The sequence below is a fragment of the Neopsephotus bourkii genome, unplaced genomic scaffold (assembly GCF_033783945.1).
Source record: "Neopsephotus bourkii isolate Nb327-2 ecotype Australia unplaced genomic scaffold, CSIRO-AGI_Nbou_v1 NB_1051, whole genome shotgun sequence".
In the NCBI taxonomy this organism is placed as follows: Eukaryota; Metazoa; Chordata; class Aves; order Psittaciformes; family Psittacidae; genus Neopsephotus; species Neopsephotus bourkii.
In genome coordinates this window covers 272162-416340 of record NW_026901540.1, presented here as the reverse complement: position 1 = coordinate 416340, position 144179 = coordinate 272162, and the positions used below count along the sequence as shown (strand labels likewise).

At 40.8% G+C, this 144179-nt stretch overlaps 3 protein-coding genes across 7 annotated transcripts in view; 2 read left to right on the top strand and 1 right to left on the bottom strand.

Moving 5' to 3' along the window:
• The window catches only part of MOB3B (MOB kinase activator 3B), a 92381-nt gene extending 42154 nt beyond the window's left edge, over positions 1 to 50227 (top strand). For 2 of the 5 annotated variants that reach the window (XR_009726634.1, XR_009726633.1), the window contains exons 3-5: positions 25552 to 25754; positions 32408 to 32537; positions 49674 to 50227. Coding sequence is in view for 3 of the 5 variants with exons in the window: in XM_061361047.1 (XP_061217031.1) it covers positions 25552 to 25754; positions 49674 to 49703 (233 nt within the window). In the remaining 2 variants the exon portion in view is untranslated. Of the gene's footprint in view, positions 1 to 25551; positions 25755 to 32407; positions 32538 to 49673 lie in introns of those variants that run through there. The other 3 variants (XM_061361048.1, XM_061361047.1, XM_061361049.1) reach the window with 2 other exon arrangements.
• A 23551-nt stretch (positions 50228 to 73778) lies between these two features.
• LOC133216406 (uncharacterized) lies at positions 73779 to 91292 on the top strand. The gene is made up of 12 exons (XM_061361050.1): positions 73779 to 73998; positions 77361 to 78328; positions 82561 to 82651; positions 82911 to 82973; positions 83470 to 83604; positions 84019 to 84132; positions 84676 to 84749; positions 85015 to 85125; positions 85420 to 85535; positions 86406 to 86544; positions 87994 to 88114; positions 90974 to 91292. The coding sequence occupies exons 1-12, from the start codon at positions 73779 to 73781 to the stop codon at positions 91060 to 91062; spliced, it is 2241 nt and encodes a 746-aa protein (XP_061217034.1). The 3' UTR covers positions 91063 to 91292.
• Positions 91293 to 96518: 5226 nt separating this feature from the next.
• Positions 96519 to 137332, bottom strand: TEK (TEK receptor tyrosine kinase). The gene is made up of 23 exons (XM_061361044.1): positions 136963 to 137332; positions 125512 to 125823; positions 120708 to 120818; positions 117028 to 117180; positions 114951 to 115082; positions 113077 to 113217; positions 112230 to 112358; positions 111071 to 111225; positions 110656 to 110797; positions 110125 to 110286; positions 109217 to 109351; positions 108078 to 108371; positions 106469 to 106768; positions 105816 to 105973; positions 103479 to 103689; positions 102381 to 102491; positions 101851 to 102041; positions 101343 to 101456; positions 100121 to 100191; positions 99494 to 99534; positions 98337 to 98433; positions 97756 to 97855; positions 96519 to 97651 (listed from the first exon to the last, which is right to left on the bottom strand). Exons 1-23 carry the CDS (start codon positions 137012 to 137014, stop codon positions 97577 to 97579), a joined length of 3387 nt encoding a protein of 1128 aa, XP_061217028.1. The 5' UTR covers positions 137015 to 137332; the 3' UTR covers positions 96519 to 97576.
• Positions 137333 to 144179: the final 6847 nt, after the last annotated feature.

Below are 144179 nucleotides of genomic sequence, written 5' to 3'. Positions count from 1 at the left end.
AACAATGCTACAGCATCTCAACAAGGCACGTCTTTAGTACCACTCTGGTTTCATTAGAGCCACTTACAGGTCTCTGTACTTCCTGTGGTCTGATGCTGTTTCCTCTCTGCTTTTCCTAGTCATTCTGGTCTATACACTCTTTTTCTAGCCACTCTCCTACTAAAACTGTGCTGGCTGGCAGGAGAACGGGGAGCTGGTGTGGGAACAGGAGAGTTGTCAAGAAACTGTGTGTAGGTTTCAAAAGCAGGTGGTGAATATTAGGACCACTTCTTTGTGTAGCAGAGCTTTATGGACTGTCTTTGTAAATGGCCTCAAAACCTGATAGGGTTTTAAACATGATAATTTCTTTGCTCTTACTTCTGTTATTCTCAATTTCCTTTATCCCTTTTTACATGGATTTAATACATCTAAGAGGCCAGCAGCTCTGGAAACAAGTTCTGTTTGTAGCCACAGATATATCTTGACCTGTCTCAGCCCTCAGTGAGTTTGGAATTCAGAAGCAGAGTGGAGAATTCACTCTGTATCCCTGCTCAGGCCACATTGGTGAAACTATCCATATTAGTCCCCAGCATGAATTTTTGTAGTGTGCTGGAGTTTTATTTAGGTTTAGGGTAAACTCTTTCATCAGTAAATACTAGCTTTTCCAAGCACCTAGTAGTCTCACTATTTAAACACATTTCAAGGGATCTTTTTCCCAGGCTCATATGGGTAACTTCAATACTTCATAGCCTCAAAAGTACCTTTTCTCCTCCCTTCCCCACCCTTGTTTTTTTATCTCTGTTCTTTTTGGTAAACAGGTTGAAGAAATACTGTGGGAAGCAGTAGATCCATTGGGCAGTTGCAGTTTTTGGTGGACTGCAGTTGTCAGCTTCCACCGTATGTGTTTGGGCTGCATCAGAAAAGCTTCCAAAGAGAGCAGTGCTCTACTGCTGTGCTCCCTGAAGACCCTGATTCCCAAACAAGACAAACTCAGTTGCCTTAAGTGTTCTCTCCTCCTTATTGCAGCCTTAAACTGGGAGTAGTTCTGTCTTGCTTGGATTTTCGTTGAATGGAATGTGGGCTTTTTTCTGTTGTAACAGTCGCTGGGAAAGATATCCAGGTATCTAAGACCATAGGGAATTATTTCATTTATTCTAATCTGACCTCCAGCATAACACAGGTGAGAAAACATCACCATGTGTTTTTTACATCAGGTCCAGAGTTTGAACTTCCAACTCCTTGCTCACTGCACCTGAACCCTTCCCATTCTTCAGGTTCACCCTAAGGTTTCTGCAGCAGAGTCTCAGTTGTTCGATTCCAGTAAGGAATCATTTCATAATTCAGGGGTACAGCCAAAGGGACGGCTCCATGCTGGTGCCACTGGGGAGGGACCTGAGCTTCTCATGGTGCTGGTCTCCTTATCTTCTGGTTTATGCTTCTTATGTAGTTTGTTTCTTTCATTTTGTGACAAGGCTTTGCCAGGGAGTGGAGGGAAGAGTCAGACTGCTGGCTGTTAACTGGTCATTCAGTCCCCAGTGGTAGGTGCATATAGCTGTAGGCTACCAGTTGAAGACTGCTGTAAATTCCAAACAATTTCAGTTTCTTTTCTGCTTGATCTTTACACCTGTCACACCAGTGCTAGATTTGGGCTAAAGAAGAATTTAGCTTTGAAATGCTTGCATTCTTTTCATTGCTGCTGCTCTTCCTTGTTTCCTCCTTGGACATGGGTGTGCTTGCTGAGTACTTCAATTTTTTGTGCCGATGAGGTAAAATTCTGCAAGACATAAGACTCTTGTATGGCTGTAGCTTTCATTTAGTCTTTAAACTTTGTGAATTCTGTGCAAATTTTGTTCCAGAAAAGTTATAGCAGCAGCATATCTATCCTCTTAGAAGGCTTGGTGTCTTGAAATATATGCCTTTGGAAAATACAGATAGATATTTTACAACTGGATTATATGTCAGAGCTTTCTCCTGCTCTCCCCTTTTTCCTGTTCTTGTGGTTCATGATCCAACAGATTCTTCTATGTAAACTAAGCTGGCAGATGAATCAACCCATAAACCTAGCACATTTCAAAAGTACCATTAAAGAAGATGGATAAAAACTGTGCTGGTTTCATCTGTGAGTGGCACAGTTTACTAGTTAGCTATCCATCTGGCCTTAGCATTGCATTACCTTCTTGCTGACTGATAATACATTGCAGCAGTTTAATTCCCTATTTTTGTCTAGTATCTAAGACACCTTGATTAGGCAGTCTTCTCATACGACAGTAGGGACTGAAGCTTAGGAGTAGTTTAGGCAATCCTCACTCGTTGTTGACTGACATGTGACTGCTCCCAAAGCTATTCTCCCTAGCTGTCTTAGCCAGTGTATCCTCTTGTTCTGATGCAAGGTGTGCCAATTGAGGCACATGTAGGTCTGCTTCCAGCTCAGATGTATAAATTAACCCATTCTTGAGTCTATTCCTGATAATACATGTGATGGTAAGTGCATACTCTTTAGCACATTCTCTGTTTTTCCGTGAGAAGGATTTGGCACTGCTGGTGTGAAGGAATGCTGCCTCACCTGGAGAATGTATGTCACAAGTCTGATGCCTCAGTTTTCTGTATTATGGTAATTACTGAGGGCTAAAAAGCACGTTTCCTAACATGTAGAAAAGAAGATCTCAGCAGCTCCCTTCTTCCTCCATGTTGCAGATTTTTTTTTATTTTTTTTTTTTAGGGGTAATTAAACTTCAGTGGTAGCATGAATGGTGGAGGAAAGCTCATGGGGAAAGGGATGTGTCAGCTGGTTCTGCAAAGGCCGAGAGATTTCAGGTTCTCTGCTCACTCTGATACTGTTCTGGGGGGAAGAAAGAAGTATGAAACACCTGCAAGAAGTGATGTCCCACGTGGGAACTGAAGTGGTCCTGTAGCTGCCAGGTCCCTTGTTCTTGAGTAGTGTAGCTCTTCAGCACATTGTGATTGCATACACTGTGGGACATCACTTACATTAGTCTCTCAAAGAATCTGCCACTCCACAGCCACAGCTGCTACTCTAACTGAACTTGGGATCTTTTCTCCTTAGCTACCTTCACAGCAAGGCTGATGTCTGCAGTGTGTTGGAAGTCTATGGCATACCAGGGTTGAGCTTGTGCCCAACTCAGAAGTGTGGGAAGTTAGATGCCTTGAATATGTTTTGCCTTGGAGAGTGGGTTTTTGTGAACTGAGTAGTCTGCATTCCACAATGTTGTATGTATTTCTTTCCCTGATGAACTAGGAGAACAGCTCCTTATTTGAAACCTTACAAAACAGACTTTGATATGCTGCAAAGAAGAATTTATGTAGTAGTAGTATTTACAGATCATGACTTTGGTAGTTCATTTTTTGGAACCAAAATGAAGCAGGATTCGTAAGTATCGGCTTTCTTAGTGGCTACTTCTTGCCTGTGTTTATTTTGCCAAATTTAAGTTATTATTTAGGCTTGTAAATATTGTAGAAAATTCATGGCAGTCTCTATCCCTACAGAGTATTTTCATTCTTAAGGTCAAGCTTTTGAGAACAGTGCTGATACTTCTGGAACATGTTTTATGCAGGAAAAATGTTTCTAGCCAAGGGAAGAGACATACATTATTGAGGTGTTCAGCTGCCCCAAATGTGAGGTAACAATGATCAGACTAAAGTGTGGTCATAGAGGTATGAAAATAAAGTAATTTAGTCCAGTTTAAAATGCAGTCTCAGTTTAACTTCAGTGTGGACCAGCTGGAGTGCTACAGTAGCGTTCTAAGGGAACTTCTGGGAAGCCTAAAGAAAGGACACGGTCTTTACTTTAGCAGAAGTATATGCACCAATACTGCCTTTACATTTGGCCACCTTCTTCCAAATAGAATTTTGGTCTTCTAGATTCACATAGAGTATATAATGCAGTAAAATTAGAAACCTTAAGAGGAGGATGTGGTCTACCTTGACTTCAGCAAAGCGTTTGACACGGTCTCCCACAGCATCCTTGCGGCTAAATTGAGGACGTGTGGTCTGGATGATCGGGTAGTGAGGTGAACTGTGAACTGGCTGAAGGAGAGAAGCCAGAGAGTTATAGTCTATGGGGCGGAGTCTAGTTGGAGGCCTGTATCTAGTGGAGTGCCTCAAGGGTCGGTTCTGGGACCAGTATTATTTAATATATTCATCAACGATTTAGATGAGGGTATTTAGTGTACTATCAGCAAGTTTGCTGATGACACTAAGCTGGAAGGAGTGGCCGACACGCCAGAAGGCTGTGCTGCCATCCAGAGAGACCTGGACAGGCTGGAGAGCTGGGCGGGGAATAACTTGATGAAATATAACAAGGGAAAGTGTAGAGTCCTGCATCTGGGCAGGAACAACCCCAGGTTCCAGTATAGATTGGGGAACGACCTGTTAGAGAACAGTGTAGGGGAGAGGGACCTGGGGGTCCTAGTGGACGACAGGGTGACCATGAGCCGACATTGTGCCCTTGTGGCCAAGAAGGCCAATGGCATCCTGGGGTGTATTAGAAGGGGGGTGGTTAGTAGGTCGAGAGAGGTCCTCCTTCCCCTCTACTCAGCCCTGGTGAGACCTCATCTGGAATATTGTGTCCAGTTCTGGGCCCCTCAGTTTAAGAAGGACAGGGACCTGCTGGAGAGAGTCCAGCGCAGGGCAACTAAGATGATTAAGGGAGTGGAGCATCTCCCTTATGAGGAGAGACTGAGGGAGCTGGGTCTCTATAGTTTGGAGAAGAGGAGATTGAGGGGTGACCTTATTAGTGTATATAAATATATAAAGGGGGAGCATCGCGAGGCTGGAGCCAGGCTCTTCTCAGTGGCAAACAATGATTGGACAAGGGGCAATGGGTACAAATTGGAACACAAGAGGTTCCACTTAAACCTGAGAAGAAACTTCTTCTCAGTGAGGGTGACAGAACACTGGAACAGGCTGCCCAGGGAGGTTGTGGAATCTCCTTCTTTGGAGACATTCAAGACCCGCCTGGACACGTTCCTGTGTAACCTTATCTAGGTGATCCTGCTCCGGCAGGGGGATTGGACTAGATGATCTTTTGAGGTCCCTTCCAATCTCTAACATACTGTGATGCTGTGAGAAATCTCACTAGCTGCTTTTAAATGAGGTCATCATGTCTTTTATGGGTATTTTTTTGAGGAAAGTCAAATATGTACTTAAAAAATACATGGTTAAAACCCCCTTGTATTGATAAAATGCATGTGTGAGCCTTTGTATCAAAACGCTGTGGCCAGCAGCACTAGGGAAATGATCATCCCCCTGTACCTAGCACTTGGTGAGACTACACCTCAAATCCTGCGTTCAGTTCTGGGCCCCTTGCTGGAAGAGAGATGTTGAGTTGCTGGAGCAGGTCCAGGAGAAGCTCAGTGAAGCTGGTGAAGGGTCTGGAGAACAAGTCTGATGAGGAATGGCTGAGGGAACTAGAGCATTGAGTCTGGAAAAAAAGGAGGTTCAGGGGGAACCTTATTGCTCTCTGCAACTACCTGGAAGGAGGTTGTAGTGAGGTGGGAGTCAGTCTCTTCTCACAAGTAACAAGTGATAGGATGAGAGGAAGTGAACTCAGGTTGAGCAAGGAGAGTTTTAGATTTGTTATTAGGAAAAATTTATTTAGTGAAAGGGTTGTCAAGCACTGGAACAGGCTTCCCAGGAAAGTGGTTGAGGCACCATCCCTGGAGGTATGTCAGGGACCTTTAGCTGTGGTTGCTTAGGGACATCGTTTGGTGGCGGACTTGGCAGTGCTAGGTTGACAGTTGAATTTGGTGATCTTAAGGGTCTTTTCCAACCTGAATTGTTTTATGATTCTTTAATTGTTACACACAAAGGCAAGAATGACATATTCAGAAAATCTGAAACGCTTGAAAGCATAGTGTTAATCCTGGTACTGCTTCAGAGAAAACCATGACACTTTCTAGTCAGTATTACTTGTAAATGTGATTATGTCACTTTCATGCTTACCATTAAAGACAAATGTAGTAGTACATTTTTGTGCTTGTTATGTGCTACTTGTGCTTGTTTTGCTACTTGTTATGTGGAAGTTCCCTGCTTTGAGGAGCTTACATGCTTGGAGAAACAACAGTCAGCGAGAGATTATGGGAAAAACTATTATTCCCAGGGAAAAGCTGTTTAGCACGGCTCCAGCTAGAGTTTATTTTTCTGTAGCAGATTAGTTTGGCCAATGTCTTTAGCTGAATGCTCACGCGTAATGCCGCGCATGACATGATTAGCCCTTGTCTCTGTGGCTGCATCTAATGGTTTGTCTTTTCTTCATGAGTGTGTTTGCACTGGAAAAGGCCATACAGAAAAAAGTGAAAGCTGTGGATGATGATGGTGGTTCTGAGGGGAGTTTATTTCAAGGTCTCAGAGTAGCTTCCATTTAACTTTGTATTCATTGGGTTAACCATTTCTGTGGTATGTGGACCACTGTAGTCCCTCATGTCAGTACTTGGTGCCCTAAATATTCAGTACCTTGAAGAAAGTAACTTGAAATCTTGACTCTGTTGTGATCTTGAAGGAGGTAGCTGTATTCCTTCTACTGTATTGATTCTGAAGGATGATGAGAGGCCTTAACAATAACAGGCATAAAGTAGAAAGGACAGCAGTTTGGGGTTTCTGGTTTTTGGAGGGTGTTTGGTTTTTTTTCCCTTAAATTTAAGTTGGTGTAATTCTGAACACAAACGTATAAGGCTGCTTAGGAGGCAGAGAAGAAGAACAAATCTTTGCACCATTAAGGCCAATGTTCATTTTGGTAAAACAGCTTTTCTATAGTACACTCAAATCTCCAGCTTACTCCCTGCCCCTTTGTCCTCAGCAGAGGGGACCAAGGCTTGTAGTTTGTGTTCCACAAGACTGCATTAGAGTCATTCATTATTCATTAAACTAGAACTTTGAGCTTGATTATCTTCTACATTCAGGAAGAGCTTAATTGCTCTTGAAAGCAGGTTCAAGTCGTCATTGACTCAGTAATGGAGAGGAGTTTGCTATAGCTTTTTACATAGCTTCCAAGCTACCATCACCACACAGGACTGGCATTTGGCAGTCTCTATTCCGCTAATGCAAGCCTAGCACTGGGCTAGCAGAAAGAAATTGAGATTAGTAAGGTGGGGATTGGGTCTAAAGTTGACTCTTAAATCATATGATCTTAACTGTTTGGTTTTTTTAATTTTGAACTCTGGAGAGTATCTGCAAAAACTTTGAGTTTGTGTATAACTCACTAATTATTATTATTCTATATCAAGAATGGGCCCCATCTGCCCTCAAGATACCTCTACACAGTGCTGTTACCCAAAAAAAAACCTACTTACTATTTGACTTAAGAGTTGCACAGATACGTAACAAGCTGGAGTGTCACTGTTATTCTCGTCCATTCTTCTCTTAACATAGGTAGCTGCTGGCATAATTGGGGTTTTTTCCCCATAAGCTGTACAGTTTTGACTGGAAACCTGTCAGCCAACACAGTTCAAAAACTGCCTGCAGTGACAAAGGAAATATAAAGGAAGCATAAATTGGTGATATTTAACATCTTTGTCAGGGTCATGAACAGTGGGATTAATGCACCCTCTGCAAGTTTGCCGATGATACCAAGCTGTGTGGTTTGGTTGATACGCTGGAGGAAAGGGATGCTGTCCAGAGGGACCTTGACATGCTTGAGAGCTGGCCAGTGCCAACCTCATGAAGTTCAACAAGGCCAAGTGCAGGGTTCTGCACATGGCTCAGGACAATCCCAGGCACAGCTACAGTTTGGGCAGAGAAGAGATTTGGAGCAGTCCTGAGTAGAAGGACTTGGGAATGTTGGTCAATGAGAAACTGAACATGAACAGGCTGCAGTGTGTGCTTGCAGACCAGAAACCAACCATATGCTGGGCTGCATCAACAGGAGCGTGACCAGCATGTCAAAGGGGTTGATTCTGCCCCTCTACTCTGCTCTCATGAGACCCCACCTGCAGTACTGCTTTCAGCTCTGGGGCCTCCAACACAAGAGGGGTGTGGTCCTGCTTGAGTGAGTCCAGAGGAGTCCATAAAGATGATCAGAGGTCTGGAGCACTTCTGTGAAGAGAGGCTAAGAGAGTTAGGCTTGTTCAGTCTGGAGAGGAGAAGGCTCAGAGGAGACCTTAGAGCATCCTTACCTAAAGGAGGCCTGCAGGAGATCTGGAGAGGGACTTTTCACAAGGGCATGCAGTGACAGGACAAGGGGGAATGGCTATAAGCTGACAGGAGAGATTTAGATTAGATGTTAGGAATGAATTCTTCACTACGAGGGTGGTGAGACACTGGCACAGGTTGCCAAGAGATGTTGTGGCTGCCCCATCTCTAGCAGCGTTCAAGGCTAGTTTGGACATGGCTTGGAGCAACCTGGTCTACTGGAGGGTGTTCCTCCCCTGGTAGGGGGTTGGAACTGGATGGCTTTAAGATCCCTTCCAACCCAAAACATTCTGTTATTCTATGATAATATGCATTCTTCGTAAGCCTTTCAGTGTTTGAAACCAAAAGATCAAGTCCAGTCTTACTAGTGTAGCTGTGAAGGGACATGCACTCATTCTGCAAAGAGATCTGATGAGTAGCAGAAGTAACGTGGAATAGTTATCTTTACTCTTACCTTTTGCCAGCCACATGGGGAAAACTGCGCCAGCGTTGTAATTAAAGCAACAAACTTCCCTTTTCCCCTGTTGATAGGTAATGTAGCTTCTGTGTGCCTAAGCAGTGCACTGTGAGATGCCTCGCAGCGTTGGTGGTTCTGTAACTCGCATTAACGACAGCATGCTCAGAGAAAGGCTCTTGCAGTCTGACAGACATTCACAGTCTCAGCTGTAAGCTCTGTGTCACAAGGATAACCATTTCTTGTAGTAAAAACTCTTCAGTTATAGTAAGCTGCACGAAACAAAACTCAAGACACTATCCACCAGATAATGCACTACACTGTTATTTCCTCCACATGCAAATGGATAAAGGAATTTCCTTAAAAAGATCTCACGTTCAGTGTTTCATGAGTCTCCCTTTTTGAAAGTTTTGCTTTATTTGGAAAATCTTCTGAGTCATGCTTAGAATCCTTGAATAGGGGTAAGTCCAGGCCGTGGAACCAGATGAGTGACTGTTTTGTATGACTGAGCAGAAAACCCCACTTAGAGCAAAGTAAAAGATGAGACCTGACAAATGATCAGTGCACCTCAGCAGCACAGTAAATGTGCTGCTGAGACAGGCTTTACTGACATTGCTGACACAGAGGATTTTTTTTCTCCTTTCCATCTCAGAGTGAGTCACGTATCTGAGGAATGCACTGGGGCTGTCTGTGCCCTTTCATATGCTTGAAAATATGCAGTGGAAACTTGTATTTCCATCTCTTAGTATGAATCAGTGACACTTTGACTTCTAAGAAACAAAACAGGTTGCCAAGACATCTGGAATCGGAGATGATCAAGAAGGGAGTAATCAAAGCCTGTTACTAGTTGGAAGGGGAATGGGAGGACAATGAACAACTTGTCTTTGAAACTCTGATCTGGATATGGAAAGAAGTATCTTTCCTTTTAAGAAGTGGATGTTCATCTGAACTGAGAAACAGTATAGATTACTGATAAATGTATACTGTCAATATTAGCATGGTGAAATAATGGTAATTGTTGTTCGTGCAACATCAGATCTAAACAGCCTTAATAGAAAGAATTCAGTATCTAATGGAGAGATCCCTGAAGCTATAGTACTCAGCAACTGAGACACTTCTAAACCACATGCTGGATGACATCAGACCTTTTAGAAAAGTGCCAGTGAATATTTGGGCATTAAAACAATACGTCTGTTTAGAATTATGTGCCTTAAAATTAGTTGCGTACTATGGCTGCCTTTCTTTTGGAGTTTTAGGACTTTGTTTTGGGTGGGGTTTTTTTAAAAGATCTAATTGTTGAAGAGCCCTCTAAAGCCAGGTGAATGTTTCTATTTAATTTGTCAAATAAGAGACCAAAGCTGAGGCAATCAAGGTAGTCTACATAATGTATGAGTATCTATTCAGAGACGAAATTCTGAGTAGAAGTGATTTTTCTTGGATTACACAGGAATTTGTTGGTGGATCCAGAAATGAGTAGTGTCAGTGATGCCAAAAATACTCTAGATCTGCTCCTAAACCCCTAGCTTAGTGATGTATCTGGAGTAAAGGAAACGAAAACTGAAAGAGTTTAAAAAGACTCCAGTCCCATGCATTTTTGCCTCTCTGTGAGAATGCTTAACAGATTTTCCGGAGGAATTAAAATTGCATATCAAACAGAAAAAGGTTTTGCTGTGGTGAGTATTTAGAAGGACATGCAGGATTCAAGTCTTTTGAATATTTGGTTCCAGATCCATGGCTTTTGAGCACATGATTTGCAGAAGAAAGGCTGTGAAGATCAAAGCAAGAGTTCATCGAGCTGAATGGAGGATGTCCACGGGAGAAGAGTGTAAGAAAAGGGGAACAGAACATCCTTTGATCCAGGGAATTCTGGCAAGAATGAGGATCTCACAAATGACAGTCCCACTATTCTGTCTTCAGGGTGAACCTCTCTTCTCCTCATTTTGGTTTTCTACTGATTTGGGCTGTATTGAGAATTCCTGTCCATAAATTTTCCTGATGGAAAAAAAGAGCAGTTGGAGGTTTGGGCTAAAGATGCATTGTTCTGTTCTCCTTTGAAGTGAAAATAAGGGATCTAAATCTTTATTCCCATTTTGTCATTCATTTACACTTGCAGTTCCTTTGAGTACTTTCTAAATTGTCTTTAGACAGGCATATTTAAAAACTCTTTATGTCACAGGAGCCATCATGTCCAGACCAAAAATTTTACAATAAAAATCGGTGCTCATTTTAGTATTCAGGTTGTGTTATAACTTAAACTCACAACTGAACCTTGCTGATGCAAAGAAATTGGGGCTATTAAGTGACGTGGACTTTTGCCACCAGGATTGTGTTAAAGTTTTAGTTTTATATAGGCCATATCTCCTGCAGACAATTGAGTTGTAGGATACTGAGAACTCAATTTTGAGGTTGCAGCTGCTTGCTTTAGTGTAAAGCTAAGATGCTTTATACTAAAGCAAGTGATGATGTAAATATTCAAGATGAAAAAATTGTCACAGTGAATGTAGCCTTCAGCTAAAATGAAGGATTTCCTTATTATCTTGTCTGCTGTCTGCCCAAGATTATCCTAGCATGTCTCCTATTATGAGGACTCAGCTGTTAACACTCACAATGCTTCTTTTCATTCCATTTAAAATGTCTTAACAGTGCCTCTTTAAATATTGAAATCTAGAAATCTTTCCATTTTTGTAGTAAATGCTGGTGAAAATGAAACCTTCCTTGATTTTCTGAGCAGGCTTTTCTCTATGTGAACTTTTATATGGCTAACTTACAAAAGTTGGCTTTGTTGTATCAGGATCTTATCTTGTTGGTAGTGTAATTTTCCCTGAGTTTTTTATCATCAGATTGGGTTTTGCAGATAAGGGGGGAACAGAGATTCGTTCTGACAAATGTCATTGATTTCCGGTGATATTTCTGAATCTTCTGATTTTTTTTCACAAAACCTTCCTGAGATAGACTGATTCTGTATGGCATAACAGGGGCATTAAGTTAATAATTTCTGTCATTGTGAGTAGTTCAGAGCATGTAGGCCAAAATATATAAATAGAGACAAAAGCCCAGTCCTTTCCACCAGCTGCAGTGTGTATTCACTGCTTAGCTAGAGCTGTCCTAAAGGTCTGGGAAAACTTATCCCACAGGAGGGATCCTCAGACATACCCCAGTAGCACTGTAGTGCACCAGCCCAGTTTAGCAGGGATGTAGCATGAGACACACCACGGGGTTTCTACTTTGGCAGAGTTCAGTGTCAGGTAGTTGCAGAGATCCTGCAAAAAAAAATGAGAGCCACCTTTGAAAGTTGTTTCATCTCTTGCTTTATCCTGCAGTCAAACCCCCAAAAGCTCATCTGAAATAGCAACAGATAATGAACAGTACCTGCCTTCCAGCCTCGTGAAGATGTATAGCTATGGAGGCCACACATGGATTTAGAGGTCTCATTAAAGCATTATTCCGTCAGAGAATTCAGTCCCGATTTTTCCAATAGTTTGGCTTCTAGAGTCTTACATTTTCAAATTGAGAAACTTCTTTTCACTCACATTACATATAAACTGTTACTTGCTGTATTTCTGGCCTCAGAATATTGAATAGGCAATTACAAATTTTTCCAGTGATAACTTTCACTCTTCTTCCAGTAATAAAAAACCAAACTATCCAGTGTCAGAGCCATATGCTGCCTTCACTGAAGTACACAAAAATGTTGCTGAGCATGTACCTGAGTTATCTGGACCCCTGAATCTGTTCCCAGACTCCTTGCTGTGCTGTTAGTCTGTAGTGGAATTGAATTCCTCTCCTGCTGCTGGGGAAGGAATTGCTCTCTGAACCTGTCAAGTCAGTACTGTTTGGTGTAGGTCTGGTACCACAAGTTACTCTGTCAAAGTACACCTACAGCTGTTGGAATACAGGTCCAGATTGGAGTTGTACAGTACAGCTTCAGTACAGCTCCAGGTTGGAACAGGCCTCTTCACGTCCAAATGAGGTCATGTTTAAATAGTTCCCTAGCAGCTGCATCGTAGAAGTGTTCATTAAAGACCATGAGTGCAGCATGGTAAGACATTGAGTAGCACTGTGGCCCTTGGAGCTGTACTGGGCAGAATTACAGAATCACAGAGTAATTTAGGCTTCTGACAGACAGTGCCTTCCCTTGTGGCCTGCTTGTGAACCAGTACCTTAACTACTGTGTTTCTCAGCACACTACAGTAACAGCTCTGATTTAACTTTTAGAAGTAGAGCAGGCGTACATATCATAATGATAGGGAAGTATGTGAAGGGAGTAGGGTGACAGGTTGAAACAGTAGCAGCCAGCTGATTTGCTGTGCCCCTCTGCGCTGTAAGTTTCAGAGAAGACACACACATCTGTGGATGGCAAGCTGAAAATCTCCATTGTGTTTGGCAGTGTAATAGATCTTTTGAGCTATTGTAGTGCTGCATTAAGCACTGAGTACAGTAGGCTTTTTCTCTTCCACTTAGTAGCTTTGTTGCTAATACTCATTTTAAATTTTCAAGAAGGGGGATAGAAAGGTAAGAAAACTTGTAAGACGGCAGTGAGAAATGTATGTTTGTTATACTAGGGCATCCCTTATAACTTGTGCTTGTTACCTTATGTTGGGTACTGAATTATTTTAAGAAGCCTTACCACTTTACAAAGGTGGGTGTTTAGCAGCTGTCAAGTAGTACAGCTGCTCCTCTAGTTTTACAGAAACAAAACAACCAACTTGTTTAAGAATTTTCTGTGCTTCTTGAAGTACCCCTTCCTCATTTGAAGTATTCAATCAGGCAGTATATTTTGTCACTATAAAGGCCCCGCAATAATAACCTTGGATGTGGTTTTGGGGATTTTTTTTGCTGCTTGGGCAAGACCTAGGAGTCATAGGGAGTGCTGGCCATCATTTCCCTGGGCTTCCATGCATACTAGTTTAGTTGACACAGGAGAAAGAATTGTCCTTGGGCATTTTATGTAGCATCCAAAGGGAGTCTTTGTAAATAGTCTTTGTAAAGCTTTATGCAGAAAGTCCTAATGCAGTATTATTGTTCCATTTCTTCCTGGGGCTTGTATTACTGTGGGAAACTGCAGTTGTCCTTTTCGCAAATACTGTGATGGAGCAACCTCATTGTTTTCCTTTCTAGTTTTGAGCAGTTTGCATTTATCTACATGGATCAGCCAGGAATTAGAAACAGTTAATTTTCAGTATACTGTAGTAGAAGTTACAACTTCATGGCAATTTCAGTAGCCACTGCTAATTTCTATCTCATTGTGGGGCTTAGAAGGGTAAGGATAACCTCATGAAATCAGTTTTGCCATTCTTCACATTCAGACTATGTAAGCCAGAGTCAAGAGTGCCTAAGGAAAAATACTGTTAGTTAGTTTTTCTGCTTTTTGTCAGAATAAGATTTTGGGAGTTTTCTGATCACATAAGAGAATAATACAAATTGTGATAAAACAGAAAAAGCTAAATGAATTTACTGGCATAAGGAAATTCACAAAAATAGTCAAGCTAATCAGGAAACTTGATAAGGCATCAAAACCAGATCAGACTGTTCGAAGAAAAACTTGACTCTATAAAAGTTTTCTTTTATACAAAACACCAAGAGGAGGAGAAGGGCCAGCCTTAGAGGCTGGCAGAGCTAGATTTGAAATCCACCACTTGTATGGAGCAGTATTTTGGTGCTAACATGAGAAAAATACAAAGGAAGCAGAGCAAAAGGCAGAATGAAAAAGGAAAGAAAGCACAAAGCAGGTGGGATGTAACCCTGTGATTCCACAATGCCCTGCATTATATGTTTAATATTTAGCCTGTATTTAAACTACGCCTCCTCAGTTGCACACTTGTGCCTCTGCAAATACATAAAATGGACAATGGTAGTATTAGGGAATCTTCCTTCATTGTATCCCTACATTATGTATTTTTTATTTTTACTGACACACTTCCTCCCTGCCCCCTGCTCCCCCCTCCCCCCAGCTTTCTGACAACAGGAATGTGATGCTTTAGCACAATTGCACAAAGAATAGTTTAGAGAAGTTACCTTCAGAGACCGTGTTCTCTCCACTTTCTCCCCAAACTGTGGGGTTTCTGCAGCGATTATCAATCAGAATGGCAGAAATTGTCCTTCTTTGTCACACAGAGCTTTTGTCAAAAAAAGTGAAGAGTAAGTTTTAGTTGTATGTTCTGAGTTGGAACCATTTAAATCTAACTGAAAACAGTAATTTAAAGATAAGTGGATCTGGGAGGTTGATCAGTATGCTGACTAATGAGGCTACATATTGTCCACTTGGGTTTCTCTTTTTAATATTTCAGAGCTGCTGCATGTTCTCCTTTTTGCACCAGAAGGCTGACTGGAGATACTGCAGCTGCTTAGCGCTCCGTAGTGCATCCTGGAAACATCTGTGCTGTAAACAGATTTTTTTTTATTTGGCAGGGAGACACAAACGGCTCTGATTCAGGGGTTGATGCAGCCTTTATTGTAACCTGAAGTTTACTGCGAGGAAGCAAGTGAAAGTATTATGGACTGTATATACTACTTCATGATATATACCCAGGGAGAGCTTTTCTTTTTATTTATATAAATCTCCATATATCTATATAGAGACAGATATCTATATCTGCTGTTTACCTGGTTGTTAGGTGATTTGCTCCAGAGCAGTGGCAAGACTTCTTTCGGGACTAACTGTGACTCAGTGATGGTCTGGAGGAGCTCTAAAACTGTAACAGAGTCTTTTGTAAAGAACCATCCATAGCAAATTTTGAATGAATGAACACACAGTGGGATTAGCCTGATGCCTCTATGTGCTCTTCAGTCATCTTACATGCAAACTTAAAACACAACCTTTTAAGGCACCTTTGACTGACCTTTCAGACTGTCTTAATAACTGGAAAAGAGCAGATTTTTAAATGAATTTATTTAGTTTAGTCTTCTGGATTCTGTTTTTAGTGTTCATGTTTCAAATCTTTTTTTGAATTCGTAGCCATGGTATAGCCAGAAGGTATGACTTGGTGCAGAAATTAGTATGTGAAGTACTGTGCCACGCATATTGAAGAACACTGTACTGTAGTATCAGTCTGTTATGGCTAAATAGAGTGTAACAGCCATCTCTGTCTTCTTACCACTCTATTTTGTCTAGGTTTTTACCCTCAATATAGCATGTTTGTTGCAGCAGTTTGTTGAACACATTCTGTAATAATTTTGTCTTTGAATATTATAATGTTTTCAAGCACAAATCTGCGCTGAATCTGAGTGGTGGGCTGAAAAGCCTCTTCAGTACTTTCTTTTGCCCTCAGCCATGTTAATTCTTAAAGCCAATAGATGAACCTGGAGCTCAGGGCATGTACAAATAACTGCTTGCCTAAAGAACACATTGTCTAAGTTCACAAGTGTTTAGTTAGTGTTTGTAGAAATGTACTTTTGAAGTTCAATGAGCCTGTCTGTATTTACAGATGGTGGCACTCTACTGGAACAGTAAAAGTGTCTTGGTTTTGGCTGGGATAGATAAGTTTTTTCCTAATACTTGGCACAGTGCTGTGTTTTGGCTTTAGCCTGAGAATAGTGCTTATCGCACACCGATGTTTTAGTTGTTGTAGTTTATACTGAAGCCAAAACACAGCACTGCACCAGCTAATAAGAGGGAAAAAGATAACTGTTATTGCTGAAAACAGGACAAACACTTGTTTTGATAAGGTGGTGTTGCCCATGACTAGTGGGGCCTGAGGTGTTTCTTCAAAGCTGTCAAATATCATTGATGTTCCAAGCTGTGATGAGAGGGAATTGAAGGATGGATGCTGAATTATGTAAGGATTCAAAATGTATTAACCCTGTAAAAGATCTGAGAAAAAGAGACAGAGAAGATTTTACCCTGGTTAAAGCAGGGTGCCTCTGTTCTTAACTGATTTTGATAATAGAGCAAACCAAACTTTTCCAACTAGGTATGTTTTAAAATATTAATTTCATTTGGTTGCTTTGAAAACTTTTGATCCTGTAGTGCCTTTGATTTTTACTGACTTTTATTCAGAATTTTTATTAGCAGATAAATCTTGCAAAAGAAGTTGGTTCAGGTCAAAGTATTGCAACTTTTGAAATATTTTCTGTAATCATCTTTTGCTGGTTACATTAAGATAATATTGTGCTGCTTAGTTAGCTTCATGATGCTTTTGTAAGAATCAGGATATGCTTCCTTGCTCATTCATTTTCCAGACTCATTTTCAGTGAAATCATTGGCAAAACTTCCCTTGATTTCCAGGTACCAAATGGAGCCCTAGGCATTTGAAGAGACAGATCTTATCCATTTATGACATACTGGAAGAATATTTTTAAATGATAGTAACTCCTTTGCATGGACAGTAATAGGTTTTGAGTGCCTCATACATCCAAGTGTCATTGGCCTATACTTTAATAGGAAAGATGGTCTTACAGAGGCATGTGAAGTCAAAACACACAAATCCTTTTCATGTTTATTTCAGCTTCTGTTTTGGAATTGCACTGCTGACCTGTCAGTCCATGACAGCTTTTTCACAGGCTTCACAGTATGAGTGTGTGTGAATGAGTTTATCTGTGTGGATTTGTGCATGCCTGCTGACATAAGCTGAAATCCCATGGAAGGTGCTGCCATTTGTGAGTGTAGAGTGCCATGTACTCTGGTTCCTATTCCAGAAAGATCTGAGTATGCTACTGCAAAATGCAGGAGCACCTTCAGGGCAGGACTTTACCCACTGGGCTACAGAGTCTTCCCTTCTTTTCAGCACAGTGGCTTCAAGGTAGCACAAAGAGTGCAGCTGCCCAGATTCATCAGTTTTCTGTTAAATATACTTCCCTGCAGAACAATAGAGAGAAGTTTGAGTGTCTTTAACGCTGGAAATACTGTCAGAAAAACTGAATGATATATAAAAGACAGACAACACTACTACCTTCTCTGTCTCTGCTCCGAAATGACAACTGCCTTTGGTATTGAACCTGATGCAACCAGTGCGTACCAGGCATGTGCTGAGCTTTCCTCAGAGAAAAGCTGCATATCCTTTTGGAGCATCAGTTAGCATTTACATGGGAGAGAGGGACTGACCTCTTCCAGTAAGGCAGTTCTGAGAAAACAAGAGAGGTAAAACTTCGAGTGCCTGAGAGGTCACTGGTGGAGCAAGGGCATGAATTGACAGCAGCTGAAGACAGAGTAGCTCAAGTTGCAGTTACAGACTTCAGAAGAGTGAATCTGGCTTAGCTCTGGGATTGTCTTGAGTGTGCTGAGGGCTGGTTGCTTGGCTCTTTTTTTCTTCACCTGAAGAGGCCATTCCATTTTACAACCCTTTAATAGTTGTAAAAACAGAGTAGTGAAAAACATCTGTTGTGTTACCCTCAGATCCAATGTTCTTAAAGCAAAAATAGTTAAACAAGTACAATCAGATTGAAAAGCCCCAGCTAGCATTATCAGCCTGCAGAATTCTCTCCCAGGATGCTGAACTTTATTCCAGGCTGAGCTATTGTAAACCAAGCTTAACTCAAGCAAAGTCAGGGATCAAAACTATGTTCTTGGGTTTTTTGTTCTTAGTTTTCTGGATCAGAACTTCCAATCTTCTATTCAACCTGCCTTCCACAGTGCTATGTAATTGTCTTTCCCTATTTCATGGAAGAGCTACATTTTACCGGAGAGAAAAAATAATGTATTTAAAACTTCTAAATCACCTTTCCAATGAACTATCAGTGTGCACTGAGGGTATTCTCATACACATACAAGATCCCAAAGTCAGCACGGATATTAAAGGGCCAGAAAATGACTTGCAGTAGGAGACAGAAGATCTGTGATCTGAAGTGGCAGAACTGCCTGAATGTTTCTTCTAATGGCCAACCGAAAAGAAATTTAGCACTGTAATAATCTGAAGAACACATGTTTCTTTTGTGATACTAATCTTTCAAGCACAGTTACTTGTTAATGTCATGCCATGAGTTTTGGCAGATGTAAGGGCTCTGTTTTTCAGTTAACTGCTGGAATATCTGTGTCTTGAGGACAGGCAGCTGTTTTATCTGATTCTGAGCACATCTCCATGACCATGTTGCTTGTTGCTCCTGATGTTTCATATTGCTGCATCTTACTGCGTCAGTAAGCCCGAGAGAGGCCCTTAGAACAGCACATTTCTTCCAATGTCCCTGTAAAATTAATGGGGAGCTAGAATGTTTATTTCCTGAAGGCTTCAGAAATTAATAACAAAAATAAAAGCCATGCTGGGTAATGGTGTGCTCAGCTTGGAAAGGCGAAACCATGCCAGTACTCTGAGATTGTCAGGCCGTGGTAAGTATTGTAGGAAAAAAGCTATTAACAAACCTCTGCCAGGTGGGGAGGAAAGTTCTTCCATTGGTATCTTAGCTGGGTTTTGTAAATACTTCTGTGTGTAAATACTTTGTGTTTGTAAATACTTTTTCCTTGCATTCATTCACTGGACTAATTTTTGCCGTCCTAAGTTGTTACACTGCCAAATGGTTATTTTCTGTCTGAAAAGAGGCTGCATTTTGTTCATCTGTACTATAGTTTCTGATAAAGCAGGGAGAGCTCTAATAAATTATTCTACTGCATCTCGAAGGCTTTTTTAGACTATGTATACATTATTGCCACATAAAGTTGTTTAAATGCAGTGCTCCAACAAATCTTGTTTTGTTACTATGGTGAAGATCATTCTTCCAGGGCATACAACCATGACTGTGCAGCTTTTTATTACGTTCACTCTTCTCATTGCCTTGCAGACCTGCAGATCTGTTCTAATGGGTTTATCAGATTGTTGTCTGGAGTAAGACTAGCTATGCTTGGTGCAGGCAACAGGAGCATTCTGCTCTCTGGCATTGGTTTTCACTTCTGTTCCTCCACAGCAGCAGAAGTAGAAGTAATAAGTAACATCAACAAGGTCTGATTGTAGTCAGGAACAGCCATTGCAAATTTGCTTAAAATTCAAGAGATCTGGCTTATGCAGTGCAAAGATTTTGGTCACTTTGTCCTCTAATTTCAGTGACAGTAAATTCAGGTGCTTTGTGTACTCTAGGTGCTTTGCAGTATTTGCATTTTAAGACATCTTTTCTGGTGAAATTGGTAATTATATAACAAAATTCAGTACCATCACCCATTTTTTTTGATATACAGCAGCAGGGAGGGCCATTGTGGATGTTCAGGTATTACAAAGCCTCAGACAATTTTCTGATCTGTACACTGTTCCATTTAGAATTACCTCCAGGACAGCAGAGGAGTACCCTTGTTGAAGATCTGGCAGTGGGCCTGCCTGCTGATTTATTCACTGTTAGGAGACAGTCCGGCTTAATACTAAAAAGGACACCATTTTTGCTTAGAAAGCCATATCTCAAGTGTTGAGATATGCTTTCTTCATCTCTGATCTGAGAACAGAAAGGAGGGCAGTATCAGAAGGAGGTAGTCTAGTTTATCCTGAGTATTTTGCAGCTGTCTGGTTATTTATGTGAGGAACAAAGTCCAGCAAAACTGACATTGTTTTCATTGGCCCTTGAGACAGACATTTCCTTGACTAACATATCAAGATAACATTTAACGTCTGCTTCTATCAGGATAGGAGTTTTTGTAGCAGATCTTCTAGCAGTACCTAAGTGTGTCTTTGGTAGTCTTTGTACTTTGATCAAGGATAGGAGAAGAAAAGCAGGGTAGGAGGAGGGGAAGGAGGGGTTTGGTTCATGTGCCTTGTCCAGATTGTTAGTGTCTGGTAACACTGTTTTCCTGCTCTGTTTTGCAACACTAGAAAAAATTACTTTAGCAGGTTGATATGTTTCTGAGCTATGTTTGCAATAGTGAAGTGTGAATCCTTTTGCCAGGGGAGAAGGAAGTCTCGTTTTTCCCATATGTGTATTTAAAAAAAATGAATGAATTATGGCTGTGGTCTGTAAAAGGATTTTCAAATGTGCAGTGAAATTTCTGAACATAATTGCTAAAGGGCTTACCAGCTTCCCTTGAGTAAAGCAAGACTTCAAACCACATAAGTACAAAAGCTCAAAAATACTCATCCGGCATCGCGTAGGATTTAACTGGGCAGTCCCTTTCATTGCATGTTACAGGAGGAATGTGAGCCAGTTGAGAAATGCATGTAACATTGCAGGGCAAAAAGTCTGGGTTGTTCCCTCTGGTTCCTCAGTATTGACTTTCTGGGAGCATAATATACTTTCTGACTCTTGCCTTGGGATAATCAGACAACAAAAACAAATTGTATCATCACTTTTCTTCTGTTTCCTCTCTAACATCAGAGGAGGTTGTGATACACATTGAGGTAAGAAGATTCAAGATTTTCATGTATCAGATGAGACAGACATTCTGCCTGTTGCCTTAATCTCAGACCTTTAGTTACTCTCCTTTATTCTCACCTAATTTAGTTTCTTTAACATTTAGTCTCTATATTATCCCACTGGAGTTTTTGCATCATGTGAAAAACAGGTGTTGTATCAGTGGGGTTTAAACAACGACCTTCATCATGGCATGGGTGTTTTAAACTAACATACCACTGACTTACTGGTAATCAGAGCACAAGATGGTCAACATGTTCTTCCTTGTTACTGTGACCAGCCTTTTGAGCAGATAGCGGTTGTAATACAGCTTCTGGGGAGTGAGCACCATAAAAGGGCCATGACACTGTCTGCAGTTGTCATATATGTCTGTCTGGTAATCGATAGATCAGATTTGGATGCTCACTCAGTACAGGAACAAATCACCTGGTAGCAAACTTAAGAATGTGTAAGAAGCAAAGTTGATAGCTTACACCAGGCTGATTTCAAAAACAAGGGGGAAATCCCTCCCTTTTCTAATGCAAAAGAAGGTGGGAAATGGATCAGGCAGGTTGACTTTTGGAAGTTGTAGATTCCTGCTCATCTTAGGAGCAGCCTTTTCCAGCAAGTCAACAGAAGCAAAAAGGTCAGGACAGTACAGGGAGGTTGAAACAGAGAGGAAGTGTTCTGATTGTTCCCCTGCACTGCTGTGGTGCATCTGTCACCAGGGTATATTGGTGCAGCTTTTTTGCAGGGGAAGTCTGTCAGTACAGAACTGGCAAATGCAGCACACACTCCAGAGGCAACAGGGGTGATTTAGGTTAGATAATAAGGAAGAAATTCTTTACTGTGAGAGCACTGCCCAGTATTGCCAACAGGCTGCCCAAGGAAGTTGTGGCTGCCCCATCACTGGCAGTGTTCAAGGTCACATTGGATTAGGCCTTGAGCAGCCTGGTCTAGTGAGAGGTGTTCCTGTCCATTTCATGGGGGTTCGTCCTTTCCAGCCCAAACTATTCTATGATTCTACACATGGGTACAGTCATGTTGGTGGTGTTTGTTACTGGTTATACCATGCCTAACAACCTCTCACTGAATTGTTTCCCAATTACCATTTATAACTCTGAGTCAAAGGAGTTTCTACTCTGTGACTGGGATGTTTCAAAGCTGCTTGAACATCCTTGGGACATAATAGGGAGCTCTGGGGTTTTGAATACCAAGTTATTTTCTTATACAGCAGCACTGGGACTCAGCCTATGAATGAACCAGGGCTGCAAGTTCACTCATCCAGAAATTCTTTCAGCAAGTAGCAGATAGCTCAAAAATTTTAGTGTCATCTTTGTATTTCTTCAAATAGTCAGAAAATCGTTTTTATTCTTGGATATTTTGAATGTTAAATGAGGGCTTAGAGGGGAAGAAGGCAAAGGCTACTGTGGTTGAGCTGAAGAACAGAGAGAACAGACTCCTTAGCAAGTTCAGGATCTAAATGTAAGCTGCTCCATTCCCAAGAGCCATTCATAATGATTATATTCTGTAGCTGATTTATTTATAACTGTAGCAGTTGCAGTGGGAACAAAACATTAGGCCAAATTTTGACCTCAGAGTATAAATTGAGAATCATTTAACTTTTTTTTTTTCTTTTTTTTAATGGCATTACTTTGAATTCATCCTGCTGTAACTGAGATCAGGATCTGTTCTGTTGTATTAGGGTTTTTTTTTCTCTGACACCAGATTTCTATCTTTTCTGTTTGTTTGTTTGTTTTGTTTAATTTTGAACACAAAGAGCAGCAGAGTGTATGTTTAAACTAGCGCTGCAGCAGCCTTCATATGCTAATCCATACCTTGAGGATGACCAGGCTTTGAGCCCCCTCTGCACTCCAGGGGCAGGCTGGCTGGCAGGCTCTCCAAGGCTCTAGAGCCTGTCACACTGCACCACTACCAATTGCTTTCAGTGGCACAACGAGGCACTTTTTAACTATTTATGACAGACACTGTGTCAGTTTGCAAACCAGTTTTGCAGGAAAGGTAGAGAAGTCAGAGAGTCATTACGGATTCTGCTGTACCTAGTTAATAATACTGTGATAGCAGCAGTGTTCCACTGTTTATTTAAGAGTAAATGAAACAGTGATAGCTTTGAAAACTTGGGGAAGGTCCACGGTGGCAAGTGAAACTACACAGCCTGTCTGAAAACATAATGCATGTGAGGGGCAGTGGGGACACTGCAAGTTAATTATGTACCCTAAGCTGCTCTGCACCAGCTTTTTTTTTTTTCCTGTGTGTTATTTACATCTCCTCAGATGGACTGCGTAACACATCTAAAAAGCTGTCAGATGAAAGCCCTCACATGCAGCAGAAACAAAGCTCTATGGCCTTTGCACTTACTGCCTGTAACTGTTAAGTAGGAACATGGGCTGCAGAGAAGCTAAAAGGATTCTTCAGCTTGGCTTATTCAGCATGTTTTAGTCAGTTAATACAGAAGCATGAGTTTCTTCATTACAGTAACATTCTTTAGTCATAATCAGGTCAGCTGTGGAAGATGAAAGTAATTTTTCTTCATTTTGGGACATAGACAAACCTGTTCTGGATCAGAACACACAGCGCCTTAAAGAATTTTTATGTCTGTTCAATGAACCAGTTTGCAGTGACAAATGCTAGCTATTCCCCTTTATTAAGGCCTAATATTTTAAAATTCTGGTTTGGGTAGCTTTTACAAAAATGTAAAGCAGGCTGCTGCTGTAATCATTCCTGAATTTAGCCATGCTCTTGTAGCAGAAATGTGACCCCCCTAGTTAATAAACAACTAACTAGGGGTTCTGTTATGTTTTCTGATAGATCGTATTTATTTTACCCTTGGAAATAACAACAGTCATTTATTATAACCCAGGTGTTCAGCTAATTGAGCAGCTTTTTGATTCAAGTATTGACAAGACAGCTGTACATATTGTCATTTCCGTAGTTTAGCGATGTCTGAGTTCATGCTTGAGTATTCAGGCCTCCTCCTCTGGGACCTTTGATATTAGCTCTAGGATTAAGATGAATGGATGTGACAACAGAAAGCAAACATTTCTTAAGGAAATAAAGGGCTTGTGTTTTGATAGATGCGACCATTTCTCTGGTTCCTGGTTAATACATAAAGAATAAGAAGAGCTGCGCTGCATCTCTAAAACTGCTTGAAATTACTTCAAAAGGATTTGCCTCTGATGGACCCAGTACAGGCCAAAAAAACCCGAAGGCACTTTACCACATTATCTGCACCTCAGCAGTGGCAAATCTAGAGGCAGTTAGGGATACACTGAGCAGGATACTTCTGCATGCTAATGTGCCATGTTACTTCCATGGTAAACAACACAGCAGTGCTCACATCTGCAGTGCATATACCCTGGTACCTCCTTGGCTAAGGAGTCAAAAATAAGGTGCATGTTTCTGTTGATGCGACCCAGACTGACACAGCCACAGCTGATAATATATGTGATCTATAATCAAAAATCTGCTTTCAGTATGGAAATTGTCACTGTATGTCTTCATGTCCCCCTCAGTGCAACTGGGCAATTTGTCCATTATCTCACATTCTTATGAGTCCTGAGCAGTATTTAATTTAACGATACTAAAATTTGAAAACCAGAAAGCTTGCAACGGTATTAAATCTACTATCTCCAGCTTCTTTCAGCAAATAATAGATGTAATTTTGTATGGAAAAATATAAGGTGGGAAATACTGTCATTTGAAAATAGAGGTTTATTTGTCTTCTGCTTCTTCATGTATTACATATTTTTGTTGTTGAGCATGAGTTGGGCTTTTAGAGAGTATGGGACTGGCTAGCTGTGATGTTTGTTTTTTGTTTTAAAAGAAACAATAACTTAGAGTTAGGTAGTTCAGATCTGACTAAAACATGAACTGTAAGAAGTCAGGAGGATGTGCAGCAAAGAAAAATAACAGTACGGTTTTGATAATGGCACTAAAGTCATCATGTCTGAGGAACAACCATAAAAGAAGATGAACTCTTACAGCTTTTTGGAACAGCTCAATACACAATGCCATGTAATTCATCAGTCTTTAATGAAGAGCGGTTTTGAAGGCATTATTAATGCCACACTGTGGAAGCCTGACTGTTTACTTGAAAATACTGCTTTTGATACTGCTTTGGAGTCTCTGGCTGTGAAGTGGTTTAACTTCTAGGGTATTTTGGATGAGCTATCCCTGTGTCATCTCAAGAGTTTTTCTATTAAAAGAGCAGCCAGATTGGTACACACAGCTGGGAGGAAGGTGAAAACAAAGGGGTGTGTCCTTCAAACAAGTTATTTCAAATTCATCGTTAAATTTGATGCTATGAAATGCCACTGTTGAATGAGATGAGCAGGAGAGTGTCACTTCTAGGATGAGCTCTGTGTCTATCAGTATGCAAAACAGCCATATCGGGTTGTAAAACCATTGAAGTTAACGGGCCAGTGTGCACTGCAGTGAAAATCACATTTCTGAATGTTACAATACTGAATGTTTCTCCATTAAGTTATTCATGGAAAAAGGACCAGTACCGCGCAGTCTTGATCCACTAAAGTTGTTTAAGTATTTGGTTATCTTTTATGCTAGTGGTCAGATGTGTGCATTAAGTGACCTTCTAAATTGGAAAGGAGGCCTAGGATGTCATAGCCTAGTTTGTATTTCCAACTCGCACTTTGCTCCAAAGCTGTTGTCTTGGGAGGATGACAGGATTGTTATGACAATCCAATCTTCTCTATTCACAGGTGTTCCCTTTCCGAAGAACTTCCTTCAGATCTGCAAGAAGATACTCTGCCGACTTTTTAGGGTGTTTGTTCACGTCTACATCCATCACTTTGACCGTATCATCATTATGGGGGCTGAGGCTCACGTCAATACTTGCTACAAGCATTTTTATTATTTTGTGACAGAGTTCAATCTCATTGACCGCAAAGAACTAGAGCCTTTGGTAAGTGTGGGGTTGGGGGGAAAGCTCCAGGAAGTTTTTCTTCTCCTTTCACTGAGCCTTTCCCAACACTTGTTGCAGTGGGTTTCCTCTGGGGGTAACATCCACGGTTGAACACAGGCAGTTTAAAGGGATAAACGCTTGCATCTGTCCATAGACCCATTCTGTCTGCCGCAGTATTTGTGTGATGCTTGGTAGGCTCAGTAGGAAGAGAACAGTGCACTGTATTTTGTATGAAAAAATATAAGGTGGAAAATACTGCTATTTGAAAATAGAAGTTTATTTGTCTTCTGTTTCTTCCTGTATTACATATTTTATATATAATTTTATTCTGTCTTTTTTCACTGGTCAGTAACAGCATGATACTTACACCCTCGAATCACTCAAACGCATGTGAAGGGAAGAGTGGTCTGTGTAAAGGTGAATTTGTTCATGGTTTTTTTTAATCTTTAAGTAGGTGTTTGTGAAGGTATTGAGTGTGTTACATCCAGAGCACACTCTGGATCTAAGTGAGACAGGGAAGTGAGACAGAGGTTCAGACAATTAGCAGCATAACAAAACCAGACATTTCCTTTTGGGGAGAAACAGATCAAAGTTAAATTCATTGTTTCCAAAAATAAGACTCCAGAAATGGAAATGCTTTCACTGTTGCTTTCAAATGCAAATAAAATAAAAGTGTAAGCAGGGAAGGAAAAGTAAGGTGCAATTCAGGATGCAATTTACCTGCAAATCCTCACTGGCAGCATTTAGCCAACTTTAAAAATGATCAGGGCAATGTTTCTCCAAGTGTCAGAGTTTGGAAATACGGTATAATATAGCTATTGATGAAGTGCTTGAAACAGTGGGATTTATTTTTTTTCTCCACAGAATCATAGAATGGCTGAGGTTGGGTGACAGCTGTGGATATCATGTAGTCCAAATCTTTGCTCAGTGCAGTGTCACTTAGAAAGGGCTGAGCAGGACCATGTCAAAATTTCAGTTGTTCCACATAAAGCCACATTGCAAGGAGGTGTGTTTCATAGTTGGTATGAAACGCTTCTGAAAGTGTGGCAAAGTGATTTTTGCCTGGGTTTCCACAGGAATTGGAGCTGTTGCAAGTGTGGTATGTGTATATGCTTACATGGATTGAAGACTGAAAAGTCAGACAAAATGGGTGGTCTTGTTTTCATCAGTTCACAAGGCCTGCTGAAAGACACTGCATATGGCATGTATCAATAACTTGCAATGTACCTATGGTTTCTTTCTACATAGAAGAGCTTAATGTTCCATCTGAATGTGTCCTAAGGGACAGAAGGATGGCCTGCAAAAGAGAACTTCCCTGCCAGACTAGTGATTTGGGATTAGCTGTAGCTGTTAAGTGCTGAGATGTGTCAGAAGCAAGATCCAAGTTAGGATATTTCAGAGGTAGTAAGAGAGGCAATTTTCAGGTATTACAAGTTCCTTGCTTACATTGGAATAGAGAGAGCACGCAAATGATTTAATGCTGCACTTATGGCTTCTAATATTCCTGCACTAAGTGGACAGGCAAAGGATTTGGGCCAGTGGTGCAGGAGGTGGCCCAAGCCCAGCAGCAGATCAAGCTCCTAATGTGTTGCAACTGGTGTGTGCATTCCAGCATTCCCTTCCTTCACATTATCTTTAGGACCATCATATGATGCAGTTATTAACTTTGCTGGGGTGCAGAGTTTCCCAGAAAAATGTTTCACCTGCACTGGGAAACACCATGTCAGCAAACTGTCAAAGCTCCACCTGCTTCCATCTTCCTGTCCTTGGCTTGTGTGGGTGTCAGCAGTGTGGAAATGCAGAAATAACACATCTGTATTTTTGTCTTCAGCTGGTCAGAGAGAAGGGAGGGAGTTTTAACATGAAAGCAGACATTACAAACACTCCTGAATTTTAATGCAGTCATTGAGTACAACCTTTGCCCTGCCAGGTTCACCACAGCAGGAAGTGAGTCCACATTATCTCCCTTAATTAGAAAATGGGCCAAGAGCTGATTAAATAAACTGCCACAGCTTTATTAAACAGGGAGGCAACTGATTTATCAACATAATTTCAATAAGGGGGAATGACTGGGGAAGTAGGCAGTAGATAAATAGTAATACTAGGCTGCAGGACTTCGCTATTTAGATTTTATCAGGCTTTTGCAACCCAGTGTAGCAGTTATAAAATAAAATGAAGCAAATGAGTCAAATGGGGTTCCCCCTCCCATTCAGGAGTTACATAAGTTACCCTTTCTGCAATCAAAGAGGGGGATATGGTTCAAAATGCTGCATGTCTTTTTCTCATCCTCTTCACTGTGTAATTTGACAGATCCCCAAGTTTTTGTAGACCTGTTTTATGTGGGGACAAAAAAGGAGGCTGGCACAGTCACTGGCCCCACAGGTGGTCCTGAGGAAGAAAATGTATGTCCAACTGGTTAATCTGAGGGAAAAGAAGTCTGAGTGCATATCTGTCCTTTCCTGAAGCTCACAGGCAGAAAAGGCAGCCCACACCATGAGAGTTCTCAAAGAGACCCTCAAGGCCTGCCTCCACGGTGAAGCTATCAGGGAATAAACTAAGATTTGAATTTTAGGATGTGGCATCTGCTTTGTGGTGGCTCCCTGCGTGACTGGCTTTATTTCCACTGGCACATTAATTCACTTCTGAGCCTCTTCCCATGGCCAAAACTGTCTAGCAGAGTGGTACCTATTACCTCCACCCACCCCCCCCCCCCGTTCACCCTGTGTAGGTGTCTGCTTGTATAGGATGCTTTAAACACTTCACCTGAACATGCCCTTTAGTGAGAATCTTAATGCAGCTGCCTCAGTATGGTAGCTTACTGTTCAGCTGGGGGTCCAGCTACAGCGAGTAATGCTTCTCTACTTCCTTTCTGTGATCCCCTTTCTCTAACAATGGATTTCATAGTCTGTAGGATTGAAGAAATATGTTGCCCTGTGTCATGAGCAACATCTTAGTTCAGGAAATTTTAGTCAATTTATTGCCAGTTAACAAAGCTTTTCATTACAGATCTGGATAGTGAGGAAAAAAATCCACAATAAAAACACTTGTTGAAGAAACATCTTTCTTTCTCAGGCTCTAATTCAGTAAAAAATTTCTCTTCCTCCCTTCCAAGTCTCAACTTACTTTGGTTTTGATACACATTGCACTCACATACTCCTGTCATGGAACCCGAGGATCAGTACAGCTATATCAGTATCACTTCTAGGAATGGCAGGGAAATTAAAAACTGAAAGCTTCTGAAAATTGATAATGTTAATGCCAGAGAGGCATTAACATTTTGTGGTTTGTTTGGGTCCTTTTCCCCCAGCAGAACTTGTCTGTCAGACAGAGGAACAGAGTCAAAGAATCCAGAGCTATAGCTCTCCTTCAGTCATGTAAGAGCCTTCTGATTCAGAGGCCTTAGAGATTTGTTACTCAATCTCAGTGCATTTTGTCAGATACCAGTTGGTGATGCAGCTAAGTCTGCTCCCAGCTTCTCAGCATTGGTCTGTGTGTATCAGAGTATTTTTTTATGATTTCTAAATCTCTGCATTTTAATTTGACTGATACGCCACTGTGCCTTGTGTTTGTCAGAGTTAAGTAAAAGAAACCCCAACCACCTAAAAATGTGGTGAGATTTCAGTGTTAAATTTAGAGATCTGATCATGATGTAATTCACTTAAAGGAACAAAGTTCCGAGGTTATTTTTATGGGGTTTTTTTAAACTTGTGGGAGGTGTTGACCCAGCTTTTTTTTCTCACTACTGAGCATTAGTATCATAACCCTAAATTGTATCTCTGAAGAGGAGAGAAAGGCGGGAAAAATACATGTATATATAAAATTTGATCTTTTTTGCTATGCTACTTAGACCATAGGACTGGCTTTGAGGAACCTGGTCTCCTGGGTGCTGATGGAGTCCATCTGTCGGGGAAGGGGAAGAGTATCTTTGCTCAAGGGCTTGCCAAGCTGGTGAAAAAGGCTTTAAACTAAACTTGCTGGGTGAGGGGAATCTCAGTCTATCCCATAACGACCAGTTTGGTGGTAATGCCAGCAAGAGATGCCTAGAGCCTGGAGAGGGATTGCAGGTCAGCAGGAGAGCACCTGCAGAGCAGCACAAGGAAATACCAGCCTCTCCAGCCCGTAAGTCAGCTTCATCAGAGGCCCAGCTTACAAGCCTTTATGCAAATGCATGTAGCATGGTGAATATACAAGAGAAGTTAGAGATGTTGTGTGTGCCTGCAGTATGCCTGCAATAATGACTTACTGGCATTGCAGAGATATGGTGAGTAGGCTCTATGACTGAGTGTTGGAATGGGAGGATACAGGCTCTTTGGGGAGAACTGGCTGGGGAGACAAGGATAGGGTGTCACCTTCACCAGCAGTGACCAGCACAGGGCTCTGCCTGGGGATGAATAAGGAGCTGACCAAGAGCTTATGGGTCAGGATTAAAGGGAGGGCAGGGACAGGGGACATGACAGTGGGAGTCTACTACAGCCTGCCCAACCAGGAAAATCAAGAGAAGGAGGCCCTCTACAGACAGATAAGAAGAGCTTCATGTTCACAAGCCCTCATCCTCATGGAAGTCTTCAAACATCCCGGTATCTGTTGAAAGGACAGCACAGCAGGGGACAAGCAATCCAGTAGGCTCCTGGAATGCATTGGTGATAAATTTGTTGATGACAAATTTCTTCTTGAGTAACAGAGGAGCCAATGAGGAGTGGTGCAATGCAGGACCTTGCTTTCACCAACAAGGAGGGCCTTGTTGGTGAAAGCAAGAAACGCTTGTGGGGAATGTGAAGCTCAAGGGCACCCTCGGCTGTGGTGACCACAAAATGGTGTAATTTGAGATCCTTAAGGCAGCGAGGAGTTTATGCAGGAAGCTCACTACCCTGAACTTCAGGAGAGCAGACTGTGGCCTCTTGAGGGATCTCCTTGGTGGAGTGCCATGGGAAAAAGCCCTGGAGGGAAGAGAAGCCCAAGGAAACTGGTTAATATTCAAGGATCACATCCTCCAAGCTCAGGAGTGATACCTACTGACAGAGAGGAGGTCGGGCAGGAACACCAGGAGGCCTGCATGGATGAAGATAAGCTCCTGGATAAACACCAGCATAAAAAGGAGATGGAGGGCGGAAGCAAGGGCAGGTGTCCTGAGAGGAGTGTAAATTGTCAGAGCAGCCAAGGATCAGGTTAAGAAACCTAAAGCCTTGATGGAATTAAATCTGGCCAGGGACATCAAAGGCAACAAGAAAGACTTCTGTAGGTACATTGGTGACAAAAATAAGACAAGGGAAAATGGGGGCCCTCTCCAGAAGGAAACAGGAGACCTGATCACCTATGACATGGAGAAGTATGAGGTACTCAGTGACTTTTTTTCCTGGGTCTTCACTGCAGGAGCTGCAGCCACACTGCCCAAGTCACAGGAGCCAAAGGCAGGGACTAGGAGAATGAGGAACTGCCTACTGTAGGAGACGATCAGGTTTGCAGCCCAGAAAGCCAACCATATCCTGGGCTGCATCAAAAAGAGTGTGACCAGCAGGTCAAAGGTGTTCCTGCCCCTCTACGCTGCTCTCGTGAAACCCCACGTGCAATACTGCGTTCAGCTCTACGATCTCCAGCATAAGAAGTATGTGGACCTGTTGGAGCAAGTCCAGAGGAGGCCACAAACATGATCCAAGAGCTGGAGCCTGAAGACAGGCTGAGAGAGTTGAGGCTGTTCAGCCTGGAGAAGGCTCAGGGGAGACCTTAGAGCAGCCTTTCAGTACCTAACGGGGGCCAGGGGAAATCTGGAGAGGGACTTTTTACAAGGTCATGTAGGGGTAGGACAAGGGGAATGGCTTTAAGCTGTCAGAGGGTAAATTTAGATTTAGATACAAGGAAGGAATTCTTCATTATGAGAGTGGTGAGGAAGTAGATGATCTTTAATGTCCCTTACAAACCATTCTATGATTGTAGATATCTGTGCTAGTTCACAGAGGGCCTGAAAATTTATGCACACTTACATACTCAATGTGTACCCTGAAACTCATGATCTAATAAAAAATCTAGATGGCAAACCCAAGTGTATTTCAAGTCTCCATGACCACACGGTAACAGAAATCTGGGCAGGTCAAGTATTTATACTGTGCCAATGAGCAGTGGGAAGTTATGCAAAAGGAGGACCCTGCCAAACAGGAAGAAATTATTCACATGGTTTGAGTATATCTGCTTCTCTCAAAGCTAGTAGGATTCATCAAATGCACAAATGTTTGCCAGAGATACCAGTATATACCAGTTTTGAACAAGTTTTTTTGTTTTTTGTTTAATCAAGGTAGTGTCCTCTTACGGAGCAAAGATGAACTTTTGTGCTCTTACAGAAATACCAAAAATATATTGCAAACCAGTCAGATTCCCAACAGATCCCTACATAACTTTCTAACGTATAGTGAAATTTCCCTCAGAGGACAGGGTAAAAGACAGAAGAATGTGGCCATCTGCTTTACTCGTTTTCCACTACTTTTTTTTTTTTTTTTGTAAGTCACATCCTGTTAAAATGTTGATTTTCTCAGAAGTCATTTTTTATATTAACATTTTATTTATGAGAACAGAAAGTAATAATTACACTTGAATGAAGTAAAATAAAGGATATTACTTACAAGTGCTCTTCTGATAGCTGTTAAAATGCTGATTTCATTTAGATGCAGAGACAGTCAGCCACAGTAGCAAGTGGATAGCATTGGGGCTGGAAGTGGTGCAGTCAGTGGAGCTCAGTGTACAAAAATGGTGAAGCTGGTAATTGCCTCCATGAGGATGGAGTTCATCTGCAGGGTAAGCGAAGGCAGTAAGATTTTCTTGCCTTGTTCTCCGTAGTTCTCAGTGTAAAAGCTTCCTTTGGCTTTACAGCATGATTTGCTTCTGATAATATTTTCATCTAATATTTGGAGCTGTTTAAAAGCAACCATCTAAATGCAGGGGAAGTTCCTTGTCTCTGTAGAAAGCTGTCTTTCTGAATGAAATTTCTAGTGCTTGTCCAGGCAGCCTACTAAGTAAAGAGATGGATGTCTAATACATTAACCTAATCCTTAAACTTTGTTCAGTTGTTTGGGTTTCTTTTTTTTTATTATCTTCTTCCCCCCCACTCCCCCCCCACCCCCCAGAAAGTGTTATTGTATATTATTTGCTAAAACCTATTATGGTCTGGGTGACAGAAGATTTCAAAGATAAATGTGTTCAGGAAATTACACATCGGGGTTTGTGTAATGACCATAATTCTACCTTCCGATATTCTATGACTCAGAGAGTCATTGATGCCCTGATGACACTGACATGAATCTGAGGTACATTCTTCTCAGTCAGTGGAGTTATTCCAGATCTTCACATAAAATTCAAAGAAAAATTTATCCCTGCAGTCACAGGTGGTATGTTTATGTGCCATACAGGTAGTAAGTTCATGTGTTTTACACCAGCATTGGTGTTACACAGGATGCTGCTTTCTGTGCTGCTATAGGGAGCTCTGACCCCATGGCTGTATTAATTGACAGGATTGTAGGCAAGTTCAGCAGAACAACAAAAAAAAACAAACATACATGGGCAAAGGGAAAGTTTTCTTTGTACTTACAGCCAGAATGTCAGAAGTGCTGCCATATGCATGGCATTGATTGTGAAAACACAGTGCTTCCATTTCCAAGCTAGTATCTTACATAATCTATTAAAAAAAAAAAAACAAAAACAAAAACCACTTAAGGCATAGTTCCACAATCATTTTAAGCCATGATGAATGCGGTCTGAAACTGCAAGTGGCAGTCCTGCCCTTCACTGCTGCTAACTTGATAGTCCTCTCAACTTCCTTCATAACTAGCTTTTGTGTTATCGGATCCAAGGATGGATCAGCTGGACACCAGCTCAGCTGAAACTGGTGGTTATCACAGAATTGTAGAATCACAGAACAGTTTGGGTTGGAATTGAAATTTAAAGGTCATCTAGTCCAACCGCCCTACAATGAACATCTTGATCAGGTCCAACCTGACCTTGAATGTTTCCAGAGATGGGCGCCTACCACCTCTGTGGGCAACCTGTGCCAGTGTTTCACTCTACTAACTAATTTTTTTTTTTCTTATATCCAGCCTGTATCTCCCCTCTTTTAGTTTAAAACCATTACCTCTCTTCCTATCAACACAGCCCTGCTAAAAAGGCTGTCCTCATCTTATAAGCCCTCTTCAAGTACTGAAAGGCCACAATAAGTCACCCTTGGAGTGACTTAGAAGGATCTTAGAACAACCCCAGAACCTTGGCAGAAGTACACTGACTCTGCTCATAGGCTGTCCTTTAGACGCTGATGGTTGGCCACTCTGGGGACAAGACTATTGAGCCAGATGGACCTTCTCTCTGATGGAGTACTGTTGTTCTCAGGCTTTTGTGTGTCTGTTTTCCAAAGGGAAACAGCTCCAGCATTTCTGGAAATGAACGTGAGGAAATGGACAGGCTGGAGAGTTGGGCAGGGAGAAACTTGATGAAATTCAACAAAGGGCAAGTGTAGAGTCTTGCATCTGGGGAAGAACAACCCCATGTACCAGTACAGGTTGGGGGTTGACCTGCTGGAAAGTAGTGAAGGGGAAAGGGACCTGGGGGACCTGGTGGATAGGAGGATGACCAGCAATGTGCCTTTGTGGCCAAGAAGGCCAATGGCATCCTAGGGTGTATTAGAAAGGGTGTGGTTAGTAGGTCAAGAGAGGTTCTCCTTCCCCTCTATTCTGCCTTGGTGAGGCCACATCTGGAATATTGTGTCCAGTTCTGGGCCCCTCAGTTCAAGAAGGACAGGGGATCACTTGAAAGAGTCCAGCACAGAGCCACAAAGATGATTAAGGGAGTGGAACATCTCCCTTATGAGAAGAGGCTGAGGGAGCTGGGTCTCTTTAGCTTGGAGAAGAGAAGACTGAGGGGTGACCTCATCAATGTTTACAAATATGTAAAGGGTGAGTGTGAAGATGATGGAGCTAGGCTTTTTTCAGTGATACCCAGTGATAGGGCAAGGGGCAGTGGGTGTAAACTGGAGCATAGGAGGTTCCATGTGAACATCAGGAAAAACTTCTTTACTGTGAGAGTGACAGAGCACTGGAGCAGGTTGCCCAGGGGGGTTGTGGAGTCTCCTACGTTGGAGAAATTCAAGGCCCGCCTGGACAAGTTCCTGTGTGATGTACTCTAGGTTACCCTGCTCTTGCAGGGAGGTTGGACTAGATGATCTTTTGAGGTCCTTTCCAACCCTTGGGATTCTGTGATTCTGTGAAAACCAAATTCATAGGGAACTGGACAGGTATTGCTCACCTCATGAAGATTTGCATCCATTTGGTTGAGGAGCATGTCCTGCTTCAGGCTGAGGCTTCGAACCTTGCTAGTGGCAGAGATGTGGAAATCCTCAGAGGTACTGCAAGCATCCCCAGGGATTTTTTGCCTTCCTCTGCAGCACTGAGCACAGCTTCAACAGGGCTTCTTCGGGCTGTTGTGGCCCGAAGGCAACTGCTTCTGCTCCATACGGTGGCCCTCATGTCCCGCATCTGGGGGGAGGAAGCTTTCTGACCTGGCAGGGGAGGCCTCAGGAGTTGCTGCTTGTCCTCTGTAGCATGGAGCACATCCCCTTGTCAGGGCTCCCCTTTGGACTAGGTTCTTGCCTGCTGCTCTCGCACCTTCATGGCACTCTTGTGCCCTGGCTCTCTTAGGCTTCATTTCCCAGTGCAAGCTCGGAGTGGGAGCGAGATCCACTCTTCCCTTACCTCCATCTCCCCAGGGGTTTTTACTTGTGCACAGCAGCATGTGCTTGGAAGGGCTCCAGCCTTGCTGACACGTCAGCAGCTGCCACTCTCCAGCTCTCCCTGCATGCAACACCATCGCCAGGCAGGCAAGAGAGCAGTTTTCATGCATCCCTGGCCAGGAAGCGCAGTGGATGAACAAGAGTTGGAAGTCAGTAATGTGCTTATCATCAATAGGTGTCATACCCCACCCTACCACACACCTTCTTCTTCTTGCACAATTGTATGTGGTCGGTGATGATGCTTATAAATAATAACATACAACTTTCAAGTTGGATGTGAGGAGGAAGTTCTTTACTGTCAGGATGCTGAGCACTGGAACAGGTTGCCCAAGGAAGCTGTGTGTGCTCTAAGCCATGGGGAGGTGTAACACCAGGTTGTACAGAACCTAGGGTGCCATCTCCTGGTGAGGTATAAGACCAGGGTGTACAGCACCTTGGGCAAGATGCTTCTCGCATGAGGTCCCTGACAATGGCACGGGGATTGGAACTAGGTGCTCATGAGGTTCTCTCCAACCCTAACTATTCTATGATTCTAGGATCTAATGATTCTAAAATAACATAAAATATAAGAAATCAAACCAAAATCTAATGGAAAATAAAATCTTGTTTCCACTTGAAAGCTTTGTGATTCGTGTCCTTGAAAGTGTTTTTGGAGCTGAAAACCTCTGACATTGCAAAGAAATCAGTCTGTCTCACTGTCATTCAGCTCAGGGTGAGCATGGGGAATGGAATGGGGCGGAACGAAACTGAGAGGCATGAAACACGTAACGGAATGAAATGGCACGGAAGAGAATGAAATGGACTCCACTAGACTAGACTAGAGTTGGAATAGAGTAGGATGTGTTATGCCTACAAGTCTGCATGACAAGTTATGATCTAGGTCTAAGGCATCCACCCAGGAGAGCTACTTCTTGCACTGCAGGTCCCAGACCCATCCAGGAGACAGAAAGGCACAGCTACAGCATGGCTCAGGCAGGGACTGAAGGCCACAGGCTGAGCTGAGACACGTCCCCTCAGCCCTTGGCAGGAGGCAGTGAGGTAGGGCTCCTAGATGTGATGTGTTCAGCCACTGGGCTCTTAGAACACCCCCAGAACCCTGGCAGAAGCAGATTGAATCTGCTCATAGGCTCTCCTTTAGGCACTGATGGTTGGCCACTCTGGGGACAAGAGTATTGAGCCAGATGGACCTTCTCTCTGATGGAGTAGTGTTCTTAAGCTTTCATGTTTCAGTCTTTTTTTCTAAGGGAAACAGCTCCGGCATTTCTAGAAATGAGCATGAGGAAATAAATTCATAGGGAACTGAACAGGTATTGTTGACGCTGCTGAGAACAGGAGGACAGAATGACTTTCCTACTGACAATTTTCTGTGTGTCTTCATTTATCAGAGTTTTTGGAGTTGTTCTGTAAAGTGCTCTGGATTAACTGCTCTGCTGTCTTGTGCTTTGACACAATTACCTGTCTTTTGTGGGTGCATAAGTACAAGTGTTTGTTGCTGGTGAGCAGTATACAATAGAAGTCTTGTTTTAAAGTTTAGCCAGTGAATTAAAATTATAGCCTGTTGATTAAAAGGGGCTCTCCAAATTAATCCGCATTTCACAGTTTGCAATAAACAATACTACATTTGAACTTCAAAGAGATTATTGAAACAAGATAAAAAAAGCCGGAATAAAGGAAACTTTAGACTAAGTTGTTGGTTTGTGCTAGTTCAGTATCTGTGGGGAGTAGCTGGCTTGGTTACAGCAACAAGGAGAAAAAAACAGAGTAGAAAAGAGCAATTGTGATTGCAAAACCACTAAAAATTACAGGGGCATTCCAGGTCAGGTGTGATATAAAAAAGAGATTTGAAACTATTTGCTTTATAATGGGTATGTGTTTCTGCTGCTTTACTCACATGGGAGCTTTCTGCACATGGGCTTGCCCGTGTTTAAATTCCCAGATGAGTCAGAGACAAAATTGCTTCTTAGTAACCACGTGATGCCTTACTCTGCCTGTTCTAGTAACTGGTAGATGATGTGGATCAGAGTTAGCAGTTCATGCCCCATCAAGGAAAAACCATGGAAAATACACTGTAAGTGGAATCAGAAAGCGGCAAAACCACTAAGAATTTAATCCCATGTGATTTGCCATCTGTAATTTGTATGGGTCTGTTTACACTGGTTCTTTTATTGATTAGCAAAACAGGTCCTTGCTGATGGTCTGTGCTCTGTTTGGAAAGCACATTAATAGCAAGTGGAGACTGGAAAAAGCTTTTTCACCAGCATTGCAGTTTAGATATATCCTGTGCTTCTGTGAATGATGTAGATCAGACCTTATTAGACTGAAACAAGGAAGCAATCCACTGATTGTTGCCAATCTTCGCAAATAACAAACTTCTTTAAAAAAAGTGAAACTTCCTATAGCTCAAAACAACTTGCAATTTTGGAAAACTGTTCAAAAAAATATCTATAATTTCCTTTCTGTAGCACTTAGCAACTTAATCCGGTAGCCTAACTGGCATCAGAAGGCAGCTGTGAAGACATTATTGAGAACAAGTTTCAGGAAAGCTATTTTACCTAACAAAAATACGTATTTTCCTAATCTGAACCGTACTTGTTGAGTGACTGTTGGTTTTCTTGAGTGTTGGATTAGGCTGTTATTAGTTTTTCTAAATCTGCACAAACTAGAAAACTCAGAAACAGCAAACCAAATTTTTCGGTTTGCCAAAGGAAAAAAATGAACTTGTCAGTTTTGTAAAAAAAAAAAAAAAGGGGAAGGAAAGATGTAATTACTGTCCCACTTAAATAGATCTGTTCGTGTATAAAAACAGTTATGTAAAATAGCTACTGTAGTTCATAATAGAGAACTAGCATGTTGCCTGATAAATTTTCTGCAAAATTTTATGCTATGACGTTACTGTTTGCTTATTCACTCTGTGTGACCTCAGTGCCAAAAGCAGCACATTTAGAGTCCATTTGGTAAGGTAAGATACAGAAGACAAAAACATGCAGAAAGTGAAAGTACCTCCTTGGAATACCCTGCCTTTAAGCAAGTCTGCCATCCAAATGCATGTTCTGTATATCTACTTAGATATAACCCTACTGACAGGTGCATTTTGCAGCACAATTTCCTGATCCTCTTCCGACTTGCAGTTATTTGATAAAGTGCCTTTGTCATCTGTGATAAGGGATTACGTTTGTAGACAGGAGTGTTATCCTGCAAACATCACTATACCAATTCAAGAGTAATCAGTTGGGACTATTTCAGAGTAACTACCATGAAGCCGAACGAATCATAGGAGAGATTCATTTGGTCCTATGTATGATGACAATTAAGACTCACTCATGCGGAAAACATCCTGAAACCTAATGCAATACCCAAATGATCAGTATGCCCACTAGGTAGAAATTGCCAGTCTTTTGTTTTTTTCTGTCAGTATATGGAGGCAGGGGTAACTAAAGAAGTCAAGGAAATTTTTTTAGGTAACTTTGGAGAAAACAATTTCAAAGTGAAGATTCAGGGTGTGTTTCCAAGTAAAAATGCTAGAAGAAAGGATTTTTGCAAATGGCTTTGCTATTACAAATATGGCTTCAGCCTTCCTATCCTGGTCAATTAATTGTCTGAGTACAGATTACTTGCACAGCACAGAACTTAAACTTCATGATCTGTCGTATTCCATAGTAAACAGCATCTTTTGTGACCAGGATGCAAAGAGCTTTGTCCACATAGAATCACAGAATCATGGAAAACTTAGGGTTGGAAAGGACCTTAAGATCATCAAGTTCCAACCCCCCTGCCATGGGCAAGGACACCTCGCTCTAAACCATATCACCCAAGGCCTCGTCCAACCTGGCCTTGAACACTGCCAGGGATGGAGCATTCACAACCTCATTGGGCAACCTATTCCAGTTCCTCACCACCCTCACAGCAAAGAATTTCCTCCTTATATCCAATCTAAACTTCCCCTGTTTAAGTTTTAACCCATTACCCCTTCTATCACTACAGTCCCTAATGAAGAGTCCATCCCCAGCATCCCTATATGCCCCTTCAGATAGTGGAAGGCTGCTATGAGGTCTCCACGCAGCCTTCTCCGGGCTGAACAGTCCCAACTTGCTCAGCCGATCTTCATACAGGAGGTGTTCCAGTCCCCTGATCATTCTCATGGCCCTCCTCTGGACTTGTTCCAACAGTTCCATGTCCTTTTTATGTTGAGGGCACCAGAACTGCACACAATACTCCAAGTGAGGTCTCACGAGAGCAGAATAAAGGGGCAGGATCACCTCCTTCGACCTGCTGGTCACACTCCTTTTGATGCAGCCCAGGATACGGTTGGCTTTCTGGGCTGCAAGCACACACTGAAACCAGCTCATGTTCATTTTCTCATCGACCAGCACCCCCAAGTCCTTCTGTGCAGGGCTGCTCTGAATCTCTTCTCTGCCCAGCCTGTAGCTGTGCCTGGGATTGCTCCGACCCAGGTGTAGGACCTTGTACTTGGCATTGTTAAACTTTGTGAGGTTGGCATCATCCCACCTCACAAGCGTGTCAAGGTCCCTCTGGATGGCATTCCTTCCCTCCAGTGTATAAACCAAACCACACAGCTTGGTATCGTCAGCAAACTTGCTGAGGGTGCACTCAATCCCACTGTCCATGTCAGCGACAAAGATGTTGAACAAGACCGGTCCCAACACCAATCCCTGAGGGACACCACTCGTTACAGGTCTCCAGCCGGACATTGATCGATTGACCACAACTCTTTGTGTGTGGCCATCCAGCCAGTTCTTTATCCACCGAGTGGTCCATTCATCAAATTGATGTCTCTCCAATTTAGAGACAAGAATGTCGTGTGGGACAGTGTCGAACGCTTTACACAAATCCAGGTAGATGACATCAACTGCTCTACCGCTGTCCATCAGTTCTGTAGCCCCATCATAGAAGGCCACCAAATTGGTCAGGCAGGATTTCCCCTTAGTGAAGCCATGCTGGCTGTCACCAAGCACCTTGTTGTTTTTCATGTGCCTTAGCATGCCTTCCAGGAGAATCTGCTCCAAGATTTTGCCAGGCACAGAGGTGAGACTGACTGGTCTGTAATTCCCTGGGTCATCCATTTTCCCCTTCTTGAAAATGGGGGTTATATTTCCCTTTCTCCAATCGTCGGGAACTTCACCTGACTGCCATGATTTTTCAAATATGCTGGTCAGTGGCTTAGCAACTTCATTCGCCAGCTCCTTCAGGACCCATGGATGGATTTCATCAGGACCCATGGACTTGTGCACATTCAGATTTTTAAGATGGTCTTGAAGCAATTCCTCTCCTACACTGGGCCCAAGGTCTTCATTCTCACAGTCCCTGCATCTGCCTTCCAAGACTTGGGTGGTGCAGTCAGAGCCTTTGCTAGAGAAGACCAAGGCAAAGAAGTCATTCAGAACCTCAGCCTTCTCCAAATCCTGTGTAGCTAGTTCACCTGAGAGCTTCCTGAGGGGGCCTATGTTCTCCCTAATCTGTTTTTTATTTGCTATGTACCTGTAGAATCCCTTGCTGTTATCCTTAATATCCCTAGCCAAGTTTAATTCTAACTGGGCCTTGGCTTTCCTAACCTGGTCCCTAGCTTCCCGGACAACATCCTTGTACTCTTCCCAGGCTGCCTGTCCTTGCTTCCACTTTCTATAAAACTCTTTTTCTCATTTGAATTTTCCTCAGGAGCTCCTTATCCATCCAAGGAGGTCTCCTGGCCCTCCTGCTGCACTTCCTTCTAGTTGGGATGCAACACTCCTGAGCTTGTAGCAGGTGATCCTTGAAGACCAACCAAGAGTCTTGAGCCCCCCTGCCCTCTAGGGCTATATCCCATGGAACCTTACTAAGCAGGTTCCTGAAGAGGGCAAAGTCTGCTCTCTTGAAGTCCAGGGCAGTGAGCTTGCTGCACACTCTTCTCATTGTCCTAAGGATCTCAAATTCAACCATCTCGTGGTTGCTGCATCCAAGGCTGCCCTGCAGAGCCACATTTCCAACGAGCCCTTCCCTGTTGGTGAGCACGAGGTCAAGCATGGCACCTCTCCTTGTCGGCTCCTCTATTACTTGCAGAAGGAAGTTGTCTTCCACACAATCGAGGAACCTCCTGGATTGCTTGTGCCGGGCCGTACCATCATTCCAACAGATGTCAGAGTGGTTGAAGTCACCCATGAGAACGAGGGCCTGTGAGCGTGAGGCTTTTCCTATCTGCCTATAGAGTGCTTCATCCACAGATTCCTCTTGATCAGGTGGTCTATAACAGATCCCCACAGTAATGTCTCCCATCACTGTTTTCCCCTTAAACCTGACCCACAAGCTCTCTGTTAACTGCTCACCAGTCACCAGGCAGAGTTTGATACTCTCCAGCCTATTCCTAACATAAAAGGCAACTCCCCCTCCGCGCCTGCCAGGCCTGTCTTTGCTAAAGAGTCTGTAACCTTCCATTTCAACACTCCAGTCATAGGAGCCATCCCACCATGTTTCTGTGATGCCTATTATATCATACCCCCATAGACGAGCACACATCTCTAATTCCTCTTGTTTGTTCCCCATGCTATGGGCATTCATATAGAGGCATCTGAGCTGAGCTCCAAATGAAGCTGGCTCATTGGCTGGAGCAGCCGGAATATCTCTGCATTGGTCCAAGCATTTATTATAGGTGCTGGCAACTGACTGGGTGTGTTGGGATGGAATGATGCCCCCCTCCCCCAACACATCTAGTTTAAAGCCTCCTTGACCAGTCTGGCAAGCCTCCTACCACAACTGCCCTTCCCCTTCTTTATCGGACCAGGTCCACCAGCCCCCGCTAGACCTGGCCTACAAACTTGGGTCCCATGTTCAAGACACCCAAACACCTGACTGTGACACCACCCTTTTAACCATTTATTAACCTGGCTAATCCTCCTAGCTTTTTTTAGGTCCTCGCCTGTATCCTGGAGAATAGACGAAAAGACTATCTGAGCTCCAGAAACCTTTAACCACCTCTCCCAGGGCTCTGTAGTCCTTTATGTTCCCCAGGCTACTACTGTCTATATCCCTAGCACCCACATGTATCACCAGAAGTGGGTAATAGTCCGTGGGGCTTACCAGAGCAGGCAGCCTCTCTGCCACAGCCCTGATCTGTGCCCCTGGTAGGCAACACACCTCCCTTGAGACCGGGTCAGGCCAACAGACGAGTGCTTCTGTCCCTTTCAAAGTAGAATCCCCTACTACTACGACCCGCTGCTTTTTCCTGGCAGCACCAGTAGAGATCTTCTTTACTAGTGCATCAGCCGGCTGTTTCTGGCGCAAGTGAGTTTCCTCATGAGCCCTCTGCAGGACAGCAAAGCGGTTCTGTGTGGGGGCAACAGGTTTAGGGGGAAGTCCCTTGCTTTTAATCGTCCTTTTCCTCCTTTTTTTTTTTTTTGTTTTTTTGTCACCAATTCCCAGGTTCGAGAGCTAACAATCTCCTTTTTTCCTCCATGAACTACAGGGGAAGCTTGAGGACTCTGCACAGTTTTGGCAAGGAGCAAGCATTCCTGCTTCCTCTCAGCTACCCTGACATCTTGTAGCCTATTAATAGCTTCCTGCAGCTCAGCCACCTGCTGCAGGAGCACCTCCACCAGGGAGCACCCAATGCAGCCCTGCCCATTGTGCACCTTTCCCTCACCAGGCCAGTGCAGGCACTCTCTACACCCCGAAGTCTGCACTGCAGCCTCCCCTCTCATCGGCTCTGAGTGCCTACGGTGGCCACCGCCGGGGCAGCCAGAGCAGAGCTCCCAGACTGGGCCCTGGTCATACGGCAAGTGCTCACCATCCTGGTCGCTTGCGCTCCCTGGGGCAGGTTTTTACCCACTCAGGGCTGGTGCCGCTCCTCCTGGCTCCGCCCCCTGTGAGTCCCTGCTCGCGTCAGCTGAGCTGCCGGCTCCTGGGCAGGTCCCGTTGAGGACTTGAGGCTCCCTCAGTGGCTCTTGGCGCTCTGAGTTGAGGCTCCTGGATGCTGATCTCACCCTGCTCCGGTGTTCAAGCTACTCACCTCAGCAACTGATGATTATTTGTCAACTGCTAAAATCTTTGTGAAGAAAAACAGCAAAAAGGTTGCAGAAGTCACAGCCAAAGTGCTTTGAAGAACAGTATGTAAAATGTTCTTTTAATCCTTTTGCTTCTTTGTCTACTTACTCTTTGGTTCTGATCTGAACAAAAAGGCTGCGAACTGGCTCCATACTGAGCCAGTATGAGTCTCTGCATATATATGAGATTCCCCTTCGGTGTAGCTTGTTGTGTTTTTTGTCTGTGAGAGTAGGGAGGAGAAAGGTGTGTCCCAGTGATGCTTGTGTTTGCTCCAGCAGAGCCTTCAAATCATAGAATAGCAGGATGGTTTGGGTTGGAAGGGACCCTAAACATCATCCAGTTCCAACCCCGTGCCATGGGCAGGGACACCTTCCACTAGACCAGATTGCTCCAAGCCCTGTCCAACCTGGCCTTGAACACTGCCAGGGATGGTGCAGCCACAGGTTCTCTGGGCAAGCTGTGCCAGTGTCTCACCACACTCGTACTACAGAACTTTTTCCTGATGTCTAATTTAAATCCCCCCTCTGACAGCTTAAAGCCATTCCCCCTTGTCCTATCCCTACATGCCCATGTAAAAAGTCCCTCTCCAGAATTCTTGTAGACCCCTGTAGGCACTGGAAGCTGCTCCAAGGTTTCCCCTGAGCCTTTTCTTCTCCAGGCTGAACAATTCAGGAACACACTTGCTGGCTCATGTTGAACTTCTTGTCAGATAACTCTTCCAAGTCCTCCTCTGCAGGGCTGCTCTCTGTATCAAGGTCTCTCCGGATCCCATCCCTTACCTCCAACATTCACTGCACCAGCAGCTTGGTGTCATTGGCAGACTTGCTGATGGTGCACTCAATCATGAACCATACAGATCAGAAACATTATGTATTACCTTCCTGCCCAGTATTGTGTATTTATTCACAGGATTGTTACACAGTTAAGTTCCTTAGCCATAAGAATATAGTTAAGACTCAGCAATGTTGGGGTTTTGGGGGGTTGCAGTGACTGAAGACATGAGTATGTGACAGGATACGTGTGGAAGGTTGTTTTCTCTAAGTCGGTTAGGACAGGTGAATTAGGCATGGTATCTATTGTTGGCATCTCCTTGTTATCAGCCACTCGATCAGGTTTTCCAAGGTGTTGGACACATCTGTGCAGGGTATCCCTACCTGTCAAGAGCCAGTGTGTTTCCTCTAACCACTGCTCTGCTGAGACACTTGTATTCACATCTTCCACTCTCACCTTGTTGAAAACAGTTGGCAAACAGCTAAAACAGGCTATTGTCAGATCATCCTTAGGCTTGCCAACTGGCAATAGCAGGAGGTGGTAAGCCCTGTGCAGCTGTGGTTTGAGAAAGTGGAAGTGGGGGGTGGGACATGGATACTGAATGAGGATTCAGATCTTGAAAACAGCCCTGTTTTTAGTGAAGGTGGTCATTGCATTAATTGACTTTTCTGGTGTTCTTACAGGATACTGTCATTTATACTATTTACTCGTGTCACTTCACCCACTTTCCCATCAGTTTTTGCACAAGACAGACTCCAGACCACTTGCTTGCATTAGATACTGGTACATAGGTGGTACCTGTTTTTTTATAACTTACGTTTTCCAACTCCATATTTGACTCACGCAGGCATAGAAACACTATTTTCTTAGAAGAATATTTGGGAACTCATTATTTGTCCTGTTAAAAAGTTCTCTTCATCTACTCATGCATGCTGTAAGATGTCAGATTTTTCCCATTCTTTTCCTGCAGAAAAGACAAGCTGAGAAGTGGAATCTGAAACAATTAGGTATAGATTTATGTGCTGAATATATCTGACACACATGTTAAAACAGTAGGGAGGGGAAAGAACCAGATACCCACCAGAGATAAAGATTTATTGCCCTCTTAAGACTGTGTGTTGCTTTTCTCCCTTCTTCTGGGGAATTACGTTGGTTGGTACTCCCCGAAAAATACTGAGGAATTAATCCTTCTGTGAAATCACAGATAATAACAAACCAGATGGATTTCTGGTGCTTACAAAGTGCCTTGTTAGTGTTAACTCCAGCAAGTGAGGCAATACTTTAAAGGACTTGACAAAGAACGACGAATGTTTCTCCTTAAGCTACTTAGGAGTCAGTCCTGTGTTAAATTCTTCTCAGTGGCTGGTCTTTGGCCATAATCAACACACAGATAAGATCGAGAATTTATTTTCTGGTTTTTATTTTGGGTTTGAAAAACAGCATTTACTTCTGCCTTAATTTTTTTAGTCAATTGTGTAATCCAAAATAGAAAGCAGGGGCAAGTCTGAATGCAGCAATACAGAATAATGCTGTGGAATTTCTTGTGATGTGTTTTCAAGAGGAAGAGCATCTGGTATCAAAAGTTCTGGTGTGGAAAGTTTCTGTTAATGGTGTTTTGTGTGTTTAGTCAGCACAGGAAGACTTTGAAGGTTTTAAATATCTCTAAAAATGTTTGTGTGTGCCTGTGTGTCTCTGTGTCTGATTCTCTAACTTGTCTGTCTAGCCTGTATATTATATTTAGTATCCAGCTGCAGCTGGGTATCATAGTACTTTAAACCAAAGAGTCAGCATTACCAGTTTTCCTGCCTTCTCAGAAGAGTCAATCAACAGCAAGTTGTCATTTCCCATGTTTGGGAATTACGGTTGTGTGCTTTTAATTGATAGTTATTACTCAGGAACATGCCTTTACACCTTGCCATATTCAGTGAAGTTTCAGAGAAGCGCAAAGTTGCAATGACTCCGGAAACACTGAAGAAGACTCAGCTTTTGAGTTTGTGTTGAAGGCAGTGCTCACTTAATGGCTGTATACCACCAGAATAAATAAGGAGCCAGATCTTTGATGAGATTTGAGGGGGACTTCTCCTCTGAGTTAAGCAGAGTGGAGCTATATATCAAGTTTCCTTGTGCTCATCAGTGAGGGGTTTTCCATCAGGCTCTGTAAAGAGCAGATGATTAGTTTGTAAAGGTAAGCATCCCAGAAGGAGTGTTTGGCAAGTAGGAGAGGTTTGCTCTGTTAAAAGCTCAACAGTAGGCTCTGCAACACACCGCATGCCTTGATGGCTGAGGTGGGTATGACTGTTCCTCTCATTCTCACCAACATTTTAAGTAAGCTAACTTTTTCTTTGCCTCCTTCATGATTTTATCTGTCTCTTGGAGAAACCATTTCCTATTTGGTTTTCTTCCCTATTGTAACAAACAACTGGAAGTAGATCACTCTTGCAAAATATGTACCAGGTCATTGTTTTAAGGATCATGTGGGTTTTGTTTGCTTGCTTGTTTGTTTGTTGTTTGTTTAAAAAAAGCACATCCATTTCATTGTCATGGCTGAAATAGTAAAAGCTTAAGCAAATATATGCAGGAATGCAATGTGACTGTATGTCTGTACTTCCTGTGTCCTTCATTTAGCAATAATAATATAGGTCAACACAGAGAAAGTTTCTAAGTCGGAGACGATGGTGTTTTGTAAGTTTCCAAAGCCAAGCGGGTGTTGAAACAGAAGGCTGGTTAAGTAGAAGCAGGGAGAAGACTGCAGAGCCATTAGCCAGAAACGTTCTCCTGACAGGATGCGTGGAATAGGATGTAGTGATTGTAAGGGACCGTGAATATAACTGTACAACCAAACAAAAACCCAGACATGAAGGGAGGGAGAGGCTTCGGGAGAGTTTGTATGACTGTAAAAAAATAAATTCTGACTCTACAGAAAAGTTAGGAATGGCATGGTAGGTCCATGCTTCATAACTCTCAAGCTGTGAAGCATTCACAGCTGCGTATAGCTGAAACATGGCAAGCTCATTTAAAGCCATCTAGTTACATCTTGGGCATAAATTACCTAGGCTTTTATTCTTTCCTTTGCCTAGACACACTTATGAATGCCTGAACTCCTGTCTCTGATGCTATTTTTTTCTTTGAGGTAAGAATGGAGACCCATTTTGCCTGTAGAATATGTTGTTTATGATGTTTTTATTATTCCGTCAGGAAGCAGTTTGCCTCCCACTGCTCCTGAAGGAGGATGGCCAATTTTACAACTCCAGTAGTGTCCACATTACCCTCTTTACTCCTTTTCTAACAGGATAAGATGCTATTGTCTTCAAGTGTCTGTTCAGCAGCAGATGGAGAAAGAAGTGAATCATAGAATCATAGAATAGTTAAGTGGTGGTGTTTTACCTCACAGATCAGCTGTGGTTATTGATAGTATAATATGGATGTGCAGGCCACTGCAAAGATTGATGCTGCTTGAAGCAGCATTAGCACCTAATTAATCTTCAGATAAGGGAGATACAGGAATAATTTAAAACTGGGAAGAAATCACAGACTTTGGCAACAAGTGCTCTTTTCCTGAGCATGTTTCATCTCCTTTCTACTAGCAGCAGATATTTGCAGAGGAAGGCACTGAACAGCCTCCACAAGGCATGTGTCCCTGCAGCCCGTACAAAAGCCTAGCAGCACAAGCCTGGCAGCACATGCAGAGGCAGCTCGGAGCGCAGATGCTGGGGAGTGGCCAGGGCTGCAACAGGGCATCCTCAGATGGTAAAATCAGCTTTGGAAACAGTGTCAGGCCCTCTCAATAACACTTCTGCATGGTGTCAAACCATACCAGGGCTTGTGGAACTGACCGGCCCTCCCTGGGAATTGCTTCCTGTCAGACTGAGTGCTGCTGGGTTTTTCCAGCTTCTAGGTGCCTACTTTGGTCAGACCTAGTTATCATGGTGTTTATGTATTTGTAAATTGTATTTTGGTCTTTACTTCCTATTATAGTTGCTCTTTATGATCCTTCAAAGAAAGAAAAGGGAGAGGCATTTTGTATCTCCTTACGTATAAAACATTAGAAAGCTGTCCAGCAGTGTGCTGAATTATATCAAGTTATGCTTCTGGTGTTTGTTGCTCTAAAGAAGTAAGCCTAACTGCAGATGTTTAAAACAAAAATTAAACACCTCAAGCCCCAAAAATATTTAAGGAAAAAATGGACAGATTTTTCCATGAACATTCACCTTTGTCACCTTTAATAAGTCAGAAGAGAAGCAAGTACTAGTTCAGATCACTGTATGGATCATTGTGAAGATCACACCTTACTGTGTAAATAACTGTACTAATTACCATTGTCTTTATAACAGCTGCCAATGACATTATTCCATTCTGTTACGTGCATGGCAGCAAAGTAATAAGTGATGCAAGACAGTTTATGGTTCTACAAGAAATGAAAACTAAAGCTCTGGAAGGGGAAAAAAGTCCTACAGTTCTGCATGGGAGAACAGAGATAAGAGTTACAAGACTGTCAGAAAGCTGTTTGCATTAGATGTTAGTGATCTTATGACAAACTATTGGAGCCAGCTGAGAAGATTTTCAAAAACTTCTCATAACTTGGTAAATCTAAATAGATTCTCCAAGGGAAGTGCTGTATGGTGTCAATATGAAAGAGGACCTAAATGGAAAACCTGCACAACTACGGTGACCCTTATATGTGGCAGCCTTCAGCCTTGGCAGCAAACAGCACACATTTCTGCCATGTATGTGGATGGCTACTGGACAGATCATCTGATATTTCTTTCCAGAAAATCTGATGACACACAGGGAGGGTTTCATAGAATGAGGTATTTACTGGAGAGTTTATGTCAAAGTGCCCTTAAATCAGATTAGAAAAAAAGCCTGTATGGATCCCAAACTGCAGTTCCTAATGAACTCTGTGAATGCTCCAAGACCCCATGCTTCAGCTCTGGTCAAGTCTTCAAGAAAATTTGTGTCCATGTGCCCTTTGTGTCCACGTGTAGGCAGAAGTAACTAGGCCAAGAATGTATCTCCATGTTTCCTCTTGGCCACAGCTTCAGTGACAATGATTGAAATCCTTTTTCTTACATTAAATTGAAAGGTTTCTTGCTTTTGCAGGTGAATAATTTCTTTCTTGTGGGATGCAGCACTATTTACCTCGAGAATTAGTAGGGTATTAAAGCTGATAAAAATGACAAAATGGTGCATGCTAATTGACAGTTATGTTCATTGTCCTTGAATGTGACAGAGGGGACAGAACCACAGTGGTACATAAAACCAAGAGCAGAGATGCAGAAATACTAACTAGGAAGATGTGTGTGCAGGTTTTACAACAAATGCTGTTTGCTTTTTAATCCCTCCCTCTTGTTTTACAGAAAGAGATGACAACCAGGATGTGTCACTAAAAAGCTATCCACTGAAGAAAAGCGAAGTCCAGTTTCTTTCTTACTGCAGAGTTCAAGAATGTGACAGCCCTTGTGGACTGAGCCTGCTTGTTAATCCATGAAAGCACAAAAGATGGGAACCACAGTTAATTTCATGAATGCTTTCCACCACTTTCAGTGTTCTTAGCCCTGCATATGCTGCTAGGAACCTCATCTGAACAACATGGATTATTGAGAAAAAGAATAATCAATTTCATATTAGGTCTAGCTTCTTCATTAGGGATAAGAACCTCTTCAGCCACAAATGATGGCAGACTGTGCTCCTGCTGCTAAAGCTTTACTGAAATTCAGGTCAGGTCCCTGGGCTGACCTCCAGATTAGTTGTTTAGAAATGAAACTGTATTGTTAGCTGCAGTGTTGTTTTCTTTTTGTTTCTTGGTATGTGCTTTGTTTCCCAAGTGCAGCAGAATATTAAGATGATCTCAAATTAATCTGGAATCACAGAAGACGGCTAGCCTTTAATGCCCCCCCCGGCCACCAAGGCTTGGCCATTGTTCCCAAATGCCAGCGATCCTTGTGTTTCCAGGAACACAGCCGTATTCTTCAGCTGATCAGGCAGTTTGTGCTTCATTGTGACTCTGAACTGAGTGATGGGGGACAGTTTCTGGTCTCAATTACATGAGTAGAAATCCAGATCAAGCTCTGCAGTGTTGAAATCTGTTCTTTGAATTCATTCTGTGACTGACAGCAAATCAGGTCCGTATCTTTGCTGTACTCAGCATTTTCCTGAAGTACCTGATGAAGTACAGCGATGTGATTTGATGTCCTCCCGTCCTCTTAGAAAAAGGATCTCTCTCATTCACCTTAAAGTTTCATCTTTTCAGGGAAAAACAAACTTAATTTTACTTACTGTTTTTAAATATAGTTACTTCCTGGAAGGAAGGTAGAGTGAAGACATGTAACATAAAATTTGGAGTGGGAGGGACTAAGTGAACGTCTCTGTTGCGTCCGAACAGTGTCCAGCAGTGTGGCTTGCTTTCCACACAAGATTTTTTTGCAGTACTCAGGCCAACTTAACTAGTTCATGTATGTACAGCCTGGAAGCATACATTGCAGTAAATCAAGTCTTCTATGCCAAATACGCCCTGATAAGAGGCTTTCTTCTAAAAAACAAGAAAGAAGAAAAAAAGGATATTAAAGCAATATTTCACAGAGAGATCACAAGAGACTTACAGCTGAGTACATGGAGTCAAGTGGAACACACATATATTTTGTGCCTTCTAATGAATTTTGCACACTTGTGTTATTGTGAAAGATTATTCCTTCCTGAGTAAGTGCTGAACTCTGTTGCTGCCTTCTTCTCAAGTGAGTTAGGTATGTTTACATCTTCTGAGACAGTATCAGAAGCAAATCTCACAGATCATGGAAGGGGTAGCATGCACTAAAGAGTAACAGCAGTTTCAAGCTCATATTGTGGTACATTCTGATTTGCTTGCCTGCTTGCTTAAATTGAGGGTTGTAAATGTTAGTGATTGTCCTTTCCACGACAAAGGGCTTTTATTTGTGAACGTTCAGTGTAGCTAGAGTGAAGGCTTTTCTGCATCTTTAAATTATGCAAGCAGCATTATCCTTTGCTTTCAAGGGGATGGACTGAAGTGTTCCTACCTCCTTTGGTGGTCTTTGCAATTGAGTTAATTCTCTGGGGATTGGAATGTGCACACAGATAACTTCTGGCCTGCTGGCACTTTTGCAGGATATAACTAGCTTGTGGAATTCGATGCCACAGCTGCTGCCAAGCTTAGTTGCCTGATTTTAAAGATGAGAAATGTTACATCTGTGGAAGAACGTACATGGTACAGGTGGATGACGGCTGCCTGGAATTACAGCATTAATTGCATACAAAAAGGTTTCTTGCACCCCTCCGAAGTGCCTGGGCTGTTGCACTGTTGGTGATGGAACTGTAGCTGGTGCTACAGCTCTTGAATTTCAGTGTGGTCAGTTGCCATCTGCTGTTATTGTGGCTGGGCAATACTGCAGTGCTGTATTTTAAAGATTAACACAAACATGCAAATGTGTGAAATTTTGTTCATAAAGATCAAAGTCACTACGTAAATTGAAAATCATGGTATTACATGTATAAAATACCTTCATTTTATTATGCTACTTACCACATGCTGTTTTGAGTCTATTCACTGTAGCTATCTGAAGATGAATTTGTTCCCAGTTACTTTGGACTGTATTTTAATAACTTTTTTGTGAATGTATTGATCTTGTGAATGCAAAACTTACCTGTTGGACTATTTTCCTTCTTCTGAAACTGCTTGTCATAAACTCTTGTGTTTCCTTTTCTAGTACAGCACACTGTATCAGGCAAAGGGGAGGAATGCAGAGTTTACACTAGAGGATTTGTGTTTGACCTGGCCAAAATTCCTGTAGTTAGAAAAGCCTATTATAACCCAGGAGCTGAACCAGCCACAAAGAAGTGCAAAATGTACTTGCTCTGGTTGTTTATTCCTCTGGGGAGAAGAGTGAGGTTGCTAGGTGATATGAAATAAATTTCCTCTGAATGGTAGAGTTTGGCCTTTGGCTAAATATGCCTCCGGACAGGTGCACTTGCTTCCACGGCAGAGGTGTTCAGCCAGAGCCAGCCTATCTCATGCTGTGAGCCATTTCTCTTTTCCTGTGCCTGGTATGTGATATGCAAATAAAAATAATGTCTGGAATGTGGCATCACTATGTGAAAGTATATTTCCCTTCCCATAGAGGACAGAGGTACAGCATCCTACTGGATCTCATGCTCAAGGATTCCAGCTGCATCAGTAGTTGGCTCTGCGCCACATCTGGACAGAATTTTGTTTTGGTTGTTAATTGCAGGTCCTGATTTCTGTGATTCCTCAGGATATGTAATGAGAACTGACTTTAAACATGATTGTGTACAGAGGCACCATTTTCACCCACTGAGAAAAACTTTCTACCTGATCTTACCAATTATATATGTTCCTAATCATTCCATATGATTTGTTATTTTGGTTTGGTTTGGGTTTATTCACCTTTCTACTCTTTCAATCAGGTCTTGGTTTTCTTGCCTAAAAACCAATTATTTTACTCTTGTACTTCTCTTAAGACAGGCTGTTAGTGTTAAGCTTCAAGGCACTGTAAGAGGGATTACTTCAGCTGACTGAGACCACAGCTTTACTTCAGAGTGTGAAGGGTTCCTGTGATACCAAATTGCCTTCAGTGGTTAAAGACTTAATAGCTTTCATTGATTGTCTCTGTAATAAGGTGTTTTGTAGTGAACTTCTGCTTTATATCAACATAGACTAGTGTCACAGTAGTGATAAATGCAACATGAAATAAATCTAAATGTCACCTCCCTTTCAGTGTTAGGAAGGATGGAGTTCCAGGGTCTATCAAAGGGGCTTTTTTCACTGATACTCAGCAGTAAAATTGATATTCTCCATCAGATTTGAGAGCACTTTGGTACTTAAAAAACAGGAGTTTTCTCGAAAACCTCAAGCTTAAGCAGCAAAATGTGCACCAGACAAGATACTTGACTCTCCTGACCAATAGATTCATTAAGAACAAGGTAGGGAAAGAGAAATTGATGTGTAACTCTGTGAGGACCTATGGAAAACTGCTCAAGACGTGTAGAAACCGAAGGGGTAAACACTGTACCAGTGATCAGGTGTGAAATAATTCCTGGCACAATGTGGAAAGGACACAGAGAAGAGTACCCTTTCTAGTCAGGGAGCTGCTATTACCAAGGCGCTACTAACAATAGACTAGGAGGATCTTTCAGCACCTTTGTATTTTGGGTTGAATAAATTATACGTCCTGGAGCCTTCTCACAAAAAGCGGTTCCTTTCTTTACCTTTTCACCATGTGCTTCAGGTTTCTCACATTTTCAGGGAATGGGGTCTCAGAGGTGGCCTTCTGCCTTTTAATTTTCTTTTTGCATCCCCAAGGACAATGTTGTTACAAAACGCAGCTTTCTCACCTCTCTGTGCCTCCAGAAAGGATACCTCTCACCTGTGCCCTCCGAAGAGAGACCAACAAGGACTGGGTTTGCATTGTGTCCTCAGAAGAGCAGAAGCAGAGAGCAGGAGGTACCTGCCAGCCCTGCAAAACAGGATGCCCTGTGTCTAAAAAAGATACATGCTTGCTATCACATAATATGATTTAACTGCTTTAGAGAGGGGATAACACTGGGGGATGTGGTATAGACAAGCGGTCAGTGTTTAGGCATTTTTTCCTATGTATTTTAAGAAATTAAATACTTTTAAAAATATCAATGAAGAATATTCCAAGGGCAAATAAGCCAAATCAGTAGTAAGAACCTGGTAGTTGTATACATTTAAGTCTGAAATTATCAAACTTGATTTTTCATGTATTTCAAGCTCAGTAGAGGGTGTTTTGTGTTTTTCAGGGTTTAGCCAAATAAGTTTGAGCTATTAAAGTAGTTGTTTCTTTTCTGGTTCAATAAGTTTTCCTGTTCAAAAGACAGATGTAATGTAGAGCTATAATAATATCCTCCCAGGAAAAAAAATAAATACTTGTCCATCCTAATACATGTGCGTGCTTTTATGTGTGTGCACATATGTATGTGTATGTTTGGGTGGGGATATGCATGTGGAAGTCTGTGTGTGCATATGTACAGTGTGTACATATGTACACTCCTTGCTCTCCCTCACAGAATACACTTTTTCATTTTGATAGTTTTTAGTGGGGATAAGTCTTTCTAAGAATAAAGTGTTTGATTCCTTTTACGTGATTCTCCAGTGCATCAGCGCTGTTTGGAATGTCTGGTATGCCTTAGGCTCTTTTAGTTCTGTTCATTATTTAATGACAGTTCAGCTGTATGGGAAGAGAAACTGATGCTAACTATTGTGGTCATTAAGAGTACTTTTCAAATCAGTCTTAGTAAATGAAGCAATGAAATCCAAATATGAATAAAAGAAACTTAACCCTGCAGAAGTGTTGTGAAGTTGTTTGGCGTCTAACTCTTCAGCAAGAAAAACACTTGTGGTTTTCATACCATGGGGTGGAATTTCCTGGCAGGCTCACAGGATTTAGGACCATCACTGCCAATGCACCAATTTCCTCACAGCCCTCCTGGCACCAGTGTGGCAGCAAGAAAAATAAGCCAACTGTCATGCTAATAGAAACTGTCCATCTTTTCACAGACACCAGTGGGATTGGGCTAGCTGCACATAGCCTTTCTCTAGCTACGCTGAAGACCCTGCCAGGTCTTCCCTGACAGTTTTTCAGACTTTAGCAACATGTTCTTCAGCTAATTCCTGATGGGACACTCCAAGACAAGAAGGACATATAAATAGCACCAAGCCAGTTCAGGGTAAAGTTTCATCTCCTAAAACTAAAGAGCCTTAGTTAGAATTTGGCTGTGGCAGAAGGAAACGATTGGTCCAATAGAGCAACAGAAACTTATCTCCAGCATATGGACTTATAGCTGTCTTGTATGGACTGTTTTCTTTGCCTTTGGCTTGATTCCTAAAACATACATAACCATATGTGTATATTCATTATTATATGTAAAGCTGCTATACACTGAGTGAGTTATGGAGCTTGAGGGGAGCAAGAGCATAGGGGTTAAGAATGGCTGGTGGCTGTGTAGAGATAGCACCCAGGAGAAGAAGAGCTGGTGCTTAACCTGTGTGTCTCTCTGATGGTGGGAGGAACTGAAGATTGTTGATGCTGAGACTAATGAAGTAACTGGAAAAGTTGCTGAGGGAAGCTGGGCAATTTGGCAGAGCTGAAAGAAGCTCAATGGCAAGGGAGGTGTGAGGTTTCTGAGTGTAGCGTGTGCATATATGGATGTGCCACTATTCAGAGGGTCCTCAAGAGTTGGAGAAAAAGGCCCACCAGAACCTCATGAAGTTTAGTAACGGGAAATGCAAAGTGCTTCACTTGGGGAGGTACAGCTCCAGCCATTAGGATGTGCAGGGGCCATACAGCTGGGCAGAGAGGGCCTTGGTGGACACCGAGCTGACCATGACCCAGCAATGTGCCCTCACGGCAAGCAAGGGCAAAGGCCTTCAGAGCTGCCTTAGGAGGAGTGTCACCAGCAGGTGAAGGGCTGAGGCCTAGTGAGATGCATGGAGTGCTGTGTCCAGTCCTGGCTCACCAGTGCAGGACATAGTACAGGCTGGAGAAAGTGCAGAAAAGGGCCACGAGGATAATGACTGGACCAGAGCATCTCACACAAGTAGAGACTGAAAGAGATGGGACTGTTCTGCCATGACTGGGGCTCATGTGGAATGTAATCCATATGTGTAGGTTTCTGATGAGGTAAATGCAGAGGACAGACTCTTCTCTGCAAGTATCCAGTGGCAGAAGGAATGTGCAAATGTTAAGGAAGACCTTTTTCTCTGTGAGGGTGATCAGACACAGTACCAGGTTGCCCAGAGAGGCTGTGGGGTCTCCACCCTTGGAGACATGGAAAGACCCTGCTGAACAACAACCCTGAACTACCTGTTCAAAGTGACCTTGCTCTGTGTGAGGGTTTACACTAGCAAGCTCCAGCAGTCCCTCCAGCCCAGTGGTGTGCTGACCCTGTGGTTACAGCAGCGTGTACAGGTTCTTCAGCAGTGATGAGGACCTTCAATCTGCCAGTTTCGCTGTCTAGGCCAGAAGAGACCTGTGCTGTCAGGGGAAGAGCTGCAGTACATTCTTCCCTCCCTGCTTTGCTGCATGCCCACCCCTTTTTCCCTAGCTGAATCTGTAAAGCTGAACATAGCTGAAACCAGAAAACAGAGGCACCTCCTAGGTCAGCCAAGGAGTGAAGCAGCAGGGGAGAATTGAGACTGGCTATTTCATGCTACACACCTTGCTACACTACATCATTGCAACTAGAGCTGGGATGATGACTGTCTGCTGCTGCACAATATGATGGCGAAGCAGGATTCAGCCTTCCTTTTCTGTTCCATTCTGCTATTCACAGTCCTCCACATTGAATATAAGTGAGGCAAACCCAGCGGATGACACTGAAAAATGAAGAGACCTGCCTGATTAAAAGTAATTCTGACATGCACCGTATGGACCTCATGATTTGAGCCCTTGGGTTGTATTTAGTATGTTGCAGCAATTAGAGCAATTCAAGTAGATTGTCTGGCCATCTGAAGGTATCACCACCTGGTGCGTGTGTTTGGGTAAGTGGGGCCATTCTGGCACCATTAGTAGCAGAATGAAAGCTACACATTACTCTCACCCCTAAAAGTCACACTGTAGGTAGTTACTAACCATACACAAATCAAAATGGCACAAGGGGTAGCAGTAGTTAGGAGGGGAAGTGGCATCTCATTGCATAAACAGTAAACCAAGGCCCTCTCCTGCTGTAAGCCAGTTTATATCATATTCTAGAAGTCAAACGATTAAAAAAAAACAACCCCAGAGCAACACAAAACCAAAACCAAGCCATTCTAAAATTTTATACTGTAACAGTCCTGAAGAACTGCAAAATCTTGCTAGGCTTGTCAGCTCTGCAAATCAGGACACTTACTTTAGTTCAGTGTTACTTGCTGTCTTAAAATGGGCAACTTCCATCAGCTTGCAGTACTTGTAGCTGTCACTGCTGCTCAGCAAGAGGCTGACTTCTAACCAGTGGCATCACTCTCACCAAAGGAGGAAAGCAGTCTGCTGAACATGCTCACACTCATGTGGATGGAGCAATGAAACCACTGTGTGTGTGGCTGGGACCACACTGGGCATAGTTGCATCCTTCACTGCTGGTAGCCTCTGGCTCAGCGATGCTGTCATTTTGGACAAATCATTGAACAGTTTGTTTTCTACCCAGTGGAGTCCATATTCATGAGGGAAAAGAGATCAGCAGAATTCAGGCCCAGGTTTGGAAAACCTCCTCAGTCTTGCAGAAAGGTGTGAAGTTGGCTGTGAGTGGTGTCGCATGCTGCACTGGAGTGCATGTCACTCACAGTCTGAGTCTTCCAGGCTCTCCTGGGTTTAAGCTGTAAAAGTCATTAGATGTTTCCACAGATTGTTCTGCTTTGCTGCCAACAGACAAGTGCTTAGTAAACTAAATGCCTATGCGCTTTACACTATGTTAGTGGAAAATCATGTTTTGACTTCCTGAGACTTTCTCTTAGCAGGTAATAAGAGAAATACATGAACAGTGCAGTCTAGTTACTCTCACTTATCAGTAGTTTCAGCAGCACACATACACAAGACCTGAACAGTTAAGCCCAAGAATTAAGTCATCTGCCATCCCAGTTACTAGCATAATAAACATCTTAACACTATACCAAATTAACCTGCCTACTTGCTTGCTTGGTTTTAAAGTAGTTGTAGCATGATCTAACTAAGTTGACAACCTCTTCAGGGATAACCAGACCAAAATCCTAATCATCTAAATACACGCATTTATTCTTCCAACCCTAACTATTCTGTGATTCTATGATTCTGTCTTTCTCAAGCTGGATGGTACTCAGTTTGTGAGCTGGTGCATATAACCTGAGGAAGGCTAGGGAGGAAGGTTAAGCTAAAGGAAAAGGCTGAGTTGACTCAAAAGACTCAGCTTACAAATGTCACTTATGTGTTACGAGGGCGTGATCCTGAGCTTTGTGATCTCTGTTCCAAATAATGAATAGAAAACTGAATTTTACTGACAGACGAATGTCTTAATGCCTGTCAGGGTTCTCAGCTCAAGCGACCTGGTGAGACCTCATCTGGAATATTGTGTCCAGTTCTGGGCCCCTCAGTTTAAGAAGGACAGGGACCTGCTGGAAAGAGTCCAGCGCAGGGCAACTAAGATGATTAAGGGAGTGGAGCATCTCCCTTATGAGGAAAGACTGAGGGAGCTGGGTCTCTATAGTTTGGAGAAGAGGAGATTAAGGGGTGACCTTATTAGTGTATATAAATATATAAAGGGGGAGTGTCACGAGGATGGAGCCAGGCTCTTCTCAGTGGCAAACAATGAAAGGACAAGGGGTAATGGGTACAAATTGGAGCACAAGAGGTTCCACTTAAACCTGAGAAGAAACTTCTTCTCAGTGAGGGTGACGGAACACTGGAACAGGCTGCCCAGGGAGGTTGTGGAATCTCCTTCTTTGGAGACATTCAAAACCTGCCTGGACACGTTCCTGTGTAACCTTATCTAGGTGTTCCTGCTCTGGCAGGGGGATTGGACTAGATGATCTTTTGAGGTCCCTTCCAATCTCTAACATACTGTGATACTGTGATACTGTGACTAGAATGGATATGAGCAGCAATGGTGGTAAAGATGCTAGTTTAGTCTGACACAGCATTTTGTTCCTATTAGCGTACATTTCACAAGCTGATTTCATTGGACAGACTTACATGAACTGGTTTTTATGCATGCCCATTGAAAAAAAAGAAAATTAAAAAACTTAAGTACAGCAGAGAAGAAACATATCCAGGCAAAGGAAAAACAAAACAAAACAAAAGAAAGCCCTGCCAAACCGACCTGGTAGGTTTACTTTGTAGGTCTGGAGTGTGATGCCGAAGCCTGCACTGCTGTTTCTGAGCTGCCGCTGCAGGTGCTGAGAAACACAATGCCTTTACTTTGTTACTGCTTTTCTAGAAGTTGTCATGATGCAAACGGGAAAGTGATCAAACTACTGGACCGTAACAAAACTCTAAACTTGCCCCTGAGTTCAAGCAAACCTCCATAAATCAAGTGGTTCAAACGCCTGACTGCATCAGCTCACTCATTAACAGACCGGAATAACAAATGGGACTAATCTTTATTGCTGTATCCTGTTCTTAGTTTGGAGGTGGTTTCGCAGGATTCAAAGTGAGCAGTTTTGGAAGCATTCATCTGAAACACTTAATTGTTCTAACAGGTTGGCTCTTCCCTCAGGGCCTGGGGCCAAGCAAGAGGCTAGTTATTAGATCCAGTTAGCATTTGTTATGTGCCACGTTCAGAAGGATGAAAAAAGCTTGTTTTGCTCAAAAAGAATGAGAGAGGTACAGAACAGAGCAAACAGCATCATGAGTAAAGGAGAAAGCGCTTTGTTTGAACCAAATAAAAAAACAGAATACCAAACAGAGAGTGAAGTGTGGTGTTTAGCTTTTCCTAGTGAAACAGCTGGAAACTGTTACAGATTATTTTTTTCCAAGTGAAAACTCAAATAGTATATTTTTTATTCTGATTCCTATGTGAATGTACAAATTTCAGCTGTTGCCCATGTACTTTTAGTTTTAAATAAAACCAAACCAGAATGTCTCTTCCATATCTGTTTTTAACTATCCAGACATCAAGCACTCCAGGTTGGGTTTTCTTGGGTTTTTTTGGTTTATTTTTGTGTCTGTGCTGCACTGCCTCTGGCCTTCTGCTCTGAGCCTGGGGTGATGTGAAAGAATAAGGAAATGTCAAAATCCTTTTATCTTGTCCTTTCTGCAAGCTAAAGTCATCAAGCCTTGTTCTTGGTTGTCAAACCAGAATTTATACAGGGGAATTCCTAAAATCTTTCCCAGAGTTCCAGTGACAAGGAATCAGCATGCTAGAAATGGCAGTGGAGCTGCCAGTGCTTAACACTGTTGTGTTATCACTATATGCTTTTTAATTTTGAGATAGAAAAAGTTGTATTTTCTTTCAAAATGAAATGCAATGTACTGTGTTTGCAGACTGCAACTAAAACCCCAATTGTGTGGTTGGTGGGCAGAATGGAATAGACCTAAGAGTGTTCTGAGCAGAAATTAGTTCATAGGTTAGTATGAAGTTCCTTACATTATATTGTGTTCGGAGTTTTGATTCCTTCTTTGTGTTTATTTTGGTTTGGTTTGGTTGGTTTGGTTTGGTTGGTTGGTTGATTCATTGGTTCATCAGTTTGTTGATTGGGGTTGGGGTTTTTTTGCTGTGCCTGTTTGATGTGTGGAGGTTCGTTAGTACCTCCTATGGTACTTGTTTTGGGAAAAAATCAAGTAAGGAAAGCACAGAAAATTACATTGTTTGTCTCAGAAATATCCTGCACATGCAGGAGGTGCTACCACTCTGGTGAACACTCAACTGATCCCCTCCTGTAGCACCCAGTGAGAGCAAAGAGAGGAAGAGATAGTCCTAAATGGAATATATATTTATGTGTGGAAAGTTGTGCATTTTCAAAGGCAATGACAGGAAATTAAGAAGATGGATCTCATTAACTTTGATCCTGTACCTTTTTCATTAAGATGTCAGGCAGTATAATTATTTCTTGAAAAATGAAAATGGAAGAGAATATGTGATCTATGGTAGAATGAGAAAAGCAAGTAATAAGACAATTAAGTTGTTGTAGATTTATTGCAAGACAGCTAAGAACTACTATCCTGAAATTAATTGTACCTGTTATAGGTTGTCTGTATAACAAAGTTCTACACATGTATCTTAATTTTCTATGTATGGAAGCAAAATACAAACACAACCCATCTGGATAATTTCAGTCTCCTGTGGTTAAAGTGGGGAGGTGGTTTAGGCCATGTAAATAAACAAATTTTGGGTTTGAAAATAATTTTGGCCGTCCGTAATGAAGAGAGAATTTGAATCTGCTGGTTTGCGACCGCAGGCAGAAACCTACATTTCCTGTCTGCTATTTTTGTTATCGGTTTTGTTTTCTTCAAGAGAATAAAAGGTACCTCAGGATGCACTTTGTGACCGCTATGGTGTCACTGATTGGCTGTCACTCTCACTTCGCTGGCCTCAATATTCCAAAGCGTTATTATAAAAACTAGTACATGCTACATTAAAAAGTACAATCATTACTTTAGCTTCAGTTATGGCAGATCAGATGCATGGCAATATTGCCCATGTGTGTTCTCCATCAAGTCAGTAATTTAAACAGCAGTGATGATGCTTATGCAGATCTTTTAACATGCCTCTGCAGGAGATGGTACTCTCCAGGTCTCCCTTGCATCATCACTTGGTGTCAATGAGGAGGAATGCGGAGGGTACTAGTTCAGGGGCTGGACAAGTACCAGCAGTCTCTCCACAATGCCCAAGCCCTTGTCCCTCTCACTGCAAGCCAGGTCAGCAGATGGGGCACCTATCCTCATGGCAGGGAGTTCCTCTCACTTCCTCCTGGTGCTGCTGCTTCACTGGACACAGCTCCAAGTCTCTCCACTGCTATCAGGAAGCTGACCCTGCTCTGTAGCTGAAGATCTACAGGTGGAGCAGGAGTGGTCCTCCTGCTGCAGGAAATCACCAGCTCCCAGCCTTCACCATCAAGGGAGTCTCTGTTTCTCAGCTTGATAAGTACAGACTCTGCCTGTCCTTCCCTTGGGACAACCAGATGTTCCAGCTCTTGTTTGGACATGATCCATTTAAGCTCACTGTTTGTGGATCTGACTATGCAGCCTGTTGACCTTCTCTTACTGCTCCTTTACTTGTTAACAGAGCTCCTCAAGCAGCACACACCTCCTGTGAGGAAGGACACCATCTCCTGCCCCAGCCTCATTAGGGCCCCAGTCGTCTGCATTTCAGCCCTCACCCAGAGACCTGTGTCCTCTCATGGGACTCCCAGCTGGGGCAAGACCAGGAGCCGTTGCTCCAGTGGGTGTTCAGGACTGTGACCAGTGGTGCACATGTGCTGAGCATGCAGGCACAGCTCTCTGGGGAGTTCCTGCCTCCTTCTGCACCAACTGTTGTTCAAACTATTGGACATCTGGGCTCCCCCTGTGTGAGGATGGAGGCACGGACCCAGAGGTACAGTGCAAGCTGGATCATTTATTGCAAAGATTACACGATATTTATATGCTTCCAAGCAATTAGCCAAGCACATCTGTGTTTGCCTTGCGGTTACATCAGGTGAAATGTCTATCTTATTTTCTTACCAACATCCTCTTCCCAGTTCCAACGTCCTTGTTCCTTGCCAGTTCCAACATCTTCCAAGTAGCAGTCAGGGACTGGTCACTCTTAACTGCCTGCTGTGGTTCTTTCCTATGGTCTCTGACAGTTTCGATACATTCCAATCCCCACACCCCTGTTAGCTGAACACTGAAATGCTGAAAGAACATCACTGATTCCAAGGCACCTTGCGGTGTAAAGGGAAAGAATAATTTGAAGCTAGTGGCTTTGGTTTAAACACTGTTTTTTCTGTTTGGGTTTTTTCCTTCTATTCCCCCACCCCCCACCACCACCCCCCCCTTCTCCTCTGTGTTCATCACCACTTTCTTTCTCTTTTATTCAAGTTTCATTTTCCCCACAGCAGCAATATAAGGAGGGCAAGGAGTACTCATTTGGTTTGGTGACACAACATCATTGAACCCTGGGGAAAAAAGACTGTTCATGACCACTCAGAGCTCCTTGTTAATCCTTCACCTCAATCACCTCCCTTCACAATCTTCTAAAACATTATGTTAGGTGTCTGTTGTTTTCCTTATAGCCCCTTGCTAACCATGAATACAGTTCTGCTAAATCAGCCCCTCATTACATTTGCTCGTGTATTGCAGCACAAACTTCCTGGTAGCTCTTAATGTTGCTTTATGTCCCTGCTCATTAACTAGCCAATCAGTCACTTCTAGACTACTTAAGAATATGAATCCTCCCTTTTTATGCTACCACACTCTGCTTAATCATAGGGCTCCCATTCTGCTTGACCTGAATTCCTCTGTGTGCTACCTCCAATCACGTTTATAGCATGCAAGTTGCCCCCATGTCACTCCCCTCACCTACAGTGAGGGGTTTATGACTGTAATACAGTCTGCTTCAGATAGGGGCTGAGCCTTTCTCTGTGTTCAGGTGTTAAAAAAGACACATTACAAACCAGAAAGGGTTCGAGTGCTCATGTCCAACTGTAAGTTTGCAAACGTCATGACTGCTGCAAACAAAACCAAATGCCTTTAAGGAAGGGTGATGGCTGTGAGATCTCAGTTTATTTTACTGGACTGCCTAAAACTGCAGGCTGGGTCTGTGTATGCTACACCAGAAACGTTCTTCCTTCTCCTCGGCATGTTATTCCATCAACTTTAACATTTTTGCTTACATGGGTAATACAGGGTCACCAGTAACTCCAGTAAGCGTTGATTAAGTAAGTATTTAGTGTGAGAAATGGTCTCTAAATAAAAACTTTCACTGTAGAAGCTCAGGATAGACACAGAAGTGAAGCAGCAGCTATTTATTAATGTTTGTGCAAAAAGGTGTCCTAGCAAGTAGGCACACACTATGATTTATATTTCCTATCCCATCTGCAAGTTCCCTGCCTTGCTTCCCCCTTGGTTGGGTGCTCCAAGGTTTACAGCCTATCTGACACATATTCTCTGCATGACGACTGTCCCACCTCTGTTTACGTCTCCCCTTACTCGATTTTGTATGCCTCTTCCTCTTATCTATTTATATGCTTTTATGGTTTGATTTCCTAACTCGCTGGCAGACATATGGTACCTCAACCTACTGTTTTAACTACAGAACCAGTTTGCACCAGCTTATTTTCATAGGCTGTACAAAGATAGCATTCTTTTTAACCACAGAGTGTGTCTGTTGCCCAAAGATGACATTGTTTCTAACTACAAAGTGTGTCTGTTTAAGCCATGGTATTTCAAACCCTTTTTTTCGTTCCCTTAGTAACTTAGCCTCAGCTTCAATATTGTAAGGTCTTGATATTGCAAAGCCTTAATATTACAAAACCTTAATATTGTAAAGCCCCATCCCCAATATGCGAAACCAATACTGTTTCTTCACGTTTACTTCTGTCCTCCGCATATAATTACATTGGTCTCACTCCCCTCGAGCTCATTTTTCCATGAATGTTTTCCAAGTTTTTATAAACCTGACTTTTCTTTCTGTAGTCAGCAGAGGGAGCTATGTCACTCACTGATGTAGGACCTTTGCAGTTTGTGCTTTGAATCTTGGACCTTTTCCAGTTCCCACAAGCTAGAACGATTCTCATGCCTTAAAATTTCATTAGAAGGCTCTGGCACAGTGGCAGTCACATAGGCAGTTCGACAAACCGTTACACATTAGGAATAGGGTACCTTTCCCAGGTTTCTGATTAAAAATTAACCATGCCAAATAGTACTAGAAGTCTACATTCTGCACTAGCTGAACCACAAACATTGGCTTCTGAAGCAGTGAAGTCTTTAGACAAAAACCTTGTAATTCGAAACATGGGTTTGAAACAGTTGTTTCAGTCAAGAAAAAGTATAGGTGAGAACTGAAAGCTATGTCGATCTTAACGCTTGCATATGGGGTTGCAGGATGTGTGCTGCAGTAAGACTCCTCAGCAGGAGAAGGCTGGTTTGGTTTTTGTCAAATGTATCTCTTCCCCTGAACAACCCACAGCATAGTTTAACAGTGTGGAGTTACATGGGAAAGGAGCCATTCAGTCTTTCTACATCCATAGGGCCCTCCATTTGTAAGAGTGATCATATCACCTTAAGTAAGCATTCTCTTTACTCCAGTGTCACTTGTGGAGTATTTCCAGACCAAAAAAAAAGCTTGCATTCTCCTCTGACTGCCTCATGACAGCTCTCAGCAGGATGATGATGTCACAGTGCCCCACCTTGGAAGGTGTATTCCACTTCTCATGACCAGGATGATCTCTGGAGAAGTAGCACCGTTTGCACTATGGAAGTAACTTTGCTTGTCTTTTTATCCCTCTTAATTTCTGCAGGGACTACTGGAAAACTCATTTCACGTGATGGCATGTTCTAATCAAAACTTTATTCTGTTAAAAAATATCGCAGAGCTTACATCCTCTAGATATGACAAAGGCAGAGGATATTTCTTCCTCTCATTATTTTTCAGTTAAGTTTTTCCTTGGAGAGCATAAGTCCATTCCCTTCCACTGCAGTAGCACTGCTGTTTTGAAAGCGTGTTCCACAGTTTGACTTGTTCTGCCTGTGCAAAGGTGCAAAGGCATGTAGGAAACAAAAGTGCATAGAGCTTGCCCAGTCTTTCCAGCAATGACACAGCACCCAGTCAGAACACAACCATTAGAGTTCCTAACACCAAAGAGAAGAGCATCTGCTCAAAGTCTTGTGAGCCAAACAATGAGTTTTGCACTATGTTTGCTCCTGAGCTTTCTGATGGTGCAGGAACAGTCAATCCTGCAGGCACACCACAGAGTTCAGTCATCAGGAACTCAAACCAGGAACACTGAAATACTCGACTGTTTCTCTGGCTGGCTGCTTCTCAGATTTACCTCCACAAAGGGAAATGAAAAACAATGGTTTCACAAGGTCAAAAGAGGCCTGTTGTTTTCCTGAACATTGCAGACATGGTCTTACACTCCAGACCCCAGACTGGAACATTGTTTTCTTAGCATATATAGTTTTTTGTTTTAACTGAGAAATATTCTCATTGGCATGCTGTAAAGGCTGCAGGTTAGAGCAAATTGGAAGCTTGGTACGGGAGACAGCTCCTGAATGTCAGTGCATGTAGACAGCTGTTGGAAACAGACCATATTTAGAAACAAATATCACAGAACTATTGAGATCTTAATAAAACTATAAAAGCATTTTAAAAAGTGAATAGTATTGTTTTATTGTTTACTATACTGCTTTTAGTCACTTGTTGCAGCAAAAGTATCCTGCAGCTTGTCAAATAATCAGCAGATAGAGGGTTTGGTTTGGTCTGGGTTTTTTTTCTAAACCAACCTATATTTCACTAAGAAGTTACTGACTAAGAATTTTCCAAAGTGGCTCTGCCTGGAGATTATTTAGAAGAAGAGAAGGAAGATACTGATGACGATGAAAAAATGATTAAACGAAGTCCTGGTAAGAAGATCATATAAACTAGCAAAACGAAGTGAAGCTGCAAAGACATTCTGTTACCTCAGGATAGGGTATTCAAAATGTTATGTGAGGTGCAATCCTCCCTTTTATACATATTTTATATAATGTTTGTGGTCTCTACTCATAGTATTGTTTCGCAGAGTCACTGTCTCCACACAAACCAACTGACTGGCTTATACAGTCATACAAATTCAGTGGGGAGTTCCTAGTAACAGGATGGAATAAATGTTAGCTATGTCCTTGGAACAAACCCCTGTTCTTTGATCATGCAATGGCATGCCTAGTGCTTATAGATGGGAGAGAAATGAAAAAGCTATCTATGGTGAGAAAAGAGTAGACTATAGAACACCTCAAGGACAAAGTCAGCTTGGCTTTTTTTCTGGCAACATTTGAATTATATAGGTTTGTAATACCAGCCTATTACAGTGTTAGAGAATGGAATTATAAAATACCCCTGTAAGGAAAAGGTTTTAGTTAACTGTTTTTTCCTCAAATGTATCAGGAAGGGTAAGATGGGAGAGGAACTGTGCTGTACTATTCAGTCCTTGAACTAATCACATTCAGAATTTGTATTAATTTATAAGCATGTTGTATACTGGTTATGAATAAAAAAATTAAAAGAAGAAACATCTTAGATGTGGCCTTCAGAATACCCATTTCAATTGCACTTTAGACAGTTACAGAATAGAGCAATCTAAACTTCCAAAGAGAATGGTTGGTTCCTTTGTGAAAATGACTGTCAGTTAAGCACAAATAGGTAGTTTGGAAACCATTTCTCTCACCTGAATGTGACCGAATACTCCTATTTCCTTTGGAAAATGCCAAACTTACATGGCAAACATAAGCATTTAACTTAATATGCATTCAATTAGAAATTTCTGCAAGCACACTCCTGTCCTATTTTGATGATGGAGAGGATCTGTTAAGGAAGGAAACTATATATTACATTTCAAGAATTCTCTTATTCCTACCTACTGCTCGCTGGTGACCTTTGTGGTCACCAACATGGTGTTTAAAGATAGCCCACATATGGTTAATTGCAGAAAATAAGTAAATCCACAGCATGTGAACACACGTGGCACTGTGTACAGATGGACAAAGTCCCTTTCCAGTTCTGCCTGAATCATTTCTTTAAGATATTTCTGTTACAATTTAGACTTAACAATTGATGATTATGAAAAGGAACTATAATAGTAACGTGTTTTTTTGCTGAGTGACCAGTTGTGTATAGGAAGTGACATGCTGATCCTGGCTATTACACTTATCAACTCTGCCAACAAGTGTGAAAGACGGTCTCAGGTTAAAACTTAACTCATCCAGAGCATCACAGGCAAATAGCACATTGTCTTCCATATGCGGCCATCAAATGTCAAATATGAATATGGAAAATGCTCTTGACTTTATATTTATACATAGACTAGGATTTTTGTGAGTACTTAATTTCTGCTCCTAAGAGATTGACCCAGCCTAACTTCGGCTTCTTTATTATGATTTCTTGTAGCAAAATTCATCACCAAAGGAGAAGATGAGATTTTCCAAGAAGAACAGGAACTAGGTAGCAGGTAATGGGTGTTTTCACTGGAATTTCTAGTATTACACCATCACACTAGAAAAATTCTGGCTTGACATGATGATCTGACATGAATTTCTCAGTTTCACTGAGCTCAAGACCAGGTGTTCTTTTGCCGTTTGTGGGTTCAATATACGTATTTGAAGTTCCCCATGTGTTAATCACTGCAGAATTGCAGATTACTGCAGAATAAAACATACAGTTGTTTTGGATTTGTTTTGTTTTGTTGTTTGCTTGTTTTTTTTAAGAAAGCAGTTATTACCACTTTTCCAAACATGTTTGCTAGTGACCTACTTTCATTTCTGTTTCCTCTAGCTGTCAGACTTTTGTCAATGATGAAGCAGGTTCCCTAGGCATGCTTCATCTCCTTCCCTTTCATTTCAGATGTTGAACTTTCAGATTTTTTTTCCTCTGCTTTATCTTAGGAATAATCTTTGCAGCTCTTTTATTTTTTCTTTCCAGAATCCAGACTTGGACCCCATTACCTTACACGGCAGAACCATGGTGAAGAACCACGGTGAAGACCCACCTTTGGACGGTATGTTAGAGGACTCAGAAGAAGATTAAATATAAGTTAAATTCTTCTAACTAGGCAGTGTAAGAATAACATCAGTTCTAAATATGGTGGGCAAAAATGAAATGAAAAAGAAACTTGAAATCAAGAGACATTTTCACATCTTCATCTCAGAATCATATAAGAAGTAAGAACTGTTAGGCAAGCCCTTTCTTTGAGACACAGAGTTATTAGGAGGTAAACAAATTGAAGTCCCAAGCCAGTGAAACTCAGCATGGGGCATATTAGTAAGCTATAGAAAAAGTAATGAAGTGCTTTGAATCTGAAAACATGCTTCTACCCCAAAACTTTGAAGAATACTTTAGTTTGTGTGTCTCTTGTTTTCCTACCTCCAGTTACGTTTTATTACTACTTCACAGCTGAGAGGGAATGTTAAGTGTATTCACAGATGTACAGACGAAGTTCAGTTTCTAATAACTTGAATGGAAGATACACATTTGTGTGCAAAATCTGGCCTCTGAAATTCTGTGTGGTTTATCCATATTGACTGATGAATGAAACAGCAGAATATGCTTTCTGTATCTCTGGGGAAAAAAAAAACAAACAAAAAAAAAACCAACAATAACAACAAAAAAAAACCAAACCAAAAAAAAAAACAACCAAAACCCAAAACCCAAACAAAACAGTTTGTTCCTATTTCTGAATAGCTAGAAAAAAAATACCAACTTTGTTTCATTTTCTAAATTGGGCTTTTAAGCAAAAGCATTTCTATAAACAAAACTGTAAGGAAGGAAATTATCCTAAAATGTTCATCTCTTCCTTGAGTTTGTATATAGGATCATAAATGGTGAAATAAAAAGTTATTGGTTAAATATAAGGTTTTCCCTTGTGGAAAACCTCCAGTAATTACTCCAGTGGCACTGGAGTATTACTGTATCTTACATCTTTCAGATCCAGAGCCAAATTTATAAGAGTTTATGAGAATGTCTCTGAATGTAATCAAAAAGCACAAACAGGGAGTTTCACCTTCATAGATAAAAGTAACTTTATGACTGCTTTGGAGCCCTTTTTTTGGCTGAGAATTAGTCATCACTTAAAAGCCAGAGTCCTAAATGAAAAAGATCTGATTGGTGCTGCTTATTAGAACAAATTGCCCTTAGGAAAGTTAAGAACATCTAGGAGAAACTGATTTTGGTGTAGAGCTCTACAAACTGTAGCAAAACTACGGTACATAGGTAGTCTTAAAAAGCAGTAAAAAACATTTAAAATGTTAAGACAGAGCGATCAGCTCAGGGCACACAGCTCCTAGTTTCATCCCTTTTCACAGAAGTAACAGTGTTGCAATTGCTTTGTAGCAGTCACACAGAAATTGCCTTAAATCCTAGAACAGCCAACTGCTAGCAAATAATTCGTAATCCCACTTGTTTCTCTTGAAACAAAAGAATTAGCTACATATTCAAATTACAATCAATGGAAATGCACAAAATAGATGGACTTTTAAAATTACATCATTTTTATAATCAAACATGAGCATATAATCAAGTCCTTATCTCAGTAGTATAACATTCTTGATTGGTTTTGTGGTTTTGCACACAGTGAATTAGGAGCATGTAGAATTGATGGTTCCATGGATGTTTTAGACCACTGCATATCCTCAGAGGTGAAAAAATGGCTCTTTCATAACTCAGAGTCCGTATCTCAGTATCTCCATAGTTCCTGGGGCCTGCTAAACTTCCATAAGAGTTACTCTTTATGATGGATACAAATCACATCTAGGATGATTGTAAGATAGGCTTTTGGCCAATTCATCGAAAACTAAATGGATCTGGGTTTTCACAGACCTAGTTCTTTTATGAGGAATTGCTTATTTTTATTAGCAAATGGCACAGATATAACCCATTTTTATGTATCTTACTTTGTCCCGGACACTACCCACATGCATTCTAGTGATGTGGTGTGCTTTACTGTTGTAGTGTCAGACACTGCTGACCCTCTTAGAAAGAACACAGATCAAGAAGGCTACAAAGAAGATGTTAAAGTAATGCTGGCTGTCTCATGTACAACTCTTATCTGCTCCTTCATGTTTGTGTCATGCTGTTTTATAGCTTTCATCAAGTACATAATGAAAAAGGGGTAAGTTCTCCAGTTATGTGCTGGGCTTTATTATTTGGATAGTAAAATAAGGTACTGTTCCATAAGATTAAAGACTGCATAAAAACGTGATAAAAGTTCAGAAAGACTGTACACAGATATAGATAATTTGCTTCCTTCCCGCCCCCCCTAAAGTGTAAAGTGAAGGCAGAAATTATTAAAAAATAAGAAATGATATTATTACCAAGGGCAAGAGAAATAATATAGGTACACACATTTCCTTGCTAGTTGAGATGCTCTCTCTTTTGTCAGTTCAAATATTGGGGGGGAGAAGTAACTGTTCGTCTTCAGTAGTATCTGTTAAGTTTCTATTGGATTCCTCTGGATAGAATAATGTAATTATTTTTGTTCTGCATTTTAGGAATTTTTGTGATAAATTCAGATGCTCACGGGAAAAAATAGAAACAATCTGTACCTTTCCTGGAACATGTGAAGAGCAGTCCTGATGCTTCTGTTTCCAGAGCTGCAGAAAATGGCCTATGGGATGAGAATGGGAGAAATACAATATCAGAAACATCACCTGTCACAAACACTGTAGTTTATATACCACAAATTTCCAGTGTACCGAGTCTACCCAGTGGTTTCTTAGATGAAGACTTAAATAGAGACCAAAACTAAGCAGAATCTCATTGACAGTGACTGACAAGCTTTCCAAATCAAATGCTGATATACACACACTATGTTTATACAAACATGATTCGCTAAATTTGTAACTCGAAATTCAATGACAGGACAGAATAAACTTTACATCTGATAAGACAGCAATGAGTCATTAAAATCAGACCACAAATATTTGCAGGCAAACATTAACTGCTTCAGAATCAAGTGCCAGGAGATACAGCCATGGCCAGAAGGCAGCTCCACATTATTCCTCATGCTGAAAAGGAACAGTTGGAATACAATGACTTCTTAAATGAAGTCAAGCAATCCAACATTAGCAGCATTCCTGAATAGGAATATAGTGATAGATCTCTAAACAATGCTTAATTTTTAAATCAGGATTATTCTTTTTTATCAATAGCTATCTTTTAAAACAAATATCCTTTGGTAAATTTATGTGAGCATATGTGCAATTTGGAATCTTTGTGTATGTAACAGCCCTCTATGCTGTTTGTATGTATATAAGAACATGCAAGCCCAAATAACCGCTGCCCAAATGGAAGCAATGCAAGATTTCTTTTTCTCCATGGTTTCTTATATATTGATATTTAGTTATTATCTTCGTTGGCACCTGACAGAGCAGCCTTCCTATTTTCAGCCAGCAGGGGTCATTAGCAGCCCATTTTCTGTTAGCGTCTTCATTCTTTTCCTTGGGTTTTTTGTTGGTGTGTTGTTTTGGTTTGGTTTGGTTTGGTTTTTTTTTTTTGTTTTGTTTTGTTTGGGTTTGTTGTTGTTGTTTGTTTTGGTTGGTTGGTTGGTTTTGGGTTGGTTGTTGTTTTTTTTTTTTTTTCACGTTTTGAAATTGCCCCTGACTATCTGAAATTAAAGTCTTGCCTTATGGGTGCTGCTTAGCCCATCGGTATTGGCTGACAGTGTGGATGACTAAACGTACCAGAATTAATAGGAAAAGAATACAGAACAGCATATGAAAAATGGTGACACTGTTCTGCAGATTCCCAGTTAGACTGGGAATCCACTTTGTGAATAGCAAGAGCAATTCTAATCCCTTACTCTTAAAAGCATGACAAAATCAGTAAAGTTTCAAGGTAGGGCAGCAAAGATCATCAGAGTATGAAACTGCTTCCACAATAGCAACCATAAAAGCGGGCTGGAAGAGTATGTGTTGGTGGGAGGAGGGGAGAATCTATTGTAAGTATTGAGTGCCACAGATAAAACAGATTGCAGTTGAATTTAAGTTGTGGATGCCCCCTCCCTGGCAGTGTTCAAGGCCAGGTTGGATGGGGCTTTGAGCAGTATGGTCTAGTGTGAGTCATCCCTGCCCATGGCAGGGGACTGGAACTAGATTATCTTTAAGGTCCTTTCCAACCCAAACCATTCTATGATTTTATGACTACCTGGTCACAGAGTACCCATGGAATTTAGTACTCCAGTAATAAAAGCAAGGAGCATCACATGAAATCCACAGGAGCCAGGTTCAAACCATGTAAAAGATGCTGTCCTTGCAGTGGGTAGCAAGTAGACTTAGACATGCTGTTGCACGTTCTGAACAGGTAAGCTCAGCAAACCCTGTTCTCAGAGGCCTGGAGTGTACTCCAGGGGAGACGTGCGTAGTCCTGCTCTGTCTTCACAGCTCTCTGTTTTCACATCGCTCCTGGCTGCTGTCGGAGGCAGAGCTCTGGGGCAGACGCTCCCGGTGCGAGCTCATCCCGACGTTTGCTTCAGCTGACAGGAGCTGCTGCGTCCAGAGCAGGCGGATCGGTCGTTACAGCCCGCAGACCCAGGAGGCCTCTCTTCAGAACGCTGGCTCTCCTTCTGTTCGGGCCAGAGGGCTCCTGCCGGCAGCCTGGACACTCACCTCACAAGTACAGAGCTGCAGCCGGGCAACCACCCGCGGAACGAACAGCACTGCCCCGCGGAGAGCGGGTGTCCCGCCCGCTGCCACCTCACGTCTTTTCCTGCAGCTAGGGCTGCAACCCTGAGTCGTAGCACGGCTCCCCGCAGCTCTGTCCTTTCCCCTTAACAGAGGCGGAACACCCCGCTCCCCAGTCTGCCACCGCGGACATTGAGTGACGCCTGCATTCCCTTCGCGGAGACGTCTCCTCACTGGCTGGGGGAGGCCCAGGCCCCCCCGCCTTTGCCAGCTCCTACCACCGCTCCCTGTTCCTTTAGACGGGGCGACAGTGACACCCCATCCTTATCCCTGCCCCTGTCCTGGTCAGCCCTTTCCTTCGCTGCACTCCCTTTCCCTTTCTTTTTCCTTTCTCTTTCCCTTTGCTTTTCCTTGTCTTTTTCGCTTTTCCTTTTTCCTTTCCCGCCCTCGTTCCTTCCTGCTCGGCCAGACAGCAGCCACACCCCCACATCCCCCTGCCAATACGGGCAGGGGGCGGGGCTCGGGGCCGCAGCCCCGCCCCTTCAGCTGCCGCGCCCCGCTCCCATTGGACTGCTGGTCCCGCGCGCAGCGTTGAAGTAGGAGGTGGGCGGCAGGGGCGATCTCCTCGACTCTTCCCGCGCTGCCCCGTTGCTCGCCGTGTGCCCGAGGCGCGGGATGTGGCCCGTCGGCTGCTTCGGCGTCCCGCGCCGCTCCTTCAGGGGCGGCCGGCCCCAGGAGCCTCGCAGCCACTACCGCCGCAGGCCCTCCCGGCACAGCAAGCTGCCCCGCGCCGCGCAGCAGCCAGCTTCCGCCTGCCCGCAGGGTGAGGACGGCCAGGCGTGCCTCGCCAAAGGGAGCCGGGATCCATCCGTTCTGAGGGGATGCTGCTTTCCAGGTAGTGGCGAGGTGTGCGCCTGGCTTCCTTCCTGCCCTTTGGAATGGTGAAATAGGGCACTGCAGTGCCGTAAGAGCTGAAGAGTGGAATGACATGGTAGAAGGTCTTCACGGTCTTGCTCTTAGGAGACTGTGAAAAGTAATTAATTAATCCCCCCAGCTTGACCAACAGCAGTGTGAACACTAGGATGCCTCTCCCATTGTGCTCCGCCTTCTTCTTAAGCATGATGAGTAATAACATTTGTAGCCAGCTTTCTTGATGGTTGTGATGTTCCTCTTAGGACCAAGCTTTTTCACAGGACAGTAAGCTAAGTCTCATCAGCAGGAACACTTTTCAGACTGTTGGCAAGAAAGCCAAATGGGCATGAGATGCAAGGGCTGAGTACTAAAATGACTTTAAAAGGGAAACCACAAAATTTTGCAATACTAAAATACTAGCAACCTATGCTAATGGAAAAAACAACCTGATTTTGCTTTCTGATTACTTTGTAATCAGCTACCAGCAGCTACTTGGTAAGTAGTTGCTTTCTGATTACTTTGAACTGGGCTGGTCTCATTCATATGGTTTGCTGTGGGTTACATTCATGGCTACTAGCTAAGTATGTAGTCCAAAGAATCAAAGTGTCTCTTAATATGGCTTTTAAGCAGATGCTACTGATTTTCTGCCTTCAGAGCTCAGGAATGCCAAAACCTCATAGTACAGATTCCCTCTTTCTGTATTCACTTTTTCAATGAAGCAGGAACTTAATTTCCACAACACAGGAAATTGGTTTTCACAGTTCACTGTAAATGGTAATGTGATGGTATATTCTTTCTCAAAGAGTTCTGCCCTTGTGATGCAAGGGGTTAACCGATGTACAGGGGGGTTAGGGTTAAGCCTCTAGCTAACTCAACAAATACATGCTCAACACTTAATCGTGCTTGCCGGAACAGGGTGGGAGGACCAAGGCTATTGATAGGAGGAAGGAACAGGAACTCCTGTTCTCTGGACCCCTAAACCAACTGAAATCAACTTTGTGGTTTGGACAGTGACTAAATCACCAGTGAACATGTGCAGTGACTAGAGATGAAAAGTTCAGGGAAGACTCGCTCGCTTCATATTGAGGTCCTTGCCTATGACCACCAGGAGACCCTACGCAAGCAAGGACCTTTTACCTCATTATAATATGAAGTGGGGATAGGTCATGAGTATGTATAGGTGTGTTGTGTAACCTCATGAATATGTGGTAGTTTAGAGTATAAATATGAAGGATAAAAAGGCTGAGGTACGCATGCCTTTGGAGGAGCGATCCCCCATGTGCCTCAGAGCTGAATAAAGCATACCTATGTTACAACTTTAACAAGTTGTGGAGTCTATGCGGGTATCACTTGAGCATAAGAACTGCAGCTTGGGAAAATGTACTGGGGTAATTTGATGGTTACTAATATTTGTGACAGTCAGGAAGAAAAAGAAAGAAAACCACCACCAGTGTGGGGTCATTCCCTTCGTGACTTCCACTTGCTGATTTTGCAGGTAGCTGTGCTGCATGATGGGACTCGTTGAAGGCTGTCCATAGGTGTTTACTTTCAAGTGACCAGCATCTGTCATTAAATGCAGTTTCTTCTTTATTCTGCAATTTCTTGCAAGCGTGAGCCCCAAAGGTTCACTCAGGCTCTAGTTAGTCAAAGAAAAATCCTACAGCATGGCTTACTGCATAGTCTGAATAGCACCTCACCTGTATAAAAGGTGTGGAAGCATTACTTTTCTGAGATACATTTCTCTGGCAATAACAATTCTGATAAGACCATAGTGGCTCATAGTATTTCTTTGAGGTAGTCAGATGTACTGGTTTTGTCTGGGATGGAGTGAGTTTTCTTTGCAGCTCTGTATGGTGCTAAGGTTTGGGTTTCTGCCCCAAACAGTGTTCACAACACACCCATGTTTGTTATTGCTGAAGAGTGTTTGCACAGCCTCAGGATCTCTGTTCCTTGTGGTGCCTTTCCAGCAAGTATGCCAGAGGTGGATGAGAAGCTAGTAAGGGACACATCCAGGAAAGCTGATTCAGGCTAACCAAAGGGATAGTCCAAACTATATGATGCTGTGTATGGCAGTAATACCTGGGGAAAGAAAGAGGAAGAAGAGACATTTGAAGTAATAGTTAGGTACAATGGAGCCCTGCTTTCCTGGAACTGGCTAAACATCTTGAATGGGTGTTGTTCCCAGCCAATGTGAACTAGTGCATTAATTCCTCACTTTGCTTTGCTTGTGTGCACAGCTTTGCTTTATCTAGTAAACTGTCTTGATACCACCCCACAAGTTTTCTCACTTTACCCTTCTGATTCTCTCTGGCATCCCACTGGGCTAAGTAAGATCAGCTGATGGGCTGCAGCTGCCAGGCAGTGTTAACCCACAGTAACAGGGTAGTGAGGCTTTGTGGTACTGCCCTGTGTTAGTTTATTGTTATTGTGTTAATGTCAAATCTACTTATTTTGAGCAACCTTCAAAGGATCCCATTCACTAACAAAATGTGACTTTCTAGTATTTCCCTGAAACGTTTTGTAATTACTGATACAATCACTGTTGAAATCAAATGGTGATGTGTTTTTAAATGACAATGTAAATAGCTTTTTTGTTACAATACACGATGGATGCTAACAGATCTCATGGATGACAGGGTCTCTAAACAAGTAATAAAATTCTGGGAGGGCAATAACCACTGCATTTTGTGATTTGTCAGAATATCTGTTTGAGGATGTAATGCATTGAGGAAGTATCAGGCTGAGTTTTGTTATGCAGTCCACAGCCTATAAAAGCTAAAATGATAACATTTAGTCACTTAAATCTGCAGTTGGAAATTCAATTTCTGAGGCTGCTTGAAGTTTTTGCAAAATTGTGAATATGGCTGGCTTGAAATGTTACTGGGTATTTGGGACAATGAGATTTGTAATCTTGTGCATGATCAATAAAATTGATTCTTTCTTTTTCCCTCAGCTGAAATCTGTAGATTGCTGTTTAGGATGACTTAATTTAAGGTCATAGCTATGTCTTTCCTCAGAGAGAGGTAGGTGATTAAAAAAAACCGCAAAAAGATTAAATTAGCCATTGGTTCAGTCAAGAATCAAGTCAAGGAACAGAAGGAGTTCTCACAGTACAGGATTTCTGATTAAATGATTAGAAACAATTTAACTCTTGAAAATTATCTTACAGAAAGACACTTCTTCCTGAGGAAACAATTGTAGTGCACTTTAGCACATGCATGTCACGTGTTTTCAATTTCCATATATACAAATGATGGTTGTTGGCTTTTAATTAGAAAGACTTTGTTGATTATAGTTGTCCAGCAACTGTTATTTAATATGATCTTCTTAAAAATTATTTTGCAGGTCTCTCTTCTGAAACAAATGAGGATGAAAATGCTAAACGTCAGTTTAACCCAACCATTTCACCATGTGGAAGTTGGGGTGGAAACTCAAAGATGCCTCCACTTAAGAGTGGGTATGCAATCACAAAGATGCCAAGAAACTCTTTCCCAGTGAAACCTGAAACTGAACTTTCAGACTCTGATGATGAAGGTAGACTTTTCATTGATCTGCCACCCGAATTTCCTAACAAAAAGCCAAGAGTAAGAAGGAACTATAGAAATGCTAACAGGGGCAAAGAACTGGCTGCTGTAATGTGTGCAGGAAAATTACATGATGATGCTACAGCAGACATTCTTGAGAGTAGAGAAGAAAAATCTGAGGAAATTACTTCGCAGAAAAACAACAAACGTTTAAATAAGCGTGTAAAACTAGGCAATGTTTCTCCAAAAGCAAGTGAGATTTGTTTGCCTGATGTAAACACTGGTATATTGAAGGGTTTGGGGGAAAGAGTGGCCCTTACTTACAGTGAGGACAAATATATGTCTTCGGCTGATTCTACTGAGGCAGGCATGGAGAAGGGAACTCTGAAGCAAGGAAATGCAAAACCTAATACATTGGTCAAAGCATTTCAGGAGAGTACTACTAATGAAGCCTGTGTGAAGAGAAGAAGAGTAACAGAGTCTCCCTTGTGTACTGGTCACTCATTGAAAGATGGAACTGCAATTGGAAGACCTTATAAGGAAATTATAAATACAGAGAAAGGACAGAGTATGGAAGAAAGTGGGAGTAATGATAGTGCAAAAGATACATACCCGTATTCAACTTATTACTTAAATAAGAAAGAAAATGGTCTGGGTTCATCCACTGAGGAAGCAGAAGCCAGTGGGGAGGACACAGGGCTCTCTGAACCAGATGATCCTTTAGAGGAGTGTCGGAGAATTTTTGATGAGTTTGAAAGAGAAGCACAAAAGAAGAACCATGATAAGCAGGTATTTTGTTTCACTGTCAGTGGTTGGGGTTTTCTTTTCTGGGCATATTAGGGCAGGATGTGATACCTAGTCAAGTACAAGTACTCTTTCCAAAAATGTGTGTTAGTAAGGGTTAAATATTTGAAGCTTCATGACCAGCAGACAGAATCAAAAGGAACACTTAATGATTCTCTAGTTTAACAATGGGTGATCTCTGCTTCCTGAAGTAGAAAATTGCTCTGAATAGTTCCCTGCTATATGGGTTTCTATTACTTTTACTGCAATAAGCAAAGCTTTAGAGGCAGTTGAGTATTCACTAGTCTCCCATTCTTATTAACAAATATAGCTACATTGAGTACCACTGCCTCAGGTTCAAAGTATTGTGTTCTGAATGTAAAATAACTGTCTAATGTTGATGGAATTGTAATTTTTCCTGGTGAGTTTTTGACTGTATATCCTGAAACATCGGAGTGAATGGGTCGTGAGAATATTGCTGAAGTTTAGAGCTTCATAAGATTTGGTCTAAATAGTCTATTCTTCTTTTTAATAGGCTCATGGAAGAAATGTAGATCTCAATTTGTTAGAAACCAAAGTAAATGCTCCTGGGCAAAAGAGAAGAATTGCACACATCGCAAAATTTGATGTGAGTTATAATCTTGTAATAAACTGAGTATCAGCATAAAATGTGTTCAACTTGAGGTTGGCAGAGCTTTGTAACCTAATTGAAAAAATGTTCTGGAAGTAGAGCAAATGCCTCATCAACTCTTCTGTTAAAAACTGTACCAAGTAGTACTTGGCGCTAGTTCCAGATGCAGGTAAAACAAGCTGCTGACAAGAGCAGCTAACACTTATGGGAGCTAAAAAGTCAGTTTGGAGTGGAAGTATCTACCATGAAATTTCAGATACAGCACTTATGGGTCGCCTTCACTTTTTCTGTTTTTACAGTGCTTTAGGTGGCAATGTCGATAGAGGGCATAATTCTTTAAGCCTACCTCCACTACCCCTAAGCAGTTTCAGTTTAGCGTTTTCCTTTCAGGAACAGAATGCTGAATCTAATAGCAAAATTCCATTTTAAGAAGTAGTGTGTTAACTTTAACACCATCTTTCTGTGATTTGGAACTACCTGAATATTAACTCTGCTTTTTTGTATGAGCATAATAGGTACCCAGCAAAAATGAAACGTCATCTCCTTGGCAGCAGCATCATAATGGAGTAATTCAGCAAGCAAGCTTCTGCTCTCCAGTATGTACCTGGTTTCCTAAATAGAATACTGCATGCCCCAATAACAGTGAGGCTAATTTGTGGCAGTGATGCTGCATTTGTCCCCTGTATGCAAAACTCTCCTTCTCCTTGGTGGTAGCACACATTTAAATGCTGCTCTTAAAGGATCTTTCTTAGCAAATAAATGTGATATAGACATATGACTCAAATTACCATATTTGATACACAATGCATTTTTGTAACTTTTTGGACTTTTCTGGGTGTGACAGTACTATAGTTAACCTAATGTAAGGCAGATTGTCAAGTGTGATGATTTTCTGTGATGAATTCTGTGTTATTTGAAAATAAGCAAAATGTGATGTGGAAAGACTCTACATTGCATTATTTAACAAAGGCTACAGATTCCTAAAAATTTATTTTTTATTTCCCAGTCTGGTTTATTGGATCTTTAGTTTATGCTCTGAGTGAAGTACTGTCTGATATAAAGGCCAGATGGAGAGCGTGACTTAAATTATAACTGAACTGCTAGTCCTTGCTAAACAACTGAAATTTCTCTAAGGAAAAAAAGAAATTAAATAGTTTTAATATCCGCCATAACCTTGAGGAGAAGACTGATTTGTTTCGTTCAAGTAGGGAAAATCTCTACAGCTATTATTTCTGATGGTAGTTCTTGGCTCCCTGTATTGTGAAACTGCTGTTTTCTGAATAGCTATTCAGCAGTGTTTGATTTTTACTTACGGTTTTTCCTCTGAGGGTGGACAAAAAAAAAATGGCTGATTTAATCTTACTTTTTGGGGGTATTTGGTACATATTGACCACAGTACCATAAGATTTTGTTTTGGTTTGGTTTTTTGAGGTTTTTAAGTGGGAAAGGCCTTCCATTCCAGAATCGGGATGCAAAGTACCACAAGAGACAAGACAGCGATATTTCACTTGCTTTCTTACAGAATGTGTCAAAACATGTAGCACAGTGAATGAGGCTAATAACAAGGTTTGTTATGGTTTATAGTTCTTTCTTTACAAATCTTCAATTGAATTAAGTCAACAGTTTTATCTTGCACAATGTGTTGGTGACATTCTTTTTATTTGGTTAATTGTTTTAAAGTAAAATATTTCAGTAAGCAGAAGTTAAAATGTACTCAATTTTACACTTGCCACTGTTATCAATCACTTTCCTCTAAGCAAAAGTATTTGTCTTCACCACTGTTAATAGCTTCTAATAAGACATGTCATTTTAGTACTAAAAAAGAAAAACTTTTCTTTTGCTTCTGCAAAATAAAAATCTTGTAAATACTGAAAGCTTCCTGGGATGTAATAATGGCTTTTAAATTTATTCAGAACAGAAGGAAAACATGTGAACCATTTTGAGGCTTTGATCTTGTCTTTTCTGTTTACACCACACCAAGAACTGCCAGCAGATATTGTCTGACAAGCACAAATATCCCAAGCTTAACATTTAGGTGATCTAAATTTCTTGCAAGCTGGAAGTCAAAAGAATTTATGGAGGTGTGCTGATAAAACTCTGTGGGTGTTTTTGATTACACTTTGAATGGAAGCTTGGAAAACATCACATGATACTACTCTGCTGTTACCGTGTTCTCTGTATTATGTAGCACATCTTGGTATGCCTGATTTTCATTTTCATCAAGTAATGTTCCTTTTACCTTCCCTCTAACTTCATAGAGCCATAGAATGGTTTGGGTTGGAAGGGCCCCTGAAGACCACCTAGTTCCAACACCTCTGCCGCGGGCAGGGACACCTTCACTAGACCAGTATGCTCAAAGCCCCATCCAGCCTGGCCTTGAACACTCCCAGGGATGGGGCAGCCACAGCTTCTTTAGGCAACCTGTGCCAGTGCCTCACCACCCTCACCCTCATAGTGAAGAATTTCCTCCTGTGATAATTCCCAGGTTCAACTATTTTCACCTTTCCCTTCCTTTGCTCAGGGCTTGTAACTTGTGAATTGTACATGCTGTAGTGATTGTTAGAAGGCACTGTTTATGCCTGAAATAAGCTGCACTTTTCGTTAACTACGCAGGCTGTGTTAGCAGTAAAATAAAAGGAAGGAAGAAGATATTTTCTTCCCCAGAAGATTAATGCATGTACTCCTTATTTTGAGCATGCTTCTTCCTCGCTAAAAGGTGCTGGACCTTCCTCTCATTTCTGTTCCTTACAAATTTACAGAAAGAAAATTAAGGAGACCTTTGTTGACCTAAAAATAATGCCTCCTTTGATGCAGGATCAGAAAAAGCTGTCTTTAGCCAAGGAATGTTTACCAGTAGGAGTGGTTACCCTAAGAGTGCTCAAATCCTCCCAGGGATTAGGTTTAAATTCTGACTTGAAGCACTGATTTTTCCCCAACAGATCTTTGCTTCATAGGTGCTGAATTCATCTTCTTAACTGCCATGTGCCCAGAAAACTTGTTGCAATAGTTCATTATCCTGGCTGTGAAAAAAATGTGGGTTTTCTTTCTAACCTGAATCTTGGTAGCTTTAGCTTTCACCCAATGGATCATACATGGTTTACATCTGCTAGACAGAATTCTGCAATCAGATCTTTTCTTTTTTTTTTTTTCCCCCCCTTTTGCTGTGAAGGTATTTATAGACCAAAACGTTCACCTCCTCAATCCCTGTGATAAATTAATTAGATTCCAATAATGGTCTCATAATTGAATTATATAGATTTAAGACTTTCTTTTGCACTCCTAGTTAAAATACTTCTGATATATGCAGTGATAGCACTCAGCATCTTTGCTACATCAAACAAAGCTCTAATATTCAGGTGGGTTTGTAAAATACTCTGTAGATCCTCTTTGGTAACCGTGCCTTTCACCATAATGTCTCCCTCTCTGAGCAGGACTTTAAATCCATCTGACTTTTTGTCTCCTCTTGCACTTCAGATTTAGGACATTACTTGCATGTGTAACTATCTCTAGGTTTGCAGTCTTAGATTCTAAATGGCAGTGCTTTTTGTAGAACATAGAGTGCTTACTAAATGTCTTTTTTTATTTTTTTTTTTTATTTTTTATGCAGGCCCTAATAGAAGAACAATCTATTTATGATCGCATTGGTAATAAAAAGATGTACCTGAATCTTGCTGTGAAGACTCTCAAAAAGCTAAGAGGTCTTGGTAGTTTTGCTTTCAATTAAGATTATTATTTTTTTTAATGGTTTCTAAGTGTAGAAATTAGAACAGCAGAAAAATGTCTGAAAATCATTATTTAGTTGAACTTTGCTAAAGATATTTCGGTATGTTTAAATCCTTTTATAGAAATATATCACTGAAATAAATTGGTGGCTTGATTTATAAATATCTGCTTAGGATATTAACAGGAAATCTGAAATTGAGAGGAAATGCTAAAGACATGTTTTCCTGCCTTCAGGGCAACCTAATAACAGCAGATCTTCGAGTGACACTGGATCCCTACACTCAGAGGAAGAAAAAGGTAAAGAAAGGGGAAGTAAGATGTCAGTTCTCCACTGCTGCCTATAAATGGGCTTATTTCAGCATGAAAACGTTGCTCTCGTTTTGGTCAACCTTTATCTATTTGCCACTGCAAGGATTTTGTACACAATTCCCTGTTCACAACTGAAAACTCTTTCATAAGGGGAAAATGTTGGAACTTTTTTTTGGGAAGACAATGTTTCTTAGTACTGCATATCTAGCCTTTCTGGGATAGCTAGTGAATCATCATGCCTATATAGTGTCTATTTTGAATAATGCTTCACCTCTAATCACCTCTAATTGCTCTGAGATACAAGCATATGCATTTTGTATGTAAACTGTAGTGGACAACTTGTAATATTCTTTTGTTTATTTTGGAAGTACTAGTGTTTTTAAGTGCTACTTACAGTTGTTTTAATATTGCTTAAGCTTTAGGTTTGTTTATGTTTTGGATTTTGGTTTTGGTTTTTGTTGTTTTTTTTTTTTAGCATTCACAGGTAGTGCTCTATATGAACTCTTAAAAAAGTATCTTCTGACTAAGGAACAGTTGAATGAAAATAACTTCCCTCGACAACATCCTGGAAAAAATGGTAGTGCTATTCTTACTGGTGTAAAGAATGCTGAATGTAATGGTAAGTGCCTAGTAGGCTGCAACGAAACTGAATTTCAGTCAGTTGTTCAGAGGACAGTAAAATACATGGATATAAAATTATACATTATGCCAGTGTTCCATATTTAATGCTTAGACTGCATGTGAATTGACAAATTTTCAAAGCTAAACAATGAGTCTTCACATGTCTTTTTACATTTTTGTTCCAACATAGTAATTAAAGTTGTTAGGTAAATTTTAATTTCTTGTTGTGCTATAGAGGAAATTTATCTTGATACATGGCTAATCCTGAGGGGCTTCTTGTATACTGATATTTTGTTTTCTCGCTTGCATTAAACTTCTTTTATACTTCAATTCAGCATTTTTTAACTTCATGGCAAGCCACCTAGGAAATACACTCTGCTTATCGGTTTATTGTTTGTTGGGGTGTTTTTAGCTTTCAAAAGGGTCTGCTGTAGGTGTGGTGAAACATACGCTGTTACTTCTTCGGGAACACATCGACGTAAAGAGGAATGCAACTATCATTCTGGTGAAGTATTGAAACAAAGAGGTAGGTGACCTTGGCATTCAGTCTTTATGGAAGCTGTTAAATGTTATGACCTCTCATGCCAAAGCTGAACAAAATCAAAGTAGGAAACTTTTCCCCTACAAGGTTCAGCTGAAATACATTCTGTTGTTCTTCTGAGAATGTGTCTAGCTATATGCCCTAACTAGGAAAGCTGATATGAATAAAACTGTGTGGGAAAAAGGTGGCTTTGCATTGACTTCTAAGAGAGCCTTGTCAAGTTTTCTAAGAGACATCTTAAATGCTCAGAATCTATCTTAAATATGCCCCTCACAGAGAACCTTCTAGAACATAGTGCAACTTTCTCTTTCCTATTTATTGGTATTTCTTTTTTACGAAAACCTTATCTTGGGAGGGAACAATGTAGAGTTTGTCATCCTGGCACAGGTGGCACTTGCTGTTTTCCACAGTGCTGTTTCAGGAGAAAATGGAAAGGAAATTTGAGAAACCAAGTGAGGTTACTGATTTGGTTTTGCCATTGCTGGTTGCTGCTACTACTGCTCAACTACCAACTTTCCTTTTTGTCAGTACCTGGTGGTGTGGAAAAATATTACAGCTGTTGTGAGAGAGTAGTTGGGTCTCCTGGATGTCAGATTGCAAAGGTAGGAAAAATGTTCTAAGAAGATTTGTATAAAGCAGTGTCTCACTGTCTGTTCTTTTGATTTTATAGAAAGGTATGGCTCAGTGTTAATGACTTGATACAAGCCTTTAAGGTTTACTTATTAGTGTTCACTAAATTATGTGACAAATGCTTACAAGAAGTATTATATATATGCTCCTGAGTCTCTTAGAGAAACAAATTTTCTTGCAATTTGTGTAACATATATCTAGCAAACTTGCATTTAAATACCAATGGAACCATTGCAGCTTCATGTTCATGATGGGAGAAGGGAGAAATTGGAAGGCTTCATGAAGACATTAGTAAAATCACCACCTCTTGATGGAACCCATGATGTATATGCTCTGAACTGTGAGATGGTATGTGCAACCTAAAAACTTTGGTTCAGCTAATAGAAAATTATATTGTTCTTTTATGAAGCAATTTCCTAGTTGTAGTAGTTTGACACTGAAGTCTCTTAGGTCTGCAGAAATCTGACTAGATCTTTCAGTGTGAGTAGTCATCCTACAAGACTGACCTTCAATGTTTAGTATTCAGTGGGCAAAATTATTTGGATCTGTTGACTTGGTTGCTTGTTGTGCTTTATGAACAACTTACATAATGTAAGGAAGCATTGCTGTGTAAATGCTCATTAAATGTACTTTTTTCTTTAGTGTTACACAACCCGTGGCTTGGAAGTAACTAGAGTCACAGTGGTTGATCCTAAACTACAGGTTGTGTATGATGTATTTGTTAAACCAGATGGTAAAGTTGTGGACTACGATATAAGGTATGCTACTTACCCTATAATACTTCAGGATTAGATTTAATAAATTGGCAGATAACTATATAAGAAGAAACATGCTTCTCTAAAATGTCTATTTCTAAAAACATAGTGGAAAACCTTCAGTCACCAATGAGGCTTTTGTTGTTACAAGCTCAATTAAGAATGATTTTTCTCTTTGCCTAGTTCCACTTTTTTTTTCTTTTCATATTAAAGACCTTTTTTTTTCAATTCAGAAAAAAAAAAAAGCTAAACCTCCCAGAACTTGCTCAATTCCTTAAGGTGACAGAAGCAAATGTAAGTCTCATGTGTAAGTGTTGTCTCACAAAAAAGCAATATAGTCATAAGCCGTGCATTGAGGTCATCCGACTGTACAGCTTAATAAGATTTGTCTGTATTTAGTGTAGATCTCGTTCTTCCAACTGGATTTTGTCATTGAGACCTGAAAGACACCTTTTTTGATTCCTGTTAGTTCTCTGAAGTCCTGCAACAGCTCAGTGAAGAAACACAGGTTTTGAGCCTCACTGTAAAGAAATTTGGAGGAGAATCAATGTGATGTGTTCCTATTTCAACACAAATATTTGCTTGCTCAGAGCCTGTCTTTTGGTCCATGCTTAAACATGCTTAGTCACTTGTAGTGGTAGATCTAAGTTAATATCACCTACCATAGTTTATCTTATATTACCTAGGTAAAAAGGAAGAGAATGAAAAAATGGTTTACATTGACTTCAACACCATGTGATTTAAGTTTGTTTTTTTTTTTTTTTTAAAGCTGGCTAGAGTTAACTTTAGATGCTGGGGAAATGATCACTGAAAACGTAGTTCTAGGTATTTCTTGGTATTTCTATCAGTGAAACTCTTTTAATCTCTTTTTAGACTTTCTGGAGTAAAGGAGAATGATCTGAAAAATACCACAACAACTCTTCGGGCTGTACAGGCAGTACTGCTAAACCTGTTCAATGTGGATACAATTTTAATTGGATACAACTTGGAAAATGACTTATTTGCTCTCAAGGTAAAATAGCTGGTTTTGAAGCCAATTTTAGGAGGTGACTACTTGTTTTTACTGTGTTCTAATAAATTTAAAAAATAAAAAGAATGTTGCATTTCAGCAGATCAACGGTTATGAAAAAAGAATTAAATGTACTTGATTGCTAAACGATAGCTGTATTAAAAATATTTCATATCAGGAAGAGATGTCTATACAAAATACACTGGGATAGCGATCTTCACATTTCAGCTTCCTACTCTGCTGTTTTGTGCTTCTAATTATGGGACTGTACATCACTACTGAATAATATTGTCTTTATTTCTGGATTCACGGAAACCTACATTTGTATGTTTTCTGATCTTGCTGAGCTCATGACACCCAATGCATAAAATGCAGTGACAATTAAGTAACACTAAGGTATTCTCTTAGAACTGCTGTAAACAATTATGCTGTCTGTCAAGTAGTTACCTTAGGTACCAGAAATGTGTGGATTATGCTATTAAATATCAAAGGCAGCAATATTCCATGAGAAACACAGCCATCTGCTCAGGAAGGCTCTTACGGTGAGGCACTGGAACAGGTTGCCCAAAAAAGTAGAAAATGATCTATTCCTGGCAGTGTTCAAGGCCAGGTTGGACAGAACCTTGGGTGACATGGTTTAGTGTGAGGTGTCCCTACCCATGGCAGGGGGTTTGAAACTAGATGACCTTAAGGTCCTTTCCAACCCTAACTATTCTATGATTCTAAGGATGTGAACAACGCTAAGCCAAGTTTTTCCCTGTGGTGCTCAGTGCCAGGGCCTAAGGCAGCAGGCACAGACTCAAATACAGGAGGTTCTCTCTGAACATCAGGAAACAGTTTTTAACTGTGAGGGAGACCAAGCACTGACACAGGTTATTGAGAGGTTGTGGAGTATTCTCTTTTGGAGATACCCAAAAACCATCTGGACATGTTGCTGGGCAACAGGCTCTTGGAAGTCCTGCTTGAGAGGTGGCTTGGACAAGATGACTTCCAGAGGTCCCTTCCAACTTCAACCATTCTGTGATATTACTAATGAAGGAATTAGAATTTAGCCTTGATAGGCTTCCCTGCTACTGACATCTAAAGGCAAATGAGATTTTGCAAATGAGATTTTGCAGCATGTCAGTGGCTGTCTAAAACCAGAATGAATCCTGTTCACTGTATATATACAGTGAATATATAACTGGTGAATAAATGTCAATGCATTGTACAGAAATCACTGCAAAGGATAATTTTTCCACAGCTTTTTGCTCCGCAGTTTGCCATTCTCTAATAGAAAGTGGCACACAGGACAGGTGATGTTGTATTTGGGACTCAAGGGTTAATTTGGGCATATTATTGAGAAGGAATGTACTTTAGATACTAGATGGGATTTTATCCTTTAATAAATAAAGGATGTGCAAGACTGTAACTGGATGTGTAATCATTACTGTGGCCTCTGCTCTTTTCCAGCTAATTCATGACGTGGTGGTGGACACATCAGTAGTGTTTCCTCATCCTCTAGGTTTGCCTCACAAAAGAACACTTAGAAGTCTGACAGCTGATTACCTCAGGAGAATTCATCAAGATGATGGTAAGAGCTTGGTTTCTTATTAAGCAATCACTATATTGCCTCATGAAATAGGAGACAGGAATTACCCAGAGAACTGAAAAGATTATAATACACTTGCTGTCATTTAAAGCTTTATCTTGAATACCTTTAGTTCAATTGTGCAGTAGAAGCAGAGGATATATCTGAACGGTAAGATGGCTGGTGATGTAATTCAACCCTGGATGGCAACTGAGTAGCATAAAGCCTCTCACTCATTCTCCCACCAGTACAGCTGGCTTGTCAAAGGGTTATACAAAAGTGTTCCAGTTTCTTTCACTTGCAGAGGGGCGTTCTTACAATTTTGAAGGTAGTGTGGTGAGCCTAACGTCTATGTCAGGATGCACTTGCTTATCCAGACTGATAGAGGAGCTCTTCAGTTGGGATTTTTCAGTAGTAAAATTAAAGCAAGTTTCTTTGCTGGCCCTCAAAGACAACTCAAATTATGTTCTACAGCATGCATATAATACTTACGAAGCATTGCATTTGACAAATATATTTTGCGTTAATCATGCCATTCTAAAGGATTTTGTAATCTGATTTTAGATACTCAATTTGTTCAAATAAACTGGCAGATTCATATTTGCTTTTATCAGTGAAGCCTTCCGGACAATAAACAATATTCTATTCTGCTAACATACCTCCACTGCCCAGGGAATACATAAATGGTCACACTGAGCAAAACTCAGTGGCATTTTATACCCAGTGGAGTAGCTGGATCTGCCTGTCAAAGCTTATATCCCCTGACTTTGCTCCTGCAGGCTGATGCACACCTCTCTGGTGAGGCTAAGAATGTAAAAAGTTATTTCTACAGACTGTAAGATGGCTATCTCAAATAGTAAAAATTCTGTCTTTGGCAGACTTTTCTGCTTAAATTTGGATCTAATCGTTCTTTGTTGATCACCATTGAGCTAAAATCCAAGCTTAAACTATAGAGCTATGTAGCTGCCATGTCTAGGAAAAAAAACCACAAACCTAAAAAGTCCTGAATCATGACTTCCACTCCCTATGTTTTTATTGGTTTGTGCTGCTGCTTTGTGCTAGTTTGTATTAGTTTTGTGTTAGACGTTATAAATTTTGAGTCTGGATTTGCTTTCTTTGCAAACTAGGGATTATTAGAATGAAACACCCTTTGCTGTCAGAAAGCAGTAGGTCCCTGGTGATTTAGCTTGCTTTGACTGCACTGCTTTAAGGCAGAAGATACCTGAATTGCAATGACATGTCTAAATGTCTGAAAATCTTTGTTTCTGAGTCTAGGCTTCTGCATGTGAAATATTATCTCAAATCACTGGCATTTCAGTTTTACCAGAGAAAGCTAGAAGCTTGTACTTTTGAGTCATCTCTTGTGATAGCATTTAAGTCCTCTGCTTTGCTGGGGAATGAAACACCTCAACTACATCTAAGAATTATTTTTTATTATTTATTATTAACTTACTATTTTGAGGTTTTCTCCCCTGCCTGAAGTGGTTGTGGAATCGATAGATGTGGATTCTGTGCAGTAATTCAGTACTGTAGTGCAAAGAAGCAATACCTTTTTCTTTTTCAGCCACTAGTTCAGAAATGTAAAATGGGGAGGGGATTTTGCCACCTTCAAATGAAAATGCTGATCTCTATAGAATCATAGAATAGTTAGGGTTGTAAAAGACCATAAAATAATCTAATTCCACCCCCCCTGCCATGGGCAGGGATGTCTCACATTAGACTGTGTGGCCCAAGGCTATGTGCAACCTGCCCTTGAATACTGCCAAGGATGGAGCATCTGTATGCTGTCATTTCTTCCACAACTATTCTGGTTTCTGATTAATTAGATGCTATCCCAAACCTGTTTATCTCATCTCTTCAGTACCTTTATTAAAACTTTTATATTTTAAATGGTGAGTAAAATCTAAACCATACAGGATTTAGATTTGCCTTCATCAGTTTGTATAGGCATTGAGGTATGCATTCAAATTAGTCCATGTGAAAATTTGACACTGTGTCAAATTTTTCTTATGAAGACGATGGCTGAATATAGTAGGTCTGTTCTCCACCTATCCTAAAGTTGCAGGGAAATCTCAACACACAGCTTTGGCTTTCAGCAGGGAACACTCGGAACTTTCAGTAGTTAATTGCCATTAACCTGGCAGCCAGCCTTTCCTTGTATTGTTTTGATTTTAGAGAGGGTATTCTGATTCCTATAGTAAGTTCCAACTAATGAGAGGATTGTATGCATTTCTTGTTCAGATGACTACCACTTTTTTTTCCCCAGCCAGAATGCATTAAAACTTTTATACTTCCGGTTATTATGGTTACTAAGTTATGGGAATTGCATAAAATGCATAAATTTGTAAGTTGTTAACTTTATTAAATGGTTGTTTTAAGCATATATAATTTAAATCCTTTATTCTGTTCAGATTTTGTGGTGGATTTCAGTAGAACAGGAGAAGTAGATTGTCTTTAAGGTAGAAATTTACCATCTAGTTGCAAAATCAGCTTGTCATATGTTGCTCTTTCAGTTTCTGATTTGAAAGTACATGACTTGGGGAGTCTGGTTTTCCAAAGGCAGTTATGTTGGGCACTGGAGGTTACTCTGAGTAGTAACTCTAGGCTGGCAATCTAGGCCCCATTGCATATTGGAGCTGGAGGATGTGGTGGTAAACTGAACATTGCTGGACAATACTGGATTGCTAGAAGCATGTGATTATTACCTTGAATCCTGGTAGCAGGAAGTTGCACCAAAACCTGTCAAATAAGAAGGATTGTCTTAGTATGTTCAACAGTAGTTCACTTTAATAAGCAAAGCTACCATTCTTCTATAAAGAAATAATATAGCACAAAATATTTTTTTTTATTATTCTTTTCTAGTTGGTTATAATTCCAGGGAAAATGCAATGGCTTGTATGGAACTAATCCTTTGGAAGGTCAGAGAGGATAATAGAATGAGAAAACAGTGATTATCGTGGCTCTGGAGGAACAAGATGTGGGTGGAAAAAAGTCAACTTCAGCTTGGCTCGCTGCTCTGTAATGTTTCAGTACCAATTACTTTTCTGATGTAAAGAGGCTAAAATCTAATGGAAAAACCTGACTGTACTTCTGACGCTTAAGGTGTGAAGGAAGGAGAAAACACAAATGCAGAAAATACGTGCAAGATGCACAAAGTAAATTCTGGTGTTAACCAGGTGGGTTTTTTTGTTGGTTTTTTTTTTTTGTTTTGTTTTGGTTTGGTTTTTTTGTTTTTTTTTTTGTCAAAAGTAATTCTATAATCGTCCTCATAACTCTGTGTAGCTGAAAACTATCATTTGCAGTAAGTGAAAGTACTGTTGTTTCAAGTTGTGGATATAACTTTTTGATTGCACCTTGTTCAGCCTCTGAAATAAAACACAAGTTTCTGCAGTGTGATTAAAGTCTGAGATTGTATCCTTCTCCCCTTTCACTTCCTGGTTCTCTCTACCTCTCCACCTGTTTTTGGAGAGAGAGAAAACAAACTTAGTCATGTTTAATGCACTAATAGACACAAAAAGGTATAAAGGTAGAAATGTCACCTCTTCTGGAGCAGAATCAACTTGTCTCTTAAATTAGTTAAGCCCAGATGAAGCTTTTCAACTGTAGAAGCAGCAAGTTTTGCTGACTTACAAAGGCTCCCAGAAAGTTTTAAGAAGTAAATACCTTCACGGGGCTATACTTTGAGATATAATCACCTGTCTCCTGCATAAGGTAGGAGTCAGCATCTGCTGCCTTCAGAGAGGTTTGTAAAGTCTGTTGCCACTTATCATTCTGTGAAGGAAATGTAAGAATGGACCACATTTTTTGCGCAACACTAGCTCTCAGCTGAAGTTATACTTGCACTGATTAGCCAAAAAAAGCTGAAAGTGGTAAGGGAGAAATGGTCCTGACTGAGGACTGTGTATGGGTAACTCAGTAGTGTAAAAATCTCAGTTCTCAGATGTACCATGAAGAATGATTATACTGCATGACAGAATCTGTGTTGAAGGTTAAAAATCACTGTAGCTGCTTCTTGAGCACTAAAGAACCTGGGGACATGTCCTGGTCTGTGAGATACTGATGGGCAATATCTGTTAGAATACTTCTTCCTGTATTAACAGAACAGTCCTGCCTACAGGCCCTGCTACTGCTTTGAGAAGGGGCGTTGGCATGTTCTTTACAAACTTGCTTTCTTTACTTACTCATGATCCTCCCAGGTTTGAATGTAGGTCTTTTTAGTGATGATTGCCTTTATTTTGCTTTGAGTGAAGCTAAGAAAACATACAAAGGTCTACTATGTAGGACCTGTTCTGCAGGGAAACCTGTGGTAGTCATCCAGCAAGTTGTTAGCAGGGACCAAACTGAGGCCCTCTAAGGAACCTGAAACATCTGACTTGTTTTCTTTGTAACTTCTTGAAGTTACTGAATTATTGAATTATTTAAACCAAATACATATAATACCATGCACAATAAGTAAAATAATTTTAGATATTTTTTTTGCAATTGTTTCAAAATAAACAGTCTTTTGATGCTGAAAGTAATGAAATTTCAGCAAAACTGAAACCTGGTGTGAATATAAGAGCAGTTAATAATTGGAACAGTGACTTAGCTCTGAGTCATATTGCTGTCAGCTCTCTGATGCTGGGTGATATAAGCATACTTTTCTCTTGCCTACATATATCAATGATATAGTGTTCTACTTTTGCCTGGGATAGAATCATAGAATGGACCTTAACTCTCATCTAATTCCAACCCAACCTTCCACTAGACCATGTTGCCCAAGCCCCATCCAACCTGACCTTGAACACTTCCAGGGATGAGGCAGGCAGAGTTTCTCTGGGCAACCTGTGCCAGTGCCTCACCACTCTCACAGGGAAGATTTCTTTGGTGCAGCGCTGAGTTTTGGTTTCAGCTTGAGAACACAATGATGATAGTTGTTGCTCAGTAGCACCTACCCTGATCAAGGACTTTCCAATCTCATGCTCTTCCAGTGAGGGAGGGCACAAGAAGCCAGCAGGAAGCAGAGACAGGACATCTGATCCAAATTAGCCAAAGAGGTATTCCATACCACAGCACATCATGCCCAGTATATAAACTGGGGGGAGTCACCTGGAAGGGCTAGATCACTGCTTGGGTTAGGCTGAGTATCAGTTGGCAAGCGGTGAGCAATTATATTGTGCAGCACTGCTGTTTATTTTGGGGGGTTTGTTTTGCTTTATTTTTTCCTGTAGTTCCATATTTCTGTCCTTGTTATTTCCCTTAGTATTATATTGTACTTTATTTGAATTATTAAACTGTTCTTATCTCAACCAATGGGTTTTACTGTTTTGTTTTTTTCCTTGATTATGCTTTCCATCACACCAAGCAGGATGTGGTGGTGAGCTAGTGGCTCTATGGTACTTAGTTGCCAGGAGCTGGAAATTTAGCTTATATTTTTGAGATGTGAGAGACTGTTGTGGTCTGATTGGACCTCCACTGTTTAGAGGGACTTGCTAAAAGTATTGGCTCCTATGGTGAGAATGCCATTGGCTCTATCATGTTGTGCTATTAAGTGAATATGTGAAAGAGCTCTGAAGTATTATAAGGAAATGTCACACTAGTCTTACTTGATTGAGGGCTTTGAATTACAGACTGGAACAATTTGGCTTGTTTTGTTTCAACTCTTCTTTAATCAGCATTTCCCTGTGTCAAACCAGTTGCCTTGCACATGGGAATGGGTGATCAGTATGTGACTTGGGGAAAGGCAAAATAGTGTGCTGGGAGCAGGGAATGTAGTATACCCTGACAGGGAGGGAATTAGTAGTAAAGGGGAACACTTGTGTTTGATCATGGCTGAGCTATGCCATTATAATTTACTTGATCCTACTCTTTAGCTGGGTCTCTGTTTATGTTCTGCATTTTCCTTCCCCTTCTTGCAAAGTTCACAGAAACACTGTATAACTGGGATTGGAAGGCATCTGGGGAGATCATCTGGTCTAGTCCTCTGTGGTGGCCAGTCAGTTTTTTAATATCTCTGAAGGTGGAGACTCTGCAAAGCCTCTTCAATTGCTTGACCACCATCACTGGAATTTCTTAGATTTCTGTTTATGCTCACTGTTTCTCATCTTGCCACTGGGTGCTGTTGAAAAGAGGCTACTTCCATCTGACTTCCTTCCTTCCACCAGGTATTTATATGTTTTGACGAGATGTATGTAATAGTTAACAATTTGTATTTTGCTTTCAGAAATGCCTAATCATTATATTTTAGGTGGTGGATAGGTGTTTGACCTTAAAGTTGTGTCAGGCAAAATCTGTCCACAGAGAAGTAAGAATTAAATATCCCCATTATTTAACACCAGTTGTGTGTATACTTTTCCGTTACTGAAGAGTGGGAGGATTGCAGCCGTTAAGTGGATCGTCTGAATTTAGACACCACAAAGGGCAGTCATACCTTACTTTTCAGCCATTCTAATGAGGGTAAAGGTGCTTATTTGGAGTTTTTGTTACCTCTGCCCTCACAATGGTATCTAGTTAACTCTGCATTACATTAGCCAGTGATGTCTGTTCTCAGATCCTTTCTTAGCTTTTCTGTCAAGCACGTTGTGTTCTTCTGTAGCTCTTGAGATTTAGACATATTAAGGAGTTTAAGTTTTGTCTGCACTCAGACTGTTGAACAATCAGAGCTCTTGTGCTAAATGGAAGTTTAGGATGGTGAGGGAAAAGGCTTGGGGGAAGTATTGAGGCCTTCTGCCTTTCTCTTCTTCTGCCTTTCTGTTCTCTTCTTTTTCTCTCCATTTTTTCTGATCACATGACTGATCATTTCTTTTCAAACTGTAGATAGCAGTTGATTATAAGCAGTTACCTGTTGTTCTGTGTCACATGCTCCTCAAAGCGTGGCCAGCTCCACTTGCCTGAAACGATTCTTTTCTTTCCTAAACCAAAACTTGCACTGAGTATGAGCTGAATAACTGTGTGTGAGAGAATATGGGAAAACTGATGCCGCAATACTGAAAGCCAACATGGGAAATAGCTGATGATAACTGAAGTCATGCATAGATATCAGCAGATGTAAATAGATGAGGTATATGAAATAATGGAAAACTGCTGGCAGTGGTAGCATTATGCTTTTCACAGCACAGAAACAAATAGAAGACACTTGGGAAGGAGGTGATTTAGGAATTAATGTAATGTGCTGTGAAAGGCAGAACATAAAACCTGCTAATGGTTAAGCTGAAGACTTTTGTATGCCACCTACTGCCATAAATCAGGCTTTCCAGCACTGGAAAAGAGGCAGTAAAATCTAGCTACTGAACCTGGGATACCCAGTACACATTGCAAGTATAGAAGCAACTAGTCTACCTGAGACTTTGACAGCTAATGTTTCTAATACCTTTAGTTCTCTGATGTATAGACTGAATAGATACATCTAAAACTGTGTATCTGAGTTACAGGTTTTCTTGTGTATATTTTCAAAATAGCAGGTTTTTTTTTTTAAATAAAATCATTTCAGCTGTTTAGAAATCTAATGTGTGCCATAATGTTAAATGAAAATATGAACATTTATAAGAACACTTAAACGCCCTTCAGCTAAATTTACAGTGCTGTTTGAGCACTTAAAATACAGACAGTACTAAGACTTTTTGGGTAAAAGAATGACACTGATTCTTTCTTTATGTGGCATTTTGGTCCAGGTAGAAGTTTGCCACAGAAGAAAGGATTCACATCAAGTAGCAGAATAGTCAATTATGTCTGCTTGTTAGGAATGTGTGAGACAATGAGCTGTTTTGGACAAGTGAAAAATTCTGCACAGAAAGCAGAGCAGTTCTAACAGAAGCTGTTAGCTAGCTTTGTCAGGCTGCATGGAAAACACCCATGGACGTCTGTTCCTATTCACCTCACCGACATGTAGGAACCAGGCTGGACTGCAAAATACAATGCCCATGCTTCAGAAGCGCCTGGCCGAGTAGTTCTTTCCTGAAAAATATGGTGGAATTTGTTTCTCTTTTCCATTTTAGAGTTGTTTCTTGGTCCAGTGAATCTGTGTGCTGTTTGTAAAATTCTGGTTTACATCTGCCACCTGTTCTTACAGTGCGAGTTCTGCTTATCTCAGGACCACAAAAGTGTTCTTAGCACCCTTGTTTGTTGACTTACCACCTTTTAATAAGTCTTGTGGTGCTCCTACTTGAGTCAGACTGGCATATTCCAGTAATGTTACTCTATAATAACATTATATCCCTGCTGTTATATCACTGCCTTGTAGCCAACTTTATATTCACAGAGTATTAGAAGGGGAAGCCTTCTTTTCTTACTCTCTCTAGCATCTTCCTCCAAGTCTTGGGAGAGGTGATCTGATCCCCCAAGACAGAAAGTCCCTGTGGCCTGGTGGTCGGTTATGAGCTGATGAGTTATGGGGTGAGTTATGGGGGGAACATATATGCAAAGCATGAGGTTAGGTGATAAGTGAAGTTTTAATAGGGTATGTCTACAGGATCCCACATGGTTGACTTGATACCAGAAACTCAGGCCAATCCTAACACTATTTGTCTATCCTAAGGACTAGAAGACCTTTCTGGCAGGCCAAATATCATTGTTTGGAGCACTTCAGTACAGGATTTTTAAGACACCATGCCAGAATACAGCCTGCAGAACTGATAAAATAAGCAAAAGTAAGCAAGCCCTGCTTGTATGTAGTAGGTAGCAATTTATAATTATGCAGTGAAATTATTAAATACAAATTGAATAAGCCCCATGTATAACCAGGCTAATTGTAAAAAAGTGTTTTACGATACGTATTATATTTCTCAATTCTATGCTTCATGATAATTGCTGTATGGCTGCCCCCGATAGCACTAAACACTTTGAAATATATGCTTATTTTGCATCCAGGCAAACACTGACCGTTAAACTGGACAATGAAAGAACCACACACAGCATGCCTTCTATCTTACAAGTGTCAATGGAATTTCACAACAGACTATTTCCACTAGCTCACTTCTACATTCAAATAGGAGTCTTAATAATTATGTATCCTTGATGAGCATACTGGATTGACATCTGCTTGCAATTCTCATTGTCACGTTGAGCTTGGCATTTTTGTTTGAATCACAATGAAATGTCTGCAAAATACTGCAGTAATATCCCCATTCACTATCAGTAGCTCTTCAAAAGTATCAAAAATATCTAAGATGGCAATACCTAATGCATTACAGTATGTATGTATACACTATATCTACAGACTAGGAAAAAAAGAAAACCCTGCATATGAAATGGAATATTTCATGTGTTCAGTCTATTCCTACTCTGAACAGTATATACAGTCCTGCAGCCTGTGGGGGCAGAGGTTACTGTGTGATATACACATACATATCTGTAGTAAAACAGTGTCACTGTATTATATACAGTTAGAGCTATACACAGTTCTACACAGCACATCACATTTTGGGCTCCAGGAGATTGAGTTTTGGGTTTTTTTCAATATGTCACTGATGAATGAAGATTTCTTCTGTATTAAGCAGCTTCTTCAGCGGAGCAATCAATGCCTGCGTAAGTAAACTTCTCATATAGGGTAGTGTTCACATAGGTCTGGGAAGGAAATAGAAAGAGTGTGATGCAATGTGTGTCACCTCAAGAATCACAAACTATATTGAAATTATTCGTGGCCTAAGTCTTCTCTAGTATTTTCTTACCTTCCTCTCTTCTAACATCCTGTTCAGTGACACCAGTATCTGAGCAAATGATGGTCTTTCATATGGTTTCTCTCTCCAGCACTGCCTCATTAAGTCATACCTTTAAAAGTCAAACATCAACATTTGATAGTTTAGATACGTAGACAAAAGCTACAAATTCATGTTTAATGGAAGATGATGCATATTCCATTTTTCAAAAGAAAATGGGTTCATATATAGCTGGAGTTGTATTTTGCACAGCTGGTTGCTGTCTGAATAGAATTTTCTTTTTCTCTGGAATAATCAGAAAGCTCTCTGAGCTAAAGACTGGACAGACATGTAAAGAATAGGATATCTGTCAGGAGCAGAGAGCTTGGAAAAGTTTTCATGGCAAATAATAGTGCATGGTAGTTATAAAAGGACTTACGTAATTATTTCGATGTATGCACCCCTTTAAAAATGTTTTTTAAAAAAAATGCAGTTTTTGTTTTTCTGAAATAAATGTTGGGTTTATTAGGTTCTTGTAGACATCATGTATTTCCTACAGCAGATCCTGTGTTACTCTGTTTTGCTGGGTTTTCCGTGGTGAGGCAGTTACTTACACTTCATCATCACAGTTGAGAGGCTTTTCCAGTCTGTACCCTTGAGGAAGTTTTTCGTAGAGTTCTGCACATGTCATTCCACAATACGGTGTTCCTCCTAAAGGAGAGTTTAATAATTGTCATGAACACAAGGGGGTTTTAATTAAAAGTAGTTTAATTTCTTAGCGGAAATGAAACCAAAAATGACTGACATCCAATCCTAGGAAATATTTTGCAGCTACATTTTTGTTGTTTATGTTTCCATTCTGCTTAATGGATGGAACAAAATGAAAGTGAATATAAACTTTTATCATCTGTGGGGCTGGCCTAAATTTCTCTACAAGCCTGAGGGCCTGCATCTGATTGTATTTGAACTGGCTTTGAAATGCTTTTGATGGTAATAGGCAAGTCTTTCCTTCATTAGCATGGTATTAACAAGATCTGGTATTGACTCATGGAGCTATTACTGTCAAGCTGGTTTTGCCAGCTTTTTGAAGATACTTGGTTGCTTAGACTCTTGATTTTCCACACTGCAGCGTGTTAGTTCCTATCCATATCTAGCATAAACCGTTTAGTAAGGAAACCCAGGAAGAAATTAGAAAGCAAGAGTTCACAATGCGCACCTCAGCCTATGCGTCTCTTGGCAGCAGACCATGGGACACGTTCCAGGGCAATACGTAAAGGCTATGTAACAGTAACTTGTAATGGTTTGAGACTATTCATCAGTATCATGATGAACACAGGTGTGTGCAGAAACGAACTCTGAAGATTAACTTTCAAAAATCTTATAGGAGATGTTTGCTCCTCCACCACCAAGAAGTTATTAAAATAGAAGTCTTGATTTAAATCTCAGGAAGGCTAAGGAAAAGCCAGCCATCAAATTCAAAACATATTGGAGGGATATATACCATGTGACATGATGTATTTTATATTTAGGTACAACCTAGGTTTTGGAGTGGAAACATAGTTAATATGGTTTTCTCATTAAGAATGTTACCTGAATCACAAATGTGATAATTGCATATCCAAGCACACTGAAGCTAGAGAAAATTTAGCAGAATGAAACAGAAAAACGTTAAATTGGTTGCAAAGCAATCTTTTTCTTTGACAGACTGAGTGAATGGATCTGTCTTGGCTCAGACTGGATTATTTCTGTAGTATAAAATTCAGATACTCACCCAAACTAACAATTTCCCATAAAAGGACACCATACGACCATCTGCAACAGAGGGATATTATGGGGTGCACCAAGAATACAGCAAGACTTCATATTTTTAAATGGTAGATAATTTTGCTAGTATACAGAGAACACAGAGAAGTGTGATTCATTCTGTTCATTTCTTTTTTGTTAAATTTTGTATAATGAATCAGACAGCAGGAGCAAGATCTTCAGAAAAATTAATTCACAGTGAGTCTATCAACCACAGACCTTTACTAGACTGTGATCTCTCAGCAAATACTGCTATTACAAAATTGCTTTGCCAAATAGCACTTCCAATTTCCTGATGAAAATACTGAGTTCCTCCGGGTCTCCCAAGGAGAGAGATTTCAAATGAGAAATAAAGCTAAAGTAGTGGCTCCAATGCAGCTACCATGTGAACAAAGAGCTTGTTCAGACACTGATGATGGAATAAAATTCACTTTATTTTTTCGGTGGGTTTTACTTTTGCCTCCATTGTTCACTCATGCTTACATAGCTATGGACGTTTTTGAGTTAAGCGTGGTTGTCATCCTAGCTGTCAGCCTCTTCTTGCTATTGAAAAATATTTCTTTATTAAAAGAAGGCCACTTAAAAACATACTTACACGTCACTGTTTGTGGTGTAAACACTGTAATTCAAAGATTCAATTGCCATCCATCGCACTGGAAGCCGTCCCTGTAAATTATTTTATGAAAGTTTATTTGTTGGTGGATGGTTGGAATAGCAGTATGGCAGTTTATACCCCAACAATTGTTCTGAGTGTTGTCTTCACAAAAACTGATGTCATTGTAAGTTCTGTCACATAAATAAAAATATTTCTTTAAATTGTTTGTTTACTTCCCAAAGGGACAACTCACCCTAAAGCTGATAGAAAATTTATCCTGCACCAGGAGGAAATGGAAATAATTCCTGACTGTTGTCTTATGATGCCTCTAACCAGTTTTGTTCCCCTAATTATGTGGTATTATTCATGGTCTGCATGATGCTTGTTACAGACCTTTGTCCTTCAAATCTTCCAAAGCATTAGCTCTGGGCAGCTCTTCTTTCAGCTCACCCATGCTGAAATGCCTCTGCTTACCATGTTGTTAACTTTTGCTTCATTTAATAGGATTAACTTGCCTCAGCTGGACAACATCTGGCATAAAAATACTATTTTCATAGCTGTACAGATCCACCCACATGCACATATTCTCTTCATTTGTCAAACGTGTATTATATGGGCAGCCTGCAAGAAATCTGGAGAGGGACTTTTTACAAGGTCTTGTAGTGACAGGACAAGGGGAAATGGCTTTAAACTGACAGAGGGGAATCTAGATTAGTTTTAGCAAAAAATTCTTCCCTGTGAGGATGCTGAGGCACTGGCATAGGTTGCCCAGAGAAGCTGTGGCTGCCCCATCCCTGGCACTGTCCAAGGCCAAGCTGGATGGGATTTGGAGCAGCATGATATAATGGAAGGTGTTCCTGCCCATGGCAGGGGGTTGGAACTGGATGGTCTTTAAAGTCCCATCCAACCCAAACCATTCTGTGATTCTGTGATTTTTATTAAATCTCATAACTGGCTGCAAAATTGTTGATTTTACTACAAATTGTATTCATATAAAGAATTTTCAGTTGTACTATAAACATGGTATGGAACTGATTTACAAGTAATGTACATATATTAATAAGTACAACATAAATATTTTTACATGCTAATATATAACATTTAAATAATCAGTTCTGTAGTACACATAAGTTTGTATTTTTGTTCAGTGAAAACACAAAGCAAGAAACAAGAAAATGAAACATGAGTAAAATGGACTATATCAGTTTCTTTTCATCCTTACCATGGTCTTCTTAACATAAACTTCTTGACCTCTTGATAAGCCAAAGTCAGCTATCTTTGCAACGTAATTTTCTCCAACCAAGATGTTTCTTGCTGCTAAATCTCGATGAATAAACTAAAATAATAATAATAAAAAAAGCCCAAAACAAAATCACCACAGTATCTATAAACTTTACATAAATTATTTGAGTGCTATTTTGAAAATTTTAAATATCCAGAATAAGAACAATACTCAAACCAAACAGCTTGGTATGTCACTGCTAAGAACATTTCAAACTTTATTTGAAGATGAAGGCAGTTAGTTACCATGTTGTTTGTAAGTTTTAATGCCTCTTCCTTGATTCCCATGACATAGTATTTGGTAGGGCTAAGTAAACACAGCAAAATGAAATTCATCCAATGTGTGCTATAGAAGCTAAAATTAAAACCTTATTTTGATTTCACTAAAAAGCGTAGCTCCTGGAAAATTAATTGGTGTGCTTTCAGTGCGTAGAGGACAGAAGACTGACCTGTTTCTGGCTTAAGTAGTCCATCCCTCTAGCAACATCTGCTGCAAAATGCAGAAGTTGCTGAGAAGAAAGTGTAGATGCAGTACTGTTGGCAATAGCAAATGCTGGGTCTGTCTCTAGCACTCTGCTTTTACGAAGGAAGTCCAGTAAGTTTCCATGGGGGGCATATTCAATAGCAAGATAAAGGTATCCTAATGAAGCATTGAGATAGTGAGCACATCAAAAAAAAAAAAAAAAAGATGATCAGTAATAGTATTTAGACACACCACTTCAAGTGAAAAACAAACAAATGTAAAACAGGAGGGGGAATATCAAACAGCATAATTCCTAGGTGCAGAGGAGAATTTAGAGCTGTTGATGAACACAGTTTCTGAATGATTACTATGGGCCACAACCCAAGTTCATCTGGCTTTTTAGCAAATGGTACAGAAAGACCTGCTTGTGAACTGATGTTTCTATGGACTGTATGAGATGTACAGTGGGTTTTTTCAAACAATTTGTTTCTGTACATATATTCAGGAGTATCTTACCTCGATGTTCACATGCTCCCAAAAGATTTATGATGTTGGGATGATGACCAAGTTTACAAAGAACTTCAAGTTCTCCAGCAAAGTCTCTGTGATCATCTTTTGAGGCATACTCTGGAAATCAAATAAACATGCATTTATATTTTCCATTGAACTGAGTTTATGACCATATTGGTGTTGATTATGAGGACTCTGGGCTGCCTGGAGCACTACTGCTTCAGCACTGATAGGAAGAGAAAAAACTGTAAGGTACATGAATATTTGTTGAAAAAAGTAGTATTTGTCAATCAAAGATAGAAAAGACAGAAACTAATTTCTGTAGCAGCCATTTGCAGAGAAATAAAGCATCTTTATTCCCACCTTTTTCTACCTATTTCTGTTTTATAATCTACCATGTCACTTCCCTTATTGCTTAAGAATGTAAGATGTCGTAGCAGATCGTGTGAAAAATCTTTCGTATGTGTGATGCTGATTATTTCTGCCTGCATGCAAACCCTGACTCTTTTTAAAATTATCATCATGCTTAAGGATGTCTCCCAATTTACCTAGATATTGATCTACCAAATTACAAGAATATATGTACATTCTTGCAGTGTTCTGTGTATTGTAGTTTTCTCCGCAATGTGGCAGTCATGCCCAATGAGTACAAAGAACATGAGTGATCCTCATAATATATGTATACATGTATAGACGCATAGACACAGTAGTCTCTGAATGGCTAAGGTAAAGCAAGATGAGCACATGCAGTGCACTGAGGCTAGCTCTGCACTCCTCTCTCTCTTACATGCATCTTTTAGTGGCTTCCCCTCTGCAAGTCAACACATACATGAAATTCATTCTGACTTATGAATTGACAAATACATAATAGTTAATGATATCAACATTTAAAGAGAAATATAAACCAACATACTGTGCAGAAATATAGTCTTTGCCAGGGCACAGGTGCTGGGCTAGTAATAGCTGATAGAATTTCATTAGCAAATTTGAATATTTATTTTACCTTTAGAAGAGGGCTACTAAGCATTTCTTTTGACATTTGAGAAACACTTGGAACAACCAACCAAGGAAAGCCTTTAGTCTCAGAGTCTTGATCTTTACTACCTTTCATCCTTTTAATCGCAGCGTCCATGCGTAAGCCATCCTTCTTAATGCGTGCTTTCAGAACTTGCCCAAAGTTGCCTTCACCAATCACATCTTGAAATTTTATGTCATTCCACTCAAGAACTGGATAAATAGTGGGATCTGGGCTGTTCTTGGCTTTCCTGCTCAGGGTGAGAGTACCTGAGTTAAACTGTACAGCTGGCTCCTCCCTCTGTAACAGAGTTAAGTAAATGACATTAACTGTAATTTACACTTTGCTGAGCAATGCTCTGATTACATTCCCCCAGTACAGGTGTCCAGTATCTGAAGGGGGCATATAGGGATGCTGGGGATGGACTCTTCATTAGGGACTGTAGTGGTAGGACAAGGGGTAATGGGTTAAAACTTAAACAGGGGAAGTTTAGATTGGATATAAGGAGGAAATTCTTTCCTGTTAGGGTAGTGAGGCACTGGAATAGGTTGTCCAGGGAGGTTGTGAATGCTTCATCCCTGGCAGTGTTCAAGGCTAGGTTGGACGAGGCCTTGGGTAATATGGTTTAGAGTGAGGTGTCCCTGCCCATGGCAGGGGGGTTGGAACTTGATAATCTTAAGGTCCTTTCCAACCCTAACTATTCTATGATTCTATGTACACACACGCGCAGAGCCTGATCCATCTCTTGCTTACACAAGAGTAAGTATAGTAGACAATTACATCCACTTTAGACACTAACTGCATCAAGCGCTTCTGCCCAGATCCACTGAATTAGTCAGGCTCCTAATTAATACACAAGTACCTTAGTAGACCTAGGCCTGAACAGTTTTATCATCTTGAGATGAAGGTGATGGGCAAAAATCATTCAGTAAAACCTATCTCAAAAGCAGTTTTAAGTCTCAGGCTTGAGATTTATCTTGCACTAGGCTTGGATAAATCTTGTTCTGATCAGGCTCAATAGGAGGCTGAGGAAAGAAGAAGCAAGATGTCCTGGATTCAGCAGTAGCAGTCATTTTTCTCCTTCTTAGTGACCGGTGCAGTGCTGTGGTTTTGACTTTGGACCTGGAAATAGTGCTGATAACACTGATGGTTTTAGTTGTTGCTCAGTAATGTTTACTCTGACTAAGGACTTTCTGAGTCCCATGCTCTGCCAGGGAGAAGGGGAAGCTGGGATGAAGCAGAGACAGGACACTTGACCCAAACTAGCCAAAGAGGTATTCCATACCTCAGCACATCATGCCCACTATACAAACTGGGGGCAGTTACCTGGAAGGGGTAGATCACTTCTCTGTTGGGGGTTGGCGGGTGGTGAGCAGTTGTATTCTCTTCCCTTGATATTCCACTTATCATTATTATTGGTGGTAGCAGCAGTGGTTTGTGTTATACCTAAGCTACTGGACTGTTCTTATCTCAACCCATGGGAGTTACATTCTTTTGATTCTCCTCCCCATCCCTCCAGGAGCAGGGGGAGGAAGAAGGTGAGGGAGGGGAAATGAGTGAGCTGCTGCTTGGTTCTGACTTACTGGCTGGGCTTAAACCGTGACACAAGGAAACAAAAGAGAGAGGAAATGATCTTCCTCTGTGCTTGAAGGGACACCTCTACTTCAGTTGCACATTCTCATGCAATGCTTCTGTGGGACAAGTTTCTGGAAAGGAGCAGGAGCTATTCTGTGTGGGCTGGGACGAATGATCTTTTTGGATGGGCCCATCTGTCCCCTGTTTATGAAACAACCTCTGCAGGTCTATACAGGTCTATCTATACAGCCCTTTGGCCCAGCTTTATTCTGCTTCAAAGGTTCCCCTCTGAATTGAGAGAACAGTACCAGAAGTCAAAGTGATAGACTAAAGCAGGATGCAAATACATATATATGTATATGTGTGTATATGGAGAAATGTCTCTAATGTTACAACCTTTGGCAATTTCCTTACAGCCACAAGTATGATGTTGCTGTTGACCAATCCCTGGTATGCTGTCCCAAAGTTGGAAAGCCATGACAGAGCAGTCACTGATGCTCAACATCAATGTTAAGAAATACTGTCATTTTCAAAATCAGGCACAACTCACTCAGAGAGGGAGAAAGGGCTCCTCCATTCTGTCTATTTGGTACTTGTCTTGCACAGGTGTGACAAAGTAGAAAAGGGAGAAGGGTAAATGGCATGAAATCAGGTTTTCTACCTCACAGCTTATAGCTGTGATTGCCTTAACTCCAGGGTCACTAGCAGAGAAGCTTTACAATAACAATAGTAGTTGCACATATGAAGAGAAGACAGTATTTGAGGAAGCTAAGAAAAGGGAATTAGAAAAAACAGGAAAAGGTGGGGCCAAAATTAATAACCACACTGGCACTGGAAAGCCGAAAACTCACCACCACATTTTGGAAAGCTTGAGCCATTCGGCGTTGGAAGTTGGCTCGCTTTAACTGCAGCATGATGAGAAAGGCCAGGAGAATTGTTACACAGGTCATCCCTGCAGAGCCAAGGATGGCAATAAGCAGCATTTTTCCTCCTTTTGATTCGTAGGAAGCTGTCAAGAAAGCACATAAGGAACTCATCATTATTTCCAGCTAATTCTGAAAAAGCCATGAACAATATGTAGCTAAATACTTCTGTCTAGTAAACTATATGAAGACACAGATGTATATCCCTTTGTTTTCCAAAAATGTCATAGACATTGGATGCTTTGATTTTCAGATGCACAAGCATCTGTAGATCCTGCTAAATTCAGTCAGAGAAGACCTGAGGTCTCATTCAGTGATATAATAGTCCTATTACATGCAGCTCCTTTAGTTTATGAGCTGATGGGAACTTTCTAGTAGATACACACAGATGTCACACATTGTCACTTCACCAGTGCCATGCAGTGAACTGAAAATCAGATTTTGGTGATGTTGTGATGCATGTCAAAATTAAGAGTAAAAGAAAACTAATATTCGAAAAAATATATTATGACTTTGCCTTGTTAATTAGTTTATACCACTGGCCCTTGTTTGTGCAAATTCAGCATGCTGGAATAACCAACCTTTAGTTTCTGGAAGAGTCTTCAGCTCAAACGATGTGTTTGGGTTGCTCAAGCCAATGTTGTTCTGAGCATTAATCTGAACCTGGTACACAGTGTTTGGCTCAAGACCCTTGAGGTGGTATTGAGTAATGCTGGTGTTCTTTATGATAATATCAATGTGGTTGTACTCAGCCTTGCCATAAATTTTGTAGCTGATGATGATGGAGGAGATGGAATGACCCTCAGCAGTTGTCCAAGAGATGACAGAAGATGTATCTGTGGTGTTAGAAAACCTGATGTTGTATGGTGCAGGAGGGATTCCTGAGAACAAACACAAACACACACAAAGTGTTGGAGTGTACATCCACCTTATTTCTCCTTCCTGCAGTGATCCAAACACTTCCCTTGGTGCTTTCGTTGTGCTAAACAGAAGCAGAATTTTGTTAATGAGTTACGATAACTGAATGCAACAGTTTTATGAACTTGATATGCTGTCACCCATACTGCAGTACACCATACTTCCAGCAGAGGTTGGAGTGGCCTTAAATTTAATCCTGCCCTTGGATTGTCCAGAAGATACAAATTCTGACTGTATGCAGAGACAACATAATAGCTTTAAGATTAATGCAGAAAAGGTTAACTTCCTTCTGTACTGAATCATCATTCCCATGTGATTCCCAGGTCCCATACTTTCATTGCTTTATGGAGCAATTCCCTGTCAGGATAAAAGCTGTTAGAAAGAAAGGAAATCAATACCAACATTTCCATTAATTTCATCAGAACCACCAGCAGGGGTGAGTGCTAGACTTGTGAACACACCCATGGCTACTAAGCTAAGTACCTGCTCCTGGAAAACAGTATCCTTGTGTTTTTCTTAGTGCAATTTCTTGTCAAAACTCATGTAACCAGCATGGTGTCCCATGGTGGGCATTCATACTTCTGCTGATACATGCAGGATCTCAGTGAGGGCCTCCTCTCATGAAGTGCAAGGAAGAAGAAGCCCATCTTTCTAATGTGTGGTATAGGCAGTGGCGCACATCAGCCATGCAGATGGACATCTGTTTAGAATGTACTTCATTCAGATAGAGCATTTATTGTGGCACTAAGGAAGAACACTACTCACACTCAGGGAACTCAGGTGTAGCCGCTGGTCTTCAGTGTAGCACACAACTACTCTTTGCTTACATGGGTTTTACCTTGCATTGTAAGTTCTTTATTTTGATTAACTGCTGACTATTTTTATTTTGAATTGCAGGGTCTGAAAGGTTTTTTTGAGTCATGAAAGAGCTTGGAGTAATTAACTCTGGGGTCTCATCAGTATGAGGAGAAAGAAAATGCTACATATATCAGAAGCATGAATTGCACTGAAATAAAGATGTGGATTCCCAATATTTCAATTTGTTTTTCTCATTTTTTTTAAACTTGTTATTAGTTCCTGATTATTTCCAGCATAAGAATTTCTTTGGACACTGATCTATCTTCATAATACTGGTAATAACAACCACAAAGGATCATCAGGAACTGAGTTACCAGGACATTGGATTGCACTTAATGTAGTCATCAAGTGACAATCAGTCTGATTGCTGCCGGAAAGAGGAGGAATTAAACAGGATGTGAATCAGCTACTTACTGTCACTGAAAGTCCATGCATAAAGATAGTTGCTCCATTCTCCTTGGGACCTGGTGTTCACCCGTACCCTGCACATGTATTGCTGTCGAGGCTCAAGATCTCTAATGATAAGGGTGGACATATTTCCTGGCACTTGAGTAATAACACTGCTCTCGTCACCGTTGTCATTCACACTCTTCCTTTCCACTTCAACACGAATGTCATCCTCTGTCCTCAGAGTTAAAGGATGCCATGACAAATTCAGTGATGTCATACTTTTTGGTAAGAGAGTGAGACCCTCTGGTGGAGGAAGACCTTGGAAAAGCCACAGTGAGACAGGGAACAATATTTCATGTCTGGTGTGCAAGCTAAAATAGGGGTACCAGTTATTCCCAAACACTTGCCCTATCTTGGAGTGACAAAGGGTAATTCTCCCCGCTACCCTACCCAATTTGGCAGAAATTACGTCTAAAAGGTGCTGATAGTCCCAAAGTATCCTATCAACAGCTATTGTGTCAACAAAAAGGTCTTTTCATTCAGCTGGTGTTGCAGATGTACTTTGTAGACGTGAGAAGCCAGCTCTTTCACTCTCTTGTTAGACAGTTCCTGTTACAGTACTATTTTATTTTGTATGGCTCTATTCAGTTTCGGCTGTATCCTCAGTGAACTAAAAACTTTTCTTTTTGTTCAGGCATTTTTAAAGTAAACTGATCTAATACTAAGAGAAAGGATTGATCCAGTATTAGTAGAAAGGACTGGCATGGAAAAGAAGGGATTTATATCTCCAACTCTGCTACATAGCCAGCCAAAATATGTAAATTTTCCCTTCCCAGACCTCCCGTCTCTAAATCAGGAAGAGCAATAGCTGTGCCTTTTTCTGTTTTTTTTTAACCGCTGGGGTTTTTGGCTTTTGGGGTGGTTGCGGTTGGTTTGATTTGGCTTGGTTAGGGTGTTTTGGGGGGGAGGATGGGGTTGTTGTTGGTTTCCTTTTGGTTTGGGTTTTTTTTTCTTTGCCTGAGATTGTTTTGAAAGACTTTACATCGCTTTCAGGTCCAGCTTTCTTTGCTCAAGTGAAGCTGCTCTGGCAGAGATCAGGGAACAGACCACAGAGGAAAACAGCTGAAACATCCCTTTAGTAAAAAGCCAGGGTGACAACTTACCAAGCGCAGCTGTCATGAAGCTAGCCTGTGGTCCAGGATGGCCTTCCCCTCCTTCCCCTCTCCTACTCAGCTGAACACAGAACTGATACTCTGTTTTTGGTTCCAGATTGTCCAGTCTTTTGGTTGTGCCTTTTACTGACAATGAAAGGAGAAAGTAAATCTCACATTCAGCCCATGCTGAAAAATGTTGAGAAAGAAAAGGTTTGGAAAATGTTCCTGAACCACCAGACACAGAAGGCAAGATACTCAGGCTCTTCTTTTGTTCCTGATTCACTAAAATAAACTATGTAGAAGTAGAAAATACTTATTTTTAAGTTGAGCTCCAACCTAGCCCAAGGGATGTTTCCATCTTCCCTTCCTTCAGGGCAGACTGGTTGCCTGGGTAACGAGCATTGGGTTACCTTGAATTAGCAATGACAGTCATTTGTTAGTTGTTAAAGTTACTGCAATATTTCCTATAATATTTTAGGCCTTGCATAAAATGTCAAAACAGGGGCCCAAAGAGATTGTCTAAATAACAAGCAGGCTTCATTTTGCTTATACTATTCCCTATAAATATTTATCTCACTAAAGTTCACAGTAGAAACAAAGGAAGACTGTAGATGATCCAGAACATCTCCACACTGCTCACTACTTTTGAATACCTGCTGTTTACATGGGAGCTTTCAACAGCTGGGCCCAACACTGAGTATTGTTTATCTTAATGAAGGAGGGGGGAACCCCTTGCTTACTGAAAACTGAATTATTAACATTATACATATGATACACAAAGAATCATGTGTCCAATCATGAAAGATTTAACTTTGATGTGTTACAGTGTCTTTTGAGTCGTCAAAAGCAGACATCACCTTATGTTTCAGCATGCAGCTGAAATTTGTGCTGAAGGGAACTAAAAAACATTCTCTTACCTTCCACAGACATCCATGACTGAAAACGTTTTGCTGGCTTGTACAGGAGTTTTGTTGACACAACAGGTCCATCTCCAAGATGTAGCTCAGCATTGATATCAATTATGAGAAAATTATGTCCACTGTCTGTCAGCCTTGGGGCATACTGTGGCACAGGAGGAACTGACCAAAAATACAAATATTATATCAGCCTTTTAATTCCGTATATTAACAAAACTGTGGCATCTTCCTAGATCTACAGGAAAATGGGAGATGTTCTTTAAAACTCTTATAGACATGACTTCACATCCTAAAGCTGGCAGTTTAGATCTTTCAAAAAAAACCCTTCAGCTTTCTTCTAATCCTTATCATCACAGTTATTTTTTCAATATACATAATTAGTATGTTGCTTATAAGGGGTTCCTGTTCATATTCTGACCGTAGACATTTATTCAGTTTCCTGCAGTGTAGAGGACAGAAAGTTCTGATGTATTACAATATAAATCTGCCATTAGAGGAGGCAAAGACATTTGAAGAGATTCATGCTTTTACCTTTGACTGTAACTTGAAACGATTTCTCTGCCATTCCTGCTACTGTCTGCACACTGCAGACCCAGGTTCCTGTATCACGGAGCTGGATTCGATTAACTGTAAACATGGCTTCAGAGCGATTACTGGTAACAATTAGGGAAGGCTGAAATGACCAAAGACATACAGGGCCTGAAAAATGTGAGCATTTAGGAACATTACCAAGACACTTCCTCACAGTTTAGAAGCTCATCTAGAGTTTAGTGATATCAGTAGAAAGTATATATAACGGTCAATTCCACAGTTTCATTTGAGCTCATGAGGTATCTCAGAATATGGAAATTTCACATTAAGCTTGAAAACCATGATGTGCATTTACTGCAGATAAAATCAATGTCAGAGTCGGAAAAAAATGGAATGCAATTAGTCATGAGCCTACCCTTAGGACAGTTCCATCTTGCTTCAAAAGTTTAAATTCTTCAGCTTTTGGAAGTGGCACCCCAGTTGCTATGCAAAAAGGCTTGAACTCGACACCAGAATTGAGTTCTACAGGATCTAGTAAGTTTTCTATCCGAGGTGAAAGGTCTGCTGAACCTACAGAAGATGTATAGTATTTCAATGTCAGCCTTCAAACACAACTTTAAAAGTCAGCACCAAAACAAATTTAGGTGTATAGTAATCATAGGCTGCATAGGTGCCTGGTTCTCCCTTCACTCGAGGCCATATGCAAGGATCACGCTTACCAAAGTCAGCACTGTTACATCAGTATAAATACCATGTGAGAAGGAACAAACCCAGTGACTGCTCCTCTTTCTTTCCCCTCTCCTCTCTTTCTCACTTGAATTCTAAAGCAGCAAGAGTTTAACTATGGCAAAATCATGTACAAATGTTGTATTGAATGTACAGTATCTATTTGCTCTCCATTTTGTCTAAGTGCAGTCAGATCACAAGATTATAGTTTGGATGTTTGGAACACAGTCTTACTTTGCTGCTTGTTTTTGCACTTGAAAACCTTTGCAAATGAATAGTGGATATGTCACGTTGTTTATCAAGCAGAAATAATAGATGCTGAGTGTATCTATTAAAATACTGTGTGTGAACCTTCCCTGAATCTAAAGGGATTCTAAACAAGATTAGGTTCAGCTTTGCAAGTTTAACTCTCTCAGGCAGACAGAGCTGGTTTAAACTCTGGGGTTGCCTTGGTGTTTCAGTTACCAATCAGACCATGAGGTATATGGTATAGGAGTGTATGTAGATGAATAAGAGGTCGGTAATGGTAAAGTACCATTAGCATCTCTAAAAACTGATTGAGCAGATAGCATGTCAGTAGCTGATATTAAGGTCAGTGTCAAATCCTATGGAGTAAGGTTGAAAATCTGCCTCTAATGAAAACAAAATCAGAAGAAATGGTAGCATACCAGTCTGTTAAACGCAGAATATGAGGCAGAGGCAATAAGGATATACACAAGTGTTTGGACCCCTGAAATGTAATTGGCAGAGCAAGGATACCAGCCTGGAGTGGTTATGCTGTACCAGCATGAAGATCTGTTTCAGTTGCACTGGGAAAAGCCATTTACTACAGTGTTACCTTGCTTTACCTTCTTTTTCACATTGCAGACCATGCCATCCGAGGGAGCAGATGCATCCCTTAAATCTGTCGCATGTCCCTCGATTTTGACAATTACATTTGAGTTTGCAGTCCGACCCATAAAAACCAGGTTTGCATTCTGCAAGCATATATGTTTCCAGTTAGTGTAAAGGTTCTAGTAAACGTCTTCCATTAGTTCTCAATCTCATGCATCAATTCTCCAATAAAGTCTAGTTACCTCAGCTGGTTTGAGTTTGAAACTGCATTTGTTAACACTAAACCATGCCCAAAGTATCCTGAGATGACACTAACATCAAAAATGCAGAGCACATTTGTATCCACATCTGTCATTTGTAGACTAGATGACAACATGAAAGTTTTTTCTATCTCCACACTTTTATCACTTAGACTGTTGTAGTGTCCAAAGGCTTCATCAGTTATGTTACCATAGAACAATATGGCACATATTTGTAAAGGAATATGTGCCTTGTATCCCAAACAGATTGCAGTCTAATAAAAATGAACAAGACTGACTATGCGCATTATTGTTCAGCAATGGATATATGTTTGGCACCGAATTGCTCAGTTTGCCTTGTATATATACAAAAAGTCTGTAGCTGTTAGAGAATTTTTAACATCTCAGTAGAACAACAGCTCATTTTGCAGAATAATTTGAACAGTTTTCATCTTTATTATGATGAGAATCTGACATGATCATCTGAGATGGGTAAATATATTACTCTTTTTCTACATAATGTAAAATCCCCTGTAATTTGCTCTGCTCTGCTAGTTCCCTTCTGTATTTCCGATGTGCAGCACACTAAGGACTCTACTATTCTTCCTATTTTTTGCTATACCTTTGTCACATTCCAGTCCCATCCATCCTGTGGCACAAGAACAACCATATGGATCTGGTAGACAGAACATATAGTTTCTGCAGCCATAGTTTTCTTTACAGCTCTCTTCGCATGTTTTGCCGAAAGTATTTGCTCCACAAGCTATTTAAGGGAGAGAGGGAAAGACTAGCCCAACTCTATTAGGTTCACAAGATACAATGCTTCTAATAATACAGCTTTAGACAACAGAAAATATAAATTAAAATTAAAAAATAGCATTTTTACCATTCAAATAGCAGTTACATTAACGTCCGTAACAATTTAAGCCACGGCTGCACTAATGGTTAAATTCATGCAGCACAAACAAATATTACTTTCTCCCATGTGAGGATCCATCAGCAAATCACCCATTGTTTTGAATATGGTGGGAGTGAGCTTCAACAATAAATCCTCTTTATAAGCCATTTTAATATAAATTGGAAAAACAGTGTCATAAATTACAAATATTCTTTTTATAAGTCAGTGCATATGAAACTGCCAAGCTAAAGGTTTTGCTTTTGTGATAAGGTCAGTGCTACATTAGAGTGGCTCAGATGTCGACTATTCCAACATCTCAGCTCTAGTATTTGAAGCACTGCAATTCAGTCAAAATATTAGGATACATACAAAGCACTGAGGCCCCGAATTCCTGGGGGAGATCAGAGCAATGTTGTGCCTGCTGTAATTCTTCCAGAGTCCAAACTAATTGCTACAAAGATAGGAATAAATAGACATATACTGTTGATATGCCCCTGCATTCACAAATCACTCTGTGAACATATTTAGCACCTTTTTCAGAAGCAGCCAGGGAATCTCTAACCCAGGGTCTTCATTTCCCAGTGTTAGTGTATCCTTAGGATCTCCTATTCTACCATGCATTTAACGGTCAGTAGCTGCAGGGAGTCACAGAACAATTCAGGAAGGGACCTCAAAACACAAACTGGTCCAGCCTTTTGTGGGAAAAGGAACCTAAATGAGATTATCTAACACACTGCCCAAGTGCATATCAATCAAGAAAAGCTGGAAACAATATATTCTCTACTAGGAGAAAAGAGGGAAAAGTTAAATGACAGAATCATAGAATCACAGAATAGTTAGGGTTGGAAAGGACCTTAAGATCATCAAGTTCCAACACCCCTGCCATGGGCAGGGACACCTCGCTCTAAACCATCTCTCCCAAGGCCTCGTCTAACCTGGCCTTGAACACTGCCAGGGATGGAGCATTCACAACCTCCCCGGGCAACCCATTCCAGTGCCTCACCACCCTAACAGGAAAGAATTTCCTCCTTATATCTAATCTAAACTTTCCCTGTTTAAGTTTTAACCCATTACCCCTTGTCCTACCACTACAGTTCCTAATGAAGAGTCCCTACCCAGCATCCCTATAGGCCCCCTTCAGATACTGGAAGGCTGTTATCATAGAATCATAGACTCATAGAATGGTTTGGGTTAGAAGGGATGTTAAAGATCATTCAGTTCCAACCCCCCTGCCACAGGCAGGGACACCTTCCACTAGACCATGTTGCTCAAAGCCCCTTCCAACCTGGTATTGAACACTGCCAGGGATGGGGCAGCCACAGCTTCTGTGGGCAACCTGTGCCAGTGCCTCACCACCCTCATAGTCAAGAATTTTTTCTGATATCCAATCTAATCTACATAATCATAACTGCCAGGACAACCTTATTAATTCAGGGTTCATCTCACCAGCACTGTTCTGTCTCCAGCACCAGCTGTAAATACTATATGTATAAAGAATAAAACAAGGCTACTCCATTTGATGCTTCCCTCAATATTCTGCTAACTTCTGCTACTGAAAACAAATTAATAAGCAATCTGTGAAAATAATGTTTGGTTACCTTTCTCACATGTTTTTCCCATAAAACCTGGAGGACAGATGCATTCCCCAGTATCTTCATGACAAATGCCATTGTTCGTGCAGGAAGGGCAGTGGGAGCTACAGGAAGGGCCCCATTTCTGAGCTTCACATCCTTTTATGGAAAAATACAATGACATATTTTTTGTCTTCTTGCTCAGTAACAAATCAAGTAGTAAAACTCTTTTTAATTAAGACAAACAGTAAAATATATGAAAATAAGATCCATATGGACCCCCCAACAGCCCACCCTCCTGACATAATGTAAGGAATCACTTTTTTCACCATGGTTACTATGCAACATCTTCAATGAAGAAACTGAAGAAGTCTTCCTTGTTTGAAAGTAGATGTAAAGTTTTTAGTTTGCACGAGTAAGTTTGTAAGTTGAAAAATATCATATATTTAAGATTTCTATGCTTCTACTAGGGCTACGAGATTTACAATAGGCCCAGGCTTCACCTGGACCTGGTTGTACTGGTAGTAAGCCAGCAGGGCCAAGCTTGGTATCGCTGGTATTATTTCAGCATTTGGCAAGTCATGATTTTTTTCTGTAACAATGTATTTCTTGAAAGATCATTAGACCAGATTCACATCTGTTATTTCTTTACTGTCATCACTGGGTCTTTATAACAATGATCAATCAGTTGATGACCTGTTTCTGAACTAAATGGACTAAGAGCAATCAGTTGTTTTAAAGCTTGTCATGATTCTCTTTCCCACTTCATAATTTAAGAAGATACTGCTACCATTAATCTTGCCAGTATTTAGCTACTGATTTGATAGAAGCACAGCTCCAGGTCTAAACAAGTATATATGACTTCATCTTGCAAACACTTAATCTATTCCTATAGGATGCAAAATTTGTTGAAAGTAATAAACTGAAAGTCCTGAGGCAGGCTCACTAAAGCTGAGTAATCAAGATTTGGTTCAGTTCTGGGTTTTCATCAGAAAGCATTTAATGAATCAACATGGCACTTGGAGCTCTGTATCTTCCTTCTCCTGAAAGGAAATTCTTACATGTGGATACTTTAAAAAAAAGGCTTTTGCTAAAAACCATCAGTCTGCGTCTATAATCCTAATTCAAAGAAAGACAGGACATGTTTGAGCAGCAGCAACACCCATTCTCTTTACTGTTAGTGTGCTACCTAACACTCTCCCATACTGTGCCATAAGGTTTTTCCCAGTAGCTAGGATGGACAAGAAAAAAGCCTATGGCAGAATTTATGGCTAAGTCTTCTGCTGTACAGCTTGGTTGTAGTGTAAGAAGAGATCTTGGATCATTTTATTTAATAAGGTGGCAATTGCTTCAAAATCCAAACATAAGGCATTATATTTATCGATTTGTGACTCCTGGAAGCGTCCTGTGGGTGTTAGCAAGTAAAATATGTTCTACCATCAGAAACATTTTCTCTATTATGTAAGATATTTGAGCAGCTATTTATTTTTACTAGTCAGTTTTAGATTTCTATGTTAATAGAATATAATATTCTTTATATCTGGTGAAAATAGATATGTAGAATGCTTAATGGAAAATATCCATCTGCATTGTAAACTGGGCCTATCATCCACTGGGAGATGAACTTCAAGAGCTAACTAAGGCTGGGGTAGTTAGTGAAATTAGAATAATGTGTGCTAAAGATGATAAAACTTAGAATAAATGGCATTTGGATACAGCCCATCATAAGGAACAGAGACTTTCTGTTTGAAATTTGAAATTCCTATTTTGTGCTCAGACCCACATCTCATGTTCATGGGAGATCCACTGCCACCTTCTTTGCTCATACTTACTTGATGTTTGAAAAGCTGGGATGCTGAGAAGAGAGCTAGTTGTGCTGGTTACAGCTAAGATGAATTGAACTGAATCTGACTTTTTTTCTCTCCCAGCTGCTTAAATCAGTACCAGCTTGTACCAAAGATCCTTGAGAAGAAAAATCTTCTGACATAATCTGAGAGCAGTTTATGCCAAGAAAGATTCTGGCCCTTATTTGGGCATAGTATATGTTTCATTTCATGCTCATTATGACTTTAAACAATTGTCAGCATACATTAATGGAACTTACGTCTTACAATAAGCCTTGTGTAAGCAGAAGTAAAGAGGTTTCCTCCTATATATCTGGCAGAGTAAACCCCTGCATCTTGTGGTTGAACTTGAGAGTAGGAGACTTCTAGCTCCCCTGGTACTTCATGCCTGGGCACAGAGTGGATGAAGGAACCTGGGGAAGAAGCACAGAAGTCGTTCACCCTCTACAGGTAGAAGTGAGTTTGCACTGGCTATTGAGGAAGCACAGCTTGAATGAGCTCAACAGAATCTATTTGTTAGTTATGAATTTCCTGATGACTCTTTAGCTAAACTGGTTTTTGATAATTGGAGAGGTGCATGTAAAAATGAAGCTAGATCCTGAAGAGATTTGGTTGATGAATGTGACATGTTCAGTGATGATGAAAGCTACATGTTCAGTGTTTCTTTACAGGAATGTTGCTGCAAATGTAGTGGTTAAAAGGGTTAATTTCGTTTCTTAGCTTTTCCTGAAGTGAAAGGTAACAATCTGTAAGGAGTTTAATGTGGCTGGAAGGAGTCAGACAACAAAAGCCAGCCAGGTCCTACTTAGTCTGAGTAGCACAAAGATTTCCATAGCAGACCAAAGCAGGAAGAACAGAGCTCAGCTTTATCTTTTCTTCCCAGACTTAACACATTTCTGTCTCTTCTATATTTTTTTTCACCAGGGAAGCTTATCTGTATTATTCTAGGTTTGCTGTAATTGGTCATACATGCCTGCTAAGTAATGCAATAGCATTTGGTCTTCTCCCATCACTCTGGATCATCAAGTAGCTACACTTGAACATTTGTTGCTGTCAAAGAGAAGTTGCATCCACTGGACTTCAGGACACTTGGGATTCCTTGCACTTGCCTGCCAGAGCAAGGCTGCGGCAGTCAGGTAACGCCAGATCCAGCCAGCTATCCCCAAAACATATATGCACATGCTCACACACACTGTGCTGATAAATCCAGCCACTAGCAGACCGATGCAGCAGAACTGTGCCTTTACATGTACTGTACGTGCTCATGAGACTCACACGAACAACCCAGACAGCCCAGTTCTCACTTGCCAGCTAGTCAAGCCTCATATACACCCAAAAGTGGGTTATGGCCCAGACTTCCAGCCTCTCTAATAAATAGCTCTCAGACCTCTTATCCTACTTGCTGGCTTGAAGTCCACTAGTGTGTCACACACACACTTGCACACACAAATGGGTCCCTGATGTAACTGGCCTTAGACAGTCTCCCCATTTGCTGGTCCCAGACATACAGGCCTTTTTTGATCCCTGGCATGTGTTTCCAGTTACTAGGAGTCAAAAGTGTTGTGCCTTCTAGTCTGGCCTGAAGGTCACTAGCAGATTACACATACAACCACCAGGTAGACAGCACACCTATGCTGAAGAATAATAAATAATAGAGTTTAATAAGATCAAACCAACTGTAGTGTAGAGCTTGGCTGGACCAGTGGCATCTTTTACCTGCATCCCACCCTGTTTTTCCTGCTCACTTTGACCCCTCCCTTTCTCCTTTTGTCTCTTTCTTTCAATATCCTGTTATTTCACACATCCTCATGCTCCCTCTCAATCATTCCATAGTAAGTTTGCTCTTTTCCCCTGAGCCTCATGATAATCTCACTCCCCACTTATACCTACAAAGCTCTTACTGAAGCTGCTCAGGGCTTTCTGCTGTTCCCGCAGTGGCCCTCAGAAGCTGCCCTTTGGTGTTTCCTCTGCCACCTGCTACTGCTTAGGGCTTGTGTGTCTGGTTATTTATTACTTCTCTTGTTTCTTGTCTTAGACTTTTGTGCTGAATGACCATTCACCAGATGATGCTCCCAAAAATCAGGTTCCCTTACCTTCTACATCCCCTTACATTTACCCTGGTAATGAAACAACCTTTTCTGTTTTGCTGAAATAATTAAAAGCTAAACAGTGACAGGCAGGACCTTTACTGTCTGCGATCATACGTAATATCATATTATCAATCTGACTGTAGTCAAACTTCAGGCAGCCTAGAAATGTAGAACTATGCTGAGGAACATAACCAAAACGGCAAAAAGATCTTGGGCCAGTTTAGTCCATTACAAACATAACAGTTCTTCAAGAAAACAGGAACAAAGAAAAAGAGCAAAGATTGAAGATTAATTCTGAAACTGTTTATTATTATTATTATTATTGGGTTTTGCATACCTTTTGAATTACAAGCTGCAGAGCAAGCTTGGCAGCAAAGTATCAAGAAAGCCTTATAGTCTGTTACCAAGGTTCACTTTCTGTGGCTTGTTTTTCAAGATGGCACATTTTATGTCAATGTCTTAAAGCAATCTTGTTTAGCAGAACAGTTTTATTCTCCAGACAGCCTTTGTGAGGGTGTGTAAGGGGGAAGTGGTATTTTAAATGACTGAAGTGGAAGACTGCAACAGTTAGATATAGCTGGACAAGTATTTCCTTTGCCAACTGCTGTATCAGGAATCCTCAGGGATGCTATTTCAGCTGTAACCTCAGGTGGAGAACTTGACCTACTGTCCAGAATCATGGTTAATTTGAGGCTTTTTGCCAAGTTTCCAGTTGGAATGCCAGCTGAGGCAGCATTATGATATAAGCACTCCTGCTCTGACATAGCAGTTGGTGCTTGTATGAGAAAATGCTGACAAGAGATCATAGAATTTCCTTGGGGACCCTGAAGGACAAGTGATGGCAAACTTACTTCACTGTGCGCTGCATGGTTGAACCTCTGAAGGGCAAGGAAACAGGTCTTTGAGAAACTCTGCTTTGCATATTGCCCTTTTAAAAGACACATTTTTGGTTTTGGTTTTGTTTTCTTTTTTTTTAATTTTCTCTTTCAGCCTGTAAAGAAGTGCTCCAAATATTCAGTAAATTGTGTTGAGGCTGACCCACTTACTTCATGCATTCTTTTCCAGTGTGTTGGCACTTCCTTATCTCATCCTGCTCTACTTACTCCCTATTTCCTGGTAGATCACTGTAAGATAGATTATCAGTAGGCAAAGATGGACCAGTACATCAAGTGGGCTTTCCACAAGTGGTTTGTTGCAGTCTAACATTCTGAAGGCATGGTGAGCTTTAGTGGCCAGTGTTAAGATGTAGTAGCACATAGCTGAATAATGAGTTAGATGTGATTTAAGGAACATCTTAGTTAGAAAAGTTATGCAATAAATTCTACAACCTGACTAATTTTTGTTGTTGAATGAAATAAAGATTAGATTTTGTTGACAGTTTTGCCTTTCTAATAATAGATTATTAGTGCTTAATTTTCTAAGCCTGAAGAACTTCATAGAAGCTAAATGGCCTATGAAAGATATTTAAAGAAGGAAAAGTATGCACTTGAAAACCAGTAGAAATGCAAATAAGAGATGCAGTAACTAGGCCTTCACAGTGGCACAGAAAAACAAACAAAACCAAAAGCTAAAGTAAGCCAGGCAAACAGAAGAAAATCAAAAAGGGAAATGAGAAACAAAACAAAGGTATAAAGAGACAATTTGACATTCTTTTAGAAAAGAAACATGTCAGTTCAATATATTGGATATGGTGAGTGGCTCCTTTAGGGAACATTAAATGCATGAAGAATTGTCTCCTCCAGTTGCACAGCATGGGCATTATCAGCAATGACTTTAAAATAGTTACATGGCACTTGGGTAAGACTGATAGCAAAAAGAGAAAAGACAAGGCAGAAATGTTCGTTACCTACCATTTTTGTAGATCACTGCATCTTCCTCTTTTGCTGCCATTCTAATGAAGGAAATATTCACATGCTCTCCTTTATTTGCTGTAACAGTTAATGCCACTGGATGGAATGAGGCTGAAAACAGAACAGGACAGAAGTATGGGCTAAATTGCAGCAGATGCTATCTCTATCTAGTCTCCGGGCTGAAAGATGAGAATAGTTTACAACATGCCCTGACTCAGATTTTGATATTTTAATTTCTTTATAGCACACACTGACTCTACCACCAGCAACCTCAGCTCTTTGTTCTGGCTGACAACAGAACATGGGCATGAAATAAAAAATGTAATTTGATTTTGGTGGAGTAACTTGAAACACTTCCTAACTAGCAGCTGCAACTGTCTGCATAAGAGTTCCCCAAGTTTCTTCATCCCTTGAGACATTTTTCAAGCAGACTGATTAAGCACTGGAAAATGCATTTTAGGGAGCAAGCTGTCATTGGCAAACAGAAGTTAGAAGTTAAGGATGCTTTCTTCCATTTAGTTGGAAAATTCCACAGGAAGGCTATGAAGTGTTTTGAGAACATTTCTGACCATTTTTAGGTCTGAGTTGTTATGTCATACTATCATTGATAGGTTGATAGCAAAAAAAGAAAATAAAATACAGAAACTCCTCTAAAATGAGGCAAAGTTAACTTCCAAACTCTTCAGCTTTTGAGTGAGAATGTTACACCTCTGTACTTTTACATCACCCAGGGGAGTGAGGCATTGATTTTCACTATCCCCTTTTGTCCTTCTGGTTTTCAGGCTGTGTGGCCTTAGATTTCCTCCTGTGCAAATTCCTCTTGAGCAAGTCCGTCCTGCATCTTGTTTTTGTTCTGCTCCTGAAAGCCAGGTTCTGCTGCCATCTGCCTCCCCAGCAAGGTGAATGGGAACTTTCTGACAGAAAGACCCACCTGAGCCTCTGCTGGAAGGAATCCTTGAAGAGCCGTTCATGCTTCTAGTCAGCTCTGCATTTTTGCACAGGTTCCATTTCTATTAAAGTCACATTTATTTTATTGGGAATATTTCGTTTAAGGAGCACACACACAGGTTAGTACAAACTGTCAAACAACTTCGTCATAAAAGGTTGACATTTCTTTATAGTCATGCATCTTTTTTTCTGTTCATTATTAGAATACTTTCAATAAAATATACTTCAGTTCATATCAGTGGTTGCAGAAAATAAATTTGGATCCCTAGATAGAATTTGGTGGCAAAGAAATACACAAAGACAGGATCAGAAAGCAGAGGAAAAATGAACTAACTTTCTATTACATTATATAGGTAAGAGAGCTGTGAAAAACGAGTCGGTAGATGTTACACACAGCTTGTGTAAGGCTGAAACTGTGTTAGCACCTCCAGTGAAATCTAAGGGGGAAAGAAAGGTGGTATTTATGTAATATTTGAGGAAAAAACATTTTAATACTTCTCTTTTAGAATGGTATTTTAATTAAAAATCAAAACTTTTGTGTTATGTGACGTAAAACTAAAGACAGAAAAATCGAGTAAAAATGAAGACATTTCTATCTATCCAAGCCAGCCTCTCTCCCAAAATTTTATTTCCTTGAGAATTTTAACAGATTAATGATTTATTTTTGCTTAGAAATAAGACAGCTATAGAAAACTCACAGTTCTTTGCAGAATGGAATTTCTATCCCTTGTGCAGTTCTAGTGTCTATGCTCTGAGCCTCTGCCATGAGTTTACGTTCCATGCTAAGTGCTGGTTTCAGCTGGTCTGTTCCTGCATGATACTAAGCATTTGAATAGGGATCTATTGAGCATCTGACATCTTACCTTGGCACTGGTACCTGAACTACCTCTTATAGAAACATAGATTTCTAATATAGAATAATGAAATAAGATTTCCTTAGAAACCATCAAATAAAACTGAACCCCATGCAAACTTACTGTCAGCCCCCGATTTAGAAATTAATGATGACTAAAAAATGCATGGTGAAAATCGTGATCTATTTAGGAAAAGAAAATTCAACAGCTTACTCAAAAATGAATCGCTAGTTACAAATTATCCTAAGTGGTTTACTTGCAGTGGGTTTTGGACCAAATTTAGTGAAGCATTAATAATTGTTTTAACAAGATATTAAACTTTTTCATTCCCATATTCTTTTCTTGGTATATTGTTTAGCTTAACCACAAGACTTTTTCTTCAGAATATTGTTGCAAAGGAAAGGAATGCACACTCCCTGGTGGGCTCAGTTCCAGCGTATTTTTAGATTGTGACTTGTATTTCAGTATTTCACATCTCTAGTGTGTCAATTCCTTATAGAGACATAATGAACTGAATTTCAGGGCAAGTGCCACAATGCTCTGATGTTAGCATTTCCATTATTGTCCCTTTGCCCACTCTGGAGAGTTTGTGTGTGGGAAACTCACTTTCTTATATGAAAACACACATTTAATGTGTAGAGAAATAGCATAAATTATATTTGACTAGATGTGGAACAGGTTATATATTGTTATTTTCTAGATACGTATGCTGTAAACAGTATAAACATTAGTCCCCAAACATATATAAAAGATAATCTGTTAACTTTTATTGTGTGTATAAGTATTCCATGATCATAGAATTATAGAATAGTTTGGTTTGGAAGGGACCTTAAAGATCACTCAGTTCCATCTCCCCTGCCAAGGAAGGGACACCTTCCACTAGACTAGGTTGCTCGAAGACCCATAAAGAATTCAGGAGAATGGACTTGTTTCTTTCAGCATGGCACGTGTAGAGTAAAATAGGAAAATTAACCTGTTGTATTTCTGTATTATACAGCAAAAAATCTTACTGTAACTGGTAAGTACAGAATCAGGCAGATGACAGTTCCCCGTCACATCAGTGGGGCTACACAAATGATTAGTAATTAATGTTTCAGCAGCAGTGTTTCAGCTTCTTGCCCTAAGGGTGCAAAACAGTGACTGAATTTTCAGAAGTGCTTCATGTGCCTTTTGTCTCCCCAATGGGAAACTACACATTTCAAGTCTTGCTCAATTTCTGGCATTGAAAAACACCCTCTGCCTTTAAAACTTATTCAGACAATAACATAAAAGGGAAAAAGGCCTGTTTTCCAACTATAGATGCTTTGCCAAACCTCAAAGTCCTTCACTGACCTCTTCTTCCTCTCTCTGTGCACTTTAATAGCTTTGAGAATTTCTGTCATGCCTCTTTCTCACCCATCTAGCCTGATTAGATTATACACGCTCACCAACAAGTTGCTAGCTCAAATTCTGTCAGTGGAAGCTTTTGCAGAGAAAGCCTGAGAAATGGATTCAGCCCAGGAATTATCCAAAGCAATATACTTGCCACTGGTGTGAGAGCTGTGTTATTTCTGGTTAGAACAACTTTGGTCACATAGGAAGCTCTCAAAGTTTGATTACTTTAAATTCCCTGCTCCTAGGTCCAGAGATACAAAGTGCAAAAAACCAGATTGAGTCAAAAGACACTTCCACTCACAGAGGTTGTTGTACATGACAGTCAGAGATGGCTCAGCTCACTGGCATTCTGCCACACAGGCAGGGCCACACTGGCTTTCCATGGACTGTTATCTTATCTGTCTCCTCATTGCAACCTCCTTTAAAACAATAGAGTTGTCAGCCTGCACCTGCAGAGATTTCTTGGTGACTAGTCAGAGAAAACATAAGTGAGTGATAAAGGCACTTGCCCTGCCAACCTTGCTTCTAATGTTCCCACATTGTAAGATGCAAACAGACACTAGCTGTAGCTTTGAGAAGTGAAAAATGTATTTGTCTAAATATGCTGTATAATTTCAGGAGATACCAACAGTGGTAATGGCTCTTACTGAAACCTTATAATGAAAGATTATAAGTGTCAAGTCTCCTCACAGACCAGCTGCCATGGCACAAAACATAAGAAATACAGTCAAGTCCGCTAAAAATCAGCTAAGTTTTGAAAAGTTGATTTTCTGCCGAAAATTCTCCAGCATTTCCTGCACTTATCTGTAGTTTATGGTGATCTCTTCTTTGGAACTTGTCCCAGAAGTCCAGTGAGGTACAGAGACAAGTAAAAGCTTGCACATAAGAAGATGCAATTTAATGGCTAGAGTGCTGGACCTTGGAAATCACACCTTCTCTTCCACTATATCCCTGCTATATTTTCTTTTTGTACAGTGCCTAGCCTTAAACCCAAACCCAAGTCAATAGTGAGATGCACTGCCTATTTTTCTGAATAACCCTCTTAGATTTTGGAAAACTTCTCTGGAGTTTCTTTCTAGTTTTGAGCTGGACTGGGTTTTTCATATTGACACAGACTGTGCTGATCCATTGCTGCTGATCTGTAGTTTTACTGAACCTTAGGCAAGCCAGTTATTTTGTAGGCTCAGTTTGCCCATTTGTAAAGGAAAGGGTAGTGATGTTTCGCTATCTACACCTCAGACCTGTCAAGTTTTTAAAATAGAAGCATGTTTAGAAATCAAGGGTCTGCTATGTGGAAAGGCCAGTGCAGGAGTTACTGTAGTATAATTTCCTGAGGTCAGTGAGGCCAGTACTTATCTTATTTGCCACCTGACTTTGTGTTCCTGGCAGTAGCCAGACACAGGCGGAATACCTACAGGTGTCTGACTGACTTCCATAAGGAAATGCCTAGCAGCTAGTATCAACCAGTTGTCTCTGCATTTCATTACAAAACACAGGCTTGACCTAGGACTATCTTTGTTGACTCCAGACTGCCTTGCCATGCTGGTGCCCACCTGTTTCAACCAGTGATAACTGCCAGCCTTGCAAGCACTGACACACAGAATCCTGATCTGACCACCATACAGTACCTCTCAGTGGCATCTTCATGGTGTGTATCCTTGTCACCTCGTCCTTGAGTTTCCCTTCACAGTAATACGCTCCAATAGTTTCACTGGCCTGTTCCCTTTTCCACACCACTGTTTTGGCCGTTGGTCTCTTCAGATCTTCGTTGACTTCCAGCGGTTCCCGGTGTTGGTTTGTCACATCCTCGTGGTCTCGGTCTATCGTGATAGACTCACGGGAGTGCCATTTGGAAGTGATGCAGGTAAGTGCTGTCTCAGAGTTGTCCACCAGAGGGAATGAATTGATCAGTATGAGGTCCAGTGCTGCTTCCACTTTACCTAAGGAAAAAAGCAGCAAGTGGAAAAAGTTTACTGCAGAGTTTGTGTATGTGGCTGATCAAATCACCAGATAAGCTGCTTCACCCATTACTCAGGGTTCCTCTTGCACAGCTTCTGTGCAAACCAGAAAGGTTGCAGATTAACTATTCCACTACACTGACTTTAGGATTCTTAAGTCATGAACAGATAGAGCTTGTTCTTCTCAGAAGAAGAAGATCACAAACTTGTGGAATTTCTTTTGGAAAACCATGGGTTGCAGAAGCAGACATATCCTTGAATAGTTAGACATGTACATAAATGTCTGAAGTATGGTGCTCGTAACAAGGTCAGTGGATCACTTTCAGGGTCAGTTTGATAGTGTTTCTTTTACATTCTTTACATGGATTTTATACACATGAATTGATATAGAGTAGATATATCTTTTGGTTATGCAAATTGGCAGTACTTTGAACAATTGGCGTGTTTTGTGACAGCTGTTTTATGAACTGGGATTAATGATTTCATAATCATGCACAGGTTAACCGTTCGAAGCCCTGACAGACAGTGGCAAGAAAGCTTTCTCAGAAAAAAAAGAGCAAGTCAGCAGCACTAGTAGAACCATTTTTTATCAGGTTAAGTTTAAATCAATTGAAATGTCTCCTTTTGCTCAACAGAACTGCCAGACACACATGGAGATTTGAAAATGGTAGCTACAAGCCTGATTAAAACAGTCTCTGGCAGAGTGTTACAGATTCAGCTGTTGAAATGCGCATAGCAGGAGGGAAATACAGCTCTCCTATAATCAACAATTTGCAAATAACAGGCGTTTCCCTTTACTTTTGAAATTCAGAGTAAGGAGAAGGGAAACAGTAACATTTTTTCCATCTGAAACAGGAAGAATACTTGATTTCTTTTATTCACCACATCTATTTTCCTGCTTTAAATACAAGTATGTTTTGTATTTACACAGAGACACCTAATATTTAGTGCCACTCAGCTTCCAAATGTTCCTCAGATTGGAAGGAAGGCATATAGTCTTCGATAAGGGAGGTCGAAAGGTCTTAGTGCTGACTGCAGTCTTTGCGTGTGTCTCTCTAGTGCTCGGGGCCAAGGGAGGAGGTCCTCCTCTGCTGTCACTGCCAGCAGCCACTCTGGGGACCTAAGTATCTTGACAGCACACTGACGCTCACCACACCCAGCCAGCCTGCCACAGCTACCACCCTCTAATGTGCCAGCCCAGATAACCTGCGGTTACACAATGGAGAAATGAAGCCTTCTGGAAAGGGTGCAAGGACCACTGCAGTTGCATGTTGCGTAAAGGTGCAGGTCGGAGAAGTCAGTTCATCCCACTGCACATGCAAAAAACTAATCCTTCGAGCAAAGTTACAGAAGTGATAGAAATGGGGCTGCACTCACACATTCATTTTGTAGGGCATTTATCTCAATGTTTTTACTTTTATATGAGGAGCATTTGTGCTCTCCCTATGGGTCTGGTGCATCACCTGAAGGCAGGTGTAAGTCAACAGACACCAACATTGAAAGCAGAGGGCTTCAGTTTCTTTCAGCAAGGATCACATGCCAGGTACAGCATCTTAAAATCATAAACTGCAAGATCCTAATTTCTGCAGAATTCTCTGAAACTTGGAATCAAATCTGGATCCAAACTCCATGACTTGATGTGTTGATCTGTGTTGAGGTGAGGCAGGGTACTGCAGATCAGGACTGTGCCTAGCATCCACAGGGCACAGAGCTGCACCTCTCTTTCCAGTACAGGGATATGGGCCCAAGTTGCTGGGGTCCTACAGAGAATGGCTGCTCTTCCAGGGCTTAAGTTTCATTTCTCTATCATTTCTCTGTTCTCCAACTCCAACACAGATTGAAAGTTGAAAAGAATACTTTCCCACCCCCTGCATCTCACCATTTTAATACACTAAGAAAAAGTAGTAGAAGTCTGAGTTTTGAGGACTAACTTTCATGTTGCCTTTGATCCCTACACAAGGTCCCTATGCGAGAAATAGCAAACTAGATTCAGTGCATTTGCTGAAAGCTTTTCTGTTTCTTTGTGTTAATCAAATTGTGTAATCAAAGTGTAGAACAATCACAGCTCAGGCATATTGCTTATTTACCCTTGTGCTTATTCCAGATAAATCAAAATCTAGCCACTGGTGGATGGATAGTGTTCTGACTGATTACCTAAATATATATGGGGTTTTGTCATATTAAGCACTGCAGAGTAACCTAGACACCTGCATCGAGCAGATGGAGCGCAAGGGAAGTTTCCTGTCTTCTAGAGAAACACTACAAGGCCTTTATTTGTCTAAAAGGGAATAATACCTATGCATAAGTATGGAACTATATGCCAGGCATAATTTGACAGCTAAGGTTTCACAGCTGGAATATAGTGCAAGCAGAAATTAAAATATATACAAGCGAAAACTTTGCAGTAAGAACAGCTGTGCTTTAGGTGTATTTTGGGGAAAAAAAATATGAAAAAAGCAATCTAGCAGCACACTGATTAGAAGGCAACTCACTTATTCAACTCAGAATCCAGCAGGACTGCCAATTTAAATCAGCCTAGGCCTCTGAGGTGATAGAAATGCTTTCTTTAACTGCACTGAGAGTTACTACCTTCAGACTCGGGGGGGGGGCCCCCCAACCCAGAAAAGTGTAAAACACATGTATGCTTACAGATTCCTACAGCATCTCTTTCTGATAATGCAACTTAAAATAACCCAACTGGCCTTGCTAAAGAAGAATTTACTTAGTCTAGCAAAATTTAGGCAAATCCCACCCTTGATGTTAATGAAGACTTTGAGTATGTAAGGACCAAATAAGGACAACAGGATTTAGCTCTCTGAGTAGAGCACAGAAATGCAGACAGGAAACTCTCTTTCCCTGTACTCGTGACAGTTCTCTGTGCTTCCTTGAAATTTAACTCCTGCCCTGGTCCTTGAAGAACTGACCTTATCAGGAAGGCAATTTGCTGTGCGTGCAAGCAGATTCTGAGAAGACAGAGCACTTGCAAAAGACTAAAGTTGGAAATGGGAGATAACATGCACAGAGGATTCATTGCCCAGTATTTACTCATTGTGCTGCAGTGCTCTGGGCTCTTCCACCATAGGGAAAATGTCACCCTCTAAATCAGTAAGTTTAAATAACAGCACACCCAGTTTAATCCAGACAGCAAAACGAATGGTGGGAGACATTTGCTGTTCCTCTCCACTCATCCTTAACCACAGGGTTGTGCTCCCCCTTGCTAGGCTATATCTGCCTGTATTTTTCAGAACTTCTCTAGTACACGTACTCCTGGGGAAATTGTGCTGAGCAGAGAATTAGTGTGTATCACACTGCCATTGTAGCCCCACTGTGGTCTCATTCCCTATCAAAATACCATTTATACAGGCACAGGGTCATCACGTTTTCTGTGCTGTGCTGCACCAGCAAGACTCAGTGAGGACCAGCTGGAAGAAATGGCTCTCAGGAATTCCCTGGAACACATCCCAGACATAGGTCTGATCAAAGAGCAAGAAAGTCTTTGATAGAGTTTAAAACATCACTTTGCTAGATCAGAACTGGTGATAGACACACTAGTTAGGAAATAAAACCATGCAGCAATCTTGAGCTAAGATAGTTAATGCCATAGATGAATACATATAGCATAAGCCTCACAAAAGCAGAAAAGTATTATGATTTGTCCTCTTGTCTCAGAAAGTCCTGCCCAAATACTTCCAAATTTATTGTGTTAACCCTTGTCTGGTCTCAGGAAAATCATGGTGAATATTTAAAACAAGTCCTACCTAATGTGAGGTCTTTGCAAAGTTGCTTGGTAATTGAAAAAGTGTTCAGTGCTGTGGAGTGGCTAACATAAGAAACATCCAGGAGGATCAGCTCTATCAAAGTAAAGGATAACCATATCCCACTGCCCCCCAAACACATTTAATCACTAGTCAGTATTTGCAAGGTGTATTGAGACTGCAAAGTTCTGAGTAAATGCTCTAGATACTAATTGAGTACTGGTGAAAGACAGTAAATTGTTTAAACATTACACATCTAATTATGTATTTGTTTTCCTTATATTTGTAAAGCTTTATTATGAATTGCTTGAAGTGATGATTCTATGATTCAGGGCCTTCTATGATTCTGTGATTGTGACTACAAGTTGGAAGTCCTTCCCTTGGTGTTTGGAGCATAACAGAGGGAAAAGAAGAGTTATAACAAGAGTTAAGTGGAAAGATTAATACTTTAAAAGTACTAATTATTTAATAGAAGAAGGAAGGACAGAAAATTCCAGTGAGTTGCAATCCTTCATCAGGTGAAGCAAAGGGAATAAAAGGGACAAAAACAGAACCAGTGCTTGGTTTAGGTTTGGTGTTATGCTGAAATTAAAGCAGTCAGTTGCATATGACACACACCGCAGTATTCAAAAATCATTTTGAGACCAATGGAAACAAATGCCCCAGACTATCAAATCATCAACCGTTTCTCCTTCAAGTCTCTTTAAATACACCACCAGGCACTCCTGCTGCTTGGAAGAACACGGTTTGATTTAGAACCAACCTAACTTGCTAAACAGCCTGCATCTCAGCATTTCTCATTGTGTCATGTTTTGCAGTCCCAAGTTCAGTTGTACCCTCCTCAATTGTATTTTTCTGTAGAAATCACACAGCAGTTTAAAATAATTTATCTATTTAGGAACGCAGTTGGCAATCATGTAAGCAATTTTGCCAAAAAGACATAGCTTTTGGTTAATTCTCACAAAAGTACTTAATAAATCACATTGATGTTTTTAAGTTATTTTTTTATTGAGTAATTACCTAATTTGGAAGATAATCAAACCATTTGTCAATATTTTTCATGTGGAGAGTGGAACATATACTGCACCAGAATTTAGTAATCTTTATGTCCCTTTTTTCTGTGCATTCCACATTCATCAATCTTGGTTATTTTTTGTTCATGCTTTAAAGAAGTAAATAATTGGGAGAGGGAGCAGTGAGGGGGAGCTTTGAAATCGCTTATTCATCGTATGGGCTCAGTAGTCTCTTAGTGTCCTGGGAAGCAAAGATAGCAGCAGTTCAGGTTGTTTCTCCTAGTGAGTCAAACTTTCACAGCTCCGTCCTCCACAGGAGAACAAGCCTGACATTACTATTACCCAAATAGATTAAGATTCTCTGACACACAGCAGCAGCGGGGCAAAAATAGAGAGTCAGAATACTGCTGGAAAACAGCTCGTAAATGAGCAAAAAAGTCAGGTTTTCCCATGAAACCTTTCTTCTTGTCCACGGAAAGAATCTTACTGCTTGTATCATATGTGACTCTACCAAGCAGCTGTAGGACAGCTGACAGCTCAGACACCAAGGACTCTCACCCTTCAAAATAGAGGAGGAAAAGTCCTATGAAACTAATAAGAAACAAAAAATTAATGAGCAGTGGTAAAACCAGAGCACAAGTGTGACATATAAAATAGTCTGTCAAAGCTAATGGTTTCTTACAGACTCATGGGTACATCTGGAGCAGGTGAAGCAAATGCCTTCTTGTAAAATAGCATATAATTATTTCTCTACATTTCATCAAAACAGTCTTTCAAGATGAAAAAGCTAGAAAAGAAACACTGGTGCAGCTTGGTTGGGGGGTTCCTAGTGAGGGTGCCTAAATGCATGTGTAAGTAACCAAAACGTAGAAAGATGTTTTCTCATGACTTTTCCTGTAGAACATAAGCAAGTAAAGCAGAATACAACATAATAGCAGAAACTGCATGTAACAAACAGCTGACAATATGCTAGGTAATGCTGGAAAAGGATAAGGCATGTGGGATAGCTTGACTAGGACAGACTTGTAGTTCAGCTACATCTGGCTGGATTTGCAGCTAGCCAAATATGGGTACTACTGTCAAGAAAGTACTTCCAAGCAAGAGTAAGTATGTCCAAAACAAGGGTGGTGCTTACAAATCACATTATGAAACCACAGTGTATACTGCATAAGTATACTGTATGTTGCTTTTGTGCATGTACCAAGATGAAATATGCAAAATAACGTAGGCAATCAATTAGTCATCATAGCATATGTCAGTGCATACAACATGCATAAGGTTAACTGTCTGGAAATGCCCGTAAGTGCTGGCTGCTGGATGGACATACTGTAATACATCTTTGCCTGTACAGTACTCTCACTTCACCACTGATTTTTCCAAGTAGAGTAATGGGAGTTGTTTCTGGTGCTAAGCACAGTCTGTGACTAATAAGGCTCAGGGCCCTGACTAGTGGCAGCCTGAAAATAACACAAAAGAAAATCATCAGCACAGTCAAAAGCACAGATGGAACTGCACTGTCAAGACGGACCTATTGCAGTCCAAAGGGGAAATTAACCAAGCCACTTCAAAGGACAGGCTGACACAATGTAAAAGGGAAATAAATATCAGGCAACAAAATACCAGTCTTGAAGTAAAAAGTTTATATATATAATACCCTTGAATACAGAAATGTCATTTATGAACCATTTCAAAACCCTTCCAGAACATAATAAATTCCTAATATCTTCACACCCCAAAAGTGTTTGCCTTTCCTAGTGCTGAATTACAAAATTAATTTTGATGGATTTTTTTACTTCTCTGTGATATGACCCTTGTTTTACGTTATTAATGCATGTTCTTGGTTTGAGTACTAGTTGAAGAACAATTATCAAACCTGTACCCTAAAAAAAAAATCAGCATTTTGAATGCTTAACAGGAAAGTCTCAAAGTTCCCCACGTCTCCTCTGAAAACACAGTGGAACAACATCCTAAATATGATCTTGCCACTAGCACAGGATTGATGCTGTATTTGGAGGACAGGTCTTCATTACAGTTTCTCAAAGGTTTTCACCGGTCTAGTCCCAGACAGGCCTTGCATCACAGTGGGAGCTGACCACGGAACTATACATACGTTGCACAACTGGAAGGTGAATCCATTTTTGCTTCATTTCTTCTATGCCTACCCAACACTCTCCACATCACAACGAGTTCTTGGTTTTCCATGGCAAGACAAACAAGAGTTTCGTGTTTAAGAGATGGGTCTGGGCCATGCAGGCTCAAATCTATGTGACTGATACAGATCAGGTTTCTAACACAGATAATTCTCTTTGTAAGGAACCAATTACACATCTCTCTTGACCTAAAGCAAGCTGCTAGCTGCAGTCAGTCCTTCTGACTTCTATGCTCCCCCTTGTCCACCTAACAATTCTTGTATCCAACTGTTGCAAAATGTTACTTTAATTTTTCCATTAAATGAAATTTAAAAAAAATCCATCCAACCAGCTTAATTATGACTAAATAATCCCAAAAATCTAATAGATATATGTGTATATATATATATGAAATCTGTATCTAAAACTATAACACATTAACACTTGTGAATCTAGCATGATTTCATGTCACCCCTTTAGATTTCATTCTTCAGAGTCTGATGCAATGCCTTTTCCCTCATGATTACTCCCCACTGTTGAAATGGCCTTTGGGAACAAAGGCTTCCTAATAGCTACTCTACCTCTCACTGGGTCTGAACCAGGCATATAGCGAAAGCGAACTGTAAAGATAAAAAAATAAAAGGGCAAACCAGAGAGAATCATCCCACTTTTGTAATTCTACTTAGGGTCAGTGCACAGAGCTGCCTGCTGTTGTTTTTGCCTTTAAGCTGCAGAGTCCAGTAACAATGAGTTAGTTCACAGCTGGAACTTGTTTCTTTGCAAACATATAGGCAGCAAGGTAACTAAACCAGAACAGCTTTCTTTCTCTCAAAAGGCAGATTTGTGAATCATGATTGTCCTAATAGAACTGGGCAGAAACACTAACATTCAGCAGGTCAGAGATTTAACTAGTGATCCCTGTGGCAGGACCATCTTTCCTGGATTAGACATAAGGCTATATCTGAAGAAGAGTCTAAATTACACGTAAATTTCAGACTCATGAAAAAGGCTCCAGGATACTCTTCCCTCTTGGCAAATAACCTAAGTGTGGCAGGCAGATGGGATTGCTTTGTCTCACAAATCAAATGCACTTCAGGAACAAGAAATTAAATCTATGATTTGATCTGACAGCAGCATGTTTGAAGATACTCACACAGGCCTAGTCCTTTAATTATGGGAAGAATAATATTCTAACATGAGCGCCTGCTCAAGGTCATAGGTGTCTATTAACCAGAGGTTAACAGATTTTCTTTAGGTTAAGTTAAATTTGTCAAGAGAAAAACAGGTCTTGAAACTATCATTAGAATTTTTCCAGTCTAATTAAAAATCGTGACTTCTCGTAAATTTGAAGAGCCTACAGCATCATAACAGTGCTTGTGTGTATGGTAATGTATGTTAAAAGTTGCTTAAATTTATAAATATGTAAATGTGTCATGTAATAATGATAATACACACAATTTATCAGGGTTTTTTTCATATTGATCCCAAAGAAAACACAGCCATCAATGGGGATGCTAGAAAGCTACCACTGAATGCCACTCCACTGTTAGCTCCACTTTTACCCTTTCTTAAATGGCTAAATAAACCTTTTGAGTCTTTACCATCTATGGGTCCAAAGCTAAATTACACACACACAAAAAAGGAAATTCAGTATTTTTAGATTTAAGATTATTGGTAGAACAAAGCTATGGCACAGAAGATTCCGTCTGTCTTGCAGAAGAGAGACACTGGACAATGTATTTGTTTCCTCCCAGAAATAGTCAAAGAAATGGGCTTGAAACTGGTTTTAATTGTTGCTGGTTTCTACAGTCTCTTACTGATGGACTCCGTCTTGCTAAAATAAGGTTTACACATGATCATTTTTCAGAGTTAGCCAACTATGAGAATCTGAAAGCAAATTATCAGACCATTTGAGGATGTCAAAAGGGAAAAGGCGAGGTCTGACACTCATTCCTTGCTTTTTCCTCTGCATTCCAAGGCAATAGGTGAGTCTGCAACTCCCTTTGGTCAGGACCTAACTAACTTAACTAGATCGTACCTAGTCACAACCTTGGGGTTTGAATCCATACTTCAGGATGGATTCAAGGATCATTTTGATTCTACAAAATGTTCACTGCAGTAGAACGAACTAAAATAAAAATCTGTGGCAGTGTTTAGTTTCATGAATCCCAACAGGATAAAATTCAACACCTTTTCAGTTTAATTGAACATTTGCTATGTCAAGCAGTTCAAAAGTAAGCATTTTTATGTATTTTGAATGTTACTTTCCAAATCAGATCTTTATCTCTAGCTGCAAATGGAGCTCTGTTATTAGAATAACAAGAAAAGACATTAAATCAATGGCCATTTCTCGTAACAGGAGCCAAGCCAACAGTCTTCGCTTTGGAAAAGGGTGGAGTGGATTTTGTGCCTACCCAGCAACACACCCAGAGAAGCTCATGATCACTGGGGACAAGGTTAAGCCAGTTCACTCTCTGCGTTGAGTGTAAAGCCTTCCCTGCTTAGGGAATGTCATTCCTGCTTTCCTGAACTCCGCCTGCAGTATCTAGAGGAAAGCGGGATTGCATTGTCTTTCACTGCTTGCCCCAGGAAACATGATATCATTCTCAAACAAAAGCGGGAAAGCTGACAGATCTATTGAGATGGGTGTGACTACAGCACACACCTCCCTGCTCAGCCCCTGTGGAAAAGGCACTGACTGGCAGCTCTTCAGTACCGAGCTGTCTGCACTGCCCATGTTTACAGCTAATCTCTGCAGACAACTTTTGTTCTTCCCCTGCTTCTGACTTAACAAATGTCGCTTGCCTGTTGTGTCAGTTAGGTGTATGTTTTGATGTAGAGAAACAGCAGAGACAAGGAAAAAGAGCTGGGATAACTCGACCTCCTTTTCTTGTCTTTCGTGCTGCTTACAGCACCAGGTTGTCTCCTTCGGGTGGAAAGCTGAAGTGATCTGAAGGCTAAATAGGCTGAATCAATGTGCATAATCAAAAACCACAAAAGAAGATTTGGTAAACAATATGCAGACTATTACATCAAAGGCTAGATAAGAATACTACCAAACACATAGTCAACAGATTTTAAACATATATTTTTGCCTGTGTTAATCTCTAGCCTTTTATAGGTGCCAGTAAAATTGCAAACTCATTTGTTCGTAATTTCTCTTAGGTATTTGCATGCTGCTAATCCAGAAGATTTGTGAATTTTAAAGCTAGCTACACAGCAATGAGGACTTCTGCTTTTTCTTGCTACTTTCTGGTTTTCCTTGTAGGACAACCCTCCAGTTTTATAGCACATTACCTTTTTGCTGGACTGGAAGAACATATACATACCTCAATGAAATGGTTAGGAATGAGTTAAGTCTAAGGTTATTGTGTAAATTGTATTTCTGTTTTACAGGTTTTGTTTAGTATGTTACCCAGAACAAACTGTCTAGAAAATCAAAACATGGATGGTGAAAGTAACACTCAAATGCTGAACAATTAGGAATCTGATGGCAAGAGAATAGGCTTCCTCAGAGCTCTGCTAGCGATACCTTCAGCAAACCATCTCTAACATTAATTCTCTGAATACTATAAGTTTCCATTAGTATAGTCTTACTGTGTACATTTTCTGCAGATGTCTTATGACTAAATTCTGACTTGCTGAACTAATGACATCTGCTGATAATATTGAACCACTCCTTAGCTGTATTTGAAGTGTTATGAACTGATCTTCTATAAGGTGCCCTTTTTGTCCACTGACTTTTACATAGATTTCAGTTCTGGAATCTTGTGTGCCTAAAAACTTATCTAAAATCAGATACTGGAATACCAAGAAATGTCACATTTCCCACCACACAGCCATTTCATAAAATCTCAGAGCAGAAATTCTTGGGGAATGACATCAATGGTTTCAAAGTTGTGAGCTTTGTGAAGAAGTTAATACCATTAGACAGAAGAGAAACCCTGTTGTAGTCTCTGTGTCCACAAACTACTTCAACAAATAAAGAGGTAGGAGCAGATTCTACATGTGGCTAAACCCTCCCCAGCAGCTTGGCCACAGTCCTGCCCTCACTTGCTTTAAGAGGGCTGCAGAGAGGTAAGTGGACTCACTGAAACAAATGCGAGTACTCATCTATAAAGGTAAGTGTTGAAGTAAGGAGTAGTCATGCGCTTTGTCTGCACATTGCATGAGAAACAAGAAAGGCATGACAGGTCGACCACAGATACTAAAGCAAAGGCTTACCTGAAATCATCAGGCTGAATCCGTAGAGAACTAGATGTGCTAAAGCGTCCATGCTTTCCAAAATATATCCATCCAGTTCTTAGAGTCGCTCATGGAGTATCCTTTTCTCAGGGCAGACGTTTACCGGTTACTCTTCTCCATTGTGGTATGCTGTTTACAAGTCACAGACAAGAAATCATAGCACTGGCGCAGGCTGGAACAGTCTCATTGCTGTCTGAGTACAGGGAGTTTAAGTTCCTTTTTCCTGTTTCCTTTGTAGATTAGGATGGGAAAGGCAGGATCTTAGAGGCATTTTGTATCAGCAGGACTGCAGGGCAGTGCAAATCCCGTTCATCCAGCAATTCATCAAAACGGTTATCTGGAGCTGCTGGAGAAGCAAGGGACTGCTGTTGGTCACAGTCAGCAGAATAGGAACAATGATGGCATCCTCCCGTAGGCGGGAGAGTGCAAATAAAAGCTCCTCCACCTAGGTACAGTAGGGGGAAAGTGTCATCCCCTCCTCATAGCACAGGTCTGCTAATTCTTCATGGTGCTGTCATATTTTCCCTGATTTACTAAACCCATGTGTAAGCTGCTGGCTGCAACGCATCTCAGCATGCAGTAATGAAAATTTGAAGTAAACAGTAACAAACCAACCAGATGAATCCAGTATAGATCAAAGCCAGCCACAATCCAGCAAACTACTCCATTAGTTCATGTGCTTCACTGGAAACAATTCTGCTCTATGTTTGACAATTGGAAACAGACTGAAAACTTGTTGCAATAATAAATCACACCCAAGTTACAGCTATTATGACTTCACTGGGATCAAAATGTCCACATTACTTAGCGGGGGTCTCAAAACTCAGAAGCTAAAACTAAACATAAGGGGAAAATAAGAAGAAAACCACCAAAGAAAAAAAATAAAAGAGAAAAAAAAAAAAAGGAAAGAAAAAAAAAAATGGAAAGGCAGCACTCTGCTATTCAAACAGCATTGCAAATAAAGGGCAATCCTATTTACCCGTTGGCTAAATATAACCCATGACAATGTGACAATGTAGCATTTGAAAGTCCTGAAGTTCTGCCAAGATGCTAACACCCAGAGTGACTTTTACAGAAGTGTAGAAAAGTGAATGTTCAGCATCATTTTGGAAATGGGGTGTGGGTTGACCCTTCTTTGATTTGATTTCCTTAGCAAGACCTTTCAAGGCTTCACTTGGTGTAGATTTCACAAAGGAAGTCATTTACACTCAAAATCTATTGCCATATGAACAGAAGGGTTTTGCCATCCATATGTTTCAATGCAATTACCTAGAGTTGCTCTTTGCATGCTGCCCTCCGCCCCCCCAAAAAAACCCAACCCAAAACAAAGCAAAACAAAACTAAAAGCCAAACCACCTATGAACTTAAACTGAAGATACCCTCTTGGTGAAAAAACACAATGTATTATCAAAACATTACTAAAATTCCACTTTGAGGCTTACAGAAGGCAGAATATAAGATATTTACTTGATCTGGTTCCAGACCAAAATACACACAGAATCATAGAATAGTTAGGGTTGGAAAGGACCTTAAGATCATCTAGTTCCAGCCCTCCTGCCATGGGCAGGGATGCCTCACACTAAACCATGTCACCCAAGGCTCTGTCCAACCTGGACTTTTCTCCATCTTTGATTTTGTGAACATTTTCTGCTGCTCTTAGGCATGGAAAGGCAGTGATTAACCACACTCCAGTTGCACTTTAGCAGAATACTGACTGTATTACACTAAGTACTATCATAATTCCTGCCTAGTGGATAACTTGGTTCTGTTGCTCATTTAACCTACTTGTAACATGACCTATCTTTAATTTTCTTTTCAATATATTTTGATTTGCTGGAGGCAGGGGCTTAAGCAATTCCAGTCAAGGCTGCAGTTTTCCAGATTGTTACAGTGAGCTTAGGAAGGTTTATAAACTTTTCACTTAAATCTCACTCCCCAGGGCATAAACCGGTCACTGATGAAAAATGCACTGTATCTCTATTTTTAATGCACCTAAATGCAAAGCAATGCATACAGACTGCTGCTTATACTGATTTTGCAGTATGCATAATTGCCCAGGTCAGTTATTCATTATTTTTGAAGAATCAGTTTGTCATCTCCCATGACAAGGTAGCTATCTCCAGAATGAGAGCAGACAGCCTGAATGTGCAATGCTCCACAAACACAAGAAGGCTGCAAACACTTGCTGAAGCTAGAGAATAGCAAACACACTTACCCAGGGCAGAATTTAGGTAGGATACCAGCTTAAGGAGGCTGATGTATTTGTTTTGTGTTTCATTATACGATTTCGTTTTGAAGAAACATATAATAGCATCTATGATTTAGCAAACATTTAAGTACTTGTTTATGTGTAACAAGTGGGTAAGCTCTGTTTCTATATAGAAGGTTTTTAAGTGCCACAGTTTGATTATTGCTTCCACTGATGCCAAAATTAATCACACAAGCTTTTGCTAGACTGTAGAAATTAAAGGATTTCACTGTTCCGGCATATTCTTACTCATATTTAAGTGTCTGCCAGCCCTACCTTCCATATTTTCTTCATTATAGTTGGGGATGCCACTTCCCTGGCAGTGTTCAAGGCCAGGTTGCATGGGGCTTGGATCAACCTGGTGTAGTAGAAGGTGTCCCTGTCTGTAGCAGGTGGGTTGGAACTAGATAATCTTTAAAGTCCCTTCCAACCCAAACCATTTTATGACTCTGTGCTATTAGACTGTAAGTCTTCCTAAAAGTAGGTCATACCAATTTTCTGTCCTATGAACTAAAACATTTATGATCTGATCATCCTTCTGATTACTGAACAACACAGAAGTGCAATGAAATTCTCTATCGTTTCTACAAAGCAGAAATTATATCATAACAAGACCCCGTGCATGCATCCACCTCTTGCTATCTATTCCCCAGCTTATGTTGACAGATCGTCAAAACAGAGGATCCTAAATCTCACCTCCGTTGACTATAAAAGAAAAGAAGAATTTGAAATAGCCTTCTGGCAAAACCAGATTGCCGATGAAAGAAACTGAGCTGAAAGAGAGGAAGAATAAAATATGATATCAAGTTATTCTAGCTTTTATTGCTCATGGGGCTACCAGACACTCTTGACTACTGGGCTGGATAATGAGCAGGCCTATGGCACACCCTCATGAGGATATTTGGGCCCCACAGGCTACACACTTTTTCTTTTCCACAGGTACTTGAAAGGCTCAGAAAGGCTGTCCAACCCCTGTGTGATTTCTAAAGTGCTCCCTGCAGGAACATGGTTTTTGTGGGTGGTTAATGCTGATTAATACATGTCAGCATTCACATCTAATTTAACGCCCATCACAATGGTATGTGTGAGTTTTTAAATTGGTTACAGCAAGGAAATAAGTTGTCTTTCAACACATAAACACAATCCTAGCATTAAACATGGCTTTTCATAACTCTGTTTGCTGAAGGCTAATTTTATGATATGTCAAGTGCCCTGAACTCCTGACACCAGGCTTTCCTCTTTAGATAAGCAGCACGCTTGTCTCAATCCATTCATACATGCTGCAGCACATAGAAATATGTGAGGAGGAAAAAGAAACAATGCCACTGCACTTCTTTAATCAGGTAGATGTGTTAGCAGAAAGCACATATCCTCTTGCAGTGTCTGGCTGTATTATGCCTTTTGGAAACAAGCCATTACTTTGGCCTTGACATGATGTTAACATGTGGCAGAAAAGGAACTTTAGGAATTATTACTCACTGCAATCAGTTAATGTGAAGCAGAGGGTCATAAATAAGAGAGTTAGGCTTCTTTTTAAGCTTCTTTTCTTAAACAGATCCTGTTCTCCCCTACAGAACAGCCTATGCCACTGAGGCCAGCCACAGCCCCTAAGCCATCTATTTTACCTGGAAGTGAGAGGTAGGATCCAGGTGGCCAGTCAGAGTGCAGGTGCAGTGGCTGGTCAAAGCGGTCAGGAGGAGGACCATCCCTACAAGGTGCAGTGGCAGTGCAGAAACTGGGGGGAGACAAAGGTTTCTGTGGTACATAGCTAAAGATAAGTCAGAATAACAGGGAAAGGACAGTATAGAGGAGTGGTTGTGAGAAACTTTAAGGTGGGGTAGAAGAGGTAGTAGAATCTGGGTTTTGTTGTAGCTCATTCTCTTCCATTTGGGGTGCTGTGGAGGTGCAGTTACTTTTTGCTTTTTCTGCTGCCTCTCCTGCATAAGCATATTCAAAAGGTAAGTCAGGATTTCAAACATATCTATCATCAGGTTTTTTTGTTCAGAGTTTTTGTTTTCTTCTCCTAAAGGAGCTTTTCTTGGATTTTCAGGAGACCATGGCCTGGAAAATGGCTGAGTATTGAGCAGTCAACAGAACAGCCTTAGCCAAAGACAGCTGTTGCTTTCTTGACTTCCTAGTCAGTGAAATAAAAGGGAGTTTACTACAGCAGAATTAATGGAAATCTCAGGTTTCTTTCAAGTGGAAAGTTCAGCTGATGAAACAACAGAGGAGTATTTTAGGGCCTCTGTATCAGTAAAGCCATTGTGAAGGGCATCAGGCTGTTTGACTAAGGTCTCTACTCTGGAAACTTTTACCTTGCGAGTCACTTGCATTTTGATGAAATAGGCCTTATGTAGATTTTACAGAGGCCTGTTGTCAGCACAACAAAAAAATTATGCTTCCCAATTCATTGTTGCCAAAAAGGAGACTTTTTTAAAAAGTACATGGAGAAAGCAAGTGTGGGAAGTGAAGCTATGAGCCAGCAATGGTGATGGCCTCTGATGATGTCAAACACAGATATGAAATCACATGAGTAAGCAGTGTAGTTATATCCCACTTAATTTTTGTTATGAAAACAACAAAACTGCATCCTTATTGTCATTGCTTTTTGAGCACATTTGTGTTTTCCTACTTTTGAAAACATCCACTCTAGTTTTTAAAAGATCTGATAAAAGAGGTGATTCTGATTATGCGCTAAACTGACCCCAAATCAAGCTTTTTGTTTCTCTACTAAGACCAGGTTCAGGATCAGGCTGTGGGAGCACAGATGTGATGTTAATTTGCTGTACTAAAATCAAAAGAAGCCTGGAGATGAATGCCATTTTCCAGCTTGAAGAGGTGTCACCCAGCAGGAGATAAGCAGAGCTCACACAAAAGCTACAGAGCTTATGATTTTTCTCCTCTGTTCTGTTACTGCTTTTCTACTTAAATTTTCTACAATAACACATTTTGAAGGACAAACGAGTCTGTGTGTTTAACAGTAACAACTGTATATCCAAATATATATTTAACAGTATCAACTGTATATCTAAATGTCTTCAAGATATTGACACTGAATCACCCCAAAAGATGCACTGCAGTAAAGATGTGACTGCCTAAAGTACCTAGCATTAATGAGGCAGATTTCTTATCTGAGCAATTTGGAGAGACAAAGACTAATTGCGTGAGCCACTTATTGCACGGGAGGTTTGCAGATCTGAGTATTGCTTCCAAGGACCAGGAAATGGGTTGTGTTCATTAGATCCCGGGTTTAGTGTTTTCAACCATTCGGGGTTAATGTTTTCATCCATTAAAATTACCAAAAATCATTCTTATAATCCTGTTTACAGGACCAAATATCTGCCACTGAATTAATCTCACACTGTAAATGTGATTCTAATGGTCATTTTTATTTGATGATTTCATCATTTAATTTTATTTAACTACAACCAGCATTCACCAAGTACAACTTAGTGATAAATTTACTGTCTACTTTGCTTCTAAATTGATGTCACACTGGGACTGGCTAAAATCTTGTACTGATTTAGGAGAGCCACATGTGCAGTGCTGGTGAGCTGCAGTGTAACTTCCTTCTCTTGAACCCTCCAGCTTTATCTTCAGTTTTCTTACTTTCCCTGTGAGAGAAAGATTCCTAAATGGCATACTTCTTTTAGTGTTTGATCAATATAATTTTTGCAATTCTTTAAATATGGAAGCATGAAAGAGAAATGTGCATCTCATCTTAAGGTGAGGAGTTAAAATGTGTATTCGTATATAGATAAAGAACTTCAGTAATTTTCAGCTCAATAATCCTAAAAAATGTGAACACAAGTCCAAGCCACTAAGCACTTTATTTAATTTGGAAGGAAAAGAAGGAACAGGAAGGATACAGAAGATTTGAAGGCTTTATTTGGAATTTTTTCTTTCATGCATAACTCTTGGGGTGACTGATAATTTCTGCTATAATAATTATTTTAATTTTCTAATTTGCAGAGATGGTGAGTCCCTCTCACCCCACTTGAAATAGTATTCATGGGCAAATTTCTGATGTGTTTTGGAGACCAGTGTCTTGTACCTTACTCATCCTTTGCTGCACAGCAGAAATCTTGGGCCTGATCCAAAGATACCAGTGCTCAGTGAATCAAGCCCAGCCACTTTGTAGCTTTCAAGGAATTAGCTTTACAAGAGGAAACAAGAGTGGATCATTTTACATTTCTGGCTCTTTTTTGTTAAGATGTGGGAGACTTCCTCCATTTCACATATCTGGCATATTGACCGGCCAGTCCTCCTGACAGGAGAACGCTGCAAACCAGTGAAAGGAACATTTCTTCCTCTGCTTCAAACTTCTGCCAACGCCAATGAATGATTGATCAAAGCTGGGATTTTGAATTCAGAACATCTCTGCAGTTATGAAATGCTTAAAGGCTTCCTTCCTCTTAACTGAAAAAAGAGAAAGATGACAAGTGGTTTGGGAGTAATTCAGTTCCCCTCTGAAGAGATAAACGTGCACTTCACAGTATTGCTCTGGCTGAATTATCACCTAAAATACATACAGCACTCAGCTAGTATTCAGCACTCTGCATATGCTTAAGTGAACGCCAATTTTGTGATCTCTTAGAATCTGAGAGTTTTTTTTCACTTCAAACAATTGCCACATCCACACCACCGAGATGCTTTATCACTGAGATATGTTTCCAAGGAGTTCACAAAAAGCAGATACTTTGCAGAATAGTTGTTATAAAGTAAGCATTTTAACATCTTTTTCCTCAAACTAAGGTATTTTAGAGCTAGTACCTCATCATACGGTCTGTCTTATGCCTTGAAATTCCGTCTTACACTTGCAGCAGAAAAATAGACTTTTAAGATTATCTCTTTTTATATTTTCTTAAACAAAAGTTATTTTCACTGAGATGTTGACAGCTAGATATGGATGCAATTTACTCAGCTCACTTCTGGAAATAAGTTGTTA

What these genes read in the sequence shown, in the direction of transcription:
- TEK (XM_061361044.1), bottom strand. Translation starts at nt 137,014, where the DNA reads ATGGACGCTTTAGCACATCTAGTTCTCTACGGATTCAGCCTGATGATT. An exon ending in CTTCATGACAGCTGCGCTTG is followed by an intron (nt 108,372 to 109,216) that starts GTAAGTTGTCAC and finishes GGCTTTTCCAAG; the next exon opens with GTCTTCCTCCACCAGAGGGT. An exon ending in GGGAGCATGTGAACATCGAG is followed by an intron (nt 102,042 to 102,380) that starts GTAAGATACTCC and finishes ATGCTTCATTAG; the next exon opens with GATACCTTTATCTTGCTATT.
- LOC133216406 (XM_061361050.1), top strand. Translation starts at nt 73,779, where the DNA reads ATGTGGCCCGTCGGCTGCTTCGGCGTCCCGCGCCGCTCCTTCAGGGGC. An exon ending in ACACTCAGAGGAAGAAAAAG is followed by an intron (nt 82,974 to 83,469) that starts GTAAAGAAAGGG and finishes TAGCATTCACAG; the next exon opens with GTAGTGCTCTATATGAACTC. An exon ending in CTGGATGTCAGATTGCAAAG is followed by an intron (nt 84,750 to 85,014) that starts GTAGGAAAAATG and finishes GAACCATTGCAG; the next exon opens with CTTCATGTTCATGATGGGAG.